The 144,179-nt window shown below is 35.4% G+C and overlaps 1 protein-coding gene across 1 annotated transcript; it reads left to right on the top strand.

Moving 5' to 3' along the window:
- Nucleotides 1-30,679: 30,679 nt before the first annotated feature.
- Nucleotides 30,680-112,769, top strand: LPXA (bacterial transferase hexapeptide repeat-containing protein). The gene is made up of 11 exons (XM_089786886.1): nt 30,680-31,125; nt 31,255-31,336; nt 47,907-48,055; nt 72,616-72,740; nt 72,948-73,056; nt 81,160-81,252; nt 81,384-81,500; nt 81,610-81,693; nt 82,042-82,146; nt 112,129-112,212; nt 112,336-112,769. Exons 1-11 carry the CDS (start codon nt 30,916-30,918, stop codon nt 112,447-112,449), a joined length of 1,272 nt encoding a protein of 423 aa, XP_089643012.1. The 5' UTR covers nt 30,680-30,915; the 3' UTR covers nt 112,450-112,769.
- The last annotated feature ends 31,410 nt before the right edge of the window (nt 112,770-144,179 follow it).

Genomic DNA, 144,179 nt, shown 5'->3' with positions numbered 1-144,179 from the left:
GTCGGGGTTAGGAGTTATATAGGGAGATGAAGTATTAGGAGTTTGAGGAGAGAGAGGGTTAGGGGTTAGCTTGGACAAACAAGGGTTATAGGTTAGAGGGAGTGGGTGTTAGGAGCTACTGAGAGAGAGAGAGAGAGGTAGAGCTTATCAATATATATGTGATTGTATATACAAAAATAGAATAAAAATATTTAGTGATATATAAATTTAGTTATATACTTATAAATATCTAGTTGTACACATACACATATATAATATTTAAGTGTATATATATATAGATAGCGAGAGAGAGAGAGAGAGAGAGAGAGAGAGAGAGAGAGAGAGATAATATTTTATTATATACTTTAGTTATATAATTATAAATATATAAAATGTTTAATTATATTTGAATTTGTCTGTGTGTGTGTGTGTGTGTGTGTGTGTGTGTGTGTGTGTGTGTGTGTGTGTGTGTGTGTGTGTGTATTATAAATATTTAGTTAATTTATGGTAGATATAACCCAATTAGGCTATTGCTAACATAGTAACCTAATCAAGTTATGTGAATGCAATACTTTGCATTCAGTCATTCATAACCTAGTTAGATTTTGTCTAGCAAATAACCCAATTGGATTATTTAAACATGGCAAAGTATTTTTTCTTTAAACCTAATTGAGGTATTTGAAAATTTAAAACCGAATGGATTATGGATTGGAATTAGCCTTGTGAGTTGACCCAAAGGCTTGGGAGGGCTCATTTTCCCTCCAATTTTAATCCTTTGGACATTTTTTCATCTTCCAAAAATGAATTCCTATATTTGCCTTCATCAAGTTTCCAAATGATAAAGTGGGTATCTTTGAAATTGCCACCATAACCTCACGCATCTTCTTAGCTTTCTGAATATATATCTTTTTTCTTTTTTGGACAACATTTACATTGTAAACCTTAATTAGTTTTACCACTATCTCCATAGTCCTCAAAGACATATGCCTAACTTTTTTAAATGACTTTTAATATACTTAACCAAATACAAAATAAATTACATATTATTGTTCTACACTTCATGCTATAGACTTTTTTTTTAAGTTTTCATTTTCAATTAACATGATGTAAGTTATGCCTTGCACACAAACAAGTACCTAAATTTTAGGATACAATCACTTCAATAATTTGAAAAAAAAAAAATACTCACCAAAAAATTACACAAAAATATAAAACTTCTAGACATCACTCTTAATTATCATCCAATCAGAGGGATTTGCAAAATACTAAACATAATTAGGGTTTTTGTATTGCACTTGCTATGTTATGTTTTCTAAAAAAATAGGATCTATTTTTTGTGTGCACGAGATTTGACCCATCTAATCTTATCTGTTTTGTGAAAAATCTAGTAGTTTAGAAAGTATATTCAAAGTACTACAGCTTCTTTTTAACACATCTTGTCATTTTGAGTAGATGACCCTCAAGCGTCTCGTCCAAGTTCAAGTTTACTTGATTTTAGATTAAAGGTGTCCACTTATACCCCCTTTTTGTACACCATATTGGTGCACTTACCCTGTTGTTTTAAAACATATTATGAGATATCTCTGAGGTAAAATTGGATATGGTCTTAATACAAACATGTAAACCTAGATCTACATGGATACACTAACTTAGATTACACTGGAAGTTGGACTAATTAAAAGAGAACATCAATATTTTGTTTTAATATAGGATCAACAATGATCATATGGATTAGTAGGAATGTTTAGTCTTTAGTTTCATAAAGCTCTATAGAATTGGAGTATATTTAAGCCTCTATAGTAGCAAGAGAAGTAGTGTAGTTTAGGAAATTTATTGTGGGACTATTTGGTGAGGCCTTGAATCCTACTATTATCCACTGTAATAATTAAAGTTGTATCAAGCTTTTAGTGGATCCATTGTTGCACAATAGATCAAAGCACATTGAGATTCCTTATCACTATGCTATAGACCTGGTAGAAAGGAGTGTGATTCAATTGGAATATATTGGTGCAAGTGATTAGATAACAGACATTCTCCAAGGTAAAAGTTGAACACTATCAAAATAAACTTGGTATGGTTGGAAATGTAAGTCAAATTTGAGATTAAGTCTCAATTATTATTTATTTGTACTAATATATAGATATGTTTAATATATAAACTCTTTTAATTTCATGTGTGTGACTTCATGACGTTATGGGCCCCTATGGACATTATTGAAAGGTGATAACTCTTCAAATAATGAAAACTTGTGTTTGACATTGTAAGGTGATGAATTTATAGTGATTTGGATTTCACTATCATGATGGGTATCATGTGACTTGATATCCATAACATATTTTGATAGATATCATGAGACTTGATATTATTTGATAGATTGTAATGATCTTTAAGAGATAATCATGATGGATAATGTATCCATGGATATACCATAATTAACAAGGCATACAATCGACATCAAGAGACTTGACGTCAATGCACATACCATAATATGGATATTTGAGTTATGAAGAATGTCATGTGACTTTATATTGTTGTGTATACCATATCTCTTGAGATCACAAGTAAGGTGATATCTATTGTAATAGATACTTGGATCTATTTTTTCTCCCCTAACTAACAGGGAGTGTTGATAGCTTCACTCATAAAAATAGGAATGATAATTATAAATAGAATGATCTATGATTTCATGTATGTATATCTATATCAATATACATTGAGTATATAGATATATACATATATAATAAATACTTTTAACCATAAATCATTATGTTGACTATTTTGTAGAATAAACTATCATTCATGATACTCTAATAATATTTACCATATTGTTCCAAGTATAAATTTGAAATTATCAATTTGTATTTGATTGGTATTGAATCAATAATGAGAAATTAGCATTGATCATAAATCAAATCTAAATCTGATAAATACTTGTTATATTATCGATAAATATTAGATGATAAACAATGTATATTGGTTTATTGAAATGGTGCGTAAACAATAATTATTTTGGATAAGGCATTGATAATAAAGAGGTACATATTGGTGGAGAGACATGTCTTCCCATATGGAGAGACATGAAGACATGTCTATCCAGTGCTATGTCTTATCATGTAAATATATATACATCTAAGCATGTTAGAATTACTTTTAGAATAATTGAGAGGGGGGTTGGGGGGGTGAATCAGTTATTCAAGGTCTAAATGTCTTATTCAAACTTTTTCAACCATTTATTCATCCAAGCTTTAACTTATCTAATCAGCAAGTTACTGTAAATCAACATGTAAGTATAACACATAAGAAATCAACACATGACACAATGATTTATGTGGAAACCCAAATTGGAGAAAAACCACCAGTAACATGCTACTCAATTCTCACTCTTTTGAAGTGATGCCTTGTGAAAGGCTTGCCCTATTAAAGACTTACAAAACACTATTAAATGTGATCTTGTTAAAGGATTTAACCACCCTGTTAGAAGTGGGCTTGGTTAAAGGACTTTAGAACATTCACTTGGAATATCACCCTATTAAAGGATTTACAAATGGATGTTAGGCCAACCTAAGTCCATAGGATTTTCAGATCTAATGCAACTACTAGTGAGTATTAGAAAATCTTAACCTAACTACAACATACAACTTATCTTGTAGATCTCAGATCACTTCTCAGCTCATACCCTTGCCTGGCCTTCAATCTCTGCAACTCTTAACAACTTGCCCTCCTTTCAAGCTTTATTTCTTTGATTCTCTACATTCAATGTACCAGTGCAATCATCTCTTCATGACCACTCATAGAAGCAGAGCCTCTGTGCTCTTCCTTCTCTTAGATGTCTCCTCCTTGACACCCTTCTAACTACTTTGCAGATTTGGCTCTTCAACAGCAACAACATCAACAACCCTTTGCTTCTTGGTCTATGACTTCTTAAATAGAAGTCTTGGAGTACCTTTTCCTACTCAATTCTTCAATTCTTTAGTTTCAATTTGCATGGATTAGGTAGGATTCATGGCATCTAACCCATATTCTATTTCCTCTAGAAACTTCTTGAATAATCCTTTACAATTTGCCCAAAAATGGTTTACATAAGATTATGTGCCAACAACTCATCGTCCTTATCTTCCAACTTGTTCACAAAATTCAATGTAACCACTATGTTGTCTTAGACTTGGCAAATCTTTATCATTTGAAATAATGCAGTAGCTTGGTACTATTGAAATACTAGTGTTCGACACACACACTGTGTTACTCCGCATCAACTATGTTTTTCCTAATGCTCAGCACCTAAAGATCACTCCGCACCAACTGAAATTTTTTTGATGCTCGGTACCTGATCTTCACTCGGCACATGAAGATAACTCAGCACACACCAGAATTTTTTGTTACTCAGCTTCTACTAAGAATTTGCTTGGCTTCAACTAACTTGCTTGGCACCCACTAAAGATCTTAGTTTAAGCTTTACAATCTACCTTGTTACAACTCCTTCCTCCAATGTTTCTAAGTGTGACCAACCTCTGTATCTTTGAGTATGTCATCAATACATCATTTAACCATTGTCTTAACTAATCCTTGCACTTCATTACAACATCATAACTCAACCTTTCCCTTAGGTTCTCTTGTTACATCTTGTTGATCAATTCCTTTTCATCAATCAACTAAGTGATAGTACTTGGATCTTATAAGCAAATATCATCCCTACAAATAGTAGGTTTGACATCAATGACAAAACAATGATTGAAAACATTCTTTTGCAATAATCTCCCTCTTTGATCTTCAACAACAATGAGCTTTTCAATCAAATTTCCAACAATCTCCCTCTTTGGCATTGATGGCAAACCAAACTGATCAACCATTAGACTAAACTATTCAACTAGAAGCTTACTAGGTTAGAACAATAAGTCAAATGCCAAAAGTAAATTGTAACATCACATCTCCTTTTACCATTATGATTGCTTTATTTCAACTTCTCCCTCTTTGTTGATGTATACTTGTTCTTTGTCTTTCTCCCTAAGTATTGCTCAACTTTTGTTGTTTTGATCAACATCTTACAACTTCTCCTTCTATTTTCGTTGATTAGTTTTAGAAACTTCTCCCTCTTTTCTGATTCTTTATCTTCAACAATTGTTGATCAATTGTCTACTTCTCCCTCTTTAACAACAATGCCAAAGACATATTAGCATGTTAATATGCAAGTGTAGCTCTTATAGGTTCATTCAATTTCTCCCTCTATCACGTTGCTTGTGAATGATTTGAAACTTTAGCTCATCAACTACTTTAGGCATGGATCCCAAAGTAAACATCCTTTGCATCAATGTATAAAATCTTCAACATTATGTTCCTTTGGTGCAGGGTAGTTTTGTTTTTACTTCAAGTAGCCTTAGCTAGGGGTATCACCCCTAACTTACCTCTAAGATACTCAAAAACATCTTTTGGTAGTGCTTTTGTAAAGATATCAGCAATCTATTCCTTTGAGCTAACATATTCTATCTTCACTTGTTTGTCTTCCACTAGCTCTCTTACATAGTGATACTTGATTGCAATATGCTTAGTTTTAGCATGCATTATTGGATTCTTCAATATATTAATGGCACTTATATTGTCACAATAAAGTATCATAGGCTTAGTTACTTCTTCCTTCATACCTTGCAACAAATGTTTGATCCATATAATATTGGTGCAGTTTATAACAGCTACCACATATTTAGCTTCAGCAGTAGACTGTGAGGTGCAACTTTGCTTTTTGCTAGTCCATGTAATCAACCTCTTTCCTTAGGAAAGTGCTCCTCCATTGGTACTTTTTCTATCATCAATGTTACCTCCCCAATATGCATCAATGTAGGCTTTCAATTCAAACTTCTCATTCCTCTTGTAGTACAAACCAAAGTCATCAGTTCCTTTCAAGTATCTCAATATTCTCTTCATTGCCATTAAGTGATTTTCTCTCGGATTTGTAGAAAATCTTGCTACTATTCCAATAGCTAATGCAATGTCTGATCTACTATGTATAACATATTGTAGCTTTCCAATCATTGACCTATACAATGTTTGATTTACTTCAGTAGATTCATCATTCTTGGATAGCTTATGGCCTATTGACATTGGTGTGCTGACTAGTTTTGAGTCTTCTAGCCCAAATGTTTTGAGTACTTACTTGATGTATTTGGATAGGGTCACAAATATGCCATGCTTCAACTGATGTACTTGTAATCCAACAAAGAATTTGATTTCTCCAAACATTGACATCTCAAATTCATGCTTCATTTGATCAGCAAAATCTTTGCAAAGAACATCTTTTCCTCCAAATATTATATCATCAACAAAGATTTCTGATATGAAAATGTCTTTACCTTCCTTAGCTTTGATGTACAAGTTTTTGTTGTCATTTGTTCTCTCAAATCCTATCCTCACAAGATATTTGTGCAACCTCTCATACTATGCTCTAAGTGCATCACCAGTAGTTCTTATGAAAAAGAAGGATGGGACAATGAGAATGTGTATGGATTATCGAGCCCTAAATAAGAAAACTATTAAAAATTGCTATCCCATTCCTAGGGTGGATGAACTCATAGATGAACCTCATGGAGTAGTATATTTTTCTAAGATTGATTTACGTTTGGGATGTCATCAAATTAGAATGAGGAAGGAGGATGTTCCCAAGACAGCTCCTTTAGATGTCATTACGAGCATTTTGAGTTTCTAGTTCTACCCTTTGGCCTAACTAATGCCCCGACCACCTTCCAATCATGTATGAATCATATTTTAATAAAACAACTTAGGAAATTCCTTCTTATTTTCTTTGATGACCTACTTATCTATAGCAAATCATGGGCAGAACATCTCCAACACATTGATGAAGTCTTGAGTATATTGGAATCTGAATCCCTATTTGCAAAAGCATCAAAGTGTGAATTTGGATTAGAAGAAATTCTCTACCTCGGTCACAAAATTAGTGCCAAGGGTGTAAGCATGGATGAGAAAAAGATTAAAGTAATAAGGGAATGGCCAAAACCCAAAAATTTAACCCAACTCAAAGGGTTCTTAGGATTATGCAACTATTATAGACGATTTGTAAAGAATTTTTCAAAATTGGCATCTCCTTTAATAGACCTGACAAAAAAGGGAAATTTTGGATGGAATGAGGCAGCACAGGAGGCTTTTGAAGAGTTAAAAGAAAGAATGAGTTCTTGCCCGGTCTTAGCTGTCCCAAATTTCACACAACCTTTTGAATTACAATGTGATGCTTCTAGTGAAGGAATTGGGGTTGTACTTATGCAAAACAAACACCCTATTGCTTTCAAAAGTAGGAAACTTTCCAAGACAGAAAGACACTACTCAATTTATGATAAGGAAATGTTGGCTATCATGCACGCATTGGCAAAATTCAGGCAATACCTAATATGTGAAAGGTTCAATATTAAAATAGACCACAATAGCCTAAGATTCTTCATGAGTCAAAAAGATCTTAATGATTGCCAGCAGAAATGGATAAGTAAAATCCAAGCTTATAATTTTGATATTGAGTACATCAAAGGAACCCATAACGTGGTAGTCGATGCTTTATCCAGGCAAGGACAATTGAATACCATTACTACTATCACAAATAATTGGAAAGATGAGATTGTTATAGAATATGCTAAAGATCCAAGAACCAATGAAATCATGGAGGGAAACATAACCAATGATGAAATCAAAATTATGGAGGAGCTCATACTATATAGAGGAAGAATATTACTAGCAGCAAATTCCAAAGTCAAAAGGAAGATTATGAAGGAATATCATGACAACCCTCTATCTGGTCACACTGGGTTCTACAAAACTTACATAAAGGTAAGAGAAAGATACTCTTGGAAAGGTCTGAAGAAGGACATTATAATTTATGTCCAAGAATGTATAACATGCCAGAAAAATAAGTCTGAACAGAATTACCCAGTTGGTTTATTACAACCATTACCTATTCCAAATAAAAAATGGGAGATCATTTCCATGGATTTCATTACAGGCTTACCTAAAGTGCAAGAAAAAGACTCCATCCTAGTTGTGGTAGACATGCTAACCAAATATGCACATTTCTTTCCCATATCCATACATATAAAGCACCATAGATAGAAAAATTATTCTTTAAAGAGGTTTTTAGGCTACACGAGTTGCCAAGGAATATCATAAGTGATAGGGATAGCAAATTCCTCAACCTATTCTGGAAAGAACTCTTTAAGTTAGCTAGAACTGAACTAACCCCCAACACCAGTTATCATCCCCAAACAGATGGACAAACTAAAATTGTTAACAAATGGATAGAAGGTTACCTCAAAAATTATGTGACAGGACAACAAAATGCATGGGTCAAATGGTTGTACTTAGGAGAATATTGTTATAATAATACCCATCACATGTCAATTGGGATGAGTTTGTTTAAGGCATTATATGGATATGAGGCCACTACATTTGGGGATCTAATCGTTCAAGAAAGCAGAATACCAGGAGCCAAGGACTTCATTCAACAAAGCACTAATATTATGAAAATTCTCAAAGATAATCTTCGCCATGCTCAAAACCAACAGAAGATTTATGCTGATTAGAAATGAGTGGAAAGGTCGTTCCAAATTGGAGATCTGATATTGCTAAGATTGTAGCCCTACAAACAATCCTCACTCAAGATCAGTGGAGCAAAAAAACTAAAACCCCATTTCTATGGACCATACCAGATTCTAAGAAGGATAGGAGAAGTGGCCTATGAAGTAGAACTGCCTGAAAATAGTAAAATCCACAACATATTCCATGTATCCAGACTAAAAAGGGTCCTCAGAGAGCATAGACACCCTTGTGTTGATCTGCCACCACTAGACAATGAAGGAAAGCTCATTCTAGAGCCTGAGACTATTCTTGAAAGGTGGGATAGGAGATTGAAGAATAGGACTATTCTAGAATACTTAGTAAAATGGAGAAATCTTCCCAAGGAAGATGCTACCTAGATGGGAGAAGAAGTCCTTTATCATACAGCATTGCTTGGGGACAAGCAAAATCAGGAAGAGGGGACTGTAATGAACCTAGATTAATATGTTTTGCTCTATCAGAAATATTATGTATTAAGTTCACATATTTAAAAATATGATATCATCAATTTACTTCTATGATGGCACTACTTTAAATTGTTCAATCAAAATAACATACAAGTTGTAATAAATATTAAATTCATAATCTCCAAGTTTCATAAAAAGATTCACATTATAAATATATTATTATATATTAACTTCCAATGTATTAATCTTGTTATTACAAATATTATCTATATTTAATAAATATAATTTGATTATTAAAAACACATTCTTTGAAAGAAAAACCCTAATCAACTGATTATTATTATTTTGATACTTATAGATGATTACAAAAATGCTTACTATATAAATATAATAACGCAAGCATTGAAATTATACAAATAAAGTTAAACTATGAATCATATGTATAAGTCACAACATTACATACGTGACTACCAAAAGATATATAAATACCCATTATTAGGGTTAGGTCAAAAAAGGAAAGGAAAAACACGATGGAATACAATATATATAAATCAAGCGATAAAGTCAGAGGAATCAGAGTGAACATAGTATCAAATATCTGGTGAAGAAAGGAAGGTTAATAGTATTATAACTACGTTTGATGGCTGAAGAATCTTCTTTTCGGCATCTGATCACACAACAGATGAGAGATAATTAATCTCTATATCGAACTGACCACACTACACTCGTACTTCATAAGGTACGATATCTGAAACTGCTCACAATAATATATTTCCAAGTTTTGCAAAAAAAGCATTAATATTATTGCTGATGGATTTTGTTGTTAATAAAGCTCTAACAAGCCACACGTACTGTCAATGGTAACATACGTATCACAAAAGCTTTTTCATCTATCAACTTTAGTTTGGTAGAAATAATTCACAAATCTATAAAAGTTGAAATTAGTTTAATACAAATATTTTGATATATAATATTACACATACACACACACACAATGTTAAATATTTTAAATTGTAATAATGTGTACAACAATAATGAGACATCATTACATTACACTTAACAACAATCTTAAGGATTACCATTGAAATGTATTTCAACTATAGCCTAGGAAGCCTTGCTCTCATTTGAGCTATGACATCTTCAGATAGGGAGTTGGTGGAGGGAGAGGCAAAGTAAATTCGAGCACCTGATGGTATCCTCCAAGGAACCGGTTGTAGCTTGTTTCACGCTCCATCTGCACCGTCAATCTACTATCTCTAGATAGTCATAACCAAAAGAGAGAAGATTGCTTGGCCTTATAGGGTGAAACTTGCTACATAAATTAAATTAATTAAATAATAGTGCTCAATTCCTCAACTTTGAATAACGATAAGGATCCAAGGCATGTTTAACTTGAATGACTTCCTAAACTTATACTAAATTTTGATTACCAGGTCAAAGAATTAAAAAGGGGTCATTACAATATGGACTAACTCTAGTACTTCTTTAGAAGTGTGTGTTTTGGCTTTGAAACTAGACTTAGTCATCTTCCCTAGTTGACATTGTTTACACATTGTGTTTTCAGGTTTCTTCAACTTGGGCAACCCTCTAACTTTCTTTTTCTTGCTAATACTAATCAAATTATCAAAGTTAACATGACACAACCTTTTATGCCACCACTACATATCATCAAGTCTAACAACAAGACATGTTGAATCTTCCATATCTAAGTAAAATAGATTACTCCTAGTTTGTTCACCTTTTCCTATCAGATTTCCATTAGTGTTATAAATCTTGGTAGTTTTGTTTCTAAATTCAACTTTGCAACCTACATTGCTTAATTGTGATACACTCAATAAGTTGTAGTTCAATCCTTCAACATAGTATGCATTATCACATGAAATTTTCTCTGTAAGTTTGATAGAGCCTTTTCCTTTGATTTGACATGGGGCATCATTACCAAATCTAACACTATTTCCATCATATTGAGTAAAGGTAATGAACTTACTTTTATCTCCTATCATGTGATGTGAGAATCCACTATCTCTGATCCACTTGTCATTCTTGTTCACATAGGTAACCAATGATGTTGCTTCATCTTCATCTTTATCTAACTCATCCTTCATGGCTACATAGACTACTTCATCATCATTCTCATCAGAGTCTTCTTCAACAATGTAGCATCTCTTGCTTTTCTCCTTGTAATCTTTGTTGTCATCTTCTCTTTTGTTCCTATACTTGTTTCCTTCTTTGTAGTTCTTCTTCTGTGGACATCTTGTTGTTATATGACCTACTTCATTGCAATTGAAACATATGATAGGGAGCTTACCTTTGAATTTACCTTTTACCTCTATGGAATCTCCTAGCCAGTAGTGCTTCTAACTGTTCCACATCTTCCTCATATGTGATGCTATCACTGGATGCATGTTTTCCTTTTCTTCTTTTCTTGCTTGATGTGTCCTCCTCAATATAGTTTATTGTCATTTTGGCCTTGAAAGCAAATTCAAGGTTCTTAGGTCTATAGTTGTCAAAATTGGATAGCCCAAATGCAGTAAGTCTTCCAACTATTCCTTCAAAGGTTAGTGTGTTCCCTTGTGCACACCTCAGCTCTTGGATGGCTGAAACTCTTATAACATAGATAGGGAGTAGAGTTCTTAAATATTTGTTAATAGTTTTTTCTTCTTCCAATTGTCCACCTAGACTTCTTATTGCACTCACCACTTCTTTCATTCTTGTAGCATACTAAGCAACATTTTCACCTTCCTCCATCTTCATGTCATCAAACTTTCCTATTAGGCTTTCTCTCTTTGCTCTTTGGATATTCTGATCTCCTCCATAGATTTTTGATAAGGTTTTCCACATCTTGAATGTAGTGTCATAGTCTCTGATGTCATCATATTTTGCATAGCTGAGTGCAGAGACAATCTCCAATATTGCTTGGTTATGCTCCTATTTATTCAAATCATCTGCAGTAAGAGGCCCTGCTAGAGTTACATTTTCTATTCCAATTGAGATTTATGCATAGTCGATGTGGAATTTCATCAAACTTTGCCATGTAGCAAAGATGTCTTTGTTGATTTTGGGAAATTCTCTCTTGGACATCTTGATCTTTTTGCTTCTAGTACCTTGAAACTAAACCAATAGAAGGCTCTAATACTAATTGTTAGAATTTCTTTTAGAATAACTGAGAGGGAATGGGGGGGCGGGGTGAATCAGTTATTCAAGTTCCAAATGTCTTATTCAAACTTTTCACTGAGTGTAGTGAACCCATTCAACCATTCATTCATCAAAGCTTTAACTTATTTAATCAACAAGTTACTGTAAATCAACATGCAAGTATAACACATAAGAAATCAACACATGACACAGTGATTTATGTGGAAACCCAATTTCAGAAAACCACTAGTAACATGCTACTCAATTCTCACTCTTCTAAAGTGATGCCCTGCGAAAGGCCTACCCTGTTAAAGGCTTACAACACACTATTAAATGTGACCTTGTTAAATGATTTAACCACCCTTTTAGAAGTGGACCTGGTTAAAGGACTTTAGAACATTCACTTGGAATGTCACCCTGTTAAAGGATTTATAAATGGCTATTAGGCCAACCTAAGTCCATAAGATTTTTAGATCTAATACAATTGCTAGAGAGTATTAGAAAATCTTGACCTAACTACAACATACAACTTATCTTGCAGATCTCAGATCACTTCTCAGTTCATACCCTTGCCTAGCCTTCAATATCTACAACTCTTGATAGCTTGCCCTCCTTTCAAGCTTTATCTCTTTGAGTCTCCACACTCATTGTACCAATGCAATCATCTCTTCATGACCACTCATAGAAGTAGAGCCTCTGTGCTCTTCCTTCTCCTAGATGTCTCCTCCTTGACACCCTTCTAACTACTTTATAGATTTGGCTATTTAGCAGCAACAATATTAGCAGCTCTTTGCTTCTTGGTCTATGAATTCTTAAATAGAAATCTTGGAGTACCTTTTTCCCGCTCGATTCTTCAATTCTTTAGTTTCAATTCGCATGGATTAGGTAGGATTCATTGCATCTAACCCATATTTTTTTTCCTCTAGAAACTTCTTGAATAATCCTTTAGAATTCGCCCAAAAATGGTTTACATAAGATTATGTGCCAACAACTCATCATTCTTATCTTCCAACTTGTTCACAAAATTCAATGTAACCACTATGCCAGCTTAGATTTGGTGAATCTTTTTCATTTGAAATAATGCAGCAGCTCGACATTATTGAAATACTGATGCTCGACACACACTGTGTTACTCGGCATCAACTGTCTTTTTTCTGATGCTTAGCACCTGAAGATCACTTGACACTAACTAAAATTTTTCTAATGCTCGACACCTAATCTTCACTCAACACATGAAGATCACTCGGCACACACTATAATTTTTTGTTACTTGGCTTCTATTGAGAATTTTCTCGGCTTCAACTAACTTGCTCGGCACCCACTAAAGATCTTAGTTTAAGATTTGCAATCTACCTTGTTACAACTCCTTCCTCCAATGTTTCTAAGTGTGACCAACCTCTTTATCTTTGAGTATGTCATCAATACATCATTTAACCATTGTCTTAACTGATCCTTGCACTTTATTACAACATCATAACTCAACCTTTCCCTTAGGTTCTCTTGTTACATCTTGTTGATCAATTCATCTTCATCAATCAACTAAGTGATAGTACTTAGATCTTATAAGAAAATGTCATGCCTATAAATAGCAGGTTTGACATCAATGACAAAACAATGATTGAAAACATTCTTTTGCAACAATCTCCCTCTTTGATCTTCAACAACAATGAGTTTTTCAATCATATTTCCAACAAAGCATATCAATAAATGAAAAGTACAACAAAAAAATGTGCAAGTCATATAAGTGTTTGATCTCTCTTTATTATATTAATCATTTTGTGGATTCAAGTTCTAAATTAATATAAGCATTATCATTATCCAATTTCTCTACAATACTAGTGAGATATTATTGACTTGCCATTCTTGCTACAACCTATAAGGAAGTATAAATATTAGTAAAAGCCATATTCTAGCAAAATTGAAATTTATCTACATCCTATTTGATATATACCTAATCTACTTTAACAAAAAACACCATTGTCCTTCTCTTTTAAGCATTTCTAGGTTTAGACATAGATTCCAAACATGTTCTAAAGGTATAAGAGCTTTGAACATATGTTGCTACTAATTCCAAGGAAAGATCACTAGAAAATGACTAAGCTATGGTTCCTAGTGTTAGTATCCTACTTTCTTAACTTGAAAATTTTAAGGAAAAGTAGTAAAAGGTCTTCTGATACAAAATTTGACCTCCATCTCACATAGCTGCTTGTTAGGACTATGAAAACTAGCTCTAGTGACTAGTCATCTAAAGTTGTAATTGTTGCAACATGTGAATTTCTACATCATTGTTCTAATTTTGTACTTTATTATGGATTTTTGTCTATCAATACATCAAATTTATCAGTTTGTGTGTTCACCTATGCACGATTTAGGACCTAATTAACTAATATCTTAAACATATTCAAATGAACATTCAAAAAGGGGAAATCAACCACAATGCTTAACTCTCCCAAGGGGTTGAGTTGGACCTAACTGATTGTTCTAAAATGAAAGATTTTTAGAATGGTTTATAGTTTGCATTCTTAGGCTATATCCCATTTTCATAAATTTCACTTAGTAACCAAGATCAACATTTTTTTCTTTCATGTTTATGGAGATCTTAAACTTTTTGAAAATGTATAATTTGTTTGGTTGGGTTGAGATTCAAAAACATTTATTTTTCAAAATCAAAGTCTATATTTATTATCTTTGTTTTTTTGATGTGATGTAATATTACAATATTCTTATTGTACAATTTTTATTTTTACCACTCTCTTATGATAAATTACACACATGTAACTTAGGTATTATAAATATAATTTCATTCTAATTGGAAAATTTGGTTAGTAGACTATATTATGCCTAAAGAAGTTATTTTTAATATGTTGAAAAAGCATAAGCTCATATTTGTTAATTTCATAAGGGAATTAGCATTGTAGCTCAAAGAAACCTTAGAATATATTGCTTTAAATAATGTTATTTTTGTCACATGAATAATATGCTAATGATGTTACATGGGCCAATGCCCTCTTGTTACTTTTAATGATCAAAAACATATTTCCAAAGTATTAAATAAAGCTTTAAGAAAATAATTTATTATTTTATTTATTAAGACCTTATGTTCTTGAAGCTCTATCTTCTTATAGAGAAGAATCATGTGGACGTTTAGGGTTCCTAGGTAATTATTATTTAATGCTTCATACATTGGAGTGGAATTTTAAAAATAAATTTGGTTTTGTCAAAAAATAAATAAATAAATTGACGTGTCAAAAATTAAATCCAAAGGTTAAATACTTTGAATGTGTTGTTAGGATTAGGATAATAGTCTAATTAGTATAACATAGTAAATATTAGTCTTAGTATTAAATTAAGGTTAATGTACGATTAGTGTTACAATTTAAATAAAGTTATCCATAATCATAATTGTAAATGTAGTCCTAACTTGATTCAAACTATATTTGTAATCCTAATCTTAATTTTAATTCTAACCTCAAACCTTGACCCTACTACTAATCCCAATTCTATATCTAATCTTAATTGTAATCTCAAGTCTTAATCTTAATTTACTTAATATCTTACACTTGCATTGCAAATATTACAACACATTAATTATAATGGAAGGTCCTTAAAGGATGAATCTTATATCCCCCCTGCTCAAACCAATTCTCCATTGGTAAAATTACCCAACATTACATAAATCATTATTTTAATAAGCATATTTTTGTGATATTGCTATCAAGAATCAAAATTCATTGACTCGTAAGTAAGTGGTTCACGCGAACTCATCTCCCATCAGAATGAATGGAGCAAGTTTTATACTTATTGCATCTAGGTGATGCTCATAGAGGTGAAGCATTGAGACTTCCCAGAAGGTCACCCAACTTAATACTACTCCAACTCATACATGCTTAACTACAAAGTTTCCTCTATGATTTAACCCACCCTACCTGCAAACAACCAAAATTTTAGAGCTATCTTTACCAAAAAATATTAGTTGGAGTAAAGTGTCAATAAAGATCATTTAAAAAAAAATCAAGGTCACATTATGAATCACATGAGACATGGTATTTGGAGTCTCTTACAAGATAAACTTAATCTAACCATATTAGTGATTTGTGTTTTAAGTGTGTAGTATTCACATCAAACTTATTGACCCATGTTTCATGAGTATTAGAATCTATCTCTCTTGAAAATTAAATGAAACACTCAACACTCATTAAATTTAGATATTACTCAAAATCACTTACACAAAATTTAAACTCTTTATTTAAACAAGAGCTCTAGGAGAGCTTGAGTCCTTGCCTTGTGCAAGGGTTAAGAAGTAGATGAAAGAGGTAGAAATCTTCCCAATGCCACCAATGTTAGATGCATAGAACTATGAGGTTTCCAAATAACAGATGACAAGTTGTTATTGTAGATAGATACAAAAAATAGAAAAGATTGGAAGGACTACATGAAGCAAGGGGGGAGCATTCCAAAAATAGATGGCCAAGTTCTACATGCAAAATCCAGATATACCAAATGTCAAGTTCCTTTGACAAAGTTCTACTATTTAAAGCACAATCCACTCTATTGAATATAGTAAAATTATTTATTAAGAAAAAAAAAAAACTAAAATCTATAAGACAATTTCTTTATATAAATGTTATGTCTTAATCTAATTAAAAAATTGTGAAAGTTTTACTTTGGCATTTCTTTAATAAATTAATTTTATATTTCATGAAAATATAAGATAAGATTACATATTTAAGTAATCTTAAGATAAACTATTAAAATAGTTAAAATCTTATTATTGTTAGTCCTACCTTATGCCATGAGGCAAGGAACTAATATTTTCCATGGTGGCAAACAATTTGTTTAAATTAGAACAAATTTTCATTTCCTAAGGTTAAAGGATGAAATATTTTTAAAATATTTTGTATGCTCTAAAATGTAATTTTCTATTGGTCAAGAAGATTTTTCCTAGGGGTAATTTTCTTTTTTAATTGTGAAAAAATGGAGGAAAAAGTGAGGCGTATATCCTTATATTAATTATCACAATTCATTGTGAGAAGCTAAAGGTGGGAAATATTATTCAAGCTTCTTCTGATTTATGATTTCTAGTGTTTACTAGAAGTTTCTTCTAATTCCTAATTTCTAATGTTTACTAAAAGAAGTTTTGATTCTATGGCTCCCCTCTAGAAGCTTCTTCAGTTTATCTATGACTCCTCTTTAGAAGCTTCTTCTGATTCGATGACTCCTCTCCAATTTATCCAGTAATAAAAAATCTAACCCTTTGAGAGATTTCTCCCACTTTTGAGGTTGGTGTGATGGGGTAGCTGGTGAAATTTTATACTTAGCCCATTGTTATAGAACCCACGAGAATCCAACACTGATCCCATATAGGTCTAGAAAGTAGAAACATGTGAGTTACATAAATATGCATTTGCTCTATAGTTACGATAAAGATAATTAAATATAATATATTTTATATTACAATCTAAATGATTATCACTAGGGTCTTCTTCTCTTGAATATTATTTATTATTATTATGAAAATGTATTACACCATATGCAAAACTAAATCTCAAACAAATATTTACAAAAATGTTAAAAGTGAATAACATAAATGAAATGGTTCATCTATGTGTGCAATAATCTTTGCTACTATGTAAAATCAAGAACTAAATTAAAAAGGTCACTATTTATTTTTAAAAAAAACATGTTCTTATAGGTGGCACGTGAGAAAATTTGCAGTGATATGCACCTTTCAAGAAAAAATGAAGTAAGGGTAAGGGCTTTATGACATGGAGAAAGGAGAAGAGAGTTGGGTAGATTAATGCATATATTTATTACTCCATGTAATACTCTTTCAAATTCACCCCACATAATGCATATGATAATTAAAGTGGCTCCACTAATCTTGTCACACTTTGTACGAGATGTATAATGCATTAGGGAGTTGGGTGTTTATATGCAACACATTTTAGACATCTGGCTAATTTAGTTTAGGTGTTGGCTTTTGACAAAAAATATGTTTTAATTGACTAAGAGCTTGAATACATTGCAAGAGAGTGTAAGAGAAGTATAACAATTTTCTTGTTGGGCCCAAAGATGGGAGACACCACCAAAATGTTAAATTGTAATTGATAAATCCTAATCAAAGCCAACCTTGGCTCTTTAAGTCATTGAAGTTTTGTGGGCTTAGATGGGATTGAAGAGCGAAAAGGCATTTGTAGAAATGATATGCAACTGCACTGGTGTAATAGCTCGCCTAAGAATTAGCTTAGAGGGCATTTTCAAAATTGTTGGCCATTTAAATTGAAGGGAGTGAAGAGAACAGAAGATGGCTATAGGCTAGTCTAGCCTATATTTTTGGGGGGTTTAGTGCTACAAATTGTGCTACTCAAATGTGATAAGGGTTCTTTTGGCATAATTGATGGTATTTTTTTTTACAGGAACTCCCAAATTTTCACTAAACGCCCTCAATTTGTGGAGGTCTTCTTCTTCTTCTTCTTCTTCTTTAGGTCACAAGTTTGAGTCCCTATCAAGTACAACCCCTAGGCTCTCCTTCTACAACTTTGACTCAATGAAATCCATTGAGAAATTCAGTAACAACTAGGCCAATGAAATGACCTACCCTATCAAAATTAGCTACATTGGTCTTCTCTAGCAGACCATGTGTCCATCATGACAAGCCACAAGGGTTCTCTTTGATGAGACCAAGAAATTTGTTTCCACTCACAAGATCTAGGAGCTTTCAGTCACTATTGATTCTTTAGAGGATAAAAAACCCATTTTGGAGATTGTCCAAAATGCACATGATCGAGATTAGCCCATGTTGATAACTCTATTTTGGGGAGTTGTTCTAGTGCAAGACCTGATGTTTCTGAGCTTTCTAAGACTGATAATGGCGATGATGTGGATGTTGATAGGGATGAATCTCACGTTTTGAATCAATTTTAGAACTTGTGTTCTTGTTTTGGTGAAATAAGCAGTAATTTGACATTCAAATATAATTTTGATGGTTTTGGTACATATATCATGATGGATTTGGTGATTATTTTTGGTGTATAGTCAATCAATCATTCAAGACTTGGTTTTCTTCCATATTTTTTCGTGGTTTTAGGGGTAGGCATAACATACTATTTCTGCATAGATTTTCTTTCAAATTTGGATGGCTTATTGGTTAGGGGGTTTGTAAGTAGTACTACTAGAGATTGGCACAACAAATAGGCAGGCAAGGTTGGTAAAAAATTTGGAGTTCTCATTCAAAGGAATTAATTAGAATTATTGATTCAAAATTAATTAAAAAATAAACTAATTTTCCAACTTTAAAAATTCATTAGCTTTGCTTATAAAAAATAATTGTGTCCACTACCAAAAATATTAGTATTGTGCCTAATGCAAAGCAAGGACTAAAAAGAAAAATATCAAACCAATTTTTTGGAGAATGGAATCTATTCAGAATCATGGCAAACATAAAAGTAATGTGAACCATGTTTCTGAGGGAAAATTAGCTCACACTCAACCAAATTCAACTAAAATTCCATGAAACTTGGTTTGTTGTGGGCAACTATTTGTGAATTGTCACGTACATCGGTTCAACAACCATTAGCAAATTTAAGAGAAGTCATCTAAATTTGGTTAATTTATCTATTAATTGTCAAATGTGTGGTGGATATTAAAAAAAAATTCTTTCTAGTACATGAACAAAAGACACTTTTTGTTCATATTTTAGTTTTCTTCTTTTATTTATTGAAGTATGTTTCATCTGTCTCAAATATATGAACTCTTTAATGTTTACTGTGTTTCATCTATCTCAAATATCTAAACTCTTTAATGTTTATCGTGGTTAATCGAGACTCAAATACAACTTTGTTTCATTCTTTATTAAATTTATTTATTTATTTAGTGAAGTTGCTTAGCTTGTGGCATCATTTTAAAGTCTTTCAAAATCTTGCTCTATTCAAGGCACTCTTAGTGTTTGGCATATATAAAAATAATAGTTCATGATATTTAGAAAGGTTTATATTTGAAACTTAAATACAACTTCTTTTGCATCAAATAATTAAGGACTCCCTAAATGTGTAGAATAATTAAATTGTTTAGTATTGAGTAAGGTTACTTAATGATGAAAATACGACTCTTCCCTTCACATTTTTATTGGATCCCTTTATTATGCACTGAAACCCTATAAAAATGGGACCTTGGATTAATTCAAAATGCACTTTTGACTTGTCTAGATTATTAGTTTTTCTCAAAGTAATGAAAAGAGAGAGGACCAAATCTCATGCATCTCATGTTAGTTTTATCAGAATGCATTAAAAAAAGCTCTATGAACCAGATCTAGTCATCGTAAGAGGAACTCAATTGAGGTATGCAATTAAAATGTTTTTACTTTGTAATCTATTAACTTCTTATAAAAGAATATAGTTCAAATAATAGTTTATAATGGATTTTCCTCTTGATTTAGAGAGTTATTGTAATGTAATGATTATATAAATGGTATATTTTATTACATTTAGTGTATCTAAATATATTTAAAAACTAATCTTGAGTTTAAGTTCGTACATTTCTTTTGACTTAAATCTACAAATTCATAAATGAAATTAGGACTTTCACATTTCAATTTTAAGTTGAAGTCATAATTGATTCTTGTAATTATCTATTGTAAGTCAACTTTGGTGTATAAATTGTCATTTTTTGTTAAAGGTAAGGTTAGCAGTATACCTTCATTTCATTCAGGTAAGGTGTTGTCGGGTGTTCAAATTCTATACGTAACATGCCAACAAGGACCGGGGTGCCCCCCACTTAAATTATTCTCGTGATGGCCCTACCCCCTATATTAACAGGGCCCCTAAACAGATTATTTCGCTACTATTCTAAAGGGGTTACTCTAACCCCAACTATTATTAACCCCAGCCGCCTACTATTATAAGGGCTATGGGCCCCTCAAAATTATATGGCCTAGCCCCTACTATGGGGATGCCGGCCCCCTCTTTATTATTATTGTGGGCAGAGTGTTGTATTTAAGGCTAAACCATGATTCATTGTGCATTCTTTGAAGAGCTCCAATTCATCTTGTTCAAGAATGCTCTTGAAAAACAATGTGAACATAAATGTAAGTCAAGGAAAATCAACTACATCATCGTATATATACTCCAAGGAAAAATTATTGATCTATGTCATCTTTGGAAAATGATCAAAATTATAAGGCACCTTTTGAGAAACATGGAAAAAAATTCTCTCACCACCCACAATATAATTGTTGTTATTTTAGGATCTTGCAAAGTCTACCTCTTTCACTATTCACAGTATTTTTATCATTAATATTTAATAGAAAAAATTGATTGAGAAGACTATTTTCACCATTACTTGAAGTTAATATTTTGTCAAGGGATTCAAATATGGCATCTTAAGTATCTTTGTAATATGATAATTTGTTAGTATGTTGTACTTACATGTTTCATTAATTGTGTAGTTCCTATGATTTGTCTCATTATTCTTGATGTTTCATTCTTTATTAGATCTTTTATTTATTTAAGGGAGTTGCTTAGTTCGTGGCATCATTTAAAAGTCTTTCGTAATCTTTTGCTCTATTCAAGGCACTCTTAGTATTTGGTATATATAAATATAATACTTTAATGATATTTATAAAGGTTTATATTTGAAACTTAAATACAACTTCCTTTCACATCAAATAATTGAGGACTCCCTAAATGTGTAGAATAATTAAATTGTTTAGTATTGAGTAAGGCTACTATGTAATGAGAATACGACTCTTCCCTTCACTTTTTTATTGGATCCCCTTATTATGCACTGAAACCCTATAAAAATGGGACCTTGGATTAATTCAAAATGCTCTTTTGACTTGTCTAGATTATTAATTTTTCTCAAAGTAATGAAAAGAGAGAGGACCAAATCTCATGCATCTCATACTAGTTTTATCAGAATGCATTAAAAAAAGCTTTATGAACTAAGAGGACCACAATCTAGGTATGCAACGACCACTCAAAATGCTATCTACTTTACCTTAGTTGTAAGAATTTTTTTCTTTTGTAAACTATTAACTTCTTATAAAAATAATATAGTTAAAATAATAGATTATAATGGATTTTGTAAAAGTTATTAACTTCTTATAAAAGAATATAGTTAAAATAATAGATTATAATGGATTTTGTAAAAGTTATTAACTTCTTATAAAAATAATAGTTTATAATAGATTTTCTTTTTAAATTAAATAGTTACTGTAATGTAATGATTATATAAATGGTATGGTTCATTATATTTACTGTATAAATCTAAATATATTAAAAAACTAATCTTGAGCTTAAGTTTGTATGTTTCTTTTGACTTAAATCCACAAATTTGTAAATGAAATTAAGATTTCAAATTTTAAATTTTAAGTTGGATTCATTATTGATTCTTTCAATTATCTATTATAAGTCAACTTTGGTCTATATATTGTCATTTAATGTTATTGAGTGTTGTATTTAAGACTAAACCATGATTCATTATGCATTCTTTTAAGAGCTCTCAAGAATGCTATTGAAATACAATGTGGACATAAATGTGAGTTAAGGTAGATCAACTACATCATCGTATTATACTCTAAGGAAAAATTATTTATATATGTTAGATTTGGGTAACGATAAAAATGATAAGGCACCTTTTGAGAAATATTGAATTTTTTTTCTCTCACTGCCCACAATATAATTGTCATTCTTGTAGGAACTTACAAAGTCTACCTCTTTGACTAGTCACAATTTTTTTATCATTATTATTTATAGCTAAATTTGATTGAGAAGACTATTGTCACCATTACATGAAGTTAATATTTTGTCAAGGGATTCAAATATGATATCTTAAGTATCTTTGTAATATGATAATATGTTAGTATGTTGCACTTACATGTGTCATTAATTGCATAGTTCCTATGATTTCTCTCATTATTGTTGATTTTTCAATTGTCAAAAATCAATTAAAAATAACAAAATAACTTAGGACATATAATAAGGATTAAGTTGTGTTTACTTTTATAATTTTATGTTTCACGCAATTGTTTTTTTAGCTCCTAAACTAAGTGGTGAAATAATATTTTTGTTAAGTAATATAGAAAATGTTTTTTTTTTGTCATACATCTTATTCATTAATCTTATTAAAGGTCAAGTAAGTTCAACATCCTATTATTCTTGGTACTTCCTCTCTTAAAATATAACTATAAACTATGATAGGACAAGTGTGAAATATATTTTATTTGAAACGGTAAGTGGTTATCTTTGTATATGATCAACAAGATGGGCTTCATCTATAAAAAATTAAGTGACATTTAAACATAATTTTATTAAAGAACATTGCTACCTATGTTTTTTTGCATAAAAACAATTAGGTTATTGGAAAATAAAGTGCACAAAATTTATAGGTTTTAATTTGAAGTATATATGCTTGGCATTGATCATGAAATTTTATAAGTTTCCATTTAATGTATTTATGTAATGTATAGATGGATAACATTGATGCATAATCTAACATAATTATTTTTAATGTTATAAGTTGTTGCAAATTTTTATATATTTTTTCATATTAAAACAAACAATAATAATTTGTAGATTCAGAGAAATAAAGGCTCGTGAAAATCCTTAGACAAACAAGCCACCCTTGGCCACTTATAACGCACATGGAAAATAGACCACTAATAATAGACAAGACAAAAAGGCCTTTTAAAAGAAAAAATTAGTACAAAAAACCACATTAAAAATGGGATGGACCAGCAACCAAACCCAAGCACTATACAACAAATGCTTGGGTAAGATCTAAGAGAGGGTTAATACCCACATCTTCAAGAGTCTTAGAAACCCCAAAATGTCTCCAAACTAATAGAAGACACTATCAAGGGAGTTGACAAACAAAAAGTATCCATCATAAAGGAGACTTTAAATGGAAAACAAGTGTGGTAAAACAATCTTCGCCTACATACAATACTCCAAATGAACAACCAATAAGAGAAAGAAAAGCCTCCAAAGTAGAGCTCAACAACTATAGCCACCAAAACAATACCACTAGTAGACCAATAAAAACAATATCCACCTCAATTGGACACTTAGGAGTGCAAGTAGAGATCAAGTTATCCACCTCAATATGAGCATTTGGAGAAATAACTAGGTTGTGCATAATCAAGACCCCAAACTACATCCCCCAAACCATAACCATTAAAACAACCATTACCTAACCTACAACAACATTGTCCACCTCTATAGGATTACAATGCATGTAGAAAAAGACATTGTAATAAAAGGCCCACCCATTTCTTGTTAGACAAACATAAATAGAATAATCCTCCAAGCCCCCCAAAAAGTGAGAGAACACTTTACCAAATCAACCATTTGCACCATCATACCAAAATGAGAAAAGAAACCAAAGGTGGTCTCTATTAAAGGATCATCATCAACCTCCATAAAAGGATGTTCATAAACAAAAAAAGATTCATCCTAAAACTAACTATGCTAGTAGACAAAATATCTCTGAAGAGCCAAAGTTCTAGATTTAGGCATCCTACATGAGAAAAGACCTCTCAACATAAGGGAACACAATCAATCTTCAATATTAACTTCAACTAGCTAAATGAAAAAAATAATAAACCAATATATAATACATCTCTTTCTGCCCATTCTTGGAATTATGTTAAGGGATAAAGAAATATTGTTAACAAAACAATCATATACCACAGAGGATATGTTCTAGTACACAAAATGCCACATGTTACAACAAACAAACTAAGAAAAAATTGTAGCATGATTCATCACAATGACATAGCCAACAAAGATATAATAATACATAAAGGAAGAGGAAATTAAATTGCACACTAAGGGAAGGTCATGAAAAAAAAAACCAAAAGCCTCTAGCATGGCCCAAAAACCTCAAACTTGAGTTATTGCCACAACTAGAACCCACAAAATCTCTAGAAACCACTTAACCATAATCTATACTATCACATGAGACTTATAGAAAAAAGGCATATGAAATCCCATCCAAAGGACCCCTAATAGATATGCATGCTAGATCTTGTACATGCCTATCTTGCAAGGTAAATCATAGACACACATTGAAATATACAAACATAATGACAAGCAAAATATGTTGTGTATCATGATAGTGTTAGTAGCATCCACTAAAGCCCACACCATATAGTAAAGGGAAAAATCCCCCTCACAATAATTAGACACTCCACAACAAGTACACAGTAGGGGCATAAGAAACTTCAATATTAGAAATCAGAGTGTTCACAACCAAAAACTAAGTGTGTAGTGCCCCCTACTAGGAGGTTGTCAATTTGTAATATTCAACACTCATTACTATGCATCAAATTAATTTAATTTAAGAAAATAATAAATAGTTTATAATATGTTTGGTACTTAACATATTGAAGCCCACTTCCTTAATTCTCTCCTAAATTCAACCCTAAGGAGAATGAGGATTTACTTGTTTTAGGGAACTCAACACTAATCTTCAAGTAGGATCCCTGGAGGCTTTGTGACCATATCTTTATCCTATCCTAGGATTCACCTTCCTTCTCAGGACTTACTCTACCTTTCCCTACACAACACCAACCAATCCTCTTAAGGAGCTATAGTGGGTAATTAAATAATAGGCTATCTGCATAAATTAATATACATATAACGTATAACAGGTAACTATTCTATATATAAATACACCTACAAACACACACACATAAATTTATGTGTATGTGTGTGCACGTATGCATGTTTATATATATAGATACATACATTTATGTATGTATGCATATATATGCATGCATACACACAAAGATATGTATACATACTTGTAGATATATACATACATAGTACATATAAAAATTATGATTTCATTATTATTGACAAACATATTAATGTGTGTGTGTGTTTGTTACACATTAAATCATATAAGAATATATTATGTAAATCAAAATGCAACTATTGCGATATTGTTGGTATTGTCATTGGACATTATATGTTATGGCATTAATGTTTTGTCATTGATGTCAACATATAATTTCTTTTTTTGACAGTGTCAATAGTTTTTTCATTAAATAAATTGGATTATATATATTGTGTATTGATAATAAGATGGTGTATATTTATCGATGGTGGCATGGGGGTGAACCCACAATAATGGGTTCCACTTTAGTGGGACGAACAAAAATGAAAAAAATTGCAAAATGAGAAATTGAGTTTACCATATGTTCGTTCGAACTTTTTTTTTAATCATGTTCGCGCGAACATATTTTGTATGTTCGCGCGAACATATGTGATATATATGTTCGTGCAAACATGATTTGCATGTTTGCACGAACATACGTTCCCACGAACATGGTAAATGTGTTCACGCGAACGCCATGTTCGCACAAACATGCAAAATCACAAAAATTTTAACCTTTTTTTCTTTTTCTTTTTTTTTTTTGCTCTTTTGACTGCCATAATTGCAGGAGAATGATCTCCTACTATAAAATAAAAAAATGTCAAAATGTGCTGCTCGGAGCAAGCTTTCCAATGACTATAATTTTATTACATAATTTAATCATTAAGACTTTCAAATATGAGTTTAACTCATTATAGGTTCATTACCGATTGAACATCAACCGACTTTGACACCTCGGGAAAATTAGTAAATTAGGTCAAATTTTTTTTGAAAAATATGGAGGCACTGGCTTATTGAGATACCTTTCTATTCAAAAAAAAAAAAATGGTTTATGATAAATTGACTTCAAATTATTTGTGTCAAACGGAACGTATGTCTGAATTACGGTTCATGTCACTTCAAAACTTCATAAACTATACAATATTCAACAAAAATAAATCAAACCAAATGCAGACACTGGATATTGATGTTACAAATCTAACGCCGAAAGAATTACTTCATTATCATTTCTAGAAAAAAAGTTATGTGTGTCAAACAGACTGTCACTTTTTTTAATATTGAATTTTATTATGTACCACTTTTTGGAGGAGATAAAAAAAATTGACATAAATAATTTTTTTTTTAAAATTAAAAAATATGGTTACAAAGTAGGAACAAAGTACTCAAAATCACTAGTTTATGTCATCTTGAAATTATTTATAGTTTTGGAGATATAGTCACTTGAACGTGATGTTTGTTGCAAAAATATTGATTTCAGTGTCAAAATTGGTCAAAAAGTGGAACCCATTATTGTGGGATCACCCATGGATCTATAGATGATTGTTGTCATGTCTATATATGTATGTATGTATGTATGTATGTATGTATGTATGTATGTATGTATATGTATATATATATATATATGTATATATATATATATATATACATATATATATATATATATATATATATATATATATATATATATATGTATATGTATATATATATATATATATGTATATGTATATATATATATATATATATATATATGTATATATATATGTATATATATACATATATATGTATATACATACACACACACACACACACACACACACACACACACACACACACACACATATATATATATATACATATATAATGGGGAATTCATTTTGTAAATGGATGTCAAGGACAATGTGATGAGTGTATGAGATGCTGAGGTGTGTAAGCATGATATATTAGAGATCAAAAGAAGAGGTACAAGTGGAATCTATTGAGATAAAGAGGTGATGTATATTACTGGAGTTGTATTGGTATATCAAAGATGTGATTAGTTAGTTCATAATTCAGTGAAGTACTATCCATAGTGGATTTTTCTCCATTCCAAAGTTCTTGCCCTTGTTGTAATATAACATTGTTGCCCATTTTTATCTTTGAACAATGATCTCTAGCCATAGAGCCTAAATGCATTTGTGTTCCCATTGCACCTTTAATAAGGAGACTGTACTAGTACATTATCTAGTGGGTTTTATCACCATCATAGTTTTCCCCTAATAGGGGTTCCCTACCAAGAAAAAGGTGGCATGTGGTGTAATGTTGTTATTTCAATGTCTCAATTGATATTTATCTTTTAGATTTGAGTTTTTATGGTGGTTAATGGTTAAATTGATAAAGTTTTATCACACAATTGATTTAGCCCACCCCTCTCAATTATGAGTGTTGCCTTATTATTCCTAGGAACAAATCATACATGCTAGCTAACAATATGAAAAATTGCTATTTTCTACTCTTTCTAAGGGAGTATATTAAATGTGTTTAGAATACATTCCTTTGATAATTATTTTCTGATTTCTTTGATGTATGCTCATTATCATTAATCATGGTTCTTTCCTATTCAATGATTGCTTGAATGAGTTTGATTCCACACACATATAATGGAATGGTTGCATTTCTAGAGATGCATATTTTCATATTTATACCACTCCTTAAAGCCAATCATACCTCTCCTTGACAATTATCCAATTTTATCATTAGTTATTAATATCTTAATCACTTCCATAATCAACCTCAATCGTATTGTGAGATGCTTAAGCGTATTGTGAGATCCTTTGATGTTTATTCTCTTGTGAGTTTGTTTGGTCATTTCTATTATGGTGTATCTAACTGCAAGGTTTGATATTTCCTTTAGAGGTTCACTTTCTTTAACTATGAAATTTAGCCACGATCTTCTCTCTATATGCTATGCTGAAGGATGAGAATGGGGATGAAGCACTTTTTTCACCCAACCAAAAAGTTTTAGCTTCCCTGATGCTCTTTTATGCTTTTGATGGATGCCTAAGCCCTATTCTAAATCTTCCATTTTGGCTGAAATACTTGAAATGGCTATAAAATTTGTCTTTACACCTACCATTTATATTATCTCGAAAGTTTCTAAAGCCTTATTTAGATATGCATTTCATGAATATCATTCAATCATCAAGATTTACAAGTTGACATTTTGTGGCATTCTATCAATAGTTAGTGTGTGCTTTATACCATGAATGACCAATATATATTGTACATATGTCTCTTTGAGGTGTAGGGTCAATATTTGTGTGCCTTTCTTTTTCTTTCATGTTTTGCATTAACATGATTTCTATCAAATTATTCACACGTTGTGCATGTTTCTACCCTACATTCCATTTGTTAACAAAATGACAAAAGTAAAGACAAGATAGTTTTCCCTTTTTTTTTTTTCACATACATATTTTCCTAAATTAGAAAACATACAAAAATATTAGGAAAAAATATGTTAAATATTGCTATTTATTTAGACACATCTCACAAGCATATTATAATTCAAACTAGAGATTCATTATAATAATTCTAAATGACTAAGCAAATGTGTGAGTACCAAACTCCGTCAAACCTATTACTACCAAAATGCTAGTCATCTCTACTTGGATCATATTCCTGCCTTCAATTCTTTCAATTCTTTTCACCACTTACACACTCAAATTCTCATTAGTATGTTTAGCTCTAGAATTGTACATCCTATGCATCAAATAATATCTATTCATTTTTAATTTGACAATTCATTAACATAAAATCATAATCCCAAATAAATTTGCTTGCATTTTTCTATAATCATTTACATGTTGAAATCATTTATTATACTAATTATGTGATATTAAAGCATTAATTTGACCTCCATAATGCTAACCATGTAATATTAAAGCAGAACTAATTGTAGAACAAATTCCATAATGTATAATAATCACATGCCAAATTAAGTCCATAAAACCTTATCTTAACTACACAATCTAAAACAAGTTTAAGTAGTAGTCAAATATGATCTACACCATCTCCTAATACATATGATATACAAGGTTGAGACATGTCAACATGCCAAAGAAGGAAACACCTGATCACATTTGAAAATTCACCGATAGAGCTCAAAAAACTCTGTCCCATCTCCTCCAATGCTCCTACTCCTCAATCTTCCAAGAACATATTTGCTAAGGGCCTGTTTGGTTGCAGGCATAGGAATGGAGAATAGGAATGCATATTGGGAATAGGAATGACTATTCCAATAACAACTATTTTTCGGAATGGTTTATAAGCTAATTTTAGAGGAAAAATGAGAATATGCATTCTTATTCCCTATTCTAATTGACGAACCAAATAGTAAATAGAAAACGTATTCCAAATTTTCTATTCCTATTCCAACAACCAAACAGGCCCTAAGTGCCTATGATAGACATATTGGAAACACCTTTTGACCAAGTAGATGAGGTAACTGACAACAAAACTTGTGTGAAAAAAGACACCCCATCTCTCTTTGATTATAGATGACATGTACAACAACAACCACCACTATTGCATCCTATCAGTCATCTATATCATCATCATCTCCTCTAAATGTCAATGTTGTCTGAAACCATCCTAGTGCTCTCCTTCTCACGCATTATTGTTGCTCCACTTTCTCATATTGTTATTGTTACATAATAATAATTAATTAGTATTAATAATTGATATGCTATGTGAATTGTGGTTAGCATATCTCTCTAATTAAAAAACAAAAAAAACCAAGAATATGAAGAAAATAAAAATATTTTACCTTCCCTTTGTAAAATAGCCTAGCTATGGACGAAGCCACAATCATAGCACACATGACTATAAAACAATATTCTATCGCGTTATACTTCTAAAATTTCAAATTAGTGTTTTTCAATCTCTGAGGTGCTCACTCAAAACTTCAGTTTCTCGTCCACAAACGGAACTCCTGTATTTCAAAAACCGTATTCGACATGTTAGTGTAAAATACCCGAGAATAAAATTCTAACAGACATCGAGGTGTATCATACCTTTCAAAATCTTCTGTAGTAGCTCGTCTCTCAAAAAACGCCGGAGAATTAGTTGAACCTCTGGAGCAACACGTATTTCGTGTGTCATGTTAATAAATCGCCTTTCTGCAGGCATAATCTGCAGACATTTCTACAGGCAACTTGTAGCCATGTCTTTCAGCCTAAATTTTCTGTCAACAGAAAGACCTGCTGGCTCACTTCACAAAAACAGAGGAAATGTTAACACATATAATGTTTTACCGCAACAGAAATTTTCTCGCGTCTATTCCACGGCCATTTTTCGAAGCTCAGAGCAAGTAAAGATTTTTGTTTTTATGGGGTGGTTGTTTCAAATAATCCTAAAACATAACTTTGGTTTTTATCATTCGTGTTTCGCTAAATATTTGGAGACTATAATTTGAATCTTCAATTTGGGCTCTTAACAGAATGGAATTTTGCGAAATGTTTTGCATTTTGGCGACCTTGGAACTGACAGGAGATTAGCGGAGATTCGTAGAAAATACAGCGGTAAGATGATTTTTCCCGGCTCAACACAGGTGTCGATTTTTTTGTTTAAAATTTTCCCAGCTGCATAAATTCTTCAATAATATTTATCTTATGCGAGTAGGGATTCCAAACCCAGATTTAGTAAGCATTGGCGATTCTCATGGTTATTTGACCTGAATATTTTGAATTTTGCATTTTGCATCTGCTAAGCTGTAATTAGAAATATCCCGTTTAATCTCCGTATGTGCGTTTTGAAATATAAAGGTGCAATTGCGTGATCGCTGCACTAGTCGTTAGCGAGGATTTTATGTCGACAGTTTGATTGATTAACGCTCAGCTGAAACTGTAAAACTTCTTATTTACGTGCGAACTATTCTTCATAAATCACTTGTTCTCTTTGCACTCTACTATGCTTACCTTAATTAATTATGCTTGGTTTAGGTAGGGATTTCATGAGGGACGGCTATAGGTCTAATTGGCATTTTTTTTTGGGGACTACAGGATTAATTAGAATCTTTTCCTTCACAATTAGAGCACACGCTTTTAAACCTTTAAATTTGAGTGGTGAAAATGGGGTGAGGCTGGAAATTGTCCCATCAGCGGTAAGGAAAAAATTCAGTCACTTGTTAAAAAATGACACACTTATTCTCATAAAAAATAAGAATTCTTTATCAAAAATTAAAAGTAAATTTTTTTTCCTTAAATTTAGGAGATAAAACTTCTAAGGTGAAGCACACTACAAAATTTATAGGACTGCTCACCTTATGATTTCTCTAAAAATATCAGCAGGTGTAGCTTTATAATCTATTTTAAGGAAGCTGGCATCCATAAGACCCCAGCCTTAATAATTGTAATATTGTAGCAAATTATTCTTGATAACTATGCAGGCTTACTAAAGTTTATAAATTTTTGTCTTGGCCTCTAATCTCTTATGTAGCGTACCGAATTTTCCATTTATTTCATATAGGGCTTTAATTTAATATTTTAAAGCTTGACTTTAATTCTTAGCAATCCTGTGCAAAATTATCTTTGTACCTCAATAGGCTCGCTAAACTTAAGATTCTTTGTGTAACATTTGAATTTCTTCAGTAGTAGCGGGTCACACTATTCTTAACAACCTATTAGGATCATTGAAATATAATACTTTAGCTTGACCTCTTAAGGCTTTATGATAGCATTCAAAATAATTCACTAGAATGATATGCTAGTCAAATTTATCCGATTTTGACAAGATTTATAATGTGTTTAATAAATAACAAATCTTGCTGGAGTTTGACAAGATTTATATCTCCTACCTATCAATTGATGAGCTTAAGGAGTTTTATAATGAATAGTTCATAAGGCACACCACATGCTGAAAGTTTTACAAATGGGGTTGCAAGTAAAGTGGGCTTAACCTTGGAGGAAAATCTGTAATTAAGCGCACTTGAGCTGGAGTGGTATTGGGATGGGTGATCTCCTGGGAAGTCTTGATGCTTCACCTTTGTAAACATCACCTAGATGCAATGAGCGTGAAGTGTTCCGTTCATTCTCATGAGAAATGAGATCTTATGAGACACTACTCATGGAACATGGGTTAATGAATTTGGTTTGAAAAACACAGTTGAATTCTGATAGCATTATCACAAGATTTATTTGTTTTTGTAATTAGCAGCCAGTTAGATAAAATAGCAGTGGACTGGTTAATCTTTTATGTTGATGAAAGTCTCTATGAGAATGACCTAGATGATCTTTTAGACTTAACAGTCTAATAAGTTGCTGTCTTAATAGTTTCCTTTAACAGTGGTTTTCAATTGTTTTTCAGTAGTTGGCAGCTATTAGATTATAATCACAGTGGTCTGGATAACCTTTTATGTTGATGTAAATCTCTGTAAGAATGAGCTAAATGATCTTTCATACTGTAACATTCCAATATGTTGCCATCAGAGTAGTTTTCTCCAATAATTGTTCCTTCCATTTGAAAGTAGGCTAAACATTATTTTGTTGATTGTTAGAACTTTCACGGGTGATCTGAAATAGTCTCACAAACAATACCCAGATAATCACCAGTTTAGATAAGTCCTGATAAGAAATGACTGGTTAGATTTGCTAATTTTTTAAAATATTGGTGCAGATGACTTCTCAGTGAGTGATATGTCAGTCTGATTTTTATTGGTTCCTTGCAAAAATGATTTCTCTTGGGAGTAACTTGTAAGATAGATTCAATCTACATAGCGAACCAGTTCATAATAGCTAACATCAGATGATCTACTCATCTGATTGATGAGTTTGAGCTTATACACTTTTTTGAAGGCTAAAAGAAAGCAATAAATTAATTTCTCAAAAAGTACAGTTTGCCTGCTCCATAAGTAAGCACTTCCCGAGCCTACTTCCAGACAGTTGTAAAAGGATGATAGAGTGAGCTAAATAAGTTTCCCTGAGGCTTTGCTTGATATGTTTTCCGAATCAATCTGAAACCTAGTTCTTGCTATAGAAGGTCCTTTTCTTCTGTTATTACCAAATAGTAAAATACTCTTGCAGTGGAAGCCCAGAATAAGATTCCAGGCCATATTCCGATGGAGAATGTGTAGGGAGCTTGCTTCCATTGATTCCTGTTAAAATCAGTGTTCCCACAAATGGTAATAGAAAAAGAGCATCACAAAATCAGAGAATTATTATTCTTCCTGCCAGATACATTTACAGGAACCAGAATACTCTTGATTTCTGATGATAAAAAGTGCCAGAATTCTTGTTTGAATGGCTGAATATATTTTTTCAATCTTGGTCAGCTACCTTACATTTTCTATAATCATCTGATCCTTTTCAATGGAGTAGTCAAGCAACCTGAGGGTTGCTGTAAGGAGAGACAAGGTTGCAAAGGTATAATGGGTATGGCTTGATGCATATCTTTCATTAGGCTTATTCACCCTGCCACAGAAATCTAACCTTGAGTCCAGTTATTGATCCTTGTCCTTATCTATACCAGCAGATAGTTCCTTTGTCTTTCTTATCAATCAGAGTTTCCAAACATTTAGCAGGGAAGGGAGCGCTCTGTAAGCAAGGTACTGCAGATCCTTTTTTTTATTTGTTTGTCAGTATTTTAAACAAGTTAAATTTGTTTCTCTTGACTATTTGATACAAGGTTGAGATGTAGTCATGAATAAATTCTCTTGGATTGATTGACTCAGTACTAAGGATGGTTGTTTTATCTCCATGTTGAATATGAGTGAGACCCTGATCCAGCTACAATGTCTTGATACTACGGAGTGAAACATGAGTTTAAGCCTTGTTCATGAACTTAAAGCTTTCAGCTAAAGTCCAAAGTAGTCAGGGAAAGAAATGGAGAGTCCCCTTGTCTAGGGCCTCATTTGGCTGAAGAAGAGAAAAAACCCAGTAATCGACATTGAAAAGGAGGGTGTGGAGCAAATGTGCAATTAAGGCATCCAATTTTTCAAATTGCTTAAACTCATAATTTCAATTAGATAGACCTAACTCTCTTTGTCATGGGCTTTGGCTATACGTGAGGAAAGTAATGACTACAAATAATCTACATGACTTCTAGTTTTAGATTTGGAGAACCTGTATGAAAAAAAGTTGATGAGCTCTTTCTTTCCACATATGGATAGTCACATCTACTTTGTAGTTGAATAGGTTTCTATGGAGCTGATTAGGATGGAGAATCTTTTATAGATTGTTTTGATAACAGAATGGAGTGATTTTATCCCTCACTTTTAACCATTTGAATTGAGATTTCAACTTCCACATGATTCACAGAAATTTCAATTCACTTAATAAATAGTAAGCAAGTTTGTTTACATTCTTTACAAGGTAAAGATTGAGACCTCTGGCTTTGATGTTCTTGTCAATCAACTTTAGTGGCTACAAATTAGTTCCATTTGCAATTGGATGTTTTTCTTTGGATGAGAGGATCAAGGGCCTAAAGTTGGGAACGCGGTGGGGTTTATCGCTGATATACATATAGTACTTGAAAAAGAAAGGATGTATAGTAATAAAAAGTGGAACTTTGGCGAGTTAGTAAAACTCAAAAACTACTAAATTTTGAAGTTTGATGTGAACATTAGGAATTTAACTTTGGACAATGCAGATATCAAATTCAAGATTTTTATTATATTCAAAATTTCATAATGATGATTGTAGTGAGTATAATGATGATCATTGATTGCAACTGTTCAAATTAAAAAAAATGGAGTGAAGTGAGGCCTCTAATCATTCCTAAACTCCTCATCACTAGAACTTCTAGATTTCACATGATCAAGCTCCTTCAAACTAATGTCAACCAGCCCTGCATGTGAGATTGTAGCATCCTCATCATACTGTGTTGGCTCCTCTAGTTCTACAACACATTGTGCTGCTGGACTCTCCTTGTATGAAAATGTGTTGTGGTTAACGAGATGCAATGCACTATGTACAACCACAAGCTTCTATGCTCTCTCTACAGATAAGTTGGATGAAGCTATAAGTAGATCAATTCCTCTCAGCAGTAGAGGGACTAAATAACCAAATGGCTGAAGTGGTAGTCGAGAATTCGGTCCATGTGTTGTCCACTGCAAAATTGGGTCTTCTTCTGCCATAGTTGCTCTATCAATCTTGGCCTCCTCAAAATAACCCCTAAGAGTGGAAAATTTTGTCCACTTGGTTCAAATGATGCCAACCTCTTTAGAATCATACATCTTTTTGAGGGCCCTCATGAACCGTTCCATCTCAGAATCCTGTATGGCTATAACTCTACTAGGCCTTGTGTACCACTTGGGATTCTATGCATAGGCAACAATGTGCAAGGGAGTGTTGAGATTTTCCTATCTCTGATGAATAATAGGCTGACTGTGCTTATTGTTGAATTCTAATGTGGGGTCTTTTGCATGTCACTTTCATTTGGTCCAACACAGAATCAATGTACTTATATACTTATTTGAGGATAGGTGCATTGGCATCCCTATATCTAATCACCTGGAACAATGAAGTTATGATGGAAACAATAATATTATGCATCACCCCAAATAATGTCTTGCTTCACCACACCACATTCCTCACCCTACTTTGACTTGGAGGACCACTGATTCCATCTTTCTGTCATACCCATTAGTTGCAAAGCCTCTTACAACTGGAGAGTACTATCCAAGAAACTGAAATAGGATGCATATCTAGTCTTCATAGGTTTCAAGAATTCCTCCTTAGATAAGGTCCCAAAGAGTGCACGTGAATTGTGGTTGTTGTAGATAACATCTACTTACCTCTAGCATCATTGACCACTATTTTGATCCAATCAATTTTTCCCATGTCCTTCAGTGCAATATTCATGGTATGCATGCAATAAGGAGTCCACTAAATATGTCTATAAGCTGCCTCAGTTAACTTCCCTACAACTTTGCATACATAGGTTGCAGTTGTCACTACCAGGACTACTTTTAATGGCCCAACCTCCTTGATAGCATCCTTGAGGTCGTGACACTGAAAATTGGCATCCTTGTAGTAAATTGAACAATCAACTGTCTTAGGAAAATATGGGCCCTTTGAACATGTGACCACGATATTATTGAGTGGACATTGGCTAATGTCTGTCCACCCATTTATGACTATACTACATCCAATCGCTCGACAACATTCATTCATTTTCTCCATTAAGACAATTATCTTGGAATAGTTCTTATCCAAGATTGTGTTCTTCAATTGTCTCCCTTAGTAGTGCATGATGGTCTTGCCCTTGCTACCTTCACCATCGCTTCCTTATAATAAGGAGATCAAACCATGGAATGGAATGCTGTCAACAAAGAAGAATTTCCAATGGCATCATCAGCCTGATCCGTAATTTGCACGTTGAATAATTCGGCTAGTGGGTTAGGAGCATCACTTGTCAATTTGTGTTTTCCTCTTTGCCTCTATTGCACGGGCCCTTGAAGTAGAAGAAATTGTTATACATTCAACTCACCGCTCAAAGTAGAAGGAGAATTGTGTGGTTGGCTCTAATGACCCCTTGGCCTATGAGACAGAGAAACAAATGTATGTGCAACTGCATTGTCTTCACCATCAGTAACCTATAACCTATATGTCTCATCCCTGAATTTCTGGTTTGTTCCCAACACCTCACTTAGATCTACACCTTTTCCCAGGATTTGTAGGAGGCGGGCATCAACTTTTGTAACACTGCCCTGAAATTCAAGGTTACAAAAGTGGCACTTCCAAAACCTTGTCCCCCATACGCGGCTTGCTCTGTAAATTTGTTACAAATCGTTAGGATTTGCTGAAATTCATGGTATTGTAATTACTAATGAGAGATGAATTATCCATACTACTTCTTATTTCCATGGTCAATAGCAAAACATTTGTAGCTAAGAATGCATCTTGTATCTCATTTGTGTGCATGAATAATGAGCCAGCCCCTCACATGTACACTATTGAAAATATATAATTTGGGCATAATTCTTGAACCTTGTTCTTGGCCTTGAACATTTCTGCTAAACTCTTCTCAAATTTTTCAAATACCCGGAGGAAGAAAATGGAAAGAGATTCTTTCATAACTAGACGACTAAAGATTTTTACTGGGGATTGTTAAAAATATCTAAAACATTTCATGAAATGATGTTTACGTTGTAGGGTTACACTGAAACTCAAGAAAATTGACAAAGCCTAGATCTTTTCAACTTTTTCAATGACATCTGACCCTTTATGGTCTGATTCCCTTCTCTTCCTTGTGATGGTTTATGTTTTAGGTTTTTAACTATTTTGTCATTTGATCAATTATAATTTTGAACTTCAGACCTAGGCATCCAATATAATTTGTCTCCTTTTTTGTTTTGTTTGGTTCAGTAACCCTGGTTTTAGAAAACTATAATGGTGCCTTGTGTAACATTGAATTGTTGCGAATGATTGTACTAGAATAATTTTATGAGAAGAGCGAATGCTACTGAGAAAGGACATTTCATAAGTTATTCAGCATGTGTTTAATTGTTAATGCAATCCAAAGATCTCCATTGTATTTTGATTTACAAGTAGGCTCTTTCTAAAGCAAAGTCTACAGAGCTCCTCAAATGTTGACTGTCTTTGAATTGGCTTGGTAAAGTCTGCAACCTGTTAAAAATTCATTAATGTCAATATTAATGTTAAGTGTGCATTATATGCTTACAAGTTTGGTAGGCCTCTACCATGCTAATTTCTAGGTTTTCCTTGCAATTTCTGGTTTTGGTTGTTGAGGTTTTGTTGAAAATTGCTCTGGAATTTTCTGGAGAGTTTGTATGCTCTTCAGAAGATCAAGCTTGGGAAACTAAATGTCTTCACAATCTGATGAAGTTTAGCATGATTTAGAAGAAAAAGAGAATATGGTTTAAAATAATCCCTTGCAAATGTTAGGAGTTTTATTTAATTAGAAGAATGGGGATGATGGTCTACTGATGAGAAAATTAAGGGGATATTTATTTGTAATAGCAGTAAGGGTAAATCCTTTGAGGACCAAAGCTTTAATTTCGTTCATGATACTAATGAAGACTTTGCTAGCTCTAGTGAAGGGCATATTGTGGGCCAGAAAGGGAAGCTGTAGCTTGCCATTGATCTTGAAGTGTTAAGTGTCCAGAGTTTGATTTGGGAAGGTGCTGAAAATGAGAATTAGATCCCATTAAACATCTTGATTCTTTAGCCAATTCTGACTCCGCCAGTTGCTGATCCAATTAAGCATGGCCTCAAATTTGACGAAGAGGAAGAGTCAAGTATTGCAACAAAGTAATGAAATTTGGAAGGCCAAAAGTTGTAGCTATTTTCATACCCTTGCTCAAACCTTTGCTACTGATATGATGGTGGCAAATGGTGGTTCATTGTTTCTTTATTGGAAACTGATAAAGAAATTAAGTCAAGGGTTGTGGCCTGCTTTGTAAATGTGGCTAATTCAACCAAAGGGTTGTAACCTAGACCAACGATTTTGGATAGGGTGGTTTGGATCCCTAGCCAAAAGCTTTGGTATCACTTTGCCCTCTGAACTTCAGTTCCTTGATAGATTCAGGAGGTTGATAACAAGGTGGATAGACAGTGGTAGACATTGTCTATGATTTTTACTTGGTTGCTGATTCGGGCACGTGAATCGGATCGTGGATTCATGGAAAAAAAATATTCCTTTTATGATTTGTAAGGATTCGTGGGTGTGTGTGTATATATATATAAATATTTATATATATGCATTGAATATACGAAAAATAAGAGAAATATACATAATTCTAAAACTAAATCATTTCATAGAAGGAATCTATGATTCTAAATCATTTCATAGTATGAATCCGTGAATCGATGTCATTACAATTATAAAGATTTTAATTTTTTTTTTTTTTCTTAAAAAAACAAAAAAACTGGACAAATCCGGATGAATCCAAGCAGGAACCCGGATTCGGATCGGATCCGAATCCCAATCCGGCCTCCAGGGTACGAATCTGGTAACTAGGGATTTTTAGTATTTTGCAGTTACTTTGTCGTTGGTCTGAGGATACTACCATCATAAACAGTTTTGAGATGTGCATTTGTCTTTTTGTCTGAATACCCTTCTTGTAAGATAATGATTCTGTGGATCTCTTCAATTTGTGCTGGCCTCAATCAAAGCATTTATTGTTTACCTTGTCCCATTTGTTGTTCCAAGCAGCAGGCCTCCTTTGGAGCTGAACAGTGGTAACTTGTTACATTTTTCGACCATTTGCCTTCTTGGCGATAGGCCCAGCATCAACTTATCTTCTTTTCCAAGTCAAGGTAGTGAAACTGTTATGGGGCCTATTTAACTACAACTACCTAAACATGGCACCAATCACTCGATAACTGCCAAAGGATGAATTTATTTATCTTTTTCTGCTATTTGTTCAATTCGGTACAACTTTGTAACTCTTCTGAGATACCTGCATTTTATAATGCTTTTACATGGTTAAATTTTGAACTAATTCCCATTGCTGATATTATTGTTTGTGTGTGTGAATGGATCTATGTTTATGTCAAACATTGTTAATAAATAATAGGAATATAGCCATCTTTGCTATTCCACATATTAGCTGGCACCAAATCACAGTTTCCTTCCGTCGCATTTCCTCTCAAATGAGGCCAGGCTATATGAAGAACTTTCAAAACCTATGATCTTTAGAATCATTTTACTTGTGCTGTAAATGATCTCATATGGTGGACAACAAGGGAGCACAAGCCCCCTTTCTAAGAGATGCTCAAGGAAGCATTTCAGAATCAGGGAAATGAAAAGATAGACTAGTTAGCTTAAATCCTTTGAATTTTTCACTACATTCAGAACTCTGGGATCCCGACATCTTTTAAATAACATGTTGATTTTGAAATCCTTTTGAAAGGGGCATTGACAATAACATGCACTAGACAATTAGCTTGAATCACAATTAGCTTTGAATAAATATTAGGAGAGTTGAAAATATCGTGTTTAAATTTTTAATATCTGCCTCACGTGTCAAAGATTAGTGGGAATTGCATTATCTGTAAAATAGCCTAGAAGTAGATGACTGAATCAAGGAATAATCATTAAACCACAGGGCAGGAATCATTGTGTTTAGGGGGAAAAGGGAGGCACTTTAATAACACTGTAGGTCTCCCTATTTTCCGGGCCACTAAGCCATTCAAATATGTATGTAGGGGAAAGAGGGGAATTTCTAAATATGATTCCAGTTATGATCCAAATTAGATTAGCTAGAACCCAAAGGAAGCCTAAATTCGAATTATAAAGGGGAATGCAATACAAGGAAATGTACTCTTTGACCCTTATAGGATAACGTGTATGTAAGATTGAAACAATTGCTTAAATAATGTAGATCTAGGTGCAATGTGTATACAATTAGCCTAATTAAGATATAGATCTAAGGTAAAGATGTGAAAGGAAATAAATTATGAAAGACTCACCTTGAAATATGTAGAGGAAGATGTATTTTAGTGCTGAAAGTCGCAAATTTGAACCCTTTCTTGAATATCCAACTGTGTATCGTGGAATGAAACGACAAAAGGAACAAAACTCATAAATCTCCCGATAAAAGGGCAAAAAGGACTAGGTCGACCTGTTGGAAGAACATCTTATGAAAGATTGATGTAGTCTAACGATGCTGCAACAAACTTCTCTAGAAAACTTCCGAGGAATAGGTTCCAGATTTGTGAGCTCCAACAGATGTCTTGCTACTACACACAAAAAAGAAGGGTTTTTGTGATTGGTTTTGATGAAATCCCTAGGTTAAGTAATTAACCGTAATTGAGAAATGTAATCATAGATGAGAAATGTAAATGTAAATAGCTGAAAACAAGATTTAGGATTCACCTTGCTTGAAATCCTTGTCAATAAGGATTTCCTATGTAATGTGTTGTAGATCTTGAATTAGGAATGTAGGGTATCTCCACACTTTGCAATGGATCTACCAAAATCCCATCATGTTGCCATGGATGTAAGTGTACATCAATGAAGAAGGTGATGAATCTTTCAATGTAGATCTCCTCCTTTGATGATCAACAATAAGCTGAATCTTGAAGAGGAAATGCTCACAAAGGATCCTTCAATGCTAGATAGAAATCTCCTTGCTTGAATGCTTGATTGTCTTGAATACTTGAACTCCTTGAATGCAAAAGGAAAAAGAATTGACTTGAGAGCAAGAGCTTGAGAATATGATCTAGTGTTATGAAAATGAAACCTCCAAGTCTCCTTATATATGAGTTTTCGGGCAAGAAAACAATACAAATTGACTAGAGAGTAGAATAAAATTAATTAAACCCCGAGGCCTTTCGGGCCTCGATCCTTGAAATCCTTGGGGACTAGGTCTATTTAAGTCAACTTGGTCCTAGAGGCCAAGTTTAGAGAGTCACAGAAAAAAGAGGCAGATACCAGAAGAAATAGGATGGAAAGTGGAAGAAGATAGGAGAAAAGGGTGTCAAGCACAGATACATCCATGGTTCGAAGATGGCATTATGGAAAGGGTGCTCAATGGTCTTAAAAGGCAAATGCGTCCATTTTGTAATGTCCCCACTTTAGCAATCGACCAAGTGTTTGTGAGTTAGCATAGTTCTACATGGTCCCGAGGGCTAACGAAGAGTTTAAAGGGATCTTAGAGTGTTTTGACCTAGTCATCTCCCGTTTTAGTAAGTCAGTAGGACACACGGGAGGTTAGTTTTGGTGATTGAATTTGATACTACTCGGCGAGAGCTTTCCGACGAGCTATCACTCATGCTATTTGGAGTCCAATAGCTAATATATTTTTATGCCTAAAGTATTATTAAAGTAACATTTAATATAGTTGTAAAATATTGAAGTGTTACTTCAATATTAAATTTTATGGGAATGTGTGCAAATCAAAAAGGGGCGCCTAAGGGAGACATAAGTGATTATTTTAATATGTTTTATATTGCACATCTTTTATCCCACATTGCTCATGCGAGTTGAATTGACTCTTGGAGAAAGAATAAAAGGGAGCGTTAGTGGTTTCATTCGGTAGGTTGAATACGAGAAGAAAATTGATGTGTGAGTTGCAGATCCATTCTTGGCATTAGAGGATGTCTATTTTCTCTTGTGACATTCTAGAGGTCATTCCCTTGGGGTTTGGCCTTTGGAATTCATTGCTATCAGCTTCACTAACAAGCAGATTGGGTGCATTTCCAGCTACAGGCGGATTGGGTGTTTGCTCATATCATTCTCGCTTCTTGTTCGATGCTTATGCCATTCTGAAGGGATGATTTTATGAGGGTCTTGGACTGATTGAAGGCAGATTTTACTGTAGCAGCACTGTAGCACAACACTATTCACATTACCATAGCATGACACTATTCACGTCACTGTAGCATGGCACTATTCATGTTACTGTAGCAAAAAGATGGGAAGTCATTATTGGAACATTGTGTTATAATGCTGGAGTAATTAGTGAGGTGAAAAGTCTGCTATGTATCTAATTTTATTAGCTTGAAACTCAATATTATTTCAACAGTAGTTCAATCTTCAGTTTGCATATTATTATAAATTTCTTTTTGTTCATGTTATGCGGTTTCAAATTTAGGCAAAGACATTAAGACAAACAAACATTTTATTTTCGGAGCCATAAAGAGTTTTTAACATTTAACGGAGAAATTAAGAGTTCGATGCAAATTATTTGACTAAATTTCTATCAGCAGTTGGTTCAGTTTTTGGGCATTTCTAGGGTGCCCATTACACATTTTAAGATGGTACACATTGAAGAACTGAATAATGAATATTAACCATTGAAGAATTATGAAGATCAGAAAATTGAGTTCAAATATTTGCATAAGTACACAATCAGATGGTGTGAGATTACGCTACTTTTCATACTTTTTCTGCAAAATTTGACATGCATGACATTGCAAGACACACAGTCATCAAATAACATTGTAGATTGTGCCCATACATTGAAGTAGAAATGAAGTTACAGAGGTCATGATGGTTTAAGTATTAAAGATGTTCACAACGTGTAGTCAAGAATAAGGTAAAATCCAAGCATAAGGACAAGCAAGAAAGGGAACCTTAGGATATGAAAGGGTGGTGCCAAGCTTGACAGTTTGCAAGAAAACTAGTATTCCTAGTGCTAGAATCAAATGCCAAATCATTGCACAAAGAAAGACCCTCTATATAAGATACTGTAAATGATATCGACAGTTTTTGCCCTTTTCATAAGTGACACACTTTCAGAAAAATGAGGGTCATGCTAGAAACTGTTCTTGCCTATGATGCAGTCACTAGTACTAGATAGAGGGAAACAGATCCCAATCCTAACATTGTCACAACATAGGTACTAGAATGTTTCTTTCAGTCATAGGATTGGGTGTAGGGGAAAGCTTTATATTTGATGATACAGCTATATAAAATGTTTTACATTGATTTTTAGAGATTAAACTTGCCTAATATGTCTAATTTTCTGCCTTACTAATCTAAAATTGTTCAACATGGTGGTTCAACATATGTGATTGATCAAATCAATTCTTATGATAGGGGGTGACTTAATCTCCAATAAAGGAGCAATCATTTCAAGCATTCAAGGATCATTCATCAAGCGTCACTCATGAATCAATCAAGCAATCATTAATTATCAAATCAAGTGAACTCTCATTTGGCAAATCATCACTTTATCAAATCATTATTCATTCAATCATCATTCACCAATTTATCAAACTAGCATTCATTGCATCAACAGTCATAAATCAGCTAATCAACAATCACTTAATCATCACTCATCCAATCAACGTAATTCATTCAGTCAACCAATCAATAATACAAATATCAATCATTAAATAACAACCCATCAATCAAGTTAGAATCATTGAAGTTATCAATCAGAAATTGATATAAGGAGTATTACTAGATGAATATAATGAGTAGTAGGCAAACAATTTAGAGCAGCAGATTAGAAATACATACAGCTCTAAATAAATTCAATCTAATAGAAATTTAATGATAGGTTTTCAGGTCTTACTTGTGTGTTAAATTGCCAATCCATCTAGAAATATCAGTCAGCTTTACTTAAGCAAATTCATCGAACAATCAGTTTGAATTTGAGGAAGTATCTTGAAGGAATTTGAAGGACCTAATCCTTTCATGCTTTAGGGTCAGGAGTTGGAAGGACGAAAACTCTTCAATTCTCTTGGGCTCAGAGTTGAAGGTACAAGGATCCTTTCATGCCTTAGGCGAGTTAATTCCCAAAGAGTTCAAGATTTTATTGATTTTGAGTATTGTGCTTTGATTTGTTGATCTGATTATTATCTTGAATTTCTCATATTTGATGAAGTTATTATCATTTTGAAGTAAGAATTCTTGTTTAAGGTAAAGAAATCAAGAAAATTCCAAAAAGGAATAGTACACATTTGAATCTAGTATGTTTTTCCATAGCTTTGTCATATGATGTCTAAAAGAACTGCATCTTGAACTGGAGAACTGGAATTCTTTGGTCAACTAACAACAAAAAAGCCCAAAATTAGTCTGTTTGGGCTCAGCAAAACTTAAAAGGACATAAAAACCTTGAGATGCAAATGCCTATGAAATATTTTGATTCTTAACATGATTATATGACTGAGTTTCACTTTAATTAATCCTAGTGTCTATCCTTGCCTTTATCAAGATGCACAAAGAAAACTATTGAAATGACTAGTAATTTTCAGGAGGTCATTTGAGATGAATTAAAACATGGATAGGGCAATTCCTTATAATTTTAATAAAAAATGCTTGTGAAAGCCTTCAATACTAATTATGAATGCATTATTAAGTTGTACTTGGTTTAATTTCAAATTGGCAAGAATTGTGAGCCAAGATAGACCTATTAGGAACGACATGCTTCAAAAGCTTTGCTGATGGGCAAAGGGTTAGAGGATGAAATTCACATCACCCTTAGTCTCCATTTCTAACAATATTTTGTTGGGATGTTTTCCATTGCGCCAAAAGCTCGACCTATCAACGAACGTTACAAACACCAGACTTACCCAAATCTATGAGAGGCGGTTAAGCCATGTCGTGAACCCTGAAGGAGGTGCTGACCACCAAGTCAACAATCTCCCCCTCAACATTGACTGAGGGTTCTGCACCAATGGAATGAAGGAGACCTCTTGAGATTCGAACTCGTGTCCCAAGGCTCATACCAATTATTGGTATATTTGCCATTGTGCCAAAAGCTCAAGCTATCAACAAACGTCACAAACACTAGACTTACCCAAATCTAGGAGAGGTGGTTAAACCATGTCGCGAACCCTGAAGGAGGTGCTGACCACCAAGTCAACATATTTATGTCCTCATTTCTATCAATATTTAAAGGTGTCTGTGTGCTAAGTGCATTCTATTGCCTTGCAATTATTATCACACATATGTAAGGAAAAATGTCACTTGTGCATTGATTGTTCACGGGAGTCATTTTTAGATGTTTTAAAACACACATGGGTCAAGTCCAAAAGTTAAAATTCTAATTAAAGGACCACATAAAAGCTTTCAATACCTGGCACAAATATAAGATTTGGTTGTACTTGGGGTTGATCTCACATTGGCAATAATTTGGAGACTTCACTAATTTATAAGGCATTACATGCTCCAAAGGTTTTGTTAAGGGAGAAAGGCTCTAGAGGGTCAAAAGCACAAAGTGTTGGATTGCAATCATTGTTCCTTTGATATTAACAAATGCTTGGAGGTGCCTGTGTACTAAATTTCCCCCTTGTCTTGTAAATATTACTACAAATTTACAAACTGAGAAGACATATCATTGATATAATGACTACCAATGGTGATTATCTTTGAGACGACTTAAAAATATGTGTTGAATCTTACAAACATAAATTTTTTTTCTATTTAATTTTGGTTATGATATCAAATTAGTCAAGTCAAATCTGCAATATAGTTGCAACACTTGAAACGACATTATGGAGATTGAGAAAATTTTGTCTTTTGAATATTAAGGATATCATTATTTTATTTGCTTTACAGTTAAAACTAAAATTAAATTAATAGTTCCCATGCTTCACATTATATAAACTATCATTCCTATTTCAAATTTATTGAATCGCCACCATCTTAAAGGCCTCTTAGTTCCCTCACTTTTGGTTGTTATCATCCTTAGTAACTTTCTTTGCTTTTACAACAAATTCATGTTGCTTGAATTTATAAAAGTACTATGAGTGCTGATCCCTTCACTCATCTATATATGAAATCTCCATTGCACGTAATTCTTGCTTGTACCTTATTTTCTATTTCACACATATATCACCTCCTTCAAGGCCACAATATGGAATAACTCCTAGATTTGTTAGGCAATCAGCTACTTCATTTCTTCTGAATCTTGTTTTCGAGTGAATATTCAACATGCTTGATTATTTTTAAATTGTAGTCATAGCCTATTAGGTCAAGGTCACATATCACAAAACTTAATACTTATGTACGTAATAGTTTTCTAATCTTGCTTGTTAGATAGGTCAAATCTTTGAAGTTTCAAAACCGTACAATATCATTTCTGACTACTGCTACTGATATCAAACTGAATCTCTGCAAAGATGTCTATGTTTATTCCTCTAAAGTCTTCATAAGGAGCATTCTAGATATTTCTAACACCAGAATGCTTCTTCCCCTTTGTTGTTGGGAAGATCCTATTCACTTTCTATACAAGTGTACAAAATATATGTATGGTGAATTGTCCAAATTACACCTATGCAATGTTGATTGTTAAATTGGCTATGAGACCAATAGTTGCATAATAAGTGATTCCCCTCCTATTATGTAATCCATTTATCAAATCTCAGTATTAGCATACCAATTAATTTTACTTTTTCCAAGATCATTTATAGGTAAAACTATAAAGCACTATTGCAAAGTTTTTGTAAACAGCCATTGCAACCAATTGTAGCAGTCTTTCCTATCAAAAATGTGTTGCACTCTCCATATCTGTTTTACAGAATATAGTTGGTTTGCATTTATTTTCTAACATCCAAGTTTTAATTTGGAATTTTGTTGCAGGTTAAAATTCTTTACTAAGGATGGTCATTACAACTTGCCATCTTTGATTTTCTTTTATATTTTTTGACATGTGACACAATACATACAAGTTGCCTTTCTCATTTTCTTGAATGGAATTAACAAATCTATTCTTTCTATTCTTTTTGGATTCAGAGATATCAGACCTAAAGGATATTGATGATAAAGATTATTTAGATGCATTATCAGAGCAACCAATGCAAAGAGTTCCTGCCAATGTGTTTCCCCAGCAAAAACTTGTTCATTCTACAGCAATTGTGCATCCCGATGCTGTTATAGGAGAGGTGCTTCAGTTGTCCCTTTTTTTTGTGTGTTAGTGAAGGTTTTATATCTTTGCAATGTTTTCATCTCTTGTTTGCCCTTACAATTATACCAATTTCAAATTGATAATATATCAGCCAAAGCTAGTTTATTATTGGTATCAGTCATGGTTGTATGCTTTATATTTCAATCAAAACTTATTTTCAGATTATTGAGCATGCTATCATTTTTAATTTGCTAAAATCAAAATACCATTATATTTTTTATGAAACACAATACAACAGTTAGGTCCATGGAGTTCTATGGTTCAAGTTCTTGCCCTGATAAATAAAACTATAAGATTGACAACACCGCCATTTCAGAAAACATCAATCTTGCTAGATATCATTAAAATCCTAAAATGGCCTTTACTAGTTTTCCAAAGATTAGACAGAATATTCAGGTTACTGTTTCTATATTGCACATTGGTTGAAGCTGTTATGTGACTACCGGGGTGGACTATAGAATACTTAACAAAATTTCTATACATACAACATTCAGTAATATAAGTGAATTGAAAATCCAGACACAAATACTACAGAAAGTGATAATGACAGAAGCCAGGAAGGAAACTAAAAATAGGAGCTTCCAAGCAGACTGTAAGAAGCTAAATCTGGACTAATTATCAAAGTATGTTTTGGGGTTCTAAGGTTCAAGTTCTTGCATAGATAAGAAATGTTCTATACACAGAACATTCAGTAGCATAACTGAATTGAAAGTCCAGACACAGATGCTTCAGAAACTGATAATAGCAGAATCCTGTAGCATTTGTATCTGGACTTATCCTGGATTCTGTCGTTATCAGTTTCTGAAGCACCTGTGTCTGGACTTATCAGTGCATGATAATAAACAGAATCTCTTATATTAAACCTATGCAATGCTACTCAAGTAAAACTAGACACCAAATGATATAAAATTGCAGCAATAAACACACTTGAAAGCCAATATTAGAGATCACCTAGAGATAACCACCAGCACAACAGAAATACACAATAAACCTGTAACTTGGATCTCGGTGCAGATGGGATGCTATAATTCAATGCAGTATACAAATAGTCTAGAGAATTGCATAGGGCCATAAAGATATGAGTGGAGATATATATGCTTCTGAGAGTGGTGTATATGACTTGAATTACTCCTGCAATGAGTGGGATAACGAAAGGCAGAGGTACTGTGGTATTTTCAGTCTTGATGATTGACTTTGATTGATGATCTGCGATTCTGAATGGAGATATATTACTTTGCTGGTGAAGGATGTAGTTTGATATGCCCACAACTTTGCAGCCTACAGTATGGCTTAATGAAGACCACAAGTAAGCAGTCTTCTGCTGGTATCGACGTAACCCCCCAAGGATATATTGCCTAGGTGGATTTGTAGTGGTAGAATCGTTCTCTCCAAGTTAAAGACTGCACTGAATCTTCGACTTTACTGATTCTTGAACTAGCTTAGATATACGATGGGCAGAAGTGATTTCAAATGCAATTGCTCTCTCCATTTGAGAATTGCAATGATTTGATGTTACTTGTATGAGAACTGCTCCGGTTGTATATGTACACCTCACACCCTTACTTATCTTGGCTGGCTCTCTTGATGGTGCATTGCTTATGTAAGATCGATGAATTGAATGTTTGTTTAAATAGCTGATTGATGATTTGCTCAACTATTGGGGTCATTACCAAATATAGCTGACCTGATGGATTCAGGGTCACTCTCTTATGAAGTGAATGTGGAAAACAAATACATATGGAAAGTATCGCTGAACGCTGAGCATGTTATCACTGTATATGTTCATAGGATCGAGTGCCTTTGAATGTGGTAGTGGGTTGGGGTGTGTCTGAATGTGGTGACTTTAGGTGTGTCCTTCGTTTGCTCCAAGATTGATATTCAATGGATCCTAGGTCTTGTTGAATCGATTGCAATTAATGGATATGATTGACTGGTATTGTTTGAGTTGTAATGACCGAAAGACAAACGTCCAATCCTTGGATCCAAGATGTCTCTGTTTTGCACAAGCATAGACGTGGTTAGTTGAATAAGATCGTAGAGCGACTTCACCTTATAGAGAAACCAACAGACGAGGGAGGATCTCTTATCTTTGAAACTGCCACTCCAAGCTTGACTCCTCAATAGGAATCAAAAGCACAAGTTGAAAATATCCTCAATGATGATTATGATTAACAACTGAGCTTGCTTTATATGCAAAAGGGCTAGGTCCTAAATCTCAAAAGAGTGGCCCCAAATTCAAATAAAAAAAAAGTTCCTAATTAAGCCAAAGTGATGCACAAGTGTATCCCTTCAAATGGGCCCCCTTATAGAGGCAATTAAATCTTAGGAGACCATAACGAATCCTAATGAGTCATTCTTTTTTTTTGTGCTAGTTTTGTAGATGAAACAAGTTTGGGCTAAGGAGGGGACATAACAATAGTGGAGAAGTATGAGGCTCCCTTATAATGACTACCCAAATTGTTGGTGACCCTCCACTCTCAATGTGGAATTAAAACCATAGTTGCCTCACTCATTGAGGATGACGGGATGGCTTTCTAGGATAGGGGCACAAATTGCCTCAATTTAGGTACTGTGGGGAGACAGTGTGTAACAACCGGTTTTCTTGGGTCTAATTTTAACATCTATCATAAGCATAGAATACAGTTTTAACTTCGACTTCATAAGAAGGCAGTTACATCATTCATGTTCATGGGAAGAAGATTAACGTTAAAGTCAGTTAAACAAAATTTCTTAACTAAATACTTGAAATACCTTTTAATGAAATTACTTCAGAAATTGAATTCACATACCTCGGAAAAACTGAGACTGAAATTCATCTAAGTATGCTTCTGCAACCACCCGGGTTAGTCCACAAATATACTATAACAATTTCTCAAATCGACTGCTATCTCAAAAATCATTTGATGAATACCACTAAATACCAATATAACTTAAATTAGGGCATCACATATCATCTTACCAATTAGGGCATCAATTACCATCAGATTATTTAGGGCTTCTGGTACTGCTTTACCACTTAGGGCTTCCGCGACCACGGATTCAATTTAGGGCTTCCGCGACAACAGATTTTATCTAGGGTTTTCGCGACGACGGATTCAATTTAGGGCTTTCGCAACCACAGATTCAAGTAGGGTTTTCGATACCACAGATTCAAGTTAGGGCTTCCAATACCACCATATCAATTAAGGTTCTAGCTATCACGCAATCAATTAGGGCTTCGGATTTCTTTTCCTTTCGATTGCTTATCTGTGACAATTTCTCAAGATTAGATAATTACTTATATTCAATATTCATTTATATGAAGTAAAATGATGATAACAATGAAATACCTCAATTTAATCTTACCTTCTCATAAACAAAAATGATAATACCTGTTTCCGATAAACAATTGATTTCATGGCTTATCTCTGTTTGACGCATATCTGACATCTTGATAGAGGTGAAACATTGCCAGGGGCTTTACCACCCAACCTCGGACCACAATATATATATCCCCACATGATCTCTAACGAGAAAGGCCCTTCCCTACCCGGAATTGACAGGGAACATCTTACCATTCACTGGGCATCATGATATATAACACGCCATACGACTTGGCAGCAAGAGATCATCATAACAGGAATATGCATGACCTATTATTAATTCATATTAAATGATATATATTAAAATGTCATAACTGATATTACTGGTTCTTATTGTTGATGAATCTTTCCTCACGCCCCCTCAACCTCATCAAGCCTCCAAGCCCGTGATTTCCAGGTGCTTGTTTAATATTAATAAATTCACTCTTGCAGGGTATGAACGTTTGTAATACATTCTGAACTGAATTAGTTAATCATAGTTTTTCTTTGCATATCCATATCTTTTATACATGTTTAATACTCTCTTATGAATAAAGAAACATTTATGGTTTAAGGCAGCTTTCCAAGAACTAGAATTCTTTTACTGATTGTCCCGATTCAGTCTGCAATTATATTAATGAAAAAAAGACACATTGAACATTCTTGATTCAACAGTTGCATTAGAAAGAAAAACATGATTGGCCATTCTAAATTTGGCAACATTCTTACCTGTCTCCTACGCTTATATCTTCAACCAATTTTCAATATCTATATCCTTGATAAACAAATTCTCAATACACACAGATATAGCAGATGAACTCATATTATATCCAACTTGCAAACTAGAAAAGAACAACTCATTGCACTCACTAACAATCAACATATCTTTAGTTTGGTGTCTCCTCGGTGCCTGAACCGTTACATCTTATACCTATTCATAAAATTAAGACTACATTCTCAGAATTTCCTTGGTATTCAGAGTTGATCATTAAAATTGGTTGTTTATTTGAGAATAGGACAATTTGAAAACAAAATCTACAGATTCTAGATATACGTGGTTTGATAAAGTTATAATCTACATTCAAAAGTATTTTTTGAATTAAGTGATGGCAACAGTATTATCAGACAATGAATAAGATGAGAACATAAAGTTTTTTAATTACTTCCATGGTCGGCATAAACATCAACTACTTCTTTAGCACCCCTTAAAACAAGTTCTGTTGGCATTCTTTAAATAATCTGGGCGTATAATAACAGCAAGACTCAATACTGTGCACGCAACCCTTATGTTTGAATCAATCCGACTTAGAAAGGACAAAACGCGAGTAAAAGTTGGAAGATAAAAGCAATTTATCACATCCTTACTTGGCTTTGGCTTCACAAACGGTTTACTGGATCTGCTGGGCGGCCTCCTCTGATATTCGCTGGAACCAATGATCAGAATGTGCAAAACGATTTCGTGGAAGCTCAGAGATTATAATGTCGCGGCAAGGCAGGATGATATTGCAGGTGATGGATGTAATTGCAGGTAGGTCGACTGATGTTTCAAGGTGATAAACGTGAGCGTAGAAAGAGCTTGAGACGGATATCTCAGGAGACAAAGCAAATGGACTTTCTCTGATGACAAACTCGGGTTGCAGAATGGTAAGTTTCTGAGACTATGGCGGAACCAAGAACAGGTGGGTATCTTGTTGATGGTGTTCAAAAACAACAAAGGCAACATATAAAAAGATATTGAATGGCTTTTCAGCTTCTGCCGTTACAAGACTCAAATGCGCTTTGAATTCCATCAAATGGAAAAATGAATCGTTGGAACGAAGGTGAAAAAGTTTTATTAATATTATTATAATTCGAAAATTTATTAAAATCTTATAAGTACTTTTTTTAGAACATCAATCTATTAATTTATCAACATATAAAGATGCCAAAATATTTTTATATTCAAATGCACATGTATAAACTATTATTAAAAAATAATACTATGAAAGATAATTTAAAATCTTTTAAGAGTACGTTTATATTTAAACTTAATTAATTAAATTTAATTAATTATTAACAACTCATGCAGTTCCAGAGATGAGTCCTGTTACAAATCGCTTGGTCCTCTACCTGTCTATCCAATGATGGTGATGCCCTGCCTAATTCTTTTCTGACAATGCTTCCACCCCCTTCGACAAGCTCCCTGCAAGGAATTTCTCTGTAATTAAATTATAAATTATAAATAATCATATTAGTTAACCTTTCGTCTTAATTCCATGAATTCGCGATTAACGAATAACTAGCATGTCATCTTCACTTGAAATCATAACGACTATCTTACCATTTCGCTAGATTATATCAAATTAAACTACCAACTTCATGTGAACTTAAACGTCTATATTTCAAGCTAGGTCAAAAATTGGGATGTAACACAGTGGCCGGGGTGAGGGGTTGTATATTATATATACTATACATATAGTACTTAAAATGTTAGTTATGAAAAGATGTATAACATTAATGCAAAAAAAGATCACACAATCATTTCCAGAAAGAACTATGCATAAGATGTATAAAACTATTAAGAAGCAAAATACAATGAGTAGCTTGGTATCAAAACAAGTACAAAATGTCAAAATGTAGTGAAGGGAGGCCTCTAATCATCCCTCAAGGAACCTCATAACTGAATCTTGGTAAAGTGGGTATAAAAACATCAACTTAATTTGATGCAATTCATTCATCAATTTCTTCTTTTGTTTCTAAATTTGAAGGCGGGGTTCTTGGGGCGGTAGTCCCTAGTGGGGCCAGGGGGCAACAACCAATCCTTGTAATTCTTGGTGCAATTAACTATCTTAAGAAAATATGGGCCCTTTGAACATATAACCGTAATATTGTTGAGTGGATAATGGCTAATGTCCATCCACCCATTTATGACTATATTTCATCCACTTGCTAGACAACATTCCTTCATTTCTTCCATTAAGACAATTATCTTGGAATAGTTCGTGTCCAAGATTATGTTCTTCAATTTTGTCTCCCTTGGTAGTGCATATGATGGTCTTTATCTTGCCACCTTTGCCATCGCTTCCTTATAATAAGGAGATCAAACCATGGAATGGAATGTCGTTGGCAAATTGACAAGTGATGCTCCTAACCCGCTGGCTGAATTATTCAATGTGCAAATTAAGGATGAGGCAGATGATGCCATTGGAAATTTATGTTTAGAGGCAGATGATGAGGCAGATGGTGGTTAGGAGCATCGCTTGTCAATTTGCGTTTTCCCCTTGGCCTACTGCATGGGCCCTTGAAGCAGAAGAAATTTCATACATGCAACTTGCCTACGGAAGTAGAAGTAGAATCATGTGGTTGGCTTTTATGACCTCTTGGCCTAGAAGACAAATAAACATATGTATGTGCAACTGCATTGTCTTCACCACCAGCAACCTATGGTCTACATATCTCAGCCCTAAATTTCTGGTTGGTTGGCAACACCTCACTTACATCTACACTTTTTCCCAGGATTTGAAGGAGGTGAGCATCAACTTTTGTAATGCTGCCATAATATTCAAGGTTACAAAAGTGGCACTTCCAAAACCTTGTCCCCCGTACATCCTAGGCTTGCTCTGCAATTTTGTTGCAAATTGTTAGGATTTGTAGCTAAGTTGCTGAACTGTGGGACTTTTCCGGGTGTTTATGGGTACAAAACACACCGAATCTGATTCTGAAATGAATCTTCTGCAGGTACACATCTGGGATTTGTGTTTTTAAATGCTGAATTGTTTAGTGATTCTAGTTTGATCATTTAGATATTTTTAAGACCTAGACTGCTGATTAGCGAACTCTGAACATATCTATCATGAGGTTCTGGCTTGATCTTTTTGATACAGAAACCTGAATTTAAATTAGAATGACATGTTTCAAAATATGAAATTGTAATGGTTTTATTTAGCATATGTATAGGCTATGTCACAAGGTTCGGCGGATTTCATGAATGAAATTCGAAATCTTGCGAATTTTTAAAAACCCCAAAAAATTCGTTTTTGTTCGCCATAAATTCGTCGCTGCAACAACTCGATCTGTTGTCAGTCGCTCTGGTTCTATCGTTGCCCCCTATACAAATAATACTACCCGATAGAAGCTTAAAAATTGTTCTTTTTCGAACAGGGTTGAAAACTGGTACACCCACACTTCTGCGTATTCGGCTTCCGCTTCTGTTCCGTCAGTTTGCGACTCTGAATGTGGCGGACGCATATATAGTTTAATTTTTAGGGTTATTTTTCAAAAATATTTAAGAGTATATTCTATGTTTATAATGATATAATTTATAATATTTTATTTATTTTGTATTAATGTTTAATATAACCATTTCATTATCAAATATTACTGTTAACATTTCATTATCAAATATTAATGTTAACATTTCATTATTAAATTTTAATATTTTGTTATATGTCTATACATTAGTTAGTAATGTATGAAATTAACAACATTTGAATTTAAATTAAAATAATTATCTAGTCAATTTATAAATATTATAAAATTTGTTTAGTTTATTTAATTTTCAAACCGAATTTAATTTAGTAGTTTTATTTTATCCAAAATTATGTTTAATTTTAAATTTAGTTTAATTAAATATTTGTAATTGCAATTTCTTGTGTGCGTTGTGGTTTATATTTATATTCTTGTATACATGTAATGATTTCTAATCTATTTAGCTATGTTTAATTATTTGATAATTTGGTAGATATATTATTTATATTTTAAAATAAATAAATTATACAAAGGCGAATTTAGTGTCGAATTTTTTTCGAACTTCTTACCTTGTCGAACTTCATCCGAATTTTATAGTTCCCGAATTCGAACTCGAATTCGAACCTTGTGACTTAGTGTATAGGTATATGACATTCGAAACTTAATTCTATTTTTAAGCTACACACTTGCATATATAGATACATACATACATACACACATATACATAAATACACACACACACACACGTGTGTGTTTGTGTGTGTATATATATTCGTATGAACATACCAAAAATGTACCCAATCCCCTAAAAAAATTTCTACTGTTCCAGTGTTTCATACTGATGTACCCATTCCCATTCCTGATTTGGCAACTTAGATTTGTAGAAGTTTTTGGTGTTGTAATTAGTAATTACTAATCAGAGATGGATTCTCACTCTTATCCCTTATTTCCAAGGTCAATAAAAAAACATTTGTAGCTAATAATGCATGTTGTATTTCATTTGTGTGCACAAATAATGAGCCAGCCCTTAGTATGTACACAATTGAAAATACATATTTTGAGCATAATTCTTGAACCTTATTCTTGGCCTTAAACATTTGTGCTAAACTCTTCTCAAAATCTCCAAATACCTTTAGAATTTTTCTTAATATTCTTTGCTTTTAATTTTCTTAATGCTTTTGACTAGAACTATTAGTGCAAGGGGGTGAAGGTGAATTGCTCCCACTGAGAAGAGATATACACTGGAAAGTGGAATAAAGAATTGAAAAGAATGGACCAAGAAGAAGAGAGTTCCTGAAGTTGATGGAGCAAGTTTCACAAAGCCGGAAGAGGATGTTACAACCATCTCCCACTCCATGGGGATGTTTGATAAGATGGAGGAGATCATGAAAGTTCTCACAGAAGTTCTGGAATTTTCCAAGGGGGTCTCTAAATGAAGATGAAGAGTTAAGCAAAGAGAAGGCTTAAACCAATGAGAATTAGATCCAACCTTCAAAGCTCTCCATTCAAACAGTGGTTATATATTCTTGACTAAAATAACTAATAAAACCATCCCACATAGTGCAACTATCTTCCTATTCAGATCGCAAACAATCCAATTGAAGAGCGTTTTCCCTGTAATATAATGCTATATTTTTAATTAGTTGTTACTTTTAATTGCATTCTTTGAAAAATATATTTGCATTTGAATTTCATCTTGAACTGACATGGTTTTTATTAAGTGGAAATTCTTCATACTGATGATTACTACTTACCATTGACTAACTCTATAGGATTAATTATAGGATCAGGCAGATTTGGTTCATATTATCCTTGGCATCATCTTCTATTAATAATTCCTTCCAAAATATACAAGGGCAAAGGTAGGTCAAACTTATGCTACCATAATTTTGCTCTTTAGAGGTGTTGGGGCCATCAACATTGGTTCTAGTCTTGGTAATCTATACTAGATATCATCTGTAACATTTCTTGGTTAAATCCATTTACCGCATGGAATTGGACTGTTGAATAGACAGGACTAGAATTCAATATCACCACAAAAGAAAATAATGAAAGAACTACAAAAGAAATGACAAAAATTCTGTTGTTACTTTTGTAGTGATAAGCAGTAAAAACATGCACGTTTCAAGCAAGAGGTGTCTTTCTGTATCATTTCTATAGACTACAGGTTCTCCCCATTGTTTTAATTACAGTAGAATCTTTTGTTTTAGGTTTTTATACTTACTTGCAGCTTGCACTGGTGGCATCCACTTTAGTAGTTTATTTTAAATCCCTTCTTTCAACTCTTGCAAAATATTGATTAGCAAAACCTCCTACTTGTCCAGTACTTTGAGCAAGCGAGATGAATGGTATACTTCTCGAAAGTAGTTATTCGTTCATACCAAGATTTTTCAGTTTTCAGAAATTCAACCTACACAGTGCAATTTATGAAATTGCTTTAATAGTGAAGAAATTGTTGGATGGACAGCTCATGATGGTGTCATGTCTTCTGCAGGGACAAACTGTGGTTCTAATATTGATCATAACTGATAAAGTTTATGAGTTTGTTTGTCTTTCATCTAAATGTTAATCTGGGGTCATAGACTGATGAAATGTATAGTGGTTGTCTGCTCAAGGGATGAAGATAGTATGCCAAGTGGTGATTAGTGCAGCTAGAACACATGAAAAGAAACCTACAACAAACCTACAACAAAAATGGCGACAAGAATTGTCACTTCCTGGCGACATGAGCTACTTAAACCTACACCTACACCAAACCAAACCAGATCTGCTTCATGGCGACAGAAGCTAAACTTGAAACTTATTCAAAAAAACATAAACATAAAGAATGAAATATTAATCTAGAACACAATATTGCAGAAATTAAATGGCAAACCACACAAATCTAAATTCACAATTAAATCTAAAACAAACATGAATTAATTAATAAAATTAGACTAATAAATAATTCTATGTGTGAAATTAAAATAACAACAAATGAAAATAAAAACACACATCTTAAACAAATCACCAATATAATTACATAAATTAAAATATATAAACAATATACTAATTCTTTGTATGAAATCAAATGAAAATAATAACATACAGGAAATGAAAACACACAAACAAACTAAACTAAATCATCAGTCATTCTGAGAAGTGGATCCTTCCTCCTTAGTACGTTTGATGATGAAAATTAAATGCTCTTCAACACCTTCAATCAGAATGATATTTCTTTATTCATGCAATAATATAGAGCTTACACAAGCTGCTTGTACGGGAAAAATTCGCTTACATAAATCTCTTTCTTACACGCCTCCTCAATAAATTTGTCTGCAATATATAAGAGATCTCCAAAGCTCTATTTTTGGCCATTTCCATTTATTATACAGTCTAGTTATAACAAATCCCAGAAAGCATGCATGCTGCAATGGTGGAGAAGTGACTATTACAAATGGAAGTTCACGGGTTCAAACCAGTGGCCTTCCATTTTACTTTAATATGTGCTGCTATCTTTATTGAATAGAATATGACGTGGGTTCATTACCGAAAATCACGCCCCGTGGAGCTGTCAGTGAATAAATTAGTACGGGGGAGGTTGTGTGTTCGAACCTTCCCCCAACAAATTTTTAACAAACCCCTTTTTTCGTTTTCTAACCATGAGTTTAAAATGATTGGCATAAATGATTTATTTATCAACCAATCATGTGCAGTGGTAAAATAGGCATCAAGAAGATTTGACAAGCGTGAGGAGACCTGAGTCCTGTTTGACAAGCGACATGAAGATTTGACAGGCATTAGGAGACTATTGTGAGGTTCTCACACCATCGCCCCAAAACTTTGGGGACCGCCCTTTTTTTTCAGTCGCCTTGGCAAATTTTTTGATTGTCCAACAATTTTGAATTTTTTGAGAATTTTGAGTCTTAGACACCTTTAGGCCAGGTGGGGAGAGGGCTAGGTTTATCTTTAACTGGTTCCACTTGATTTTCCAGAACGACCAATTTCATCCTTAGGCTAGAAAATTTTTTCAAAAACAACATTTGGCAGGATAATTTTCAAAAAATGAAATTTTGTTAGATTTGAACTTTTTGGAAAAATCTTGAAATTTTTTGTGGTGAGAAAATTAATTTTGTAAAGATGAAGCCAAATTGCAAAATCAATTTTAGACTCTAGAGGTAATTTTATTTTTGTCAAATTTTTTTTAATGGCATAGCAAAATCGATTTCAATTGAATTGCAAAAGATTGGCTTTAAATGGATTAATTTTGCCTTGAAAACTCTGAAGTCTTTAATGAAATTAGTAATTTAATATTGAAAAATAGCTTTTGGCTACCCAAAATCTGATTTTAATGACATAGTAATTACTAAATCTTCATTAAATAGAAATATTTAGCACCTCCAAGGCATTATTTATTTTCCTTTTGCAATTTTGGTCCAATTGGCAATTTTTAAAATTTAATTTTCATCATGGCAAAGTTAATTTTGGTTAAGCATTTATTGTTGGGCTAGATTTATAATTTAATTTTTGTTTTTTTCTCCTCCAGGTCCAAGTTGGCCAGCTAGGGAAGGCATGTGGAGTTGGGTATAAGAGGAAATTTTTTCCTCTTCTCTCCTCACTTCTCATCTTCTCCTCTTTGGTGTTTGGCAATTTTTGGCAAGGGCAGTCTTCTCTTGTTTTGGGAAAATTTTGTCTTGGAGCAGCTCTCCACTATTGGACGATTTTCCTTGCAAGTGCAGATTTCTCCTCCATAGGTGATTTTCCTAGGGCAGATTGGCTCTTTCTTTTGGCAAATTTTGTGGAAGGCGAATTTTGAGGGAGCTGAATTTTGTGGGAGCCGAAATATGTGGAAGATAAAATTCTGATTTTCAAGAGGGGCTGCGATTTTCTCCTAGAGCTAGGGCCTGAAGATTTGCAAGGGGTTTGAAATTCTTGAAGTCTGATCCTAAATTCCAAAAAGAAGATTTGGCTATTGGTAGAGGTGACTTTTAATCATTTAGAGTTGAAAGGGGTCTTTAAGCTAACTTCCTTCTTTTGTTCTAGTCTAAGGATTGCCTCCCTCTGCTTGTCTAATTGTCCACCACTTTACCATCTCGTAATAGGGCGACGAGATGGAGGAGGTTAGTAAAAGCAAGAATCCCAAAGGGACAAACACTAAGAAAGACAAAGAGGATATGATGCCCAAAACACCTTTCTTCTTGAAAATGAAGCGAATAACCGACACCAATGTCGGTACATTAAACATGATACAGATAAAAGACAGACTAAAGGAAGGACAATCTCCCTTGGCAAAGAAGATACAGAAGGCGGTTGCGCATCACAACCCAGGGGTCGATACTTCCATTACAACCATGATGAGCGACATCGGAGCAACACTTGATTTTGAAGATATCAGAGAAGAGGACATCGATGAGACAAGACTTGGATCAAGATTGGATGAGTTAGGAAAGGTTGCTATCAAGAAGAAACATTTGAACACCCTTTCCTCCCTAAATGCTTTTATTGGATTCACAAAAGAGTATGAGAAGGATCGTGAGAAGACACTACAAGCAGCAAACAACGTGATGAAAGCGACGGAGCTCAAGATGAAGTACACACCTTGTCCTTCCATGGAAGAAATCAATGATAGACTAGCTAGGTTCATTGCCTTAGCTAAAAGAGCGAAAGAAAAGGGGAGAGTTGTATGAGAAGAACATTTAATGTAAGCCCAAGTGGCAATTTCTCTTTCTCCTAGAATAGGACAAGTGTCTATTTCTGATTGGCCGCCATTTTGGTGCCTTCTCATTGGTTGCCACTTTTCCACTTTTTTCATTGGTCCATTGACAAGGTGGCATCTTCTCATTGGTTGATGGGGTGGCAACCCTAATTAGGGTTTCTAGGATTCAATTTGGATCGTCAGGTTTGCTTTTGATCTCTACTGTCAGTTGTAATTTTGGCATCTATAAAAGGCCATTTGCTTTCATTTGTAAGGGTCAGAGAAAATTGTTGCATAAGATAATGCCAAAATTGCTTTCTTTCTCATTGTTGTGACTTGCATGGTGATTAAGAGCCTTTGGTATTTGCATGGTTTCTACTTCCAAATAGTTAGAGTAACATTTGTGAGAGAGTTATGTTGGAGGATTGTTGCCAAGATACTACCAAAATTGTTCTTTATTCATTGTTGTGACTTGCATGGTGGATATACATGATCATTTTGGTGTATTGCATGGTTCTTCTCATCTCTCAAATTAAAGTAGGATTTCATTTCATGTTATTAGAGTAGAAGTAGATGGCTAATTGTATGGTGATGTTAGTGAGTGTTTCATAGGGATCAATACTAGACCACTAGCATCCTAGCGGCTTGTTGGAAAGCCTTGTGTGGCAAACTAGTTTATTTTTCCTTTGAATTATTGCATCTGTGAAGGTGGGGCCGTTGGTTAGCTTTCATTAAATTCGATCCCCATCCATTTGCTAACCTTTCCATTCATAGGAGTAGGAGTAGAATAGTGAGTAATTGAAGGAGTAGGAGTAGAAAAGCGAGTATTTGGGTAGTTGAATTTCACTCTAAGAAAGTTAGGAAGGTAGAAGTCATTAGAACCATTATTGCCTCCTCGTGCAATCAACATTATCTGGCACTACATCCTCCACCATCACCGTCACCATCAATATCACTTGGCACTCGTACAAAATCATCACCATCTAACCAAAAGACCAAGTCATCCTCGAATGAATAGCGTAAGGCTGCCTACGTGAGTACTAACAAATCACATCGATAAAATTGAGCGAGTATCCACAAGTATAAGGAACATTGGAGTTATTCTCATATCCCATGAGTATTAACTTTTCAAGACAGGAATTGTGTATTTGATACTTGTATTAGATATTCAATTGCTAATATGTTATGTAGTGATACAAAACTCGCATCAACAGAGACTCGAGTCTCGTCTGACAAGCGACAGGAAGTCTATCAGGCGATAGGATATCTGACAGGTGATAGGCCCTATCTGATAGGCTACAGGAAGTTTTGCGGAATTCCAAACTACGACAGGAAGATCTACAGCCACAAATTAGAATGTTGCAAGCTATATATGCCATGACAAAGTTTTTGATTAGTAAAAATAATCAATAAATATTTCCATAATATAATCCTTAAACTATATTAAATACTACTTATATATATTAAATCACATGCAGCATAACATAGTAAATTGGGATAAAATGAAATGGAAATAATATATGGAAGTGAGTATGAAGGTACATGAAATAGATTAAAATATGGTATAAAAATGGGTCTTAGATGGCTCTCATCATCTTCTATATTATCATGGTCAATGAGGAGAATATCATTTGACAAGTCTCATGTGCAAATGAGTAAAGACTCCAATAATAATCCTCAATGGAATTTATCATCTCCCATTTTTCTCTATTCAAGTATGTGGACAATCGTAGGAGGATGGTGATGATGGACAAACTTAATAGTCAAACTATATGATGCTATTTCTCTTGAATCAAATCAAAACATTTTAATGTTAATTGTGAAGCACATAAAAGATAATGTATCTTATATTGGTGTATCTTGTATATATTATTAGGTGTGTTATGCTGCAAGAATCAAAGACGTCAAAGATAACTTTCAATATATATTTATGATAGGCATCCGTTCTTTTTTTGTTTTCTTGCAATTGAAATAATTGCCGACCCTTAGCTTGAGACTAGTAATTTTGACAACAGATGGTGGGTGAATGAGATGAGTTTGATTAAACAAGAAGTGCATTCCTTTCAAGAAGACTAATAAAGGAGCTCTAAACCTTTAATTTTGATTGGAGTTACTTTGCAGTTTTTCTTGACAATGAATATTAAGACCAATTTTCTTGAGATACTCTACATACTAGTTTGTTTAATGTTTCTGTTGCATGTTTCCACAGTTTGATGCCTTATTTGGTTCTTTATTATGTTTGAGCAGTTCCTCCTTGTTCTTTCAATGTTTATTATTTTTTGAACTGTTTCTGGTTCTTCAATATTTCTTATTGGTTCATTATGTTAAGTAACATGGATCTTTTCTGCATATGTAATAATATGACCATTGTGATCGATATGTTCCAAATGTAGATTTGGATCTCATATAAATATGAGAGGAGGAGACATGTCTTATGAAGAGAGATGTCTCCAAGGTTTAATCATCATTTTATATATATATATATATATATATATATATATGTCATTATTACATGAATACGTATATATAGAAAATGATGATTTACCAATAACAACAATGAATCTCTGATCAAATTTATTCGACTGAAGCTACAACTTTAACACTCCCTGTTAGCTAAGGAGGATTTCTAGAACACCTTGTGCTCTCAATTATATGAAGAGATATTGACTCAGTATGATATTCCTGGATTAACATATATAAGGATATCAACATAAATCCATCAACACACACACGCACACACACACACATTACATATGGAATTTGCTTTGAACAATTCACTATGAAGCCAAATTTCAGCAATTATAATACAAGATTTGAATGCCACCTTGAGTGTGGTCTATGATAGATTTAAGTTATGGTGTTCGATAAGATCTGACCTGAAGAACCATAACAAATTGATTTTCATGGTGTCTAGCAAAATCCAGCCCGAAGAACCATGAAGAGTTGATTATCAAGGTGTTCGGCAAATTCCGGCCCGAAGAACCATGATAAGTTGGTTATCAAGGTGTTCGGTAAAATCCGCCCCCAAGATCGAAGATAACACTTGCTCCAACACATTTTGGTGTTAGGAGATAGGTCAACTATTGATAAAATCGTCACCTTACAATATTTACCTTCTGTTTGTTATCATAACTTCTAGCACTCCGAGACAACAACTTAATGTAGTCTGTTATGATAACATGTCCAACTATTGATCAGATCGTCACCTTTCAGTAGCTCCTCTCTAAATATATACATCAATGAAAGATCGTCACCTTTCATGACATAATCACAACAACATCATGTAGTAACTCACATGATATCCACCATGAACCAAGTCAGAGGGTGGATCTACCATAGCTGCCACTAGAGGGTGGAACAAGGGTTTTCTCTTGAGACTTTTCTCTCACAAAGGAGAGACATTACAATGAATTTCACTTCGAACTTCTCCCTTATAGAGAAGAGATCATTAACAAGGGATTGCACCTCAAAATTTCACCCTTTGAACAATGATCCTGGGAAGTCAGGTCTTGTAGTTACTCCCTTTTAGACTCTCTTCACCCAAGGATGCCTCTCAGACTTTCTCTAAATCTGATATTAATCTTTCAACCTTCAATGATAAGTTGTTATTTCCTCGTGATGTATATAGGGGTAGGCCCATCAAAATCATGCAGTCACATACATGTATTTCTAGACTCCCTCTGGGTCAATCTTCTAAGCTCCTTCGATGTGTTAGAAGAAGTGTCATACTCCTTAATGTAGAAAGGTCTCATAATCTCAATCATCAGAGATGTTTGCTTCAAGAGCATCACTTTATCCATCTTTCATCAGGGTCTTTGGAGCTACTATCATTAGATTGAGTCCACACAATATTTGGTAGCATGTGTAAAGTACCAACCATCTTTTCTTGTAAGAATATTCTCAACATAAGGAAAAGATCAAGGCAAATAACCTTTATAGTATGTATAGAAGAACAAATAAGAGAGAGACTACAAAGAGTAGATAAATGTAAAGGATAAGAATAGTTATCTACACATGAAGATTTAGAAATTGTCTTCTTAGATTATTTTGAGAATGAAACATTTCCCCTCCAAATAAGGTTCAAGTGGGAGTGGAACCTTGACTATTTTTTCCCCCCATAATGTAAACTTCTCACTCTTATATCATCAAATAATTTTGCATCACATCGATTGTGAAAAAAAAGACTCCTTTCTATTCTTTTTCTTTATTGCAAAGCATCATCCATTATCCAATAAATTCCATGTAGAAACCATTACTGTCTCCTCAAAAGGCCAACTTGGTTTGATTCTTGTAATAGAGAGAAGCCTTCCATCCATAGAAGCACTTTCACATCATTATTGTAGATTGGATGAAACAACTCTAATCTTTCACACCTCTTGATAAATGGACGGAGTTTGAACTCTATCCTCCAACACATAACATTTGGTGGTTCACATATAGCACACTTTTATAGTTTGAGCATATTTAAATTCAAACGACATCTCAAACTTGGATCCTCCTACGTTATCATGATATTCTACAAGGGTTGTTTCTTAAATTCATCATAATACTTGAATGCCTTAGCAATGAAGTATCATTTGATGAAATGCACAACTCTATAGAACTTTACCCTTCGTCATCCCAATATTATGAGATTTGGGTCTCCTCTTTTAGAAATAAATTATGTCTTTGCAGTGCCTATACGTTGCGCCACATCTTAACTACCCTAAGATCTGAGATTTTCAATATGCACAAATGATTGTCATGGTCGATTGAGAATGACTATTCATGTCACAATATTATTCTTTATCAATCCTTGGCGATCAGTCTACGCGTGACACCTCCCCCTTAAAGATAATAAGTTTGTATACTCACCTTTCTATGTATGACACACCCTTATCATTTACATTAAATATGATTTAAACTAAGTTGAGTTTTGTGAATCCATTTTTACTGCTTAAGTTGGTGTTGTGCAATGATTTGCTTGGTCATAGCTTGGTATTCTTAAGCAGTCACTAGTTGATTTGGATATCATCCTTTGTGGGTAAGATAATATATAAACCTATCCATGGATTCATTCTTCAGTCACCAATATCATTGACCATATATGGATGGTATACATGTGATAGCTTTGATTGGTTTGTCAAATAACTTGCTTCATTTTGATGACGTCTTCAACTCTCATCAATATCTCTTTCCATGAATTTCTAAGTGTCATCCATTAGAGGTATGTTTGCATTGAACTGATAGCTTCCATTATTTTGGAGTGAACTTAAATTCCCTTTTATGGTTGATCCTTAATGTACACCAATTTTGACTATAGATTGTCGAGGGTTCTCTGACGCTATTTGAGATTTCTATTACTATGCCTTCTTTGCAACCCCTCTCTTCTACTTTCTTGAATTTATCTTTGACATGATACATTATTCCCAACCCATAGTAATTAAAAAGTATATATCTCAATGGAATGCCATGAGATTGCTGGTAGAAGTGGTCTTTGTATGTATATTGTTTAGCCGCTTAATGCTATAATAATCAATGACAAAATCACTATGTTCAAGGTGGAATAACTCTGTATCTTTGATATTATCCTGATCCTCTTATACTAATTTTGATTTGACTATGCAGAGTTATAAATCGTATTCACCCTTGGTGTCATTCTTTTATAACCAAGTGATGTCTGTGTAGGTGATGTTTCCATTAAGTCATTGACGATTGGCTATCTGCTGACAGTATCTTTCTCCTCCTGACTGTTCTACACAGGATAACAAATTCCAATGCCCAACTCCAATGATAGTGTTCCAATAGACATGTCTCATGTCTAGTCATAACAGCATCACTTCAAGTTATCCATTTGTTAAGTAAATCATGACTTATGTAAATTTATTAATACCAATTTCACCTTTGTTATATTCTCAGACAGATTTGCGCAAGTCAATTGCTGATTTGATTAATCAATAATTAAATCTTATTTGCAAAGCACAATGAATCGATTGTTATACTTGTGCAATAGCTGATTTATGACTTTATCGTCTCCCACTGATCTCAACGGGTCATTTACAATCCCATTGATTATCATACGTCTTCTTGCCTGCATTCATTGAGTTCCCTGTCTTGATTCTGGGTCTAGTGCGTTCATTCTTCTTTGTAGACATCGCTCTTTGTCTAATATATGCTGTGATGAAATCTGCAAACTTCTCCGCCATTCTCCTGTTTCTTCACCATCTCTCTTGTTTTCATATATTTCTACCGTTTGCGGCATCTATTATTGAATATATGTGATGGTTTTGTCAAAAGAAACTTATGAATTTACAAATACTTATTCTCTCACAATCAATAGTTTTCTTTTGTTGTTGTTGTTGTTGAATAGGATGCATAAATATTGTCATGTAGATAAGTCCCCCGTGTCTCCAGTTTTGAAGTGTGACTCAATCCCAAAATATATAAGTCTGAATTCAGTTCCATTTAGATCTAACCTTCCCTTTTTGTCCAGTTCATTTGTATCTTTCAGCGGCTGACTGCTGCTGTTTGCGTTTTGTTATGGTTTTCTGTGTTGTTCTTCTACCATAGCAAAATATATGCAGCTCCACTGCTATTTTAAAGTTATAGTCTTCAAAATAAAATATTAAATACTGGCTTTTGACTCTCTGTAATTCCTTTGCTCCTCCATTGTCCTCAAACACTTGCTTACATTTGCAGCCTCGCTTTGATACCATGTTAAGTAACATGGATCTTTTCCAGCAAATGTAATAATATGACCATTGTGATTGATATGTTCCAAATGCAGATTTGGATCTCATATAAATATGAGAGGATGAGACATGTCTCCAAGGTTTAATCATCATTTAATTTATATATATATATATATATATATATATATATATATATATTTCATAGTACTAATTAGTATAATATATATATATATATATATATATATTATTAGATGAATATGTATATATAGAAAATGATGATTTACCAACAAGGTTACTGAAAACGCAACCCCCCAACCTCTGACACGCGTATTGCCATATCTAATACAGATACGGAGACGAAACGGAGCAAAGATGAGGGAAAATCGTTTTCACCCATTTTTGGAAAGATGCCATTTTTTAACCTGTGCCAGGAACGGTGAGAGTAGATTTCGGAAAAATTTGAGCCGAATTTCTTCAATCGTTTGGAAAAAAACTCTAGTTAACTATGATTTACAAGGAAATATAAAATAGGAGGTTGTTTTTTCATGTCGAATTAAAGAAATTTCCATGCCAGATTGCCGTTAGATTGCTGTAATCGCTGGGAAAAATAAAAAATACACAGTTATAAATAAACCCCTCCCGCGATTGATAGATCAAACATCCAAATGACATTCTAAATATGGGCATTTTACGTCTGCTCCAACCCTGATTTGAGTTTTGCGTCTACTTTTGCTCCTGTGCGTGGAATTCGAAGTCATCTTCTCTAGCGCTGTTTTGCGTTTTGCAATCCATCCAGGAATCCATCGTGTGGTGTTGAAGTTCAATTTTAAAAATTTTTGTAACTTTGTTTATATCAATTGTTTTAAGTTCGATCTTTTCAATTTCTGTTTATATCGATATTTTAATGATTTTTATTTTATATAGTTTAAATTTAATTTACAGATTACATTTCTAAGTTTCAATTTTACAAATATCGATATAAAATTTAATAGTTTAACTTTAATAAATTAATATTATTTAGTTTTCAAATAAAAATAAAAATAAAAATAAAATTACAATTATATTAATTAAAATTTAAACTAGTTTTATATTTATATTTTTTTAAATTTTTTTTTAAATTTAAACTTTGTAAAAATTAATAATATTAAATAGTATTATTAATTATAGTAATAATATTTAATAATTCATAAAGCCTAATAATTGTTTTAGACAGTTACCATTAGAATATTAAATTTATATTTCGACAAAATTAATTAATATTATGAGTATATTTAATTTATTTTTAATTAATAAATAATTTAGATTTAAGTTTCAAAGTAATATTCATGTAAAATTAAATTTGAAATAAAAATTATTGCACATATATTTGATTTAATCATTTTATAAATTATTATTATAATTTTAAGTTTGTGCTTTATAGCTTAATGTAAATTTGTTTTGATTTCATAATTTTACTAATTTTTTATTTTTTTCAGGAGCCTAATCATGGTGTCATCATCAACAGATGTTACAGCATCAGAAAATGACAAGTGGATCATACCAAATGCTAAATATCCATTATGGAAACATGTAACCATCGTCGAGAAATTTCAAGGCGGTGGAGGTTTTAAATGGAGGTGTCATGAGTGTCTGATTGATTATAATGGTTCTTATACCAAGGTTCATGGACACCTTTGTAAGATAAAAGGTACAGGATGTGAAGTGTGCCCTGGTCCAAAGGTTAATGGTCAATCGGGGAAGGGATTGTCACGTGAGAAGATTGCAAAGTACCAAAAAGAAGAGGATGAAGCTAATGGCCAAGTTCTAAAGTCAACACAAAGGTCAAGTTTCAATAGACCTCCTTTGCATTCAACTTTAGAAACATCTGTTGGTGACAAGCGGCGTAATGTAGGACCTCTTGAAAAGGCATTTAATTTGCAAAGTTGAGAGGATACAGATCAGAGTATTGCACTTTGTCTATATGTGAATAGAATTTTATTTAATGTGGTTCACTCACCATATTGGCAAGAGATGGTTTAATAAAGTTCCAAAAGGATACAAAAGCCCAGGGTATGAGAAGGTTTGTACTACTCTTTTGATTAAAGAGAAAGAGATTATTGATAGACAGTTGCAAGTGATTCGAGATTCATGGAAAATTTCAGGAGTTTCCATCATTTGTGATGGATGGAAGGATGCTAGAAATAGGCCACTAATCAATGTGGTTGCAATGAGCCCAAAGGGGGCAATGTTTTTGAGAGGAATGCCAGGCTGAAGAGAAAGATACACAGTGTATTGCCAACTTTCTAATTGAAGCAATTGAATTTGTGGGGCCAGAAAATGTTGTTCAAGTGGTCACAAATAATGCAAAAGTATGCAAAGCAACTGGGTTGGTTGTGGAGGCAAGATACCCAAAAATTTGGTGGACTCCTTGTGTAGTTCATTCTTTGAATTTGATGCTACAAAAAATTGGCAAAATTCAATGGATACAAAAGATTTATGAAGAAGCCAAAGAGATTCAAATGTTTATCTGTAATCATCACATGTCACAGGCCATTTACAAACAATTCGCTAAGCTAGAGTTGTTAAGGGTAAATGTCTTGTCTCAAAAATATTCATTTTGTTTTTTTATTCAAACGTATTTAAGATTTATATGGTTTTAAAATGTTTTTTTAAATTTTTTTATTGAAGGTGGTTGAGACACGCTTTGCCACCCACTACATTGTTCTCAAAAGGCTTGTTGATGTCAAACAAGCTTTGAAAAGTATGGTGATTAGTGACATTTGGGCAGTATGGAGACAATCACAAATAGATAGAGCAAATAATGTCAGGAGGTTAATTCTTGATGAGGATTGGTGGGCTTAAATAGAATATTTACTATCTTTCACTGGGCCAATATACACCTTGATCCGTCGATGTGATATTGATAAGCCAATATTAGGTGACATCTATGATTGAATAAATACAATGGTGGAGCAAGTTAGAGATATTATTATAGAAAAAGAGCAAGATCCCTCTGAATTTTTTTATAAGCAAATATATGATGTAATAAAAAAAAGATAGGATAAAATGACAACTCCATTGCAACTTTTGGCCTATGCTTTAAACCCTTGGTACTACCATGCTGATATGTTAGCATTGCCAAATAGGGATGTTGAGGTTGTTGAAGGATATAAAAAAGCTTTCAAGAAAATGTTTACAGATCCTAGATTTGCTGCGGAGATTCGAGATGAGTTTGGGACATTTGCTTCCTTTGATGGAACTCATGTAGATGTTGATGCAATGGCAGATAAAAAAGAAATGGATCCTATAAAGTGGTGGAACTTCCATGGTGCCATGACTATACATTTGCAAAAGCTAGCAATCAAGCTTCTATCACAGGTTTGATTTTATACTAGTTATTCTAATAAGAATTATTTCTTATTTTAAATGTTTTTGATTGTTTGTGTCTTTGTAATTGTAACTTATAAATTATAATATAAAACTCTTTTATTGCAGGTTTCTAGTTCTTCTGCATCTGAGAGGAATTGGAGTACATATGGCTTTATCCATTCTGTGAAACGAAATAGGTTGGCAGCCAGCAAAGTAGAGGACCTCGTCTATGTGCACTCTAATCTTCGTCTATTGTCACATTCCTCCACAGACTACATCAAAGGACCTAATAGACTTTGGGATGTAGAACCTGAGATAAGTGACATTGATGTATCCATAAATGCATTGACACATCTCAACCTCAATGTTGAGAATTCTGACATGGTCAAAGGACCCTTCGCTGAATCGCCAATGGGTTCTGAGAGCCTAGGTGGTGGTCATACTCAATCCAGCTATCCTAACTCTTTAGAGAAACTTGATGATCTAGAGCTCGAGTTTCAAGAGAACAGTGATGATATTTTTGATAGCATGTGATTCTACCAAACTATTTCTGTATTTGAATTTCATTTTAATAATAAAACTATATCTAACTATAGTATTTTGGAATATGTCGGAATTATGTGTTCATATTGCTTTCATTATAATGAAAAACTTCTTTAATGACTCTGAAAATTTGTTTATATATATATATATATATGTTTTAAGAATGCTGTATTTGCCGTTCCCAAATAAGAGGTCTCAAAAACTGGCCGTACCCATACCCGTATCCGATACTGTACCCGTGTCCATGCAACTCTGTTTACCAATAACAACAATGAATCTCAGATCAAATTTATTCGACTGAAGCTACAGCTTCAACACATTATACATGATGAAGTGTATTGGATGTTCTGAAAATTGCTCGATGGAAATTTGAATGGATGGCTGTAGAAATCAGCTCTAAAAATCTGTCTTATCTGTTTCAGTTAAATCTTCTTCAATGATGATACTCCACTCACCACTGTAAGCGTGATATCTAAATATGTTTGTTTGCTACTCATTAAATTTGAAATAATAAAAAAAATTTATTTTTGATTTTCACTCCTGGTGTATTATTCGATAAGAATAATTATTTCTACTATTCAAATTGCAATATGTCATCAAGCTTTGCAAATTTTTAAATAAATAGAATTTGACTGCTAAAGGGGAAACAAAAAATGTGCTCTGAATGCTGTGAAAGTATTTTTCCTGCTTCTATTTTCCTACAAAATGTGATGCAGATAATGTGAACTTGCAGGGTGTGACAATTGGTCCATTTTGTACTGTGGGCCAGGGAGTAAAGCTTGGAAATAATTGTCAGTTGCATGCTGGAAGTCATATATCTGGAAATACAGAGTTAGGAGATGGATGCGTAGTATCTGCGTGGGTTATCTAAATGACCAATCCATTCTTAGTTCTTAAATTTTCTAATTAGTAGCACTCCCTATATAGATTTCTGAGTCAGCCATCTTAGAATTGAGAAAAGCAACTTTGAAATTCCTTAGACTTTTTTCTCATACCACAGGCACCAGTAATGGTTACCTTCTTGATTATTTGTTTGCTTCTTTCTGTTGGACTTTTGTCAGGCAGTGGTGCAATTGTTGGTGCTGATCTACCAGGATGCACAGTCATTGGAAACAACAATTTCATTGGATACCATGCAGTGGTTGGAGTGAAAGGTCAAGACCTCAAATACCTGGTAAGGATTGTAGTATTTCTCATAGAGTTTGGTTATGGGTGTATATATTGCATCACATAAAATGTAGATGAGAATATGATTCTTTACATAAAGGCCTTTTTAAAACAATGCACAAATAATGAATCCATAAAGGTCTTTTTATTCAGTTGTTATCCTGGCTTGGTTCACATCTCTAGTAGAATCAAGAGAACAAGTGAATAAATGTGATGTTTTCTTTATTCCTAATGGCTATGCTTTGTATGTCCTTTTTCTACATCTGTATCAATCAGTTTATAGTGTGACATAAGGAACTCAATATGCTGTCAATTAATACAAACATTCAAACTGTATAGGGCTGTCACATGTAGCTTTATAAGCTAAGCATGGTGCCTACAAATCACTTTTTAATGACAATTATATAAGACATCTAGAGCTCTGAATATTTTCATGATTATATGGAGCTACAAGTTACATGCTGATTGATAGTCAGAAGATTTCTTAAAAATATATCTTATGGCTGTTGTATATTTGAATTGCAATAATGTATGTAGGAAGATAGATTGAAAATTACATACCATATCACATTGGGAACTTTACACTTTGACCTAGCAAGCCATGCTTTTGTTGCACACACCAAATAATCTCCACAACCCGTGTCTTCGCCATTGTAGACATCCAATTCCTAGAAATCTGGCATGGATTTTAATAAGAAACAAAGCTGCTATTGCTGGAAATGCTATGGCATTAATGCTCATAGGCACGAACCCGGTGGAATTGTAAAAAAGCATAAATCATTATATGATGAAAACAAGTCAGCCTTTTCAAAACATGGTTATCTTCGTAAAATAAGGAAAATTTTGAGAGTTCTACGTGATGTAAAGCTATGTTCCATGCCGTTTTGGGGGTGGGGACAGGGGAACGACAGTATATAAGTTTTAATGACAACATGCAGGGTGAAATCAAAAAATGTCTTGTCCAAGACACAACATAAGCCTTCAGTGCCAATGCTTTGATGCATGCATGAAACATGGATTTAACTTAATGCCAGCTTAGAACCATTAGTTAATGTCAAAGCCCACTTGAATTTGTTTCTACTTTGCTGTTTTAAGAAAAACATTGACTTGTGCTGGTTCTTTTGGTTGATAATGTGGCATCTCTAAAAAATATCTTTATATGAGTATAATTAAAGTTCAGAAAGTGATCCATATTTGAGATGCACAAATTTGGGTCCTCAGAAAATCAAACTCAGAATAAAATGTTTACTCGTTAAACTTGTTCCAATGCAGCTTATATTTGCAACTTTTAATGACAAGTTTTGTTTATGTTTTCAAATGCTGGAAGCATTCCCTTCCATTTGGGGATGGCTAGACATCCCTGGGATGTAATGCCCTGTTGAGGAACCCTTGACATGAGCATGAAATACACAACAAAACATGTGGTTTTTTTTTTAACAATAGTATACTGCAAGTACAGATAAGATATTAATGTCCAACAAGAGATCACAAATGGGCCTAAGGGACTGAAAGTACAAACAGAGGCCAGAAGGCAGCAGGACGACTAAATGGTGTCCGAAAACAAGGAAACCAACAGAGCATATAGCAAACAAAAAGAAACAAGCTTATACAAGAGAGACTCTGAAACCACAAAACTAGTGGTTCGTATTCGTCAGAAAGTAGCTCAAGACCAAAGGATAACTATCCGTATGTAGAGAAGTCTGGTTCTGTTGCTGGAGAAAGGAGGGCTGCTGTTGCTGATGGTACATTATTCAAGAAACACACCATAATCTCATATATTTTATATAATCTAAATAGAAGTTCGGAGAATAAAGTGTAATATTATACTACTTATCATAATTAATTAACAAAAATGATTCAGATTATCCTTACTTACCTGAGTATCACTATCTTGTTTTTACTTTGTGACCACCATGTCCCAACATCTGTAGCTGCACACCTGTCTGTACAACTAGATGCATGCCCTAAGAGTCATTATTTTTGTGAAATAATGTACCAGAACTTTATTCATTATTATATTAATGAAACATATATTTTCTGAAGTTCATGATTAAATCCTGGGAAATCTGTAACATCAGTTGTTTCTTATTTTATGTCATTCAAAATCTAAATATTTTTCTTTTTTCAACCATTAACTTCTAATAACAAATAACCTGTTATGATTTTTTATTGACTTTTATTTATGTGTTGTTTATGACTTATTATTAATAGCTGTGATGGACCTTATAGATTAGTGTCTAATATTTTTGGGCAATATTGCATCAATATTTGTGACTTCAAACTTGTTATAATTGTTGGCGAAAAATACATGATTGTAAATAGAACTTTTCTTATCAACTTATTGAGTACACCCCAAGTGCAACTTAGGGAGAATGTATGCAAAAAATGCAAGATGGGTCCCGACTACTAGGCTATGTTAGGTATCCATGTACAAATGCAATGCAATGCAATCTCTTGCAAACAGAGAAAAGGAGAAAACCCATTGGGGCAAAATTCGTCCCCAAAATAGAATTGAAAACACAAAATACTCTCAAGGAAGAATGAAGACAAAATCCTATGTAAGGAAACAATCCAACCCATAAAAGAGAATGGAGAAGTTAAGTAACCCCTCCTCGATGTAGAATCTCCTAAATGCTAATGATGTCAATCAACATTCCTCCCTTGGGAAGAAATAGAGCCAATGTTGCAACAAGAATGTCAAAGCACCATTGTAGAATATGTTGATGAAGAACTATTAAGGATCTCACACTACAACAAAAATAAGAACACGATTAATAGACACCTACATTGGCATCACCTAAATAATTGCAAATGAAAGATTTGCACATTCTAATTTCAATTGCATACATGCAACAAAGTCTTATGATATAGATCTTGACCAATTGAATACTGGAAGATCCCATCCAAAGAAGCATGAATTGACAAAGTATATTGAAGATTGTGGCACTTTATGATAGTGCATTTACAATATATCTCATATAAGAGATAACAACAATGATGCAAATCTGGAAACATGACAATGAAGCCATGCAAAAGAATGCCCCAAAATAGTTTACCGCTGAAGACTCCAATGGGATTTTTTCCTTCTCATCTGTCTTTGAGAGTATTTTGTGTTTTCATCTCTCTTTGAGTCTTTTGTGGAGGAGTTTTGTCCCGATAGGTTTTCTCCATTTGCGAGAGATTTAATTACATTTGTACATGGGTACCTAACATGGCCTAGTAGTTAGAATGCCATGCATTGTTTGCATACATTCTCCCTATGTTGAACACACCAACATCTATATCTAGAGAAGAGTATGATTTAGGAAAAAAAGGATATATGTAGATAACAAGTTTTGGCTATAGACAAATTGTGCCACTTAATTGAGGGTTAAACCATAGATGCAAAACTCACAAGAAACTCATGAAGTTTATGAGTTGAAATGGCTTGCAAGACACACATGCAATAACTTGGCATCTTAGTTACCTGGGTTTGCTGGTTTGCCCTAGGGCCATGTCTGGGTTCGAACTAGTTCGGTTCGGTTTGACCCCAATTCGAGTAGGGTTCCATATGGAAAGGGGTGGTTTGAACCCACAGGCTGGAAGCTCGAACCCAGGTGAATTTGATGTGCCCAGACTGAATTTGCATCAAACCTAGGTGAATTTCCGATGACGGACGACTTTTAGGTCATTTAACACATTTGATATTGTTTTGAGTTTTGTGACCCTAAAAAGTGAATGTAGATAGGTTATTTTGGCTTCTAATGTTGTTTACAATGTGCAAATAGGTGATTGAGCAAAAGTAAGTTTGTGCAAGGAGGATTTGGAAGATTGGATTATGAGCTATATTGAAGTGTTTGTGTCTCATTGCTACATCTATTTTTGAGTCAACTAATGCAAAAGTAATAGGGGCAAAAGGAGGAAGCAAAAGAAGAAGAAGAAGAAGAAGATGATGAAGAAGATGAATATGATGAATATTAAAATTTAATGCATTATGGTTAGTTGAAACTTGAACTTGAAACAATGATTCTTGAACTTGCTATTATGATTCATGGATCATGATTTAATTTTAATGTTATGAATTTTTGATGTTGAACTTGAAATTGAAATATATGATGGTGTGATCTTGATTAATGATGCCGTGGTTACAACTTGCAAGTTTAAAGTTTATGCCTATGGTGTTTTTGTTGTTTAAATGATTAAATCATATGATTTTATAATACTCTATGCTTCTAGGCCTCATAAATAAATAAATAAATAAATATATATATATATATATATATATTTTTTTTTTTGCATGTTTTTGTATGAACGAACCCAAACGAACCCATAACCCTTTCCAAAATTTTGTGGTACCAGTAACTTAACTTGGCATTCACTTATTTCAAAAGACAAAAGTGTAATCAACTAGGCACAAACTTGTGATTTCTGTTTGAAAACTTGCCTATGCTTGGTTAGGATTGTTTAGGCAAAAAATTCCTAATTTTTAGTCATTTAATACTCTGTTGTCTGTAGCAGCACATCATACAAACAATGTAGAGGGGGTGGTGATATGTGAGGTGCTCAATATTGATGACCTTCATTCATATTTTGATTGGGTTGTTCTGTGGATCTATTGATATCTGACAATAAAATGGCTGGTTTGGAGAGATATGAAATGACAAGCAGAAGTGGCAGCATATGAGGAGGGAGAAGGTAAGCCATCAATGGGGGTTCATTGCATTCAGAGCATGCTTTTGTTGAGGATGATATTGTGTCATATCCCCATTTCAAGTTTGGTTCCGTAGAGAAGACTTTCTATCTCTGCCTACCACAGGTAAAGGATAAAGCAAGGGCAAGAAGAAAGATGATAAAATAAGTTTGCCCAATCACCTTATTTTCCAAAGGACAGTTTAATGATTATGTTAATTCCTATCTAGTTTTTAGCGAAAAAGTTCTTTTAACACTTTATTTAAAATTCAAATCAAGAAGGGGCCTTAGAATGAAACTTAAAATATTTTTTAAATACTCGGGGGGAATAGAAAAATATATAAAAATAAAATGAAATAGAGGGGCCAAAGAAGGTGTCGATTAAAGATAAGTGAAGGATCACATCAATCATCCTTTTCTATCATATTTGATTTTGGCATTTCCTTCCATTTTGGAGATTGAAGCATTCAAGAACATAAAGCCTTGGTGTTGGAGATCCAAAGGACAATAACTCTCTTGGTTTTCCATTATGGGAATTGGGAATGAAAATTCATATTCTTTGAATCAATTCTAGTAAAAACCACACTTGGGTTAATTGTGGTTGTTCAATTCATATAATTTAACATTTTTGGTCAAGTTTCCCACCTTACCTTTTTCCCACTATAGTGCTACCAAAACAATTTGTTAAAGATTTTAACTTTTGAAGGATATAAATATTCAATCCTTAGGAACAGCTACTCTTTAAGGTTTTCAGCCATTGTTGGCATCATTTTTAGCCCTCTAAGTGGGTTCTTAGCATATTTAAAATGTTTTCAGCCACCTTTGGTGCTGCAGCTAGAGTTTAGAGTGTATGTTTGTTGTTGTGAGCCAAACCAGTCCTGGGGTAGACTTATTGTGGAGAATTTCAGAATTTATAGCATTGGTGGAGTTTCCAAGCATTTAACATTGCTCCTCTAACCACACTGCACCATTTGGGAGCCATCATTACAGTACTAGCTCCAACATAGAGCAGTTTTTGAGATCCACATTTATTAGTCTTATTTCACATTTTTCAGATCACCATACATAGCATCCTAGTTGAAATTCGTTGATTTGGTCCACATACATCCAGATGGAGCTGTATCTTCTCATTTTTATGAGAAACTACATCATTTTGTATTGGTATTTGTGGTGATCATGAATTTTTTCAAATCTTAGACATTGTTATTCATTGTAAGTAGCCCTTGTTGCTATCATACCCTTTAATTTCTGCTCTACCTTGTCAATCATTGAAGGCTTCTGCTGATGCAATATCATTCATTAGTAATTGTGAGGTTGCATACAAAGGTTAAACATTTATATTACTATGCATTTGACAGTCTATAAAAATATAAATTAGCATTGTGGGATGTTGTTTTCATTGTTTGAGAATCACACATTATTTGACAAAGGCTTGCAATGATCATATTTTTCTGAGCAGTATAACTTTTAAGTCATACATTTGGGCAGTGGTAATTGTATATCACTCAGCTTGCACATTGTTTAGATTTCATCCATTTCCTAGTGGTTCCTGCTCTGGGTCATTATATTGTTCCTCAACAGGAAATTGCAAAAGGACCATCTATTTTGAGGATATCTATCTACAGGCTTGTTTTGAGCTTTAGTTGTAGAAGAATCCTATACATTATGAACAGGGAAACTATGATTTGTAAATTCAGTTTGTATTGAAACTTGAAGTTGATATTGTTAATTCTGTAAAACTTGCGATCATGCTGATCTGATAACAGATCGGTCTGATCTGATCTTGCATGATTATATTGATCTAAAGTCATTGTGTTATCCTCTTTAAGGATATCGGCATCTATCTTTGAGAACTAGTTTAGATCTAAATAAGCACCTTTGTTAGTTTAGGATTACACTTGTTATTGCATGGAAAGTCGCCGACTTTAAGGGATGAGTCAAAGTAGACTTTGGAAGGGACATGTCCTTTGTAAGGACATGCCCCTTGATCTCTATATTTAGTTAGGGTATGATTGAAGTCTAAGGACACACAAGAAACAATAAAATCTGCTCCGTAGTCAATACTGCCCGAATACAACTTGCAGAAGTAAAAGACATTTCCAAATTTATATTTCTAAATTCATTCAAGACAGAACTTTGAAGTTTATTTACAACAAGTATAAGAAGGTATAATTTAATCTTGATTCAGTCAAGATTTTGCAGAAATTTCACAGATGTCTACTGTAGTTATTTTCTGGTCTATGATGTTTCAGTTCCAACTTGGATCTATATATGTCAGAAATTAGTAATTCCCGAAATTCATTAGTATGTATCTTGTTGAAGATTTCTCTTACATATGTATGTGTCTTAGTTGCCGGATTCGTCCCCTGCTGCTTGGGTTCGGGTTCGGGTCCGTACGGTTCCGGATTCGTCCCTAGGTTCGGTTCGGGTCCGGGCAGGGTCCTAGTTTTTACTGTGGATTCGTCCGGGTCCTTGCTGAAGCGAACCCAGATGAACCCAGAGCGAACCCAATGCTAAAACAACATTAAAGAGTGTGTTTTTTAAATTGTTTTCTTATGCAACTCTCAAAGGAACTTAATAAAAAACATTTCACTCATCTAATCCCTTATGTCAAGGAGGAGGACGATGATATAGCAGCATATGGGACTAGTGGAACCAGTTTGGGTTCCAATGATGAAGATCTAGATATAGTTGCAGTTGGGGATGAAGCCATTGATCCCTCATTTTGTGATGATCCATTTGACCTTTGAAGGGCATTTGATACTATGATTATTGATAAACTACTAAAAACTTGTCATCTATCATCATGTTTCAATCTTTATTACTTGATGAACTAGTCTTTTTTTTGCAATTTAGTAATTCAATGTATTATTTGATGAACTAGTGTATGTTTTGCAATTTAGTAATTCAATGTATAATTTTCTTTACAATCATGAAGATAGATTAATGAGCGAGTATATAATGCTTTTAGATTTAGGTAAAAACAGGTTTTGAAGGGACCCGAAACCCTTTGGCATTTGGCATTGATCAATGATCAAGCAACAATTGTTCATATTGTGAAATGACTTTGTTTTGCAACTATGCATGTTTCTCTTGTGTGTGTGTGTTTATATATATATATATACTCACGAACCCACCCACGAATCTAAATGGGGAAATAAAAAATTGCCCGAATCCACGAACCGAACCTCGAACCCGAACCCGTCCCCGAACCCGAATCGGCAACTTAGGTATGTGTTTTTAAATGTTATGATTTGCTGAGCTACTGCCTAGTTTCCCTACAAGATTTTGCCATTTTTGAGTTTTTAACCATGGGTGATCTCTTGTGGCCTAGTATAATTACCACAAGAGTTGACACACACTGAATATGCATGCCATTTTGTAGATAGAGTTGAATGCATTTAATAGCAATTAGTGAGGATCTAATTTTCATTTTGTTCAGGACGGTGATGATTGTTTCCTTTATATTGGAAACAATAATGACATTAGAGAATATGCAAGCATTCATCGGTCTTCCAAGTCAGCTGATCAGACGGTATGATAACAGCTGATATATCTTTTGAGTCAAAATTTTGGAGATGTTGTAAAGATTGACTGGTATAAGGTGCAAATCTCTTTTGTGTGGCATGCTGTAAATCCTAATTCTGCAAAGCTTTGTCTTCATAGGTCATTGGTGACAATAATCTTGTTATGGGTTCCTGCCATATTGCTCATGATTGCAAGGTGGGTAACCACAATATTTTTGCAAATGGTACAAATTTGGGTGGCCACGTGGTGGTGGAGGTAAGTTATGTGCAGCTTATCTAATCATGTAAGTCATTGTATGCTATTTTTTCGTGTTTGATACACAAAGATAATATAAAGTTGCCTACTTACTGTGGTTGTCAAACAGAATTATGTTCACACAGGAGGAATTGTTGGTGTGCACCAGTTCTGTCACATTGGATCCCATGCATTTCTTGCAGCAGGCACCTTGGTAAAGAAAAGTTGCTTAACTTCTTGAAAAACACTTTTCTTGCAGTTCCTTTTTAATATTATCATAAGTATGAATATTAAATTCAAACAAAGTTCGTTATTGCATTGCTGAAAACTTTATAATACTTGTCTGTGTTCAATGTCATTATTATTGAGGCTAGAAGGACTAGACAGATATATATTTCTCCAAGGTTTCGTTTCAGATGCTGTCTTCGGAATTAGGAGTATTAACAATATACTTGACCAAATTTAATGCCTTTGACTTGACTTCTCTTATTGTCACCTTGTTTCTCTACAAATTTTCTAATATTTCTGTTATAAGAGAGCCCATTTATCTCTTGTAATCTAGGTTGTTCGAGATGTGCCTATGTACATGATGGTGGCTGGAGATCGTGCAGAACTTCGTGGCTTGAATTTGGAGGGGCTTCGCCGCCATGGATTTTCTGATATGGAGGTGTGTATTTTTTGATATTAAAGCTTCCTTATATTTTTAATTTCATGTTTTATGATTCACTATTATTTATGAATATTTTCTCTAGATACAGTGATGGCTGGAATGTACAGAACGTCTGTTGCCAAAATATTTTTGTTCTGCTCTACTGCTAGTAATTGCATTAGATCTAGTATCTAGGCATAATTTGGGGGACAATACACCAGACGTAAGATGCATTAATTGAAAACTACTTATGAAACATAGAGAAACAATGATGTATACTCTCTTACTCTGCTTGAATGAGTTTCAGAGAAGTAAACAGAATAACAAGAAAAAAGTAATATTTGACAACAATGTTTCCAGAAAGATATGTCATTCCATTCATTCATTCATTTATAAGATTTGCAATGAATGCAAGAGTTCATAGATGTGGTCCCGAACTATGTGTTAGAAATTTAAAAAATAGTTGATGTCAGTTGAGGATTCCAACTGTCGGCAACTACCCAAAAGTTGTCAGCAACCAACTACTTAGATACATAGCAACCAGTTTTATTATTTATGACTGCATCAACCCCCACCACCCTGGTCCCCTGAAGAATTTCAGACTCTCAAAATTGGTAGCTGAACATTAAAAAAATCAATAAGCTACTGAGAAGGTGAGTGTGGGGACATCTCTGGAGTTGTATGTGCCAACGATGACGGGTAGATGTTGGGGAGTTGAGTTGCTATAGCTGATCATTTGTATAGCTTAAACTAACAAGGGTTTTGTTTGCTCCATCTTCTTTTTTGCCTACTTTGCATCTATAGTTGTCACGTTGATCTGTTTAGCTTCTGTAAGTTGTGATTGTTAGACAATTTGCTCATGGAGCTTTTTTGTATATGCACTTTTTGCACCATTTGTACAATTTCGTCTCATTGGTCAATGAGTTGATCATTGGAGACTAGTTGACTTTAGCCTATAAAACAATTGTTTGAAAGTGGTCTCCATGCTAACTAAGGCCTCTATCATCTTACCATCCCTCCCTCCAACAATATGTCTAGCAGGTGCTAATCTGCCAACATCTCAATGGTCTCCAATCTACGCCATCATCTAGATGTGAAGAGGCAGGTTAGCCCCACCTCACATTACCCTTGCAAGAATGGTAGCTTGCGTTGGAGGTTCTCACCCCACCAAAGGAGAATGAGCTTTGTTTGATTGTTGGGAGATGTTTTCTACCTTTTGCATCACAATTACCATGGGCTCCAAGTCCTAGATGTACATATGAATTCTGCAAAGAGTGTCCTCTTTGACAGGTTTACACAATATCAATAAGGACGCCCTCTAAATCACTATATTTCTATTCTTGAAAATTCTAGTTAGCAATAACAGTCATGGATAATTCTTGTGTACCCAAAGGTGGTTGCTATGCATGGCAATGATCACCTTCCTCCTGGATGCGTTTTAGACCAGGGTAAGATGCATGTGTAGGACAAGGTTGTGTACTGTCAACAGGAAATTGAACCATCACAACCTACTTCATCCAATCACTTGGTCCCTATGGCTATGTGCCCTACAGAATCAGGTGGAGGAAATGGCTGAACATCAATGTGCAGTCCAAGTAACTTCAACCACCAATCTTCTCCACAATCAATGTGGCTTCCATAGGCATGATGGTTTCTGTAAGAATTTGCCTAAGGGAAAAATTCAACCAGGAACTAAGAACTCAAACACAAGCACAACTGTAGACCAGAAAGAGAGAGTATGATTAGAATGATGATATATTCATTCAATATACGTTGTGAAAGTACACTAGGAGTGCTTGTATATAAAAGCCTCTAAGATACATCTAGAATGCTCATAATCAACATCATGATAAGGCATACAACCAGGCACATGTCTACCAGATATGGGTTATCCTCCATTAAGCATGGAAGTAAGTGCGGTGATGAGAGGATAAGCCTACAAGGGTGTGACACGCAAATCAGTGTTGTAGACACCATGTGCTAAAATAGAGTTGCCTACTTTTGTGTTGTCAACATGAGAACTCAAAAAAGGTGTGCAAACTCCTAAGTGTCTCACAAATAAAATAATAAAATAATGCATTAACCTAAGTAAATTTAAGTAAGTGTAAATAGTAAATACGTATTTACACCAACACCCTCCCTTAAGTGCAATTTAGGGGAATGCCCTTAAGCTTACGAAAACTAGGATGAAGATGCATAATGGGTCCCCATGTACATAATGAAAATGCAATCTCTCATAAAGTGGAGAAAGAGGGAAAACCTCATGGGAAAAACCCTCCCCCAAAAAGAGATAAATAGGGATGCATGGATGGATGGAGTAATCAAGACCCCCCCCCCCCCCCCATTACGACATACATTTAGTATATACATAAGTGAAGAATGAGAAGAACAAGAACCTCATAAGAGAAAAAAGTCCCCCCCATAAGAAAGAAGAGGAAGAGAGACAAGGTGGTCCCCCCCCCCCACCCCCAAATGAAGAATGCCTACAAGTAAAAGCTGCTTCAAGGAAGAAGCTGGTCCAAGAATGTTGGATGACGTTCCTCCGCTTTGGAAGAAACAATGGCAAAGGTACAATCTTGAAGATGTATGGTGGCCCTGAAACCTGCTCAAGTATCCCTGTGCTGATGTTGATGTTCACCCCTTCCAACTGTGCTGAAAAGAATGAATGCAGTTTTGGCAAGGATGTCTGTTGAACCTGTTCCCATGAACCATCTGTCTTCTCAACTAACAAAGAGACCTCTGACAATTGCTGTTCATAAGGATCCACAATCAGGCCAACTTTTAAAGATTGATCATGTAGAGAATGGACATGAGGGTTAGAGTGAGCCCTCGCAACAACTGTAGAAGGATCACCTTCATCAAAGAGAAGATGTAAGTCCTCAAGGATGTCTCCCAAATCAACTTAAGCTGGAGCTGGAAGATGAGATGTACCATGCTGTGATGGACCTTTCATTGTGGCAATATAAGTATGTGGACTAGACTGATGATGTGATCTCTCATTGCAACTATCGATAGAACCCCATGTGTCTGAACCTGTTGAAGCACTATTGCTAGTGTCACTATTAGTTTCCATTGTGTGTGATGTGCGGAGAGGATTAGATGATAAGCTGGGTGAACTTTCCTCAAAGTGAACGTCCTTCTCCACAAAGATCTCGTGAGTCTTTGGATCCATAAGTCTGTAAGCCTTCACATTGTCATCATATTCTATGAAAGTACAAGGCCTAGGTGCCAATGCCTTGCATCCCTTAAAAGATAGGTTTGCCCATGTTGGACAACCGAAGACTTTGAAGTGACTCATAATTAGTTTTTTGCCGCACCATGCCTCAAAAGGAGTCTTACCATCTAAGGCATTATGACGAGACCTATTAAGTATGTGAATAGCGCTACTAATGGCTTCAACTTCAAGTGTAGGATCAAGAGACTTGGCCTTTATCATGCAACTTGACATGGATTTGAGAGTCCTAATCCTCATAGCTGCAACATTTGTCTTGTGTGGACTGAATGCTGGTGGATTCTCAAGATCAATTCCCTCAAGTTTGCAAAAGTCCTCAAGTCTTTTGTCTACATATCTGTTTTCATTGTCCACTCGTAGTACCTTGATGGCTTTCCTTGACTTGTGTTCAACATGAGTCTTGTAGTCTTGAAGCTTATGAACCACTTCACTCTTATGATGAAGGAAGTAGACCCAAGTGAATCTTGAAAAGTCATCAACAAATGTGAGGATGTAGTGGCCTTGGCTGATTGAAGTCACTGGAAAGGGTCTTACTAAAACCATGTGAACTAACTGAAGAACAAATGGTGCTCTAGAAGACTTCCCTTTATCATACTTCTCGAGATGCATATCCACTGAACATGATGAATACTCACCCTTAGAGAAGTTGATGTTAGGTAGACCTTTGACCATATGTTTTGAGCAAAGTTGCTGAAGAGAGCGGAAGTCAAGGTGACCAAACCGCTCATGCCATAAGTTGATGTGTGAAGTAGAGTGAGTCAACAAGGCTTGAGAAGGAGACTTAGGCACAAATTGGGAGAAGGAATAAAGCCTCTTGTCATCATTGACTTTCCTCACTGCAACCAATGAATCATCTTGAAGATTGTGCACCATTATTGAATCTGGAAGGAATTCAACTTTTTGCTCATCTCTAAGATGATTGATTTGGTAAACTGATAGGAGATTGGAGCTAAGGTTTGGAACGTAGAGAACATCTTTGAATTCCCCATTTTCAATTTCCACATGTCCTTTTCCTTCAACTTCCATTTTAGTATCATCTCCCATGAAGATGTGTGGTACCTTTGACTGCTTCAATTAAGAAAAGTCTTCCTTTGAAGAACCCATGTGGTAAGAGGCACCTGAGTCAAGTATCCATTTTGAAGAACTTGTGTTTGCCATAAGTGCTTGCACTTTACCCTTTAAAAGGTTGGAGTTGAATCCTTTGAATTACCTGGCACTTGAATCTTGTTCTTCTTGAGTAGATTTTCTAACTCATCGATTCTTTTAGTTTTGCAATGATGCCCGTCATGATTTGGCTTTTTGTAGTATGCACAAAAGAGTTTGTCCTTCTTTTCATTACTTCCTTTCTTGTTGGAAGAAGAAACACCTTGTTGTGAGGAGGATTGTTGTGTCTCAGATCATGATTTCTGCTTCCATTGCTTCTTGTTGTTGCTAGAACTTTTCCCTCCTTGACTTGATTGGTGCTCATCACTAGCCACCAAGGCTTTGGTCTTTGATGACTTGAGAAGTGCTAAATCCATCAAGTGAGATTGTTCAACAATCAACATCTCTGCGAATGCATCAAATGAAGGCTTCTGGTAACCAAATCCCATAGTCAACTTGTAAGTAATGAAACTCAAAACAAACGAAGCATACTTTGAAGGTAGCCTCTTTAGGATGTGATGAATCAACTTTTCATCCTTCATGGGATTTCCACAATCTTTAAGTAGTGCCCTATACTCATTTGCTTTGGTGATGTAACCCTGAATTGTGTCAAAATTTTTCGGATCCAAGAGAAGTAGATCGTCCTCAATATGAAATCCCTTTTCTTCATCCACTTTATGATATAATGCTGCAAGTTTATCCCAAGCTGGTTTCGATTTTGTACAATTGGCAATGTGAAACAAGAGATCTCTATGAACACAATTCCTTATAACTCCTAAAGCCTGTCGGTCTTGAGCTTGCCAATTAACGAGTTCTTTAGCATCAGTAGTTTTGGTAATTGTGCCATCAACATAAAGAGTATATCCTTTTTCCATTAATCTACTCCATGCAATATCTTTCCATGTAGAATAATTGCGTGAAGTTAGAGGAGGACATTTAAAACCCATGATGCAAAAAATGAAAAGAGCACAAAAGAGAGACACAAGAACACAGTACACTCCCCCCCCCCTTTTCACTCAATCAAATGACCCCCCCCCAAAAAGATGCTTTTGGCACTTTATAAGTAGTGCGTGTACAATGGGTCACTTGTCAAAATGAACAAAGTGGACTTTCTGATTTTGCTTTTACAACTGCCTTATGAAGCCCAAATCTGTCATTAAGCACTGTAGCTAAGTTGTACAACAATTTTGAAAGGTAATCAAAGCTTTACAATGCAAAAAAAGCCCTAGTTTTGAAAGTGAGATTTTTGTCCACACAACCCTAGAATCTGACCTCAGATCTGGAAAGTAGACGAAAAATAATGCACTTTAAAAAAAAACAGAACCTGAAAGAATGATCAAATGTGCCTATACGGAACATTTGAAGTTGCAAATTGCAGGATTATGCAGGTATAGTCGCCAAAAATGCAATTTCTGCAAAATCCTTGCACCAAAACCAAAAAATACCACCACCACTGGAAAATTTAGGAAATTCTACCCAATTTCAAAGAAAAATTGCACCTGAATCGGAGTTCGGATGACCAAGTTATGGACTCGCAAAATCAGGTTGCCAAATTGAAAAGCAATCTGGAGAGGGGTCTAGTAGAAAATCTACGTGATTAAATTTGAGGGTCAAATGACCGTTGCAGTAGTTGTAAATCGCCTGGTTTTGACAGTTCGACGGTTGTCAATTTTAACACAGTGAAATGCTGACGCAGCAAAAAATAGGGCCCCCTGCTAACATGTTAGGCTGACTGTGCGTTTGTATTGTATGGACCAACACGTGTTGGATGCCGTACGCTGACGTGTCAAATGTCTTTACACGTGGCTACGTCGCTTAGTACTGCGTGGCAAGGCTACTGGCGTGTCTTTGATGCGTAAGCACTGCCGTAGCAAGACAGTCCACGTGGTGGGTCCTACTGCGACACGTGTCTCTGCGCTAGGTTGGAACTTAGTCTGCATGGTGGACAGGCTGGAGGACACTGTGCTCTTGCGTGGTAGGTGATTGGATGACAAAATCCGCGTGGCTAGTGTGAAAAATCAGCTATTGTAGTCATTGATTATTAATCTCCTATCATAAACAATTATTTAACTGCTAAAAATAAATTCACAGCTTGATACCGAAAAATAAGACAACTACAACTTCACTTATAAAATATAGAAAGAAATGCACAATACAATGAACACAATATTTGCAGACAAATTGTCCCTGGAAAAACCCCCAAGGGAAAACCAATTCTATAGATGAGAAAATATATTAAACTTTAGCAAATCAAGAGATACAAGATTCCTTGCCCCTCATTGGCAGAACTCCGACAACCTCCTAATTTCTTCTGCTGATATTCCCTATTGTTATTCCCATGCTAACACTGTGCCCTTGCTAACACTGCAAGATTGTTTGCTAATACTGCAAACTTACAAACTCATTTGCTAGCACTGCAAATGTTTCTCTAAACTTCTTTCTTATACTTCCAAATGCCCCACTGACCTCCTTTTATACTACTCCTATTGGGAAACCAACGGCCGAGATTGATTCTCAATTGATGATTGAGATTAAAATAACTTAACAATTCTAACCAAGTTGGTTTTCTAGTTGTTTCCAAAAGTGGTCAATTAATTAACAAATATTTGTCTCTAATCTAACCAATTAGTTAGCAAAACAATTACTTGCTAAATAATAGCATATGGACGAACATCTGTCCAAAGCTAACTAAACTAACACTCCCTCTTAGTGAGGAAGTTGTTCTACATGACACCCAACTTATCTCTGAAGAAGATAAATTTTGCCTTCCCCAATGCCTTAGAATGTTTGCTACCTGCTCCTCTGTAGGTATTTACTGTAGCTGAACAACTCCTCGTTGTACACAATCTCTGATGAAGTTGTATCTGATATCTATATGTTTAGACCTATCATGAAACACTGGATTCTTAGACAACTTGGTGCAACTCTGATTATCACAATGTATCATAGTAGTCTCAACCTTCTAACCAAACAAAGCTGCCGAAGTCATATAGCTTCACATGTCGCCATGCTAGCTGCTATGTATTCTGCTTTTCCTGAACTTAGAGCCACAGACTTCTGCTTCTTGCTGAACCAAGAAACAACTTCTGATCCCAAGCTAAAATAACATCCTGAAATGCTACTTTTGTCCGTTGTACTTCCTGCCCAATCTGCGTCAATATAGCCTATCAACTTGATACCTTCACCTCAAACATATTTGATCCCATACTCAACTATACTGTGCAAGTAACGCAACACATGCTTAGTTGCTGTCCAATGCATTCTCTTTGGTTCAACCATGAATTGACTAAGAGAGTTAATTGCAAATGCTATATCTGACCTAGTGTTGACCAAATACATAAGTGAACCAATCAATTGTCTGTATAAAATGGGATTTGCATCCTTCTCCCTGGATGTATCTACCTTCCTCCAATTTGTGATCATGGGTGTAAACTTGGCTTTACAATCCTCCATCTCGAATTTCTTCAAGATTTCAATGCAGTATTTCACTTGACCAAGGAAAATCTCCCCATCTGTCTGCCACACTTCCATGCTTAGAAAGTAGTGCATAAGTCCCAAATCCTTCATCTTGAATTCTTCTGCAAGGTTCCTCTTGTAATCCACTATGAACCCTAGTGAACCTGTAAGAAACAGGTCGTCCACATAAAGAACAAGAATGAGAATCTCACCCCCAACCACCAAGTAGTAGAGGTTAGTATCCGCTTCACTCATCACAAAGCCCATTTTCTGCAAGTATGTATCAATCTGCTCATACCAAGCTCTAGGAGCCTGCTTGAGTCCGTACAATGCTTTCTTCAATCTGAACACGTGGGTCTCTTTGCTGTGTGCTACAAAGCCTTCTGGTTGTTCTATGTATACCTCCTCCTTCAACTTACCATTAAGGAATGTTGTCTTGACATCCATTTGATGGATCTGCCATCCCATCTGTGCTGCAAGTGAGATTACAGCTTGTATAGAAGTATACCTGGCAATTGGAGCAAATCTCTCCTCATAGTCTATTCCCTCCTTCTGAGAGAACCCCTTTGCCACGAACCTTGCCTTGTATTTCTCGATGCTACCATCTACATTGTGCTTTATCTTAAAGATCCAGCGTGATCCAACTATTGCCCTATCTGTTGGTCTAGGCACTACTTCCCACACATCATTCTACATTATTGAGGAATATTCCTCAACCATAGCATCTCACCATACTTGATGTTCTATAGCTTCTTGATAGCTAGAAGGCTCACTATCTACTGACTAACTAATGCCACATAGTCATTGAACTTGGCTGGTTGTCTCCATTGTCTAGTACTCTTCCTAGGAGCTCCCACAAAATCCTGAGTATCCCTTTATGTATCTAGAATCTCACGATTCTTGCTGCCAACTATAGAGGATGAAATGTCAACCTCTAAGTCCTCTAGATGCATTTCCTGTTGCACCTATTGCTCCATACTCTGTGAATGTTCACTACTTGAGTCTACACTCGTACTGGTAACTATACTTGAGCTTTGCTGCCTTTTACTTGGTCTTGGAGCTTCTGTAGGCTACTCACTGTGATCATTTGTTGGCAAATCTTTGGATCTCGTGAATGCCTTATCCTCCATGAACTTGACATCACGTTTGACAATAATTCTTTTAGTCACTGGAATGAAAATCCTATATGCTTTTGAGGTCTCACTGTACCTAACAAAGTACCCCCTCTCTGTAGTCTGATCTAACTTTGTACGTGTATCTCCAGGAATATGACAATATGCCAGACTCTCGAATATCGTGAAGTGACCAACATCTGGCTTCTTCCATGTGAAAGCCTCCTCTGGTTTCATCTTCCCTAGCACCTTGTGTGAAACTCTATTCTGGATGTAGACTGCTGTATTACACGCCTCTGCCCATAAGTAACGAGTCATGTCCTGGTCATGTAGCATAGCTCTTGCTGCCTCCGATATAGAACGGTTCTTCCTCTCAGCAACTCCATTCTGCTGTGGATTGTAAGGAACAATCCATTCTCTCTTGATTCCTTCTCTGGTACAAAACTCAAAGAAGACATTTTCTTTGTACTCACCTCCATTGTGTGACTGAAGAACCTTTATCTTCTTGTTGAATTCTCCACAAGAGCCTTAAACTCTTAGAATCGACTTAAAACCTCATCCTTAGTCTTCAAGAAGTATATCTAGGTCTTTCTAGAGAAATCATCAATAAAAGTAACATAGTACTCATATCCTCTAAAGAGATTTCATCGACATCGGTCCACAAACATCTGAATGTACTAGATCAAGAACACCCTTAGATCTGTAGTCACTCCTTGGAAAAGATGCTTTCATGAACTTCCCCAACACACATCCCTTACATACATGATCATACTCTGTGCTCACCTCTGGAACACCTATCATCGTCTCACAAAGCAATCTAAGTGCTCCATGATGAATATGACCCATCCTCCTATGCCATAGCTCTCCAAGATCTCTAGGATTACTGCTGCTCATGAGTGCCTTAGGAGTATCAAACTGCAATCTATAAAGGTGACCACTCCTAACTCCAATAGTTATGGGTGATTTCCAATCCTTGTGCTTAATCAACACATTTGTCCCTCTAAAGAATACATTATACCCCCTGTCCTGAAGAACAAATATAGAAATCAAATTCATACCTAAGCCTGGCACATGTAACACATCATGAAGTGGAATTATCTTTCTATTCTCCCTTTAAAATTGAACAATCCCTTTCCCAACTGGGTTGAGGTTGGACAAGTTTCCCATAGAAATTTGGATGTTGGTGTCCTCCTCTTTGTAACTAGAGAAGTACTCTCTAACTCCTGTCATATGAAATGACACCCCACTATCTATATACCAAACACACTGTGAGGTTGAGCTAACTGTACAAGCTATGAGTGCAAATTCATCTTCCATTCTATTGGAGAGTTCTTCCGCACTTGCTGAAGCTGCCACCTGGTTCTTATCCTTCTTCCTCTCTGGGCAATCACTGCCATAGTGGCCAAACTCGTGACATCCAAAGCACTTGACCTTAGAAAGGTCTTTCTTCTTCTTCTCACTTTGTGAATTTGATCCTTTACTAGATCCCTTCTTTGCTTTCCCTTTAACTGCTAGGCCAATGTTCTCTTGTTCCACCTCATTTTTCTGACTCTTGTTGGCCCCATTGACAAGACTTAGTCTAAACTCCTCCTGAGTGAAATCAGTCCATAGTTGATCCCAACTTGGTAAAGTATCTCGTCCACTGACAACTTGAACAAAGACACTCCATTGTTTAGTAAACCCATTTAGGGTTTTTCTTACTAGCTCGTCATCACTAGGGCTATCTCCAATAGTTGCTAACTCATCCTTGACAAGTTTGAGCCTGGTGAGGTAACTTGTGACGTCTTCTCCTTGGTTCATCCGGGTATTCTTTAGCTTCTCTTTGAGAATCAACTTCCTGTTGGTGGTAGCATTCTAATATAGATTTAGAATGGCATCCCACATCTTGTTCACTGTATTTAGCTCTGCGATATGTGGAAAAATATGATCCTTGACACCATCAAGGATAATCCTCCTCGCCTTGGCATTGTCCTTCTTATATGCTGCAAGTTGTGTTGCATCCGTTGGTACAAGTACATCACTGGTAGCATAATTCTTGATACCATTCTCTTCTAGCAATAAAGAAATTTTGGTTCCAGACACCAAAATTCAAGGCACTATCCAATCTATCTTGATCTCTTAAACCAATTGAAGTCATCTCAAGGGATTAAAGCAATAATAAATCTAAAAAGATCAAAATTTCTTTCCTAGGGCAAAACTCTGCTACCCTTAACAATGCTTTGATACCATGTGAGAAATCAACTATTGCAGTCACTAATTATTAATCTCCTATTGTAAATGATTATTTAACTGTTGAAAATAAATTCATAGCTTAATATCGAAAAATAACACAACTGCAACTTCACTTATGAAATATGGAAAGAAATGTGCAACACAATGAACACAATATTTTTGGACAAATTGTCCCTGAAAAACCCCCAAGGGAAATCCAATTCTACAGATGAGGAATTATATTAAACTTCAGCAAATCAAGAGATACAAAATTCCTTGCCTCTCATTGGCAGAACTCCAACAACCTCCTAATTTCTCCCATTGATATTCCCCACCGCTATTCCCACGCTAACACTATGCCCTTGCTAACACTGCAAGATTGTTTGCTAATACTGCAAACTTACAAACTCATTTGCTAGCATTGCATATGTTTTTCTAAACTTCTTTCTTATACTTCCAAATGCCCCTCTGACCTCCTTTTATACTACTCTTCTTGGGAAACCAACGACCGAGATTGATTCTCAATCGACGATTGAGTTTAAAACAACTTAACAACCCTAACCAAGTTGGTTTTCTAGTTGTTCCAAAAGTGGTCAATTAATTAACAAATATTTGTCTCTAATCTAACCAATTAGTTAGCAAAACAATTACTTGCTAAATAATAGCATATGGACGAACAACTGTCCAAAGCTAACTAAACTAATAGCCAATTGTTACAGGGTTGCATGTCGCAGTCGGACTGGTGCCACGTGGCTGTCTTCAAATGCGCGGGTAGGAAGTGCCAAACGGCATTGTCGGAAATTTTTAATACCACGTGGTTGGAAGGTTCAAAAGGTGGTCGGGCTGAGCCGCAAACTAAACCTGTGCCGGAATATACTCTATGATGCCAGGTAACTCTGCAACTACAGGAAAATCCAATGTGTGGGGCAGAGAACGTTGCTCGAGCTGGAATAGTTTCCAAGAATGTGCAAAATGCTGCCGAAAATTTAAGAAATGCCACCAAAGATGTGGGAAAAATCCCACATTGGTTGTGGGTGCGCCTTGTGTGCTATTTAAAAGCAAACCCCCGCAGGGTTTATAATGAAAAGAGCTCGGCCACTGGGAACTTTGTGGATGTGGCCACCAGTCTTTGGTGGAATAATTGCCGGATTTTCAGGGATGCCCATTGCTGATTAAAAATATTGACCTGCCATAGATAAAATATACCTCCAAATGGTAGAGTCGGGGTGTCACTATCCAGTTCTGCTAAAAAAATTTTCTTTGTTGGGTGCCCGAAGGGCAAAAGAATTTCGCAAAAAATGCAGTCGAAAAAGCAAAGAACAAAAAATACAGATCCGAAAAATAATTCAAATAGATTTGCAAATGACTATACCCGAACTACAAATCGGGGCCTTCTGTAATGACCCTTACTATAAAGGCCACTAAAACCTCAATGCTGAACTGTGACAATCCGTCAAACACTTGGCATGCAACTGATTATTTGTTTAAAATGTAGTATAGCAACAAATTCACAAGGTATGACTAATATAACAATGCAATACAATTAACAATAACAGTACCAATAACAATATTTAGGAAATCTGATTACAATGTGTTATTAAGGACTTAATTCTGAGAGTATAATGGACTGTTGCTACAATATTCTTTAACTAGAAATAGTGACTGATTTAAGGCATTACAAGAACTGAATATATGCAATTTATACTATCCAAATCAAATACAAGAACTTGGAGATTTGCTGCCACTGTTTGTTGTCAAAGTCTGATATACTGATGACAATTCTGCACCCCAAATTTTCACCTCTGTTCCCTGCCGTACAGCTTCCTGGTACAGGCCGTACAGTATGGAACCTGTACTGAAATTTATGCAAATTAATGACTGCCGAAAATACCCCAAACAGGGACGCCTAGGGTTGTTAAATGACCTCTTAAAAGCATTGAATGAATCTCTGAATAGTTTGTGAGATATGAACAAATTTGTGTCTCAAGCCCTAGTACAACACTGCTATGTACAACCCTGTTATAAAATAATTTGCAGGGTATTGGATGCCGAAATTGGTATGATCTGAAATGCCTAGGGTAAATATATAACCCCTCCAAAGCATAAATCCAAACTCCCAAGCAATATGAAGTTATGAGTAAAAATGTGAGTCCAGGCCTTGGTACGGACTGATCAGAAAATTGCATTGAATGACCTCCCAATTTTACCAAACTGATTTTCCAATGATGAATTCCAAACCCCTTTTTGCAGACAGTTTTAAACTCTCAAATCAATTCTCAGAATAATCCACCATGAAATGGCTAAATACCATCTCCAATGAGCAACCCCTTCAGAAGATATTCCACTTCCTCAGTTATGCAAATCCAAGGGAGTTTTCTTCCCCAAAGATCTAATGGAAATTTGCAGATCAAATGACTACAAATTGCTGCAAGATGAATAGAAGTTGAATCCACAAATTGCTTGTCCAAATGGATGCCTCCAACCCTCAATTTATTAACTTTTCTAAGAAGTCACTAGGAACTTCTAGAAACATTTTTTATAAAATCTTATTATAATGCACTTTATTATAAAATAACTTTATAAAATAAAAGTGCAATCTCAACTCAAAATTAGAACATGTAGGCCCCACTCAACTGGATGTAGGCTCAACTATGCCTCTCCAAGAGCAATATACAACCACTGATCAACAGAATGCCTCTCTCTCCAAATCATTTGCCTACGAGAGTCAATGATAGGCAAATCTATTGTGGAAATCATGTTGTTAGAAAGGGGACATGACACCTTCGGGTTCCAATTTGCAAGATTTTTTTGCCTCACCATCAACTTTGGGCCAAGGTAGCCGAGTTTATAGTCGATCTTCACCGAATCAGCATTTCGGACGCAATAGCGAGGTCAGGTTTGGCTCTAGACGCTCCTAATTTCTACAGTACTCCGGATTCAGGCTGAGGTGCTGAAGCAACAATGGTCTCGAACGACTATGTGATGAGAAAATTTTCAAGCTCTAATACCATGTAAGAATTTTCCCAAGGGCAAAATTCACCCAGGAACTAAGAACTCAAACACAAGCACAACTATAGACCAGAAAGGGAGCGTATGATCAGAATGACGATATATTCATTCAATATGCGTTGTGAAAATACACTAGGAGTGCTTGTATATAAAGGCCTCTGAGATACATCTAGAATGCCTCGTAATCAGCATCATGATAAGTCATACAACCAGGCACATGTCCACCACATATGGGTTATCCTCCATTAAGCACAGAAGTAAGTGCGGTGATGAGAGGATAAGCCTACAAGGGTGTGACACACAAATCAGTGTTGTAGACACCATGTGCTAAAATAGAGTTGTGTACTTTTGTGTTGTCAACATGACAACTTAAAAAAGGTGCGCAAACTCCTAAGTGTCTCACAAATAAAATAATGCATTAAGTAAACTTAAGTAAGTGTAAATAGTAAATACATATTTACACCAATAGTTTCCATAGGCAAAGCGGCTTCCATAGGCCAATTGACTTTACAAGCAATGTTGCTGGAGTTGCGGAAGTGGAAGTGTCACCCATACAAATGGCCTCCTCTATATCAATATCATGTGGATCAAAAGATTGAGCATCAATAACTAGAGGCACAGCATCTGTTGTGGGAGGGTCTGTGGTAATGGTGGCATATGTGGACAGGACAATTGAATGGACTCATAATTATCTTTAGTGCTATCTTCACCCTCTCTTGACATTTCCTTGTGCTTCCTTTAAGTCCTTGCTGGTTGTACCTCTTCCTCTATTGTACCTTGAATATCTAAAGTGGTCCATTGGAATGCAATCAACCTTGAGGGATCATATTGCGGGGTTGCGTAGAACTTATCCTATTTATTTGCAAGAAATTGAGTATAGAGATCATCTAGGAACAAGGCAATGACATGAAGTTTCTTGTAGAAGGCCTTGTGCTCTAGGCATATGAATTCCCTTATCTTGTCTAAGTCTTACCCAGTTGTACACCTTTCCTGTGCTAAGGCCGATTGTGAAATCAGTCATTTAAGATAGAAATATCAGATGCTATTTGTCAACCAACTCTTTATTAAGTCCATAACACACTTCCACTCTGCATTGGTGAAGAAGTGCTTATGCAACCATCTATTCCCAACAATCCTTAAAGTTCGAGCGACATAGTCAGCAAAGGGATGCTTCTTTGTGTTGCAGTGTGATTTTTCCCATTGGTTTGCACAGTCACCCCTGTAAATGGTATGTTAAATACTCTTGTGAAGTTTTATAGTGGGAAGGAAATACTAATTGAGAAACCCATATAATTGATCTTTGATTTATGTGAATTTTGATTGTAATTTTTCACCATGGCTTTCAATTGTAGATCAAACTCTTGAGAGTTGAAAAATGGCAGTGAGGTGACTTTGTCCACTTGCACATGTTCAAGTGCTAATTTTACTACGTGATTGCATGTTTGAAATTCACTAAGTGCAAGACTTTCCTATATCATGGAGTCTAATATGTTATCCTTATCTTTCACTTTACTACTTTTCCCTTTTGTAATCCTCAGTCTGCAGGAGTCCATTGATTATTGTCCCTTCCTAGTGTTGTCCATAGCTTGTTTAAAAATATGTTCTTGGAAATGCATGATTAAGCTTACATAGGCCAGCCGTTGTACTTAGAAACTAACTTGATAACTAGTTGGTGGTCATACATGCCAAAATGCCATGCAATTGGTGAACAGTGTTGGAGGAAGGAGTGTTTAGTAATGGTGCTCAGTTGTTGTACTATAAATGGAGGCGACACTAAGAAAAAATATTGCCTAGACTACAAGTGTTGAAGGTAGACAATGAAGAAAAATGGTGCCTACTGTTAGTTGGAGAGGTATATGACTTTTAACCTTACACTCAACCCTTTACTTCGTATACCAGTCTTCCTTTGTTCATATGCAATGTGAAGTTTTCCTATCAAGACTTACCCTTATTCTTGTAAGGAATAAGATTTCTCCGTTCCGAGTGAATGTCATACAATGTATGAGGGTGGAGGGTGTACACACTATCATGGTCATATGAAGAGGAATGATCTTGCAATGAGAGGGACGTAGAATGATTGTCATACGTTGAGGGGAACATCCAATAACCATCATATGTTGCAATTGAATGAATGTTTGTGTTGTATGAAAAGGGATAGCAATTGAACAAATGGCCATATGATGTAGCACAAAGCTTGTTGTAAGGCAGGGAAATGTTGTGTAAGGAAGACTCACTAATGTATGTGGAAGCAAGAAGTTAAATTGTTGCGTGTCGAAGATCCTTATACGATATGAGGCTGTATGAGACATAATTGCCAAACAAATGTGGTGAGTCATACAATGTGCTTAAGTTGCCATAAAACCAAGGTTAGGAGTTTCCATATGTTGGAAGTGTAAGGCTATGTTACCCGAGGATGTGTTTCCAGCCCTAAGCCTTAAGTTTCGAAAACTGTCCTTGTTTTGAGGACTTGGGGACGACCGGAAACGTTTCCAAGCCGTCCCCACCCAAGCAAGAAAATCGGAAACCCATCCCCGAAACTTCGGAAATGGTTAATGCATTTCCAGATGGTGTTGACCGTCCTAGGGACTCCGTAGCTATTTCCCATCTGTCCTCGGGATTGCTTGAAGTTTCCAATTTTAAAATAAAATTCAACTTAAAAAAATAAATTAATAAATGGTGATTTTCTGCCTATTTGCTGGCCCCACATTAAAATAATAAAATATGTTAATATAACCCAGTGTAACGAGACTCGGACTCAGCTTGGACTTGGCAAGGGTAACTTGACTCGTGACCCGGCTTGGCGGTGAGTTGGCAAAGTGAAAAATCCTCGAAATTTTGAGATTTTTTAGGATTTAAAGAACATTCCATGCACCCATTATTGAATAAAGCGTAAAGACAAAATAACATCATTAAATAGAAGATAATTTGATCATAATGCACATGCCACATACTTAAAGTTAAAAACTTAAAACTTAAAAGTCAAACATCGATTACATATGTACAATACTACAAACTACAAAGTTACAAACTTACAAAGGTAAATTGCTAAAAGTAAATACTATAATACTAGTAATTAAAGTCAAACTAAGATAAATCCATGCAAACCATCAAAATGTATATGTATTATTATTTATGCATTATGAAATCCAACACATCAAGATTCAATAGTCATCATCAAATTCAAATGTTCCAAATGCTGATCATATATTAAGTTACTGTTAAACTGTTAAACAAAAAGTTAAAACAAGACTATAAGTCTACAGCTATGGCTCCTAGTCGGAGTCCTCATCATCATCGTCATCCTCATCCTCATCCCCAACCTCAGCCTCAACCTCAAGCTCAGGCTCAGTATAATCTACAAAATGCCTCTTAGTAAGGCGTCTAAGGTAGGTCCTGGATGTCTCAGTAGCCATAGCATCAGTTCGTGAGGTGCCTCTAGGATCAACTGTACTCTCTGCCTCTGGCTATGCCAATGTCTGTGAGGTGCCACTAGGAACAACTGGAGCTCTTTGGTCCTCTGCTGCCATAGCCACAGCCTCAGCCTGGCCCTCTCTATCTGCCTGGTCAAGCCACTGTAGGTCCTCATCATCAAAGATAGGATCAGTAGCCTCAGTGATCCAATTAGACTCTGGATCAACCTCCTCTAGAGTAACCAGAGAGGTGTCACTATCCAAAATCTCCCTGATCCTAATGCGCAGGTTGTAGTGCACAAAGACTAGACTATTCATTTTTTGCACAGACAACTTGTTACGCCTCTTCGAGTGGATGTGCTTGAACATGCTCCAGTTGTGCTCACATCCAGAAGCGCTACTTGGCTGGCTCAAAATGCGGATGGCGATTTGCTGAAGGTTTTTGGTTGAAGGCCCAAACATTTGCCACCATCTATCTGAATTTTGAAAAAAGGAAAACAAAAAAATATTAGTCTCATTTCAAAATTTGAACTTTAAGTTTAAAGCTAGAAATTTATAAACTAGATTGTATAAGGCTTAAGCTGCAATCTTTACCTGGCTGCAATTTTGTACGACCTTTGCAAATTTGACTTGAAAAAATGGGCCCTGATGCATTATTATAGGCATCCATCTAAAGCAATATATCTGTGGGATTAGGGGACATCTTCGATACCACTGTGTATAGGCCACTAAGAACTTCCTCATCTGCCTTGAAATCATCAAGAAAACGGTATGCCGGATTGAGGTAATAGGCTGCTGCGTGGATGGGCTTATGAAGCTGATTTTGCCATCTCCTATCAATTATGTCCCAAATAGGGCCATAGTTTTTCTCAACTCCTACATATTTGGCCTTAATAGTCTCCTTGACCCTATCCATGCCCTCATAAATGTAGCCCATAGAGGGCTTCTCGCTATCAGCAACTCGTAGGAGGGCTACAAGGGGCTCAGTAATCTACAAAACAATTAAACAAAAAAACAATTTAGTGAATGATGAAACTTTGCAAAGTTGCACAATGAAAATAAAACAAAAATATGTATGAGACAAATTAATTTATAAAATTTTAAGACTTAAGCTTTTAAAATTTAAAATTTAAATTTTAAATTACCTCCACAATCTTCGAACATGGCTCTCAAAAATCATCATCATCATAAATGCATTTTGTTGCATCTATCTCTGTAGGGCTGCTCGCAAAGGAGGAGGAACTCCATTCTGGACCAACAAACATGCACCTCAGCTCTAACCTTGAACTCAGCAAGGATTTTAGTGTGATAAAGTTAGAGGCAAATCTTGTGATACCAGGACGAGCCAACTCCTTTCCCTTCATGTATTTCCTCATAGTGCTAAGGACCAAGGCATGATTATAGATGAACTTACAAAGATTTTTGGTCTTGGTAACACATGATTTCACCCATACAAGTTTGCCAATATCCTCTAACATGAGGTCGATGCAATGGGCCGCACATGGAGTCCAAAAGATTTTTGGGTGTCTCTCCATCAATAGTTTTCCTGCAGCAATTTTAAATTAGTAAACAATGAAAATTTTTGATGTATTAAAAAACTTTTAATTTTCAAAATTTAATGAAAAACTAAAACAAATTTTTTAGAAGTAGAACTTAGAAAGTTAGAAGTTCAAATTTTACCTGTAGCAACATAATTAACTGCATTATCTGTCACCACTTGGACAACATTGTCTTCCCCCACCTCCCTTATGACCTCCTCAATAGTCTCACATAAGAATTTTGCATTTTTCACACATGAGGAAGCATCTATGGACCTCAAAAACATGGTGGATCTTGAAAGTGAAAATTAAACAAAATAATTATCATTCAAGAATCAAGAATCAATACTCAATAAAACAAAATTTTCGTTATTCAATAATAGTATACATTAAATTTTAGACTTCAAGAAGTAAAGCATGATGAATTACCTCCGCTAGAAACAAGAAAATTTAGGAGGGTTCTGGACCTCCTATCTGTCCATCCATCTGTCATGATGGTACACCCCTTTTGGCTCCAAATCTTTTTGTGGTCCTCCAACTCAAGTTTCATCTCTTCAACCATATCTAGCAAGAGGGGTCACTCAACTCATCTTCAGTGGGGGCTTTGAACCGCGCACCACATATGGAAACTGCATTAATCATCCCCTGCCAATAAGGAGTCCTATTACATTTATAAAAACATTTTAATTAGCATATTTCAAATTTTCAACATCAAGTTAAAAGTATAAAATTGAATATAAATTTTAAAAGTTAAAACATAAAACAATCAAATATAAATGAAGTTGAAAACTTGAAGTACCTGGCTGCTATAAATGGAATGTCGTAGAAAAACCAAAACTTGCAAATTGCTCTTACTCCAGCTTCATATATCTCCCTGTTCCAACCCATGTTCTCAAGTGAGGGTTGTGCACCAGGAGTGGTACGCGGTACAAAAAAGTTGTCCAACTTACTAGATTTTTTGACTCTAGGACGAAGAAGAGGAGCACTACTAGAAGGGGCAGCAGCAGTAGCATCACTAGAAGTGCAAGGAATAGATGTAGAAGAAGCACGAGCAACATAAGCACTAGGACGATAGGGGGGACGGGAAGAACCTTCTCCAACACAGCCTACTGACTTAGAAACATTTGCAGATGAGCGTGGAAGGGAACTAGAACCAATCAAAGCTAACTCTTCTAATTTTTTTTTTAAAAATTCTTTTTCTTGTTCATATTTTTCCAAGGCTACATAACAAAAACGTTCAGCCTCAACAAATGTAGCTCCACAAGGCTCAATATCATGACCACGTAAGCCAGCAATATGGTATTTTAATCTATTTATCCCCCCACTATTAATGGTTTTGCAAAATAGGCATTTTGTTTGAGTTCTCTTTCTACCCGGAAATTCTATGGTGAACTTCCAACACTCATCTTTTTTGTTGCCTTTAGAGAGCTTGGGTTTTTTAACCTCCAGAAGCCATTATGACTTAATTAAGGAACAATGTAAAGGTTGTTGCAATAAGACATTTTAGACCAAATATTACCATTTCAGCATTGCATTTTATGAAGATCTAAAGTAAAAAAAAAACTCATAGACAAACAAAAAAAATTCATGCAAGAAACCCATAAGCATAGACAAAAAAATCATCAAAATCTAAACAATCAATTCTTACCTCTTTCAAATGCTTTGGGAAGTGTTGAGAAGAGCTCCTATAAACTCCTTGATGATCTAAATGCAAGCTCCAATGTCACAAATGCAAGCTTTTCTCCTCCTCCTTTCAGCTGATTGCAAAACAAGAAACCTCTATTTCTCTTCTACCTCTCTCTCTCTTTCTTCTTTTCACTATAGGCTGTTATGGGAGCCCTTTTAGGGTTATATGAGTGAGATATAAAAAAAAAAAAACATAAAATAAACATGTAAAAAATTATATTTTCAAGGCCCGGTTTCATGCCTGTCGTGGCCGAGTCAAGTAGGCTGGGTCACGCGAGTCACTCGGTGACTCGCGAGTCACGCGAGTCACTCCTCGTTACTCGCCGCTGACTCGCCTGACTCACGAGTCATCGTGACTCAGCGAGGTCAGCGCGGCTCGCTGACTCGCCTGACTCACGTGACTCGCCGCGAGTCACGTTACCCTGATATAACCCATGTTGAAAGAATTTTTTGGAAGCCATTACATACTGAAAATTAAAACTTTAACTTTTCTTCAACAAACCAGACCTGAAAATGATTGTAAATCAGACTTCTATTTGCAATTCATATTGCAGATTTGGAAATGGTTGTTGCTGGGTTGAGGAATACTCAGATTGTTTCCAGCTTTGATAATGCTCTGATAGCAACAATAACTGCTCAGAAATAAATTGTTGTAGCTGATTACTGCCTAAACAATATGGCTGCTACCCGTCTAGGAAGATTTGGCACAACAAATTTGGTTTTCCTCCAAAACCCACAAGAAAGGGCTCTAAAGTCTAATCTATGGCAGATTGATTCTCTCATTTGATGTCATCCTATGTTCCAATTTTTAGACGATGATTTCATTTGATGCTATGTTCTATGCTGATTTGATGAATGAAATTGATAATTTTAAACTATGTTGCTATGATGATGAATGCGACAATGTTATGTAATTATACAATTCATGAATATATATAGCCGTCCCCTGTCGTTCCCTATTTCAGCCAAACAAAACCGTCTCGGAAACCCATTTCCTCGTCCCCTTGTCCCCTCGTCCCGGAAACTCGGGGTAACATAGGTGTAAGGCTGTATGTTGAGTGGATAATTGTCCAAATGGTGTGAGCATTTGTACAATTTTAACTAAATGTCAAGACTTTCTTGTATTGCTCCTTGTAAACTAGCGAACAAAATAATTGTCGTAGGATATATAATATGGGAATCAGATTCCTTGATAGTTGCATGATGAGGAGAATTGAAGGTCGTACTTGATATTGTCTCTTTTTTATATTTTTTGGTGATCGTTTTCCTCTTATATTTTTCTCCCTTATTATGTCGCTGTACAATAGAATGATATTTTTTCTGTACTATATACTTTTTTAAAAGTCAATTTTGTTTTAATCTTTTGGCATTTCTTTTTTGACAAAGATCAGTTTGTAGAACTCCAAGGGTTGACAATGGATAATATGCTATAAAATGTATCTGAATGATATGTTATTGAATTTAGTACTTGAGATGCTAGTTATGAAATGATGTTTCAGTATGACATACTAAATTGAAATACTTGAACACAGGAAAATCACAACACTAACCAGACCCATTCAACATTTAACATAGTACACACCCAATAGAAACATTCAAAATTCAAAAGTCAAATAGAAATTCAAGTACCTGTCCCTGCTGCAGCATGGTTGCAGAATACCAGCGGTGGGCATACCTGGGTACTCCAAGTACCCAAGGCAAGGACGTCTCAGAGACGGGTACTTCAAGGCTTTTTTTTGGGGAGGGGGTTGCAAGTCCCCGTGTTTCACTGATTTTAGATAATGAGTAATAATAATATTACAATATAAATCCAAGATATATAAATTGAAGTATATGCATTACATATATAATAATAATGCAAATACAATAAAATTAATATTAATAATATTATTATAGAATAATACAAATGACATAACATAATAAAACTAATCAAACGTGTCAAATGAGAAGACACACCCCTTCTCATGACAAAATATATAAAAGGAATATTAACATGGAAAAATGAATATTCAGAAGCTTAGATATTAAATAGGTTTGCAAAAAAGTTAGAGAATCAGATCAGGGACATTACAACTTTCAAGACTGATTCCAAGCAAGTCGTAGAAGACTAATAAGAGGGATTGTGAACATTTTTCCAGTCATGGGTGAACGAAAATAAGCAATTTGTTGATGCCAACTAATGCAAGGTTCAATGTATTATTTTCTTGAGGTGTTCCCACCCATGTACAGATTTTATATTTCCAACACCTAACAATCTAGTGAAAGGAAGACCTCTTTGATAGAGGTTGATGTAATACGAGTCGTGCATTGTTAGAATCTTAGTTTATTTTTCATCATGTATTTTATAACTGAAAAACAAGTTTGTTTTTTATCGTGCATTTTATAATTGAAAAATAAGTTGCAAGTGCAAGTGACCTATTCACCTATAAAGTTATTACATTTAATCAAATTCCAGATCAAGTACATTAGGACATGCAGTTTGAGTAGGTCAGATTTTGTTGGGTTTCTCCCATATTTTTCTCTCATCCCCTCACCTATAAATATGAGGGAGCCTCATTGTAGATTTTATCTTTTGGCAAAGCAGTAAAATTCTGCCGGTTTATATACACACTCAGGTTTTGGGCGTAGATGTAAATTATTTTGCTTTCAATAAAAGATGCAAGTTGTTTTGAGAGTTTGTGCCAATCCAAACTGTTATGTGACGACATTTTCTTGAGTTGATTGTGAGTTTGTGTTTTTGTTCAAGAGGATTTGAACTCAAACTGCCAACCTTGAGCTGCATCTGCTTTCAAAGTTATAATTTGGTTTCTAATTTGGTCTTGCAGACTTTGAGCTGCTTATCAAATCTGAGATTAACATAGGGCGCTTAAGGAAGGGTATAGTGTGCAGACTTTGTGCTTCTTCGTTTCCTTCATTTGTGCATGCAAAGTGAAATATGTGTTGGAGACTTTGAGCTACATGCTTGTTTCATTCTTGTTCTTCTAATCTCATAAGGTGTCATTGAAAGACTCTGAGCTTTTGTGAGCTCCTAAATTACAGAAAGTTGCTGGTACTCTGAAGGTTATTCTTATGTCTAATCTTTTGTTTATTAGGTTTATTGCTCCAATGAAAACTTTGTAAGTGAAATACTATTGCTTAAAGATTGTATTGTAATGGTAACCATCTATAATGAGCTAAGAGAATAGGAGGAATGTCCCGCCCTGATTTAGCTTAGCGTAAATAGTAGTTAGGCGCTTTCTTGATTCTAGTAGCAATAAGAAGGGGGAGCCTTCCTGTAAAATTAGGAGAGACTGTATCTCACACACTATGGCTGAAACCACCATTTTGCATTTGATCCTTAAAAACTGCCGGTTGCAAAATATCCATCCAACAAATATATAGACATTCTAACCATTCTAAACTAATTTGGACTCTTAACAACCTAAGATACATGTGTCAACTCATTCCCAGGACACAGGAATTGAATTCATTTTACAGGACACAGATAGGAAACTCAGTTGTAATTGAAGTTTCATGAAGTATAATCCTGATGCAATTTTTAAACTATAAATGAAAGAAATAAAAATAATAGAGACTTGCAGATAAGGGGCATGACTTATGCAATCCTTGCTAAAGGATCACTACAATGTTACTTGTGATGCTTGAGTTTATTCATATTTTCATTTAAAACATTATTATTATGGATGAGCTGTTGATGATTGAAGTCATAATTGTAGGAGCTGGCTCCATCATCTATGGTTGTTTGCTCCTTCAGCTGGCTCCATTGCATCCTTTTATATATTTTTTGGTCATCATTCCCCTTATATTTTTCTCCCTTATTACCTCGCTGTACAATAGAATGATATTTTTTCTGTAATATATACTTTTTAAAAGCCAATATTTGTTTTTTTTTTGGCATTTTCTTTTTTCACGATGATCAGTTTGAAGAACTCCAAGGGTTGACACAATGCTGTAATCCCCATTCTTTCAAGACAATGGATAATATGTTATTAAATATATCTGAATGATATGTTATTGAATTTAGCACTTGAAATGCTAGTTATGAAATGATGTTTCAGTATGATATACTAAATTGAAATACTTGAACATAGCAAATTCATAACACTAACCAGAGGTCTAGAAACATTGAACATTTAACATAGTACATACCCAATAATAACATTAAAAAATCAAAATTCAAATAGAAATTCAAGTACCTGTCCCAGCTGCAGCATGGTTGCAAAATAGCAAAGGTGGGGGTACATGGGTACTCCAAGTACCCGATGCAAGGACGTGTCGGGGTTGGGTACTTCAAGGGTTTTCTTTCTTTTTTTTTTCCCGCGTTTCACTGATTTTAGATAATGAATAATAATATTACAATATAAAATCAGGATATATAAATTGAAGTATATGCATTACATATATAATTATAATACAAATATATTAATATTGTTATTAATAATAATACAAACATAATAATATTAATAATAATAAAATAAAACTAATCAAATGAAAAGACACCCCTTCTCATCCCTTCTCATGACAAGATATATAAAAGGAATATTAACATGGAAAAATTAATATTCAGAAAGTTGGATATTAAATAGGTTTGCAAAAAAATCAGAGAATTAGATTGGGGGCATTACAACTTTTAATACTGTTTCCAAGCTGGTCGTAGCAGACTAATAAAAGGGATCGTGAGCATTTTTCCAGTCATTGGTGAGAATTAAAATAAGTGATTTGTTGATGCCGTCAAATGCAAGGGTTAATGTATTATTTCCTTCAGATGTTCCCACCCATGTACAGATTTGATATTTCCAACACCTAGCAATCTAGTGGCAGGAAGACGTCTTTGATAGAGGTTGATGTAATAGGAGTTGTGCATCGTTAGACTCTTAGTTTATTTTTCATTGTGCATTTTATAATTGAAAATAAGTTGTAATTGCAAATGACCTTTTCACCTATTAAAGTTATTATATGTAATCAAATTGCAGGTCAACTACATTAGGACTTGTAGTTTGAGTAGGTCAAAGTTTGTTGGGTTTCTCTCATCTTTTTCTGTCATCCCCACCTATATATAGGAGGAAGCCTCATTGTAGATTTTATCTTTTGGCAAATCAATAAAATTCTGCCGGTTTATTGATACACTCTAAGGCTTTGGGTTTAGATGTAAATTAGTTTGCTTTTAATAAAAGATGCAAGTTGTTTTGAGAGTTTGTGCCAGTCCAAACTGTTATGTGATGACATTTGGTTTCTCTCATCCTTTTCTGTCATCCCCACCTATATATAGGAGGGAGCCTCATTGTAGTTTTTTTTTTTTTGATAAATCAATAAAATTCTGCTGGTTTATTGATACACTCTTAAGGCTTTGGGTTTAGATGTAAATTAGTTTGCTTTTAATAAAAGATGCTAGTCGTTTTGAGAGTTTGTGCCAATCCAAACTGTTATGTGATGACATTTTCTTGAGTTGATTGTGAGTTTTGTGTTTTTGTTCAAAGAGGATTTGAACTCAATATTGCCAACATCGAGCTGCATACTGCTCTCAAAGTTATAATTTGGTTTCAGATTTGGTCTTGCAGACTTTGAGCTGCTTATCAAATTTGAGATTAACGTAGAACGCTCAAGCAAGGGAATAGCTTGCAGACTTTGAGGTGCTTCGTTTTCTTCATTTGTGCATGCAAAGTGAAATACTTGTCGGAGACTTTGAGCTGCACACTTGTTTCATTCTTGCTCTCCTAATCTCATGAGGGGTCATTGAAAGACTCCGAGCTTTCATGAACTCCCGAGTTACTAAAAGTTGCTCTTACACTGAAGATTATTCTTATGTCTAATCTTTTGTTTATTAGGATTATTGCTCCAATGAATACTTTGCAAGTGAAATACTATTGCTTAAAGATTGTATTCTAATGGTAACATCTATAATGAACTAGAAGAAAAGGATGAATGTTCCATTCTGATTTAGCTTGTTGTCAATAATAGTTAGGTGCTTTGTTGATTCTAGTAGCAATAAGAAGGGGTAGCCTTCCTGTATAATTTGGAAAGACTGTATCTTACACAGTGGCTGAATCCACTGTATTGCATTTGATCCTTAAAAGCTGCCGGTTGCAAAATATCCATCCAACTAATAAATAGACATTCTAACCATTCTGAACTAATTTGGACTCTTAGCAACCTAAGCTACATGTGTCAATTCATTCCTAGGACATAGGAATAGAATTCTTTTTACAGGACTCAAATGGGAAACTCAGTTGTAATTGAAGTTTCGGGAAGTACAATCCCAATGCAATTTTTTCAACTATAAATGAAAGAAATAAAAATAATAGAGACTTGTAGATAATGGGCTTGACTTATGCAATCCTTCTAAAGGATCACTACAGTGTTACTTGTGATGCTTGAGTTCTCTCTTATTTTCATTTAAAAGATTATTACTATGGATGAGTTGTGATGATTGCAGTCATAATTGTAGGAGCTGGCTCCATCATCTATGGTCATTTGCTCCTTCAGCTATGGGAACCTTTTCTTTCAGCTGCAAATGATAGTTACACAGCTACAAGTTTACTACAATCTTGGCTATGGGTGTTCGCTGTCTTGCTATATGAAGGGTTGGCTTTTAATATGAAATACTTCTATGCTGAAACCACCATAATCAATCATGATATACTACTGTATTTGGGATTAATCATCACAACACAATCAATGTATCAAGAGATTATATATCAGTAAGTGCTTTAAACTTCAACTCTTAATATCAAGACTCAGGTTTTGGATGAAATTGTTCCATTAAACTGTTTGTGAAATAGGAGATAAACATAAGAAGTAAGAGCAATTTTAGGCCCCATGAAGCTGTAAACAGGGAAATACCAACATAGAAACCCCAGATCTAATTTTTCTCTACGACAAACGATGTGATCAACAATAACATATGCAACAGTAGCAACAAAGCCTCATAAATTGCCTGTTTTAGGTCTGAGAATGATCTGAAAATGCCTTTCAATCAGCCAACTTTATATCCACAATCTGTAGTCTTCAATAAATAATAATACTGGTACTGTAGTGACGCTGAAGCAACCTAAAAATTACTTTGTCACTGTAGTGACACAGTAGTACGTTGAAAATGATTTCAATTTTTTAGCCCAAGTGCAATGTTTGAATAGAATTGTCTCAAAAGGATATGAGAGTTTTCATTCCTAAATCCAAACATGGAAAGCCAAGAGTGTTTTCATCTTGTGAATCTAGAACACCGAAGATTTTTATCTTTGAATGCTTCAATCCCCGAAACAGAATCATTGATGAAATGGCTAATGTTTTCCTCAAACATTAAATAGGACTTGCCTAATATATAACTGGGAAAAAGTGGTTAGCCCCACTCAAAAATATCATTGATTCTTTAGTTTCAGAAAGGGGATAGGATATTTCTCCCTACTCAGAATTGCTTGCCCTCAAGAGACTGCGAGGCTCAAGTATCACTGTGCCAATGTGATGGAACTTGGTCTACACTTATAGAGTCTAGAGTGTGTACTTGTCAAATGGAGTAGTTCTTACCAAAAAGCATAATTATGGGATATATGCAGATGTGGATGCTCAAGTATCAGCATGACAACATTATGCTGTACTGGCTATAAAGTTTAGCTCTTGTTCTTATATAGTAAAACAACTCTTGCTAAAAAGCACCACGGAGTCTACTATTTACACCAACTGTATTCTTATGCAATCCATGTAAGTTGATCACCTCTTTGAACAATAACTAGGACAATCGAGAAAAAGAAAAGAAGTGTGCATGATTCACAACAACATAAATAAATGCAAATTGGTAGCCCTGTGATGAAATGCATGATTGTACTTTCTAGCCTTTTACTTGGATTAGGCAAGGAGAAGAACCAACTCATAATATGCTTCTTTTGATTTGGGAACAAATGATGCCTTCTTCCCAATGTTTGAGGACATCTTCAAACTCTCACAAGGCCAAAGGTTGCCCTATGAACTTACCAACATGCTTTTGGTGCATTATGTTGTTATCACAATGAACATGATAATAACTCCCTTGAGTTCCAATAGATCTACCACTCTACTATAGGATGAAATCCTCTTAAATTTGTACAAATCAGCTTTCATGCTAGCTTAAATGAGTTGTGACTGTCATAATTCCCTTAAAACTTCTTTCTAAACAGCAGTACAGCAGCTGAAATAATTGTTTTCAGCAAGTCCATCAGTTGAAACCCTATGTAAACAGTAAGATGTAAGAAAAAATTCCTAAAACCTGCAAACCAGTGGTTCTATATAATTGATAACATCAGAGCCCAAAATCAGCAACCTTGAAAATCGACAATATATAAATAGTATAGAAGCTATTGTGTTGAAAATTCCTTGCAAAATCAGCAATATAAGGCTAGAAAAGTCATACAATGAATGAAAGCACTACAATAGTTAGCTACAAACAGAAAAATATTATCCTATGATTAAAAACAAGTATATGGCTGCAAATGATGTAATGTAGTGTTTGGGAATGACGCTGACGACAACTGTAAAGCTAGCAATTATGATAACAATGGTTCTTGATGTTTTCTTTGCAAATATTTGCAATTTTCTATGACTGTCTTTTCCATGATGCCATGTTTGTAATCTTCTGCAAACATATTTGTATTTGAAATCATTCCATTAAGCTTATGCAGCACTGTCCTAATATCATTATGAACAGCTTCTTCAAACCTTTTAATAAAGGTCAAAGCTTCTCAAATATAAATATTCCTTAGTCAAAGAACGAATTCATGACAAAATTAATCTTCTAGATTAAACTATTAATTTAAGCACCAACATCTGTCTTGCCTTCTTTGCTTGGACTAATGGCATTTACATCTACCTTCTACAGTGTTTGGCCTCCGATCAATCTCTTGTTTTATGAAGATGAATTTTAGGAAGATTGTACTTTCTAAAAATGTTGTGTGAATTGATAAAAAAATGTCAACTTTTCTGTATAAATGTTATTTTCTAAAATCACCAGAAATGAACACTGTTTCTAGCTTAAATTAGTTGATTGTCATAATTTACCATGAATGCAGTTGTATGTTGAGATAAACAGCATGAGCAGTGGATGACATTAATTTGAATGGAATATGGAAGTCATATGAATCTACTTTGCAGCACTAATGGTTGTAATTTTCTGGGATGAAAATTGTCATCTCAACCTGATATTTACATAGAAACTAACAATATTATTGGCTTAATAGGTTAGAAGCATCAGACGAGCTTATCAGAAGCTATTCATGTGTGGTACTGAAGATTCAGGTCTTGAAGAACGCCTTGTTGAATTGGTAGGTTATGAAACTTGAGAACATATGAGTTTCTAGCAGGGAGTTATGCCTTGGTTAAAGAATGCATTATTAAGTTATACTTTTTTTTTTTTCTCACAAGAAATTTTAATTCTGACCTTGCAGGAAAATGATGAAGAGCTTGGGAAGGTACCTGCAGTGATTTTAATGGTTCAATCTGTTCGAGATTGCTTCAAAGAAAACCGCAGGGGTATTTGCAAGTTCAAGCATTGGAATTGACATAATTGTTCAAGAAAGATATGTGGTGGGAAGACAGACAGTATTTGTTACCCACGTGTATACCTACATTGGGTGCTCGGAGTACTTTGAGAGCTGCCTTGGAATCCAGTTTTTCATAATTTGCTATTAATTGCTACCAGGCTGTCTAAATTAATCATTAAATGAATTCTGTTGATTCTTATCAGCAATTCAAAACCTTTGGAAAGCATGTATTACCTGAACACAATGGGTTTTCAAAAGTATTTGATTCTTTGTAACAGTCCTTATATCCGAGACTTTTTAAATTTTATCAATACATCTAATCTTGGACTTTGGTATCATTTGTTATCTTCTTTTAGTACAGAACAAAACTTTTTACTTCTAAAAGGAAAATTCTGCCTACACGAACATAATTTTGAAACTTCGCACAGGATATGAATAGTAATTAAAATTGGCGAAAAAATTGCGACTTTGTGATTTATCAGTGCTAGGCCCCTGCCAAAAGTTTTGGGTGCTGTAATTATTATTTCAACGGCAATTTTGTGTTGCATGTGTCACATTGGCCTTTTTATTTATTTTTAAATGAATTTTGGGGCTCGTACAGTTGTTGGGAGGTTTTATGATGCATCATCTTTCTTGTCAGTCTGTCATGTTGTTTGAGGCGCAAATTGAGGCATTTCCAGTCGTGAATCCAGGTGTCCCAGTTTGTGTTGTGGGGTCCATACACACTTTGTCAGATGTCTTAGCATCAGAAGTTGAATTTTGTGTAGAATTCTGAGTGCAGTAGTGGGTTCCGAGCGAGTGTCTGCATTTGGAGGGAAAGGCAATTTCTTTTCTTCTTCTGTGGAGTTTGTACTAGCTGGTGTGGATCCAGTCAAGAGAGGTTTTAGAAGTGGTCCTTTCCACACACTCCGTTGGGCTCTTGAGGGGTTCTTCGATATTACGCTATAGCACTGTTAATTTTTTATTTTTTGGCAACGGAAATCCAATCAATCATTACAAATGGACAAGAAATCTCCAGGAACTCATTCAGGTCAAGTAATTATTGCCTCATGAATTGAAATTGAGAAGCGGATTTGGGTAAATTCAAAATAGGGGTTCTTAAAGCATGACATTGCTCATATGAATTGAGAGTAAGCAAGAAGAAAGTCTCAAAGGGAAAATAAATGGCGCTTGGTTATAATATGGTGCTTGGTTAATACTATTCCAGACAATTTTTCGTTGCAACTTTGATGAAACATAATGTCAAAAAGTAGAGAAAAGGTATTGAAGATTCCATCATTTACAATCCCACTTCCATAGCTCTTGCCTGATTTTCATCTTTATGTGCAAGAGTTGTCGAGTGCCAAGAAGATGTTGGAGGTCTTGGAAGTCAAAGGGGGGAAGGAAGGGGACCACAATCCATGAGATGGCACTAGCAAATCCATTCGTACTTTAAGTAATAAAATTTCAAAGGAACATGTGGCACTATTGCAAGAAGCTTTGTAGGAAAGTTTGAGTGGCAAGGCATGAAGGTTGCTTGTGAGAACTTGAAAGAAGTTGTAGTGGAAAATAAAAATGTGGAATTCTAAAATATCTTAGGATGAGGCGAAAGCACATAACCAAATGATTTTTTGAGGACCGAAGGCAAAAGAAAATAATAAATAAAGCACATCAAAAGAATTCAAATCGTGGGCTCAAGTTGGTAGTGATTTTGCTAGTATGCAAGAAGAAGCAAACACTCAAGTTGATAGATTGCATGTCAAAGAGCTCAGAAAAAGGCAAGATAGAGAAGAAATCATGATTATAAAAGGATTAAGAGATTATGGGAAAAATGAAAGAATCTTGCAACTTCTTAAAAGATGTTTACAATGACAAGGACACATTTGTCAAGCACGAAGGGTTTAAAGGTTATATGATGAAAAAGCTAGGCCTATGCCATGATGTCAAAGTGTGCACAAAAGAACTATCTTCTAAGCAGGAAGCAATTCTTAAGGAGCTCACACTTATTAAATGAAGGTTTTAATTAAAGCAACAAGAAGAGAGGAGGGAGCAAGCGACAAAGATGAAAGATTCGAGCAATTCGAGATGAAGGTAAAAGGGCATGCTTTACAAGGGTAAAACTATTATTGCCAATTTTGGACCTCGTACTAAGACATGGCAGCAAGTTTGACAATTAAAAAATGACAACATATTGTATAGTATGAAGCATAACAAGAAGGCCAATATGGAAAAATAAAGGTGATGACTTAACTTTGAGTTTTATGTAAACATAAATAGTAGCCAAGACCTACTGATATCTGTCGAAGCTTAGTTTGTCGGAATAGTAGAGGTTACTGCTTTGAGGCAAGGACTTGGGTTAGAGCCTAGAGTAGAAGGTAGAGACATAATTTGTCTCACAAAGACTCATAAGCATGAAGGGTACACGACTCCTTTGTAATGCCCCTTTCTAAGCCATAACTTGGTTTTTCCCAAAAAATATCAAGAGCTCTGGTTGAGCTGGAGTCCCTGTCTTTTGTCCAGAAAGGAAAATAGATTTATTTAACGGTCAAAGTGTAGCGAATGTATTTTTTTTACAAAGTTATGGCATTCGATTCGTAATTCTTTTGTATTATGAAATATTTTGATCAATTTTGTTGTCTTGGGAGTATTTTAGTCTTCATTGCATAAGTATTTTCTAAGATCACATTAATACACCCAAAACAACAAAGACCTATGCAATTAAGTGTAGTGAATGTTGTTTCTTTCGAAAAAAATATCTTCCACTCTATAAGACAATATTCGCAAGAGCTTTAGGCTTAAACACATGGATAAATTTTTAGTTTTACGAACTCTTAGACAAAAACAAAGTGCATAATGTAGACACCACAAACTATTTATTTATGCCCCATGACATCCACAAACGTTGCTAGAAGTTGAAATAGATAAAATAAACTAAGCATGAATTTAACATCTGTAATGCCATGCCAGGGAACCCCAAAAAAAAAATCTAAAGTTCCACTAAGTTTGCCAAACATTTTTTTTTGAAAGCCAACAACACTAGATATAATATAGCGGAAGCAATAACATACACATAAACACATACCAAAAAATAGATTATATTTCTTAAGGGTCTCATGATGTTGAATCACATTTAAGTTTAATTAATACTAAAACCAATATATGACAATTCCACATTAAAGAATAACTAAAAGTAAAAATCCATATAAATAATATACAATTATCTCAAATGCCACTTGGCAATAATCAAAGTGCACAATCATCCACTGTACAAGTCATAGGGTATGAAATGCTAAAAGAATATACATTATAAAATAGATTACATCATCTCGTAAGATCTATGAAATCAAATATAGAGCAATAGAGTATAACCATTTGTCATAATACACAAGAACATAATGAACAATAATACAGAATATATAACTCCAACCACAACATTGAACTGTCGGATCTCAATGGTAAAAGTAAAAAACACTACCACTCCACCTTGTGGTAACCCAAAAAAGATCAAATCTCACTGCACTGAGGAGATAGTCTCAAGTCCCAAACAAGATAACAATACTAATAGTCAAATCCAACATCTAAGTCAAGGAGAACTTGAAAGCAATCTAACTCAAGGCACCAAGACACAAATGATATCTAAACCTAGAGGCAACAAGACACATAGGAAATCTACTATGTAAGTGGGCAAGTGTCATCGCATAAGCCAACTCTAAGGTTACATTGACAGCCTCACTAGACTTTGACCCACTAGTGTCTCTATGCAACATCAATATCTTTTCATACATATAAGACATACTAACGAGTAAACTCTAAGGTTACCTTGACAATCTCTTAGGACTCTGACCCCTTAGTGACTTTATGTGGTACTATATCTTATTAATTCATTTTAAACCCATTTAATGAAATGTTATCACTTATTAAAACCACAATGAGTTACCCAGGCAACCACTTAGGGCTCTGGCCTCCATTGCAAGCCACTTCCCAACATGACATACAAATAACCTACCCTAAGCTCAGCAAAAGCAAAAGGTCCCATAAGATCATAAAATACACATAATTTCTTAGACAAACAATCATTTGATATGGCTTTACGTTCTCAAAAGAAGGGACCAAAATGATCTTGATGGTCAATATTTTCTTGGGTTGTTTGCCCTCTTGTTGGGAACATTAGTGTGTCCCTCTAGTTTCTCAAGTGATTCTCCATAGTTATTTTAAGATTCTCATTGCTATATCTTTCTTGTCCCTTTGTACAAGGTTTCAGGTCCTTTCAAAACTTATTTTTACTTAATCAAAACAACTAGAAAACATTGAAATATCATTGATCAAAATCATAGATTTCACCAATACAATCATCTTAATGAGACTGATCCAAAATCAAGTACACATATACCAAACCATGACATAACATCACCAAAAAAGAATCACATAACCACCTCAGTCATATACAAGTAATTGGGAAGCAATCCAAAGATAATTGATCAAATACTCAAAGGTTACACTAGAAAAGTCACACCATTCACTTTAGTTCTATACAAGAGAAACTGGAAAGCAATAACAACCAACAGATCAAACTCATCAACAATGATCAAGTATAAAAGATCGGATACATAAATCATCACAAAACAAAACCTCCAAGCCCATGGTAAACATCCCAACTGTTCAAAGTACTAAGTCAACCTGAACCCAACATTAGTAAACCACACATCACATACAATACGTACAAAAGTAAATTTCATAATTCGTTAGGTTTTGAAAACACAACAATTCAATTTTCACTAAAATTTTTCAAGTTTCCATTTACATTTCAAGTATTACAGATTCATGAAAGTTCTCGAGTCCACACGAGTCTCAACACTCAACAAATCATTAAAAATTTGTTTAAACATATTTTTCATAGTTTAATTCATTTTCAAAAAACACAAGATTCAATATACAAGACTAGGGTTTCAATTTTCATTTTCCAAGTATCATAACTACTAAGGTTTTTTGAGTTATCAAAAGATGTAATAAATTTTCTTTAATAGTAGAAATCATTTTCATATCCAAATTGATCCATCAAGCACAAGCTGAGTTCACCAATTTTCTCCCTATTGCCAATTCACAAATTTACTTTCATAGTTAACAATCTTCCATATAAAATTTATTGGACAATTTAACAATAATTAATAAATTTATTAAAGATCATAATTACTTCATTATTAAAATTCATATTAAATCATTAATAAATAATTACAAATTTATTAACAAAGTAATAATAATTATTTTAATAATATTTATCATATATAATAATTATTAACAAAACTTTTAACATTTAATAATATTATATATATATAACAAAACTATATATATATATATATATATAATAAAAATAAAAACCCAAAAAATACAAACTTTGCCTCACGTTTGAAGCCTGTCAGTTGACGCTACTATGCGTAGCCCTACTGACGTAGCAACACGGTACTATGTCAGTAGTACCTTGACTGCGGCAACATGACTGTCACACGCAACCCTTAAAAGGATGCCATTGGTGGTCAGAAAAATGGGAGAAGGAAAGGGGGGGTGGTGGCCCTTGCCCACCCAAAACAAATTAATTACTTAATTAAATTTTTTTGAGATTTATTCTTCTCCAGTGCCAAGAAAACAAAAACCTAGCATAAATTGTTTTATTTTATTTAATAATGTAATTACATAGTAATTACAAATTACTATATATATATGAATGATAAATTTCCAATATAAATTAGGTATAGAAATCTGGATCAAACAGTAAAAATCTATAAATTGGTTTTCTTTTCAAAATCCACATCCCGATTTTAACAAATCCATTATGAATCACCCAATTTAAATCAAATGAGGGTTTCCAATCTCAAATTAACAAACAAGGTTTTCAAAAGATGAAATTTATTCACAAATGTTTCGAAAACAAAAAATAGTAGATTCGTAAACAAGGGTTTTCACCCAATTGAAATTTTGAAAGCAATTTTATTTAGACACGAAGAAGACTAATATTTTCAATGAAAGAATTCATAATGGATTTACACCTCTTGCTCTCATCCTGATGATGGATCACGTAGTGTGATTCGAAAAGTTGATGAAAAAAAATCTTTACACAATCTAATCCAGAAACTTAGTACCATAACTATCATTGATTGTTGAAATCTGATCGCATTAATGAAATAATTACTACGCAAAACTCACAAGATCCTACTTGGATTTGATGCTGAACAACGAACGCACATAACATGCAAGAATTTTTCTTTTTCTTTCGAAAACCCTCTTCTCGGAAATCGACTCCTCCAAGCTTGTCTTTGGAGAAATGAACTCCAATTTCCTGATCAAGAGTCTTTCCCAAAATTTAGGGCTTCAATTGTGAAATCATGTAAAAACCCTTTTATCTTTTATTATTTTATTATTTTTATTTCATGCACAAGCTTTATGTAATTTAATTAAAATATACTTTATTAAATTGATGTTTTCTCTATCTTATTAAATTATTAGAGGCTTTTAAATATACTTTTTATTAATTTAACTAATAATATTATTTAGAGTTTATTAATTAAAATAAATTTTCTAAATAAATTATTATTAAATTAAATAAATATAAATACGCCAAAATTATAACTTTAATAAAATCTTTTATTTAATTAATTTCTCAATTAATTAATATAATAAAATATCAAAATTTCACTATAAAATTCCCATTAAATTAAATGATTAAATTATCTTTTAATTTGACTTAATTAAAACAGAAAATCATCATAGACACACAAGACTAAATAGAAAAACTCAACTGAAAGTCAAAAAACAAAATCAAATTCTAGGGTCAAAATCATGAATTCACGTCACTTGACGAATTCATACGGGTAACCAACTCAGATATTTGTCCTACTTTCTAAGACAATTGGTTTAAGGTTAGGATTTGGACTCAAGAATTATCTCCCCACTTATACCATTAAGATACTGTGATAGGGTATGCTCATCTTGGCAATTCAGGGAAGTCAATACCAGGTACCTACAATCTGCATAAAATCCATGCATGTACATACCCATATATCCTAAACTAAATAGGCAATGGTGGGGGATGGTAGATCATATAGATCCTGACTAGTAGGTGACTACAACTCCCTCCCTCAACCACATCAGAAATATCAAACATAAAGTAAAACATACACGTACACCATGTACATGTAAGTATGGGATAAGTAACCATAGAATTGCATAACACATCTAACTAATCATCATGAGATAACTGAAATGAACACACATATATCATCATCAAAAGGATAAGCATAAACACATGAAATAACTAAGTAGTTCATCACATAAATCAACTGAGTATGAAATAACATTTAATCAATCTAGTAATCAAGTACCGATAATCATAAAACTTAATGATAAAACATGCCTAAAAGAATTCGACAATCTAACATGAAAAGCCAACTAGGGGTAGGCATTACATCACCCCTGTTAGCATTAAACTATAAGGACAAGTTTAAAAGTAGAAGATAACTCAACCCTTCTTTTTTGTCTGGGTTAATTACATTTTATAGGATGACAATATGAGGGAATTGTGTCATTTAAAGGGGATGTCTAGAAGAACTTGGAAAATGAGCACAAATTAAAATTGAACCTACCCTCCCCCATCTTCTATAAAGTTCATGTGCATTATTGAATTACTTATAGATTAAAAAAATAATGAATCCTATTCTATAAAGACGTGGATTAATTCTTTTGAAGCACACTTTATTTTTAGATTATCTCATATATTTTCTATTGGCTAAAAAATTATGTTGCCATGTACAATGCCAGAATATTTTCTTTGCAATGCCAAAGCCTCACAAATTGGAAGGTCAGTTACTAGAGACCTAAATTTTTTCCTTTACAAGTACGATAATAGGAAAGGAACCAAATCATATTGATGTGCATTAACATACAAAAAAGGTCAAATCTATATCTGGACTATTGCTACATAAACATTTACAAATCTTACATTGCTACATAAATCTTTATACAATAGAAAAAAACATATATTTGTCAATTATTGAAGGAAAATAGTAAAAGAAATGGTCTCTATAACACAACAAAAAAAAATCTTTGTAGCTTTTAAATAGACTTACATTTGTCAATCGTTGGAGACAAATCGTAAAAGAAATATTGTCTATATACAATTGTAATATCAATACATATTATATAACTAGGCAAAATTGTCTATCCCTATTCTTAGATGGACAATAAGGGATGCCTATTATCATATCAAAAAAATCAAACCCATGACTGAGATAATGCTAAATCTTACACAACTACAAAAATCTTTATACATTATAAAAAATTTCTATTTGTCAATTTGGAGGTAGATTGTAAAAGAAATTCCCTCTCTACATATAATTATGATATCAATATGTACCATAAAGGTAAACTTAGCATAGAAAAATTGCAGGGTCAGAGGAATGATTGAATTTAAATCGATATAATTCATATAGCCAAAGAGTATTTAGGAATCGTAGGGTAGAGGCATGATAGTAAGGTCTTCAATGTTGTTAGGGAATATCATTTCTAACAAATATGAATTAAAATGTGTGGAGAACGGATTTAAAACGTTAATGGTAAATTTCCTGAGCAGGACATTTAATATTTTGTAGCTTCCAGTAGCTTGAGGTGCTTATGTTGCTTAAACATATCAATAGGAGAATATTTATTATTATTTAGAAATCTAATCTTACTTTCTTCCAATAACTGAGCTATGAATTTCCCATGCAGAACACTAATTACTTAGCAATTAAGTTTTTTAAAATTCATAAATAGGAAGGAATGTTTTCAATTTGAGCATCAACATATATAGAAGATACAGTAGAAAGAACAAAGCATGTTGAAACATGACAACAACTTGTACTTGTAACATGAATCATTATAATTTGTACTTTGTTTTATTAGAGAGATTTTGGTAGTAAAACTTGTTGAATGTATTGCCCTGTAAAGTAGTGATTGCTCCAGTCAAAGCCAGATTGTGCACAACCCTATAGTGCTGTAGTTTTTCTTTGTAAACAACAGTAGGAACTTTTTGCTGTAGATGTTTACCAATTTGTATTAGTTAGTTTTTGATTTCAATAGAAAACATTATAATATATTGCATGTTCCAACACTTCCATAGTCTCCATAGTTATTTGGTTCATTTCGTTGCATGGTTGAATACAAAGCAACCATCTCTGTGAATCCACCACTCTGCCTAGTTAGGGTAAAATATATTTACAGATTTTGGGAGCATAATAATTGTTGTTCTATTTGTGTTTTTGCTTCTAAAATTTTGACATAGTATCAAAGCTATTAAGCCCTTCATTTTAGTGAGTTCGGGCATTTGTGTTCCTTGGGTGTTTGAAGTTATTGTGTAGGAGACATGGCTGGAGAAGAAAGAAAAGTTTTGCGGCAAGAACAATCTTTTAATGGATAGAACTATCATGTTTGGGAAAGAAAAATGAAGACCATCATAATAGGAAATGATTTGTGAGATCTTGTGAAGAATGGTTTCACAGATACCATAGACCCTATTCAGTACGTTGCCCTCACAAACAATTAGAAGACTCAATTGAGAGAGACAAGAAGGAAAGATGCTAAGGCCATGAGCTTGATTGAAGCAACCTTGACACAGGCATTATTTCCAAGAATAACAATAGCTAGTTATTCCAAAGAAGCTTGGGATATTCTTGAAACCACATTCAAAGGGACTGATCAAGTTTGTGTTGTGAAGTTGCAAATGTTTTGAAGAGAGTTTGAGTCTCTTCGTATGAAATAAAATGAATGTGGTTTTGAGTTTAGCACTAGAGTCTCCACTTTGTTAAATTAGATGAAAGCTAATGGAGAAGTGTTTCAAGTACAAAGAGCAATGGAAAAAATCTTGAGGAGTTTACCTCATAAATTTAATACACTTGTGATTGCTATTGAAGAATCAACGGACTTGTCCAAGTTGATAGTTGATGAGTTAATGGGTTCTTTCCATACTCATGAGAATACATCTACAAATTCCTCTCAAGAGCTAGCTTTTAGAGCTCAAGCCAATGCAAGAGGTAGGAGGAGAGGAAGAAACAATTCTGGAGATGGTTCTGCAGGAATAAGATGTGGCAGCTCCAGACAAAGTGTTGGTGTAAATACGTATTTACTATTTACACTTAAGTTTACTTAGGTTAATGCATTATTTTATTATTTTGCATTATTTTATTTTATTTTGTGAGACACTTGAGAGTTTGCGCACCTTTTTGAGTTTTCATGTTGACAACATAGGAGTACGCAACTCTATTTTTAGCACATGGTGTCTACAACACTGATTTGCATGTCACACCCTTGTGGGCTTATCCTCTCATCACTACACTTACTTTCGTGCTTAATGGAGGATAACCCATATTTGGTGGACATGTGCCTAGTTGTATGACATATCATGATGTAGATTTTGAGGCATTCTAGATGTATCTCAGAGGCCTTTATATACAGGCACTCCTAGTGTACTGAATATGGTATATTGAATATATTGTCATTCTGATCATACTCTCTCTTAGTTCTTGGGTGAATTTTTTCCTTAGGAAAATTCTTACATGGTATCAGAGCTTGGAGATTTTCTCATCACATAGCCATTCAAGACTACTTTTGCTTTAGTACCTTAGCCTAAATCCAAAGTACTGTAGAAATTAGGAGCGTCTAGAGCTAGATTTGACCTCGCCATTGCATCTGAAATGCTGATTCGGTGAAAATCGACTATAAACTTGACTACCTTGGCCCAAAGTCGACTGTGACACAATTTTTTTTTCCAAATCAGACCCCAGAGGCCTCGATTTTCAGTACAGGTATGGTCATTATTTTTAGATCTGTATTTATTTCTCTACTATTTATTTTTGTCAAAATATTTGCAAAAATTCAAAGAATTTTTTTTAGTAGAATCGAGCAGTGACACCCCGGCTCTACCATTTGGAGGGTTTATTTATTTGTCGCGGGGAATATTATTCAGTATTAAATTCATAGGCATATTCCTTAATTTGGCGCAGCGGCCGTGCCAATCATTGAATTTATCACAGGGGTCATTCAATTTTTTTTCCAGCATCGTACTGCACAATTCGGCGGCCCAACCTCCTTTTCCATTGGCCAATAGCCCCATCCAAAGTCCGGTGGCACCTCACATACCAATTGGCAAGTAATTTGCATTACCACTACGAAGGTTTACTTTTAAACAAAACACAATGCCTAACCACATTGAATGTGGGATCTTTTTAATCAAACTCTGGCAGAATCTTTGAATATATTGGCACTTGCGTCCAGTTCTTGGCAGATTGAAATCAATTCCGACAAAGGTTTGAACACTTCCTACCCGAGTACGAACTGAATTTGGTAGCCCCTCCAACTTTTTCCATGTAGACGCTGAATTAGCCCCTATGTGTACTATTCTAGCCTACGGATCCAGCAAGGTGCCACCTCTACACAACATGCAGGTAGATTGACAAATAAGCAGACATGTGACGCAAATTTTTGGCTGCCACATGGACTGCTCTTTGCCATGCGACTTGCTATCCACCACCTATGATGACACATGGATAGATAGCCACGTGAGCACATTTGCCACCTCAGTAGGACATGCAAGACTATTTGATTGACTGTGTCCAATCCTTGCTTGCCATGTGTCACCTTGACACACAGATCTGAGTAAGTAGCTTTTGCCACATGTACACCAGTCATACCTACCACAACTACCATGTCACAGTACTGTACAATATGGATGACACCTTAGCCTGACACATTAGTAAAGGCTATTTTTTGCCGATGTCATCTTTTCACTAGGATAAATTTGACGGCCATCTAATTGTTAGACCTAGTCATTTTACAACTACTGTGATGACTGTTTGACCATCAAATTTAAGCATCATAATTTTTACTCTAGACCCCTCTTTAGATTGCTTTTCAGTTTGGCAGCCTGACTTTGCGAGCCCATAACTTAGACATCCAGACTCCGATTCAAGTGCAAATTTTTTTGAAATTGGGTAGAATTTTCTAAATTTTTCAATGGTGGTGTTTTTTTTGGTTTTGGTGCAAGGATTTTGTAGAAATTGTATTTTTTGGTGACTGTACCTACATAATCCTACATTTTGCAAATTCAAACATTTCGTACGAGCACATCTGGTCACTTTTTTAGGTTTCATTTTTCTTAAAGTGTGTATTTTTTTGTTTACTTTCCAAATATAAAGTTAGATTCTAGGGTTGTGTGGACAAAAGTCTCACTTTGAGAATTAGGCCTTTTTCTACATTGTAAAGCTTTGATTAATTTTCAGAATTGTTGTAAATTTGAGCTATAGTGCTTAGTGATAGATTTTAGCCTCATAAGGTAGTTGTAAAAGAAAAATCAAAAAGTCCACTTTGATCATTTTGACAAGTGGCCCATTGTATATGCACTACTTATAAAGTGCAAAAAGCATCTTTTTTTGGGGGGTCTTTTGCTTGAATGAAAAGGGGGGGTGTGTACTATATTTTTTGTGCCTCTTTATTGTGTTCTTTTCATTTTTTGCATCATGGGTTTTAAATGTCCTCCTCTAACTTTATGCAACTATTCTACATGGAAAGATATTGCTTGGAGTAGATTAATGGAAAAAAGATATAGTCTTTATGTTGATGGTACAATTACCAAACCTATTGATGCTAAAGAACTCATTGAATGGAAAAGACAAGACCAATAGGCTTTAGGAGCTATCAGGAATTGTGTTCATAGAGATCTCTTGTTTCACATTGCCAATTGTATAAAATCCAAAGAAGCTTGGGACAAACTTAAATCATTGTATGGTAATGTGGATGAAGAAAAGGGATTTCAGATTGAGGATGATCTACTTCTCATGGATCCAAAGAATTTTGACACAATTCAGGATTACATCATCAAAGCCAATGAGTATAGGGCACTACTTAAAGATTGTGGAAATCCCATGAAGGATGAAAAGTTGATTGATCATATCCTAAAGAGGGTACCTTCACAGTATGCTTTGTTTCTTTTGAGTTTCAATACTCATAGGTTGACCATGGGATTTGCTTACTAGAAGCCTTCATTTGATGTATTCACATAAATGTTAATTGTTGAACAATCTCACTTGATGGATTTAGGACTTCTCAAGTCATCAAAGACCAAAGGCTTGGTGGCTAGTGATGAGCACCAATCAAGCCAAGGAGGGAAAAGCAACAACAAAAAGAAGCAGTGGAAGTTGAAAACACAATCTGAGACACAACAATCCTCCTCTCAACAAGGTGGTTCTTCTTCCAACAAGAAGGGAAGCAATGAAAAGAAGGACAAACTCTTTTGTGCATATTGCAAAAAGCCAAACCATGACAAGCATCATTGCAAGACTAAAAGAATCAATGAGTTAGAAAATCTACTCAAAAAGAACAAGATTCAAGGCCAGGTACTTCAAAGGATTCTACTCCAACCTCTTCAAAGGGTAAAGGGAAAGCACTTTGGCAAATACAAATTCTTCTTCAGAATGGATACTTGACTCAGGTGCCTCTTACCATATGGGTTCTTCAAAGGGAGATTTTTCTTCATTGAAGCAGTCAAAGGTACCACATATCTTCGTGGGAGATGATACTAAAATGGAAGTTGAAGGGAAAGGACATGTAGAAATGGAAAATGGGTAATTCAAAGATGTTCTCTACATTCCAAACCTTAGCTCCAATCTCCTATCTGTTTACCAAATCATTCACCTTGGAGATGGTCATAAAGTTGAGTTCCTTCCAGATTCAGTGATGGTGCAAAGTCCAAGAGATGATTCATTGGTTGCAACAGGGAAAGTTAATAATGACACTTGAGGTTTTATTCCTTCTCCCACTTTGTGCCTAAGTCTCCTTCTCAAGCCTTTTTGACTCACTCTAATGCACAAATCAACTTATGGCATGAGTAGTTTGGTCACGTTGACTTCCGCCTGTAGAACAAGATTTAGTATGCAAAGAACATTAACAAATAAAGTAAACATTCACAAACCAAAAACTAAATTCACATATATGCTTAGACAAAGAAAGCAACCAAGAAGTGCAAACCTGACAAGAGAAAACACTCCATGCTTTCTGGATTCTGTAGATGTGTCCTTTTGCTGTGGATGTATGCTCAAGATGCTCAAAAGCTGCTTCAATGGAGATGGGTAATAGCAAATTGGTGGCTTTGTGAGATCTCAATTTGGCATTATAAGGGTAAGATTGATGGCTTTGGTTCTCAAAATAGCATGGTAACTTTAGCTCAAAGATTGTTGATGAAATGGCTTGGGAGGGGATTCAATTTATAGGCTAAGGGGTAGAGGGATGGAGGGCTTAGATGCAAGGATGGATGAAGTCTTAAGGAGGGCTAGGATGCACTCAAAGGAGAGCACATGGATTGTGCTTGTTTAGCACCAATGGGAAGGTGACACTTGTCACAAGGAGGATGAGTGTGAGAGGGTAGGGTAAAGGGTTGGTTAAAGGCATGATGAGTGGGGTTGAGTATGTAAGAGTGATGTAAGAGGAATGAGTGTGAAAGAGGGAAGAGTGTGGAAGATGGATGTAAGAGTCATGAGTGGGTTTGTAAGAGTCTTTTATGTTTTGTAAGAGCACTCATGACTTGGTGGTTGGGATTTTTGAGGGGAGACTTTGGTTTGGATTAGGAAAGTCTTAAACTTGTTTAAGGAATGTGACAACATTAGGGGGTGGATTAGGCTTGGGTTTGGGATTAGATTAGGAATGTTAGAGATGTGCAAGTGGATGGCATTAATGAGGGTGGGTGAGTTAGTGGCTAAGCTTGGTTAGTATGGGTGGATGGGGTGGATTAGGCTAAATGGAGGATTAGAGATAGGTTAGGGGTTTTTGAATTTGAGGATTTCATTTATCAAATAGATTTATTTAATAAATGGGGATTTTTGGAATTAGATAGAAGAATAGGATTTAATTGATAAATAATAGATTATTTGATTTATCAATTAGGACTATAGATGATTAATTAAATTAATCAACTAGGGGATGACAAAGGATTAATTAAATAGAAATTTAATTAATAATGCCTTTTTAGATAACTAAATAGGATTACTAAAATAGTGTAATCAAATTTAGGTGTCTACATTTTGCCCCTCTTTGACATAGTGTTGAGACAACACTATTTCAAAGAAGTTTGAATGAAGACGACAAGAAGAAGATGTTTTAGCAACAAGGTTGCCCCAGTCTCGGATAAGAAGAGGAGAGACTAGACTTAGATGATGCCCCCTCAAGAAGGCGACGGGGAGAGAAATGAGGCTTGACGACTTCTTGAAAAGTACAAGAAATTGAGATTAGCTAAGACACAGGTTGGCAAAGAGAAGGGGCTAAATTAGCTCAAACTCTCACTACGGGAGAATGATAAAGGGAAATCAGAGGCACAAAAGTAAAGCAAGCTTAAGACTTTCTAGGATTGGGGGGGGAGATGGAGGAGCGGACTGCTATAAAAGGAATCTGTGGTAGGGGGATAGAATGATAAAGTTGATGCAATAGGATTTCAAAGAGTCAGATTGGCGGAAGATGGGTTTCAGAGATCCCTAGGACTAGGATTGTGGATCTCGAAAGATGAAGCTTGGTGGATTGATTTGGATTGGTGGATCCCTAAGACTAGGATTGTGGATCCCTAAAGCTAAAGGTGAGGAGTGATTCAAAGAGATACTGATGCATAAGCTGGGATAGGTGTTGGATATGGATGGGGGATAATGGAGATGAAGGGAATCCATTGAAGCTTTTTGAGTGGGGGGATACTTCAAAGAGAAGTACCACCATGTAGTTGAGCACTATATTTGCTATAGGACTGTTGGTTAATTGCCAGGGTTACCAAGAACATCAAGGCCTTTTTACCAACCATCCAGAGGACTAACGAACTGACTCAAAACAAACACACAAGGATTGCCCCAGTATCACACATGAATCCCAGAGGAAGCAGCGTGGAAACAACACTAGGTAACCCACAAGCAGAAAAAGAAAACAAGCAAAAGACCTGATCAAGACCTTATGCTCTAATTGCCCCATTCGCAGTATACCATGATATGGAAGATTGTGGCAACCTTGAGGAGGGAACAAGGAGATTTCTTGGAAAAGATATTTCAAGACCCAAAAGCGAAGATCCCAAATCAAAAGAAAGCGAAAATCCAAAAGAGAACTGTTTGCCAACGAGATGGGTAGGACGAGGTACTAACGGACCAAGATCAGACATGAGGAAAGCTATATCCTGCAAGGATCTATCAGAGAGCACCTAAGCTGATGGATCTGGATGAGTGATGTGTCTGGCAAGCTGAACTAAGAAGGATAACACTTTGGTGACAGGAGATCTAGCTAAAGGATGCATTGGAATATCTAACCAAAGTGTGCGATGTGTGCAAGATGTTGACCAAGGATGAACTAACACGAAAGCCGGATAGATACAATGATACTAAGCTAAAGAGGATGTACAAGCTGACAGACCAAGATATGTTACAAATGTACAAGTTTGTTCATGTTTTGGTTTTTTGTGAGATGGAAATGTTTGTGAAGGATGGGATGTCTATAATAGTTGATAGGTGGATAGGTAGATGGTTTGTGAAAAGCTTAAGGAAAATGGGATTCTGTGTGTGCATGTGATAGGATACAGGCTAGGATACAAGATTATTTACAAGTTGGAATATGGTACAAGCTTTGGACAAGATTCAGATATATACAAGGTATGGTACAAGGTTTACAAGGTATAATACAAGCTTTGGTACAAGATTTACAAGCTGTACAGGAGGTATTGACAAGCTCCATCAGATTTTGGATATTTGATTGGAACACCAAGGGAACAAGCAGGTGTTTTATGGGATGGTGGGTGGATGGATGAGGGATAGCATAGTGATAGATAATGGATTAGTCTTTAGCACACAAGGCGCCTGAATTACCAGGTTTTCACCAAGGTACCTATCCAAGGCACTTGAATTGCCAAGTTTTCACCATTGGACGCTTATTTCTCTTTACTAATTTTTTTTTTTTTTTTTGTATTTTTCAAAAGCTGGGTATACCAAGGATCTTCAACCATAGAACTTCTTGAGATGAATGATGTTAGTGGGATCATTCAAGAGTTCTCCTTCTAGTGTAGATAATTGATAGGCTCCGAAGCCAAAGGAGGCAGTAACCACATAGGGACCAAGCCATGTAGGTTCAAACTTGCCTTTCTTTTCTCGATCTGCTTGGACTTTCATATTTTCTTTGAGGACCATGTCACCTGGCTGAAAGTGTCGTGGGAACACCTTCTTGTTGAAATTCTTTTTGAGACGAGTTTGATAGACTGTGAGATGGTCATAGGCTTGTTGTCTCTTCTCGTCTAAGAGATCTAGGTAGGTGAGTCGAGCTACTCTGTATTCTTCATCTGAGATTTGCCCTCACAAAGATATGCATAGTGAGGGAAGTTCAACTTCTATAGGTAATACCACTTCGGCACCATAGACTAGGGAGTATGGAGTTGTGCCTATGGATGTACGGAAGGAAGTTCGATAGGCCCATAGAGCCAGATTTATTTGAAGGTGCCAATCACGGCCAGAATCATTGACAACTTTCTTTAGGATTTTGAGGAGGGTTTTATTAGTCGCCTCTGCCTGGCCGTTACCTTGTGGGAAATATGGGCTAGAAAAGCGGTGATGGATGCGGAGGGAAGTGCATAATTCTTCCATGTTGAGATTTTCAAAGTTACCTCCATGGTTAGTGAAGATGGTGGATGGGATGCCGAAGCGGCAAACAATGTGGTACAAGATGAACTTGGAGACTTGAACTCCTGTAGCTGAGACTAGGGGGACTGCTTCCACCCACTTAGTGAAATAGTCTGTAGCTGTTATTATCCATTTATGTCCATCAGATGAGAGAGGTGTGATAGTTCCAACTAGATCAAGGCCCCAACAAGCAAAAGGTCAAGGTGGTGCAATAGGTTGTAGATCCTGTGCTGGAGCGTGCACAAGATTTGCATGCTGCTGACATGGGAGACACTTTCTGACAAAGTCGCAAGAGTCTTCTTCAATGGTAGGCCAATAGTAGCCTGCTCTAAGGATTTGTCGTGCTAGGACAATACCACTCGTGTGGGCACCGCAAAGTCTGGAATGTACTTCTTTTAATGCCATTGCGACCTCATTTTCATCTAAACATCGAGAGAGAGTATCGTGATAACCCCGACGATATAGGGTATTGGCTATGATAACATAGCGAGATGATTTTCGAATAAGGTTCTGGCGTTGGGTGCGTGTGAGGTGAGGGGATATGATGCCATCGTTAAGGTAAGCGTGAATTTCATGGTACCAAGGGGATTGGGGACCAACCAAGATACAAACACGGTTTGAATCCTCATTCGCATAAGCGGGTGTGAGGAGCTGCTCAACTAAAAATTCATAATGCATAGCATCTTGGGGAATTTCCAAGAGCGAGCCGATAGTGGCCATGGCGTCTGCTGCTTTATTTTGCATTCGTGGCACTTCTGTAAACTGAAGCTTTGTAAAATGCTGGGTCATCTGATCAATTAGCTCTTTGTAGGGTAATAGCTTTTCATCTTTGGTTTGATATTCATTTAAGACTTGTTTGATGATGAGTTGGGAATCACCAAAGACTTGTAACTCAGTGATATTCCATTCTGCAGCTATCTTTAATCCTGCTACAAGAGCTTCATATTCTGCTATATTGTTGGTGCTAGGGAAATATAGCTTGAAGGCTTTTGGAATGTAATCTCCTTGAGGTGTAACTAATAATATTCCTACCCGTGATCCATGAGAGGTGTATGAGCCATCAAAATAAAGCTTCCATGGGGGCTGTTCTTCAATTAGGCAGATATGCTCATTAGGAAATTCTGTGAGCAAAGGATATGCATCTACTAGAGGTGCATCAGCTAGGTGATCTGCTATAGCTTGCCCTTTGATTGCCTTTCTGTCCACATACTGGATGTCAAACTCACTTAGTAGCATAACCCATTTGGCCAAACAGCCTGTAAGTGCTGTTTTGGAGAGCATATACTTGAGAGGGTCAATCTTGGAGACTAGTTGGATGGTATGACTTAGCATGTAGTGGCGAAGCTTTTGAGTTGAGAAAACAACTGCCAAACAAGCTTTTTCCATAGGAGTGTAATTGAGTTCATAACCAACTAGGGTTCTAATGATATAGTAGATGGCTCTCTCTCTGCTATAATCATCATGTTGTGCTAGAAGTGCCCCTAGAGCAGTAGGTGTTGCTGATATATACAAGATCAAGGGACGACCAGGAACTGGTGGAACCAAGATAGGGAGATTGGTGAGATACTGCTTGAGCTGATCGAAGCTGCGGAGACATAAAAGATCCCACTTGAAGTTCTCATTCTTCTTTAGCAAGTGTGAAAATGGTGTACACTTATCTGCAAGTTGGGAGATGAAGTGCCAGACAGATTGAAGTTTTCCCTGAAGAGAGCAAAGCTGTCACAGTGTCTGGGGAGGAGGCATGTTTAAGATAGCCTTGACCTTTTTGGGGTCGATCTCTATACCTCGTTTAGAAACTATGAAGCCTAGAAGCTTGCCAGATGTGACCCCAAAGACACACTTCTTGGGATTTAGCATGAGATGATATTGGGCCAACCTATCAAAGACTTTCTCCAGGTCAGCAAGATGATCCATGAAGGTGTGAGATTTGACTAGGATATCGTCCACATAATCCTCCAAAATGCTATGGATAAGATCATGGAAAATGGCTGTCATAGCTCTTTGACAGGTAGCCCCAACATTCTTTAGGCCAAAAGGCATCATGGTGTAGCAAAAGGTTCCCCAAGGGGTAGTGAATGCTGTCTTATGCTGGTCCTCTTCTGCAATCTTGATCTGATTACACCCAGAAAATCCATCCATAAGGGATAGAATTTCATGTCCAACTGTAAGATCTACAATCATATCTATGTTGGGCAAGGGAAAATCATCCTTTGGATAAGCTTTGTTAAGATCTCTAAAATCAGTGCAGATTCTGATGTCACCGAAAGGCTTAGTGACAGGGACCATGTTGGAGATCCATTCTGAGTAGTCGATAGGTCAGATAACCTTAGCAGCTAACATTCTTTCTAGTTCAGCTTTGACTAGTAAGGCCACCTTGGGGTGCATTTTTCTAAGCTTTTGTCTTATGGGCTTGATCTTTGGATCGACTGCAAGATGATGAACTACAAGCTTTGGATCAAGTTCTGGCATGTCCTGATATGACCATGCAAATCGGCCAATGTTCTCTCGTAAAACCTCAAAGAGGAGGTCAGCTTGGTCTTGTGATAGGGATGCAGCAATGTGAACAATTCTAGGGATCTCTGAAGAACCAATGTTGACTTCTCTAGTATCCTCTATTAGAATAGAAGACACCTCTGGTCGATTATCTTGAAGAGGCAATACTAAATCCTCATGTTCTGCTTGTGGCTCTGGATTTTCTTGCTGAGGGGTTCTCTTCACTGCCTTAGCTAGTCCCAGATTTACCTTAGTTCCAGTTTTGGATGTATCGAAACTAGGTTGGGGATTTTCTCCAAAATACCCCTTGGGATCTAGGTTGTAGATGTAGGCAGAATTTGGCTTTGTCTTCTTATGAGGAGTTTCGGCTCCCATGAATCTTAGAAGCGCTTCCTCTGATGCGAACTCATCAATATGTATGACACTTGGTTGGTCCCAATCTATGAGTTGTGGATGAGCAAGTGGTAGGTCAATGAGATGGATGGATAGTTCTCAGAGAACAGAGTCTCCTAGGAAGATTTGGTCTGGGATATCGTTGTAGGCTCTCTTTTCAACTTCCTCAGGAATGTCTTTGATTTCGACAAGGTCGTGGTGGATGTTCGAAAAAGCGTGACCGTTCTTGTTGGTGCCCCCAGTTGTGGGTATGCCAAAGCCAAGACCTGACTTCATTTCCCAATTATGTGCTTCGATGGGACATTGCATGCCCCTTTCTTCTGGTCCTAGTCCAACTCCTTGATAGTTCCATTTTTTAGTGATGAGCTTATGTTGTTGGGGATACTTCTGGCTGAAGTGGTCAAGGCGTGCTTGATTTCTTGGAGGTGCATCCTTATGTAACCAATCGTTGATATCTGGAGTGAGCTCCTCATGAAGAGGGGTTTTTGAGGACACAAAGGTGGTTGGGCCAAACTGTTTGTATCGAGGAGGTGGAATCTCCTTAGCTTTGTGATATGTTGGCCATCCATGGGTATGTGGATCAAGTGGGATTGCTCCAACAACAAATGCATCTGATAGACTATATTCTCCACAACCTTTGTTGTTGATCTTTACAGTAGATAGGGTGGAGGCAAGGATGGTTTCTACGTCATTACAAGTGTGGGATGAGCTAGCAATGGCTGTGCCGATGTCTATTCTAGTGCAATGGTTTGTATATGAAGCTTCAACCGCATTGCAGTAAGCAAAGGGTTCTGGATCGGCATGGATGGTTACCTCAGTGCCCTGATGCGGAAATTTGATGCACTGATGGTAGGTGGATGGAACGACCTTCATAGCATGAATCCATGGGCGACCGAGGAGGATGTTAAATGGTAGGTTTAGATCAACAACATGGAAAACTGTCTCTTGAATGACTGGCCCAACCTTGATTGGTAGCAAAATAGTCCCTTCTGTGGTCCTTTCCAAGTTGTCATAAGCTTTGATGGTGATAACCTCACTGATCATATCTGCCTCAGTATACCTAGCTTGTTTTATGAATTTTAGGGTGCAAATGTTCAAGGCTGATCCATTATCTATCATTACTCTTTTCACGGCAAAATTGGATACCATGATGGCTATGCGAAGCGGAAGGGTGTGATCTGGCTCAACCGCGGGTATGTCAGTGGGTTTGAAAGATAGGGCACATGAGGATGAAAGGTGTCCAACAAGATTACGAAAATCAGTAGCATTGATATCAGAAGGGACACGAGATTCTATGAGAGCACTGTCAAGGATGTCTTTGTACACAGGACTAGTGTGGAGAAGGTCTAAAATGGATATTTGGGCTGGCATGTTCCCAAGGTGTTCCAAGATATTGTACCGACTTTTTGATGGAGCTGATGGTGTTGATGAAACTGGTGGGCCTGCGATGTTAAATCGTGCTCTTCGAGTGGTGACCGCACACTCATTGTCTGGTCCTCGAATATTGATAACATTGACAGAAGGCTCTTTCTCAGATATACAACCTATAAGGCTACCATAGTCTATATAGGATGAAGTGTGGTCATTGTTCTTCCCATGCTGTTGGTTTGGCTGGCGGTTGTTGGTGTTGTTTTGGATAGTTGCTTTTCCAAGATTTTTGTTGTTGTGTGGAGGAAAAGCATTTTGATAAATCTGTAAGCCTGCATTGGGAGAGGTTTGGGCACCAACAGTGATTTACTTCCGATCAATGAGGTCTTGCACATAGTCTTTCAGTTTCATGCATCTGAGGGTGGTGTGACCGTTTACCCTATGGAACTTGCAATACTCATTGTCCTTGTACCATACAGCTTTGGATTGGCTTGGATCAATTTGCTGGGTAGGAGGAAATTTGATGAGGTTTTCCTTAGCCAATTTCTCAAAAATAACATCCAATGGCTCACCAAGGGGTGTATAGTTTCTAGGTGCAGGTTAGAATCTGGGCTTTTGCCCTACAACTACATTGATGGCATTAGCTTGATTGTTAGACCCTTGAAAGTTGGGTCTTGTATTGTGGTTTTGATAGCTTTGGTTATTTCATTGTTGGTAATTGATAGCTTGTTGGTTGTTTGTTTGATATGGTGGGTTAGACTGGTTTTGAGAAGGACCAACGATATTCACATGTCTGGTGTCAGTAACCCCATCTGTTGCAACATGCTTGTTTTTGTTCCAATACCTAGACTTGTCATCGGAATGTGATTGATTTTGGTTGGCCTCTTTGTAAATCTTTACCACACCATCTTTGATGAGTCCTTGCTCAAGGATCATTCCTTTCTCTTTGATATCCTTATAGGTCTGCAAATAGTTCATGGTCATGTGGTGAGCCAAGCTGGGATGTGCATTATCAATAAACATTTTCACCACATGGCATTCTGGCAAGGTGCAGGATATGTGGGTGGTAAGGGTTTGCCATCTTTGCAGGTATTTGGCAAGGCTTTCTCCACCTTTTTGCTTGGTGTGGACAAGATCAACTATTGATAGCTCTATTTCAACAAGATGGGCATATTGGGCTACAAATGCCTCAGATAATTCAGCAAAGTTTTTAATTGTGCCATAGGGGATTCTATAAAACCATTCAAGAGCTGGTCCAGCCAAGCTTTTGGGAAAAAGGCGCAAGAGGAAGACATCATTGTATGCCACGTCCTGGCAATGCATGTAAATTTTTTTGATATGTGTGACAGGGTCTCCTTTTCCTATGAATTTGTCAAATTTAGGTACCTCAAAGTGTTTGGGAAACGGTGTCATGGTAATGGCTCTGTCAAATGGGTAAGGACACACATTCTCAAACTTGAATGTCTTTGGATCATTCCCTTCTTGGATGGCTTTTAGAGCTGTCTTCATTTGCTCCCACTCTGAATTGATAGGTGATGGTTGGGGTGCCCCCAATGTAGGAGTTCCTTGAGGTAGGTATGTGCTGGATGGGGCCACTGAATATGGATGGCTGTGAGGGATTTGCTGATAGGGATTGTACATTGTTTGGGCAGCTGCATGGTGGATGACGGGTTGTTGAGGGGGAGGTGGCGCATATTGCTGCATGTGTTGTGAGGTTTGCTGTTGATATGGGACTTGAGGTTGGGATTGAGGAACATAAGCTAGCTGTGGGATAAATGGATTGCTTTGTGGAGGTAAGGTATAAGATGGTTGTGAGGCTTGGGGAAAGGATCAGAGGGCTTGTGGGTTTTGACCAATATATGTGGGTTGTGCCCCCATTTGGGATGGTATCTGCAAATAATTGGTGGTTGGTTAGGGTGGTGGATTACCTCCTAGAAGTGGCATTGAAAAGTAGTTGGTAATTGGAGGTAATGGATTAGTTGGTGGTGGAGGTGGTGGGAATTGAAAGCTTGGGAATGGAACTGATGGGGTTTGATAGCTTTGTGGCTGGATTTGGAAGCTTGGTAGAGTGGTGGTGGGCGCTGGGGTCACTTGGGAGCTTGGTAGAAGATTGGCAGTAGCTTGTGGGTTTTGATAGCTTTGTGGAGTGAAGGTAGTAGCTTGTGGATTTGTGGCTGGTGGTATTGAGCTCCCAAGACTTAATGGAAATGATGGGATTGTACTTTGGGCTGTGGTGAACAAGCTGGGGGCGATGAAAGGTTGATTACTTGGCCCCATGGATGGCATCCCTATTGTATATTGCTGAGGTTGGCCAAAGATGCTAGAACTAATTTGGGAGATGGGTGGATTTGGAAGGCTAGGTGTGGGAGCAACAACAATAGTGAAGGGGGTGAACGGTGAGGTGTTTTGAGTAAAGGGGGTTTGGAGCGGAGAGGTATGAACCAAGGATGGAGTGGTGGTGGCTGGGTTGGCTTGCGGCATGGAGATTTCAACTTGGGTGGATGATGGTATGTTTGGGTCTGTTGGGTCATATGGATTGGCTGGAGGCTCTTCTTTTGGAATATATTGAGGATAATTTGGATCATAAGAGCCTATGGGTGGTGGCAGCTGCCCAAACAATGGGTGAGATGGATCTGATAATGGAGGGGGTCTTCCAAAGTCAAAGGTTCCTACATTGTCCCTTCAAAAATTAGCCATGATTGTCTCTTTGTTTTTGTCTATAATGGCGTTTACCAATACTGCATTTCCTGGTTGATTCATGAAAGCTTCAATGTTAGTAGGTGATGGCATAGCTTGCTCTGGGCTGAAGGATGGCTGAGTGCTCAAGGGGGGTGAGGTTGTTCGATCTAAATGATAGGGCTCCATTGTTTCTTTCTTCTTGGCTAAGTGAGTGACGGGTGGCATGAAAAATGCTCCTAGGGATGAGATGCAATAATGCCGATGGATGCAAAAAGGGGGAAGGCTTTTCTATGCAAATGATTTCCTAGGTTGAGGCAAAGCTATATGACAAAACCTAAGGAGGATTGGGTTGGGGATTCTAACTTCAAAGATATGTTGTCAAAGCACAAAAGGTCTGCTTTCCTATGTGCAAGCTTGGTGGTGATTGTGTCAACTTAAGGATAGACTGATGATCCTTTAGGAAGAACATGAGATTGACCACTTGTGGATCCCAACCTTTAGCTCAAGGTGATGAGGGATAACAAGTGACAAAGCTAGATTACCCTAGACAAAGCTCTGTTAAAGGGATAACCTTGGTGAGATTGGTGGATTTGGAAGATTTTAGGAATGACAAACTTTTAGCAAGGTGACAACAATTTTGAAAGCTTAGATGTGATTTTCGATTACTGGCTAGATGGTATGATTCTAAATGAGATGGATGAGCTAATAATGCTTAAGGAGATAACCTAAGATGGCTGGCTTTTCTACAAAGATTACTCTAAAGTGAAGCTTATCCAAGAAGATGTGGAGAAACAAGGGTGTCTAATCATAGAAATCATGCCTAGTTGGTAAGGCATAAGCAGGATTAACTCTTGGATGTTGGCTAAATTTGATGGTACGCTCTAACCAGGCCTCTTGAAGTGCTTCGTCGGTAGCTTTGTCCTCTGCTTTGTGGAGTTTGGAAATTCGTGGGCTTGGTGTTATTTCTTTTCTCTTGGCTGAAAGTTCTTGGTATGCTAGAGATGGCTTGAGTTTGACCTTGTGAAACTTCTGTTTGGGTTTGGGTTGTTCTGACATAAATTCTTGAATTTGCTTGGCTTTGGGAAAAATCTCAGTTGTTTTGCTTCAACTTGTTCAACTTCCAAAATAGGCAGTAACTATGCTAAGTGTGCCCTAAGCTAGGATTGACCAAGTTTGGCAAACATTCATTCAACAAGTAAAATAAAAAAAAGCAATAGATAGGAACACCCAGATAGAAGTTTGTGGTTCTCAGAATGTGATACTTGTGCCAAGGAGTGTGTATGTTCTACAAATGTTTCGATCAGTCACTCCAAACACATTAACATCCTATATGGTTTTCTGCAAGGCTAACAATTGGTTTAGCTAGGGAGTCCTCGATATATGCAAGGTACGTGAGGCCCAAATCCGTAGATGAGACCAAAAGGATGTCACACAGCCGAGAGGAGCGGTAACCCACTTCTCCTCTTTCACTTCTCAAGGGTATAAAGTTCCTTGAGGCTTAGCCCGAATGACAAAATCTTGATCCCAAGAGAGGTGTCTTTTGATTCACCTCCCGATTCTTATACTCTGCCGGAACGCTGGAGTTGAGGTCGTCCAAGGGGTGATGAAATCCCCAAGCAGGCCTCCTAAAAAGAAACAAGGTTTTGGATCCTAATCTTATGCACCCAAGATGGCCTCGAAAGACGACAAGGGGAGAGAAGACTTGGATGACCTTGGGCTAAAAAACACGCTCGTTCTTTTACCAACTGACTCTTATGTGTGCTAATCTAGACTTTGCAAGCACTCATGTTTAAGAGACAATGTTCAATTCCAACTTGAAGCGCCAACAAAAGTAAATCGATCGAAGAATACAAACAATAAGAAGAGTTAGGGTCAACAAAAGCAAACTCGCGCGCCCGGAGGCCCTCCACGTCAAGTATCGATTAATTTTCTTTAAGGCATTCAAGATTGAGTGTGAGTTTGTTTTAAGCCCAAAACAAAAGTGTGTGAGATTCGATTTCAAGCGCGCGCCCGGAGGCTCTCCACGTCAGTTGTTGTTCAATTTTAGTGCCCAAACTTGAAGTGTGATCGATTTAATCTAGAGTTTTGGCCATTTAAGAATTTTGATAAAGTTAAAGCAAACGTTCAAAGACCAAGTGAGTGAGTTAGATTGTGGAACATTTAACACCTTTTTCAAGTAGACCCATCCCCATAAATGGCGCTGAGATTGCAACCAATGGTTAATATTTGATGGGTGATTAGAAAAGAGGTGAGTCCAAGGAACTACTCAAATTGATTTTTTTAAATTTGTATTTTAACTTAACAAAGTTTCTTAAATGTCCAAAAATCAAATTTTACCTAGATTGTATGTGGAAAAGAGATTTGTTTTGTTCAATTTTAGAAGCTCCAAATGAAGTGTTTGATATTGCAATGGTTAATTGATCCTTGGCATTCAAGATTGGATTTGTTGTTTTAAGCATGCATTCCAAGGAAAGTTGATTTTAATCCATGACATTCAAGAGTGTGTTTTGAGCAACATTCATTCAATGGAAAATGTGTTTAACCATTCAAGTTCATTTTTTTTAGCAACATGCATTCAAAGACAAATGGTTAAACATTCAAGTTCATTTTTTAGCAACATGCATTCAAAGACAAATGGCTAAACATTCAAGTTCATTTTTTAGCAACATGAAAACCTACAAGAAACATGGTTAGTGGTTCCATATGTGCTCCAACCTGCAATGAGACAAAATCCTACAGAACCACTAAAAGTCAAATTTTGATTTATACTCTTTTTTTTTTTTTTTTTTTTTAATAGCTACAAAGTGCAGAAATAAAGATTTTAAAACAGAAATGCAACATAAGCAGGCAGAGGCGACAGTCTATCAAGCGGAGATGCCAGAATACGAAGACGCAAAAATACAGAGACGCTAGTATTCAGAGACGACAGAACAAATTTGCGACAAAAAATAGGTGACAAGCAGAGACGCTGATTTGCGCAGATGTGGATTTTCGCAGACGACGATTTGGATTGGTGGTGGCGGAGACGTCAATTTGCGCAGACGCGGATTTTCGCAGACAGAACAGGTTGTAGACGCCAAAACTGCGCGAAAAAAGTTGAAAAATGCGATTTTTTTTTAGATGGTATTTCTTCTTCCTAAGTGCATTCTTTAACCTGCAAAAACAAGAAAAACACCCTCACAACACACTCAAACAACAACAAACATTCTTAGATGGTTAAAAAAAATGACATATAGATGAAAATAGATGATTAAATGACCCATAGTGGGGTCCCACCGGGCGTGCCAAAATGTAGAACAAGATTTAGTATGCAAAGAACATTAACAAATAAAGTAAACATTCACAAACCAAAAACTAAATTCACATATATGCTTAGACAAAGAAAGCAAACAAGAAGTGCAAACCTCACAAGAGAAAACACTCCATGCTTTCTGGATTCTGTAGATGTGTCCTTTTGCTATGGATGTATGCTCAAGATGCTCAAAAGCTGCTTCAATGGAGATGGGTAATGGCAAATTGGTGGCTTTGTGAGCTCTCAATTTGGCATTATAAGGGTAAGATTGATGGCTTTGGTTCTCAAAATAGCATGGTAACTTTAGCTCAAAGATTGTTGATGAAATGGCTTGGGAGGGGATTCAATTTATAGGCTAAGGGGTAGAGGGATGGAGGGCTTAGATGCAAGGATGGATGAAGGCTTAAGGAGGGCTAGGATGCACTCAAAGGAGAGCACATGGATTGTGCTTGTTTAGCACCAATGGGAAGGTGACACTTGTCACAAGGAGGATGAGTGTGAGAGGGTAGGGTAAAGGGTTGGTTAAAGGCATGATGAGTGGGGTTGAGTATGTAAGAGTGATGTAAGAGGAATGAGTGTGGAAGAGGGAAGAGTGTGGAAGATGGATGTAAGAGTCATGAGTGGGTTTGTAAGAGTCTTTTATGTTTTGTAAGTGCACTCATGACTTGGTGGTTGGGATTTTTGAGGGGAGACTTTGGTTTGGATTAGGAAAGTCTTAAACTTGTTTAAGGAATGTGACAACATTAGGGGGTGGATTAGGCTTGGGTTTGGGATTAGATTAGGAATGTTAGAGATGTGCAAGTGGATGGCATTAATGAGGGTGGGTGAGTTAGTGGCTAAGCTTGGTTAGTATGGGTGGATGGGGTGGATTAGGCTAAATGGAGGATTAGAGATAGGTTAGGGGTTTTTGAATTTGAGGATTTCATTTATCAAATAGATTTATTTAATAAATGGGGATTTTTGGAATTAGATAGAAGAATAGGATTTAATTGATAAATAATAGATTATTTGATTTATCAATTAGGACTATAGATGATTAATTAAATTAATCAACTAGGGGATGACAAAGGATTAATTAAATAGAAATTTAATTAATAATGCCTTTTTAGATAACTAAATAGGATTACTAAAATAGTGTAATCAAATTTAGGTGTCTACACCGCCATCTTCAGCAACTTTTCTCAAAACACATGGTCAAAGGTCTGCCCATCATCAACTTTTCTAAGGGAGAACGTTCATCATGTTCAGGGGATATGAATCTCAAGGAGAAGTATGATAAAGGAAAGTCTTCATGAGCTCTAGTTGTTCTTCAGTTAGTTCACATGGTTTTAGTAGGACCCTTTTCAGTGACTTCAGTCAGCCAAGGCCGCTACATACTCACATTTGTTGATGAATTTTCAAGATTCACTTGGGTCTACTTCCTTCATCATAAGAGTGAAGTGGTTCATAAGCTTCAAGACTTTGAGACTCATGTTGAACACAAATATAGGAAATCCATCAAGGTACTAAGGGTGGACAATGAGAACAGATATGTAGATAGAAGACTTAAGGACTTTTGTAGAATTGAGGGGATTGATCTTTAGAACCCACCAGCATTCAGTCCGCACAAGGTAGATTTTGTAGCACTAAGGATTAGGACTCTCAAAACCATGGAAAGTTGCATGATAAAAGCCAAGTCTCTTGATCCTACATTAGAAGTTGAAGCCATTAACAATGCTACTCACATACTTAACATGTCTCCTCCATAATGCCTTAGACGGGAAGACTCCTTTTGAGGCATGGTGCAATAGAAAAATAGTTGTGAGTCACCTTAAAGTCTTTGGTTGTTTAGCATGGGAAAACCTATCTTCCATGAGTTGCAAGGTACTGGCACCTAGGCCTTGTACTTTCATCAAATATGAAGACAATTCAAGGCTTATAGACTTATGGATCTAGAGACTAATGAGATTTTTGTGGAGAAGGATGTTCACTTTGAGGAAAGTTCACCCAGCTTATCCTTTAATCCTCTCCACACTTCACACACAATGGAAGCTGATAGTGACACTAGCGATAGTGTTTCAACAGGTTCAAACATGTGGGGTTCTATCGATAGTTACAGTGAGAGGTCACATCATCAGTCCAGTCCACATGCTTACATTGCCACAGTGAAAGGTCTAGCATAACATGGTACATCTCATCTTCTAGCTCTAGCTTTATTTGACTTGGGAGACAAACTTGAGGACTTAAATCTTCTCATTGATGACGGCGATCCTTCTACAATTATTGTGAGGGCTCACTTTGCCTCTCATGTCCATTCTCTACATGATCAATCTTCACAAGTTGGCATGATTGTGAATCCTTATGTACAACAATTAGAGGAGGTCTCTTTGTCAGTTGAGGAGATAGATGGTTCATTAGAATAGGTTCAACAACTATCCTTGCCATATTTGCCTTTGTTCTTTTCAACACAGTTGGAAGGGGTGAACATCAGCATTAGGATAGGGATACCTGAGCATGTTTTAGGGCCACCATACATCTTCTGAATTGTACATTTGCCATTGTTTCTTGCTAAGGGGAGGAACACCATTTTGCATTCTTGAACCAGCTTCTTCATCGAAGTAGCTTTCACTTGTCGACATTCTTCTTTGGAGGGGGGGGGGGGGGGGGGGGCTATTCTATCTCTCTTCCTTCTCTCATTCTTCACTTATGCATATACTGGATGTATGTCATAATGGGGGCTCTTGATTACTCCATCCATCCATGCATCCCTATTTATCTCTCTTTTTGGGGGAGGATTTTTCCCATGATGTTTTCCCTCTTTCTCCACTTTATGAGAGATTGCATTTCATTATTTACATGGGTACCAAACATGGCCTAGTATCTGGGACCCGTTCTGCATCTTCATCCTAGTTTTCATAAGCTTAAGGGCATTCCCTTAAGTTGCACTTAAGGGGGGGTGTTGGTGTAAATACATGTTTATTATTTACACTTACTTAAGTTTACTTAGGTTAATGCATTATTTTATTATTTTGCATTATTTTATTATTTTATTTTGTGAGAGACTTAGGAGTTTGTGCACTTTTTTGAGTTGTCATGTTGACAACATAGGAGTACGCAACTCTTTTTTAGCACATGGTGTCTGCAACACTAATTTGCATGTCACACCCTTGTAGGCTTATCCTCTCATCACTGCACTTACTTTCGTGCTTAATGGAGGATAATCCATAACTAGTGGACATGTGCCTACTTGTATGACATATCATGATGCTAATTTTGAGGCATTCTAGTTATATCTCAGAGGCCTTTATATATAGGCACTCCTAGTGTACTAAATATGGCATATTGAATATATCATCATTATAATCATACTCTCTCTTTCTGGTCTACAATTGTACTTGTGTTTGAGTTCTTAGTTCCTGGGTGAATTTTTCCCTTAGGCAAATTCTTACACAAAGAAACGCTGGAGGAGTTGGCCGTGAAGGAGCAAGAAGCTCTCAGAGTAGCCCCTGAGGAGGAAGAAGAAATAATAGTTCTAATAAGACCAATGTTGAGTGCTATTATTGCCACAAGTTTGGGCACTATGCAAATGAATGCTAGAAGAAACAAAGTAATAAACCACAACATAATGCTAATGTAGTTGATGAAAATATTGGAGAAAGAAAGAATAATACAACCTTCATCATGTGTAATATTGATGAAGAAGGTAGTCCTGAAGTTTGGTATTTAAATAATGACTGCAGTAACCACATGAGTGGTAATGAAAGTATGTTTGCTTTCATTGATAAAAATTTCAAGTCTAAAATTAAGGTGGGGAACAATGAAACTATTCCTATGGTGGGCAAAGGATCTGTTATGATTTG

This window comes from Cupressus sempervirens, chromosome 6 (assembly GCF_028749045.1).
Source record: "Cupressus sempervirens isolate cs-2001-9-10 chromosome 6, ASM2874904v1, whole genome shotgun sequence".
Taxonomy (NCBI): domain Eukaryota; kingdom Viridiplantae; phylum Streptophyta; class Pinopsida; order Cupressales; family Cupressaceae; genus Cupressus; species Cupressus sempervirens.
This window is presented reverse-complemented; position numbering and strand designations above follow the sequence as displayed.

Excerpts from the sequence above, each read along its gene's own strand:
- LPXA (XM_089786886.1), top strand. The coding sequence starts at position 30,916 with ATGTTAATAAATCGCCTTTCTGCAGGCATAATCTGCAGACATTTCTAC. Across the intron at positions 72,741-72,947 it reads GATGGATGCGTAGTATCTGC|TGGTGCAATTGTTGGTGCTG; the intron begins GTGGGTTATCTA and ends TTTGTCAGGCAG. Across the intron at positions 112,213-112,335 it reads AAGAACGCCTTGTTGAATTG|GAAAATGATGAAGAGCTTGG; the intron begins GTAGGTTATGAA and ends CTGACCTTGCAG.